Source organism: Mirounga angustirostris, unplaced genomic scaffold (genome assembly GCF_029215605.1).
Source record: "Mirounga angustirostris isolate CCGP_5_RB_7025 unplaced genomic scaffold, mMirAng1.0.hap1 SCAF_14, whole genome shotgun sequence".
NCBI lineage: Eukaryota > Metazoa > Chordata > Mammalia > Carnivora > Phocidae > Mirounga > Mirounga angustirostris.
Window position 1 is genome coordinate 39,172,705 of NW_026991722.1, and position 121,896 is coordinate 39,294,600.

A 121,896-nucleotide genomic window follows, 5' to 3' on the forward strand; every position below is an offset into this window, starting at 1 on the left:
TTTTCTCTATACTAATCTTCCTTTCCAAAGCTTCTCATTTTGAACAGTAAATTCTATCTATCAAATTAGTTTTTATCACTTAAAAACGAGGTGGCCTGGGAAGCAGCTAATAGAGCAACTTTGTCCACTTTACAGATCCACTTTTCTTTTTAAAAGAAAAAAATGCTATAAAGTGTTTTTCATGTTTATCACCCCAACGAAAAGTAAGCACACATACACACACAAAACTGTAATTGGGCTTGAATTTTTACTAAAATTTATAACAGAATTAAATGCTTCTCTCTAGAAATGAATATGAAAATAAAGGGAGAAAACTGACAAATAGACAACGAAAAAAAAAAAAAGATGTTTCTGAGTACTCTCTGGAAAGTGCAAATCAGCTACTTGGTGTCTGTGTGTTAAATCTTTCTTTGAAACTATTTCAGGAGCTAACCTGGGTGGCATTTAGAAAATCACAGCATGATTAAAGATTGCTGGCATGCTTTACAAAAAGAAAAAAAGAAAAAGAGGAAGGTCGGGCCTCACTAACTTCTTGGAATTTCTGGAAGACACACTGACTATGGAGACTGAGAGAATAGAATGAACACCCTATTCTTTGCATTTTTTTGAAGAAAGCTTTTGATACTGGTCTGTGTGAGATACTATGGAAAGTTTCAAAACAGGTGAACTCATTAGGACATGGGGAAGAAGTGAAAATACGTATAGTTGTTCCCCGAAAAATGGGTCTGTCTGTCCATTCAAAAGGTAACAAATATCAAAATGTGTGTGAAAACTTCTAAAACAGACACAGAAAATAGACATTTACTGGACACCTACTGTGTCCGAAGCACGTCACACACTTGCTCTCAGTGAATCTTTGCTCAGCCCTACAAGGTAGATACGGCTGTCCTCATTTACCACATGAGGAGGCTGATGCTCCATGAGATTAAATAGATAGTCTCAAGTCACCTGGCTGGTCACTGAGTTGGGGGAACAGGGATTCAAACTCAGGTCTAGCTGGCACCAACCCTCATGGTCTTGTCACTACACTACATGGCCTCCTGGGGAAACTGATGTTGGTGTCTCTGGCGCCCACACGCTTCAGCCTTCCTTTCCCACAGGAGGGCTCTCCGCTAGCCTCTTCTTCCAGATCCCCACGGAACAGATTCTAGATTTCTCCATTCACAGTAAGGTACAGCAATGGAGGTAATTGGATTTCCCCCCATGTCTTCAGCCTCAAACTAAAGGGGTTTTGTTCTAAGAGGAAATTCTGGCATGGAGGGAATGGCAGGAGGTGAGGCTTCCCATCTCCCCGTGACCTGCTCCTGGCTCTGCAGAATGCCTCCCCTGCTCACGTATACCTTTAAATATGAGTGTGTGCAGTGCACCGTGCAGAGTTCAGCAACATCTTTTGGCTAACTAGCTGACATTTTGGTGCTTAATAAAAATGGACAGAGCCTGGGGGAGTCAATTACAATGAGGGTACTGAGCTAGAACCTCGCTGGAAAGAAGAAGAAAAACAAAAGAATAAAGTGGCTAGAGTTGAAGGAAAAGTTTAACAGGTGAACTTCAGTAATGGTTATATTAGTTCATATCACAAACATTGTCCCCATAGCCATAGGATGCCTTTTAATGTTTTAGTGTCCATATCCCTCAGCTAGTAAATATTAGACACCATGTATAGTACATATACACACTACACACATACATATATACACATACATATACTCACACAGACACATATATATACACATGCATACACATATCTTGACAAAGCAATCCTAAGTTCAATATTTATAAGGCTTTTGAAAATTAAAGCAAATTATAATTATTGGACACAGTTGGTTTTTTTTTTTTTTATAATCATCCCTTGAGATTATTTTTTACATCCTGGGGTATCACAAAATCAAAGTACCTTATGCTCCAGTGCTAGAAGTATTTTGGCCTTCAGAGAATAAATGCCCCGAGGAGCTTACCAGAGGGACTTGCTTGAAAGGGAGAGTCACTTCCTGTGGTTCTTCTGGAAGTCCATTAATGACCCCCACCCCCCACAGGAATCCCCCCATGACATGCAACACAGCAATATTAACTTAGTCCTTTCATGCTCACATGTGGCATTTGGCCAAGATTGTTGAGATCCTCCAAAGAGAGTATGATTAAGAAATCAAAACCTTACCGATAGTTTTTTTTGTTTTGTTTTTGTTTTTTTAATAATCCACACTACTGATCTCACACCCTTTGTTTCAGGAATCCTTTACACTCTTAAAAAAAATTTAGTACTCAAAGGAGATTTTAATTACATGGATCATACCTATTGATATTTACCTTCCTGGAAATGAAAAAGCAGACATTTCAAATATATATTTATTAATTCATTTGAAAATGACAAACCTGTTACACGTTACTATAAATCACAATTTTATGAACAGTAACTATATTGTCCAAAACAACCAAAAATTAGGGAGCCGTCTGGCATTTTAAAAATATATTTACAAATCATTTCGATGTCTGGCTTAATAGATGACAATTGGATTCCTATGTCTGCTTCTGCATTTAATTTGTTACAACATGTTGCTCTGGGAGAAGCATATGAAGAAAATCCAGACTCACACAGACCTATAGTTAGAAAAGGGAGGGCATTTGGTGATATGGGTAAATGGTGATATGAAAATTATCTAAGAATGAAAGGCAGGATCCTTTTTGGATACTGTCACTCACTTTGTCAGGTAATTTTGGATATTCTTTTTTGATATTACATCAGTACTTGACAGGTGATAGTTTCCTTTGGATCAGTGGCAATGTGGAATAGGAGATTATAATAATTAACTTTTTGTACTCTCTTCATTGAATCCATTGGTTTATCTTGTATTTTTTCTTTTTTTTTTTAAGATTTATTTATTTATTTGACAGAGAGAGACACAGTGAAAGAAGGAACACAAGCAGGGGAAGTGGGAGAGGGAGAAGCAGGCTTCCCACTGAGCAGGGAGCCCGATCTGGGGCTCCATCCCAGGACCCTGGGATCATGACCTGAGCCAAAGGCAGACGCTTAATGACTGAGCCACCCAGGCACCCCTATCCTGTATTTTTTCATTAATCCTTTACCCATGTATGATTTTGTATATCAAGCATCAATATTTGGAAAATATATTTCCATCAAATTATGCAAAGCTTCTAAGTGTTGACACATTGCACAATATTTCAAAAAATCATCTGTTAATTGTAATACCACCAGTTTCATAAGATAAATATCTATATCAAGTTCATGGTGGTGATATAGTTTTCCAAAATTGTATTTTTCACTAGAAAGCTCAAATTTTATCCTTGGCGATAAGTATTATCAATTGTTTTTCTTGAAATAACAGGTTCACTTTGTTCATTGTCAAGAGAATTTCAGCCATATATCCATGTCTGAAAATATTTCCCAGTCATTCTTTCAAGTCATGTTACATGAAAAAAAAAAAATTGGTTAGTTTAGCTTGCAACTCAAACAGTTGCACAAGAAGTTTTCCTTAAGACAACCATTACACTTTGGTATGCAGGAGAACTTCCCATTTTGTCACACAGAACATTAAAAAATATATATTCAAAACTAAGACATAATAAAGTTAATATTTTATTTCTTTATCAAAGACATTCTTAAGTGAAATTGACAATTTTTTAAAACCAAAAGTGCATAGCATTTAAGAATACAATGATGCTTGTTTTGTTTGGTGCTGCTGCCTTGATTCTTCCTAAGACACCAGCAGTTTTACCCCCATTGTTTTTCCACTCTCAGTAAAATGTCAACATGGTAAAAAGTTCAGATAATGTCTTTATTTATTATTAAGATAGTTTTAGCTTCCTTCACCCTCTGAAAGGATTTCAGGCACCACCAGAAATCTATGGACCACATTTTAAGAACTATTGCTCTATATAAATAATCTCTTGTGCTTATAACTACAAAAACCTGAGCATCCTAGAGCTATTAGAAGCTCTACATCCTTGCCTTTAGGCTTTTTCTGAATGGTTTATCTGGGTATTGTGTATAAGGTGTGCGTAACTGTGTATGTGTTATCATGAAAGTTCCTTAAGGTGAGTGTGTTTTAGTTAGTGCTTTGTCTGCTGGCTATTTTCACTTGCCTGATTTTAGCCCCCTATTCAACAATTACTCAGGTTCTTTTAGATATCTGTTCTTTCTTTCATGTTCTGCAGAGCTGAATGGCTAAACTCTTCCAGAGCAGATATTGTATCTCTTTCATTTTTGAATTTGTACCACATGACACTTCGTAAGTGCTCCAGAAAGGTTGGAGTTCAGTGAATTAGAAGATGACAGGGTAGCTATCTTCCTGGGGGATGCTGTTCATCCTTATTTTATTACTGTTCATTTAGGGTAAGTGGTAAATGGTGATATGAAAATTATCTAAGAATGTAAGGCAGGATCCTTTTCAGATACTGTCACTCACTTTGTCATCTTTATTTTTGTCTTTAAAAATTCAGTGCCACATTCACATTACTAAAAAAGTTTGCAGACTATCTGAATATGCCTATCTAGTTCCTTGTCTTTCAACATACCAGAATTCCAGAGCAGCTTGCTTTTGAATTACTAGGGAATTGTGCATGATTTTTCCTCATACAAATTGATAGAAGACTTTGCTACGTCCTCAGATTTTGTGTGTCTTTGGTGCACTAACTGAAGAAAGTCATGAAATCAAACAGGCTTGAATTTTCCAAGTGTGGGCTTAGAAACAGTGATTCCCCAACTCTGTTTCACTTTGTTTCTGCAAAAACTAATATATCAAACCAACATGTATGCATCCTTTGACATTTTACGAATTATTTCATGTACATTCACATTGTTTTTTCACATAACAAGAGCTATTGTACATTGAGGACTTTCTATTTGTCAATCTCTGGCTGGAAAATCAACACACACAGTTCTGGTTGATATTCACAAAAATTCTATGAGGCAGGTATTATTATCAGTCCCAATTTATAGATGAGGAAACTGAGGCTCAGTGGGATAACTAACTTGGACTTAGATCTAGTAAGTTACAGAGGTGGAAATCGAGCCCAGTTCTCTAACTCCAAAGCTTGAATCTTTTCCACTAAAGCACACTCCTGGAAATTTAATTTTGTTATTCTTATTGAAAATACTCCAAATTCTTTATCAGAAGTTTGCTTCAAAACACTGTGGCTTGGGATTTGCTGTTTTTGGAAAGCACATGAAAAGATTAAGAGTCTTAGGATTGATATTGTTTTTAAGAATCTCAGAGCTAAGAAAGAATATTATCAAACCCTGAAATATTTTGTTGGGATGACAATCTGGACTATTAGTAAAAGTACTTCGTTAATGCCTTTAATAAACTTAGCACTTAGCTAGATGCTGGGCTTTTTTTTTTTTAAGAAGTTCTTTGCTTTATTTTACCCCATTTTCAAAGACAATTCTTAATTTTTATCTTTTTTTTTTAAAGATTTTATTTATTTATTTGACAGAGAGATAGCGAGAGCAGGAACACAAGCAGGGGGAGTGGGAGAGGGAGAAGCGGGCTTCCTGCCGAGCAGGGAGCCCGATGTGGGACTCGATCCCAGGACCCTGGGATCATGACCTGAGCCGAAGGCAGACGCTTAACGACTGAGCCACCCAGGCACCCTTAATTTTTATCTTTAATGTAATTTTTAAAAATACTATTTAAACATATTTAGTAAACTAATGGAGCACAATAGTCCAATTTAGATTACAGGTATAATAAAAAATGGATTTAAGAACCATTTTAATCGTTTCCTAAATATTATATTTATGTTCTTAAAAAATTATATTCTCCCATCTAAAAGTATTTAACAATAACACAGAAAGAATATTGGCTTCATGAGTGCGACCCAAAAGCTACCTTGAGCTTATGTTTTCCACTGAAATGGAGACAATAAGTTAATCTCTACAGTGTATTTATAAGTCAACGAGTATTAACCTTTGTCAAATGTCTTAGTGTCAAATATAGGGTTACAAAATTGAAATGCTTTTCATAAAGTTCTCTCTCTTTCCAAATGGACTTGACCTAAAACTCCATAGATTTTCCCCCTAATCCATTAGCAAATATTATTCAAATGGTACTATTAAACACTATTCATTTAGGTGATCATTCATTTAATAATATTTATTTTACCAAGGACAGTTTCTAATGCCAGAAAACCAGTAATACAGGGACAAAGAAAAGAATAAAACATGACCCTGCAATGGTTTGTTTTTATTATTTTTTCCTACAATTAAATTGCATTGCATTATTTGAATCCATTGCATAATCAAATGAAATTTTAAATGTGTCAGCACCTTGAAGATTGAAAAAATACTATACATTGTTTAACTGCTTTATTATTTGTGCTATTTTAGCACAAATTGAATCATCTCATGTCCTGGTCTGGTTATCTGTAGACTGAAGATAGATGAGATAAAAAGTTACATAATTAAATGTTTGATACCAACTTAGAGGAGTCTAAGATTTCACTTGTGTAGAAACATTAAAGAATAGACCTTTAAGCATTCTTGGTGGGTTGGTTTGAAGACATGACTGGGCTCACTCAGGAACACTGGTTCTCAAACTTAAACAGGCATCAGAATCCTCTAGAAGGCTTGTAAAAACACAAATTGCTGGGCCCTACCTCCAGGGTTTCTGATTCAGTGGATCTAAGGCGGGGTTCAAGTATTTGCATTTCTAACAACTTCTCGGGTAAGGCTGTTGTGGCTGGTCCAGGGATTACACTTTGTTCCAACATAACCAGAGTCATACTCATACTAGATGTCCGAAAGTGATATTTAATAACGAATTATTTGTGTGAGTGAATCTGTAGTCATTCCAGTAATCAATGTATCAATAAAGGTAATCATGTTAAAGGTTGTAACTGCATTTGTGGCAAAATGAGAGAGAAAAAAAAGGGAAAAAGCCTCTAATAAATGACTTCAGTAACTGAGCCAACATCAGTGAAGGAAATAGAGAATCTTAACTTGCTTGCTGTATTTGCAACATTATCTTAAAAGTCATGACAGTAAGGGTTGGAAGTGCTATCCCTACACAAAGATAATGACTTGATAGCATCAGATTTGGGAACAGAAGAAATAAAAATATTAATGGGAGAAAAGAAATACAATCTTTTCTTCCTCAAGGTAAAAGGAACACTTTAAGTAAGCTTCGAATGTCTTTAAGACACTGCATTTCATCCATATGTAACAGGCCTAGCCTTAAGTCTGATAAAGGTTAACTTCATGGAGCATGGAGGGCACCACTAAGTGATCAATTGCTTTAACAGGCAATCTAGATTCCTGCCTGCACATCTGTCCTTGGGGCTGCCGCCCTCCCTAGAACCCCCATGGCCAACTAGCCACTGCAAACCTATCACCTTTCTGTGGACAACAGCCAGAAGCACACACCTTTCTGAAATTCTAAGCAAGACCAGGAGTATCTCCCTGACTCCTGAGCCCACAGAAACATAACAAAGTGACTATTAATATTCAGATACACTCTCACTGTCACAGGCAATAATAATGCTTGGGAAACGTTGGGGTCATCCCAAGTGGGAGGATTTTGCCTGAAGTGAACCCACAATCCTGAAGGGATCTGTACCAATAACTCATCTCATTCAGCTCTGAACTATAGTGAATTCCTCCCCCCAGGAAAGGATTAAACACACAGGTTTTTTTGTGTCATGGGAAAGCGATCTAGTGATAGGTAGTCCAGGACCAGTGGGGTGGTTTCATGAAATCATCAGGGACCCAAGCCCCTTCAAGTTCTCCCAGGTGTCAGCCGTGTCCTCGTGGTCCAGGATAAGCTGCTGAGGTTCCAGTTAATATAAGCCAAGCATACTAAAGAAAAGGAAGAAAAGGGCATGCCCCAACCTTTTAAGGGAGACATTTTATAAATCCCACACAAAAGCCCCTCTCATATCTGTCAGGAAGGTTGGAAAATAATAACTGGACAACAAGGAGTTCAGGTGAATATTAAGATTGCATTATTAAAAAGAAAGAAAAATATGGATACTGAATAACCAAATAGTAATTTCTGCCACCAGGTCCAAGAAAATCAAAATTCTTACTTTCCACCATAGAAAGTGGTAAAGGGGGAAACACACTATCATTATGACTGTGTGTCCCACACTCTGGGCGACATAAGAGCTCCTTGGAGTGCTTGCTGAAGTTCAGAATGCTGGTGCCCAGGAGATACTAAGTTGACGTTCTCATTCAGTGATTGTGATCCAGGAGGTACCCAGGGCCACGCTTTGAGAAACACTGCTTTGCAGCTTCATTACCATTTTTCAGCCTTTCACCTGGCTGTGTGGAAAGTTCTTGGTCATCCCTTGATAACAAACTCTGTTTTGTTCCTTTTTAACTCTTTTATTCTCTATAATTAGATCATATAAATGGGTTGGACATACTCCCCAGAATATTAGTTCCATCAACACAGCAAAGTTTGAAGGGTAATGACAGATGGGTTCGGGCATTGCAAGAAGCCCCTCCTTACAGGCAGGCAGTAAAAGTCTTCCCAGGAGGAGTTAACCCTGGTCCCAGATTGGAGAGGCAGGGCCAGGCCTTTCGGTGACTCTGATGGCCGGAAGCAGCCAGATCAAACACGGCAGTCAATCTAACCATGAGTGATTAATAGCCAAGCAGAATCTCTGGAGCTTTATTCCCCAGTCCCTGCTCTGCTTCCTCTTTGACACTCAGGTAAATGTCAAAAGTGGACCTAGGGATTATAGCTGACAAGGGGTAAATGCCTTCATGTTGTCCTCCAAAGGTTAAGGTTTCCCAGACTCAGTTGGAAGCCCCAAACTCCAATAACCATTAATCCACTCTACACTGGTAGGAGTGAGCATATTTATGACTGCAGTCACTAAAGGGTGAAATAAAGATTAGTTTTTAGTTAGGAACGCAAAGCTTTTGAGATCAATACAAACTCACTGCTGAAATCAATCTAAAGTTTGGAATTTTTAAGTAAAGATTTACTGGGCTTCCTTGTACAGTTAATTTTCCAAAGGGAAAATAAGCTCAGAAATGTAACATAGTAATCAAATTGAGTGAACACTAGTCAGTTTGTAAACTGACCTTGGTTATGTGCATATCAAATAAGTGTGTAAAGCAATAAAAATGCCCATAATGTGGACTGTAAATTTGCCAATAAACAGGTAAAGCCAAAATACACATATAGATTTACACGATAAAAATACTAGCAGCACATTTGCCTATTTGAAAACATAAATAATCAATAGACATTAATAATGAAGTTATTCATGCATTTCCCCTTTACTGTGCATGTTAAGTGTCTCAATTATTTATACTTAGTTTGATAGATAAATGTATAGCCATATTTTGTAAAAAGCCTTCAGAAAGGATATAGAATTGTTCTTGAAAACAAAAGCTACTGTTTGGATGCGAGAACAAGCGGACTGGAAATACATAGCTTGTTATTCTCCTCTGCTGTTCATGTTTGATGCATGTATACAATTTATTATGCAATTTCTTGAGATTTGACAAAGTAATGTCTGGCAAACTATAGGTTTAATGATTTTTTTTCGGTTTCATATGAGAAGACTGTAGATATTTTAGGAAAATGGTTTAATAGATCAGTGTCTATAAGCACTCCTTTGCTTGTTATATATCTGTAGGTTGTGAAGACCCAGAGGTATTTTAAGAGAAGTGTGATTCCATGTAGTAAATTCATTTTCTTCAGCAGAGTAAGTGCATGAAAGCTTACAGAAGCTATAACTTCAGAAATTATTTAAGCTACCCCTGGGCCCTCATAGTGGAACTGCATATCTTCTCCATTGGTATGGAGGGGAGCAAACAGGAGAGTGTCTCCCATGCGAAGGGGGTCCTGGAAGACAGGCACAGCCTCCAGTTAATTTCTGACAAGGATATTATGATAACAGGTTGGTGTTTCCTGTGGATGGTTGAGGGTAAAATGACCAACTACACTCTAAATGATCTATAGCTCAGACTCATTTGCCACCATTTGCTGCCTGGATGCCAGAAATGGACTCAGAGAGCCCTTCACCTAAAGCATATTCCTTCCATTCACTCCATGCTGCGGGGCAGAGCTGTAGAAAAATTTAGATTCCGGGTACTGATGTTATACTCCTTGAAATATTTAGAGGGTAGAGTGAAATTTTTTTAGTTGCCTAATGTTGGCATCTGCCACCTGGTGCCCCACTCTTGGGAAATATACAAAGCCACTGAGCAAACGTGATTTTGTGGGTCATAGGAGACAGGTAATATTTTTTACTACACTAAAGCTATTACATTGGTCCTAAAACAGTATCTTAATAGATCATACCCTGTAAGGATGGGTAAAGCAATTCTTCAGCTTTACAAAGTGCACATATACAGTAATTATATACACTATGTATATCTATGTCTGTGTGTGTAGATGTGTATGTATGCAAAAATATAATTCATGTGTGCACATACATACATGTATGTGTGCATACGTGTATATATACATGAATGCATTTAAACACACATGCAAAATCATCATATCTACCCTGGGAGAGAGAACTTGACTACTTAAATTGTTATTCAGATGTTTTGATCAACAATACATTATTTTCCCAAATGATTTGGTTGTTTTTAAATCACTTTAATCAATTATATTTTTATAAAGAAATTTATTTAGCACAAACATGCCCTCAGATTCTGACACATGGCCATTAGAATAATGCAATTTGGGGTAAAGTTTGCTGAACTGCCGTCATGTTATTTGTATGAGTTCAAGAAAAGCCAGATTAGGAGTTATGATACCAGAACAGTTTTTAGGTTTCTACAGATTTCAGAACCATATTGATAAGTGACAGGGTGCTTACATGATCTTACAGCACCAATTCTTCTGTTGCACAAACCTTAAGACATTTGTTCTAAGAAACAACATGTGAGGACAAAAGTCATCTCACACATAGCATTAAATATTTTGTTGAATGAATGAATCCATGCATACATACATACATAGTGAGACCCATCTGCATACCAGCACAAGTGAAACAAACAAGTCCAACTCTTCTATCCCCAGTGGTGACCAGTTAACTGCCTAAGTGGCTCCAGGTAGCAAGTTGGGCCCTTGGGAGCCACAGGATTCTTCCAAGCCAGCAGGGAAGGAGACCATATAAACAGAAGGAAGCTCTAAGAGCCTCAGCTCTTCATTTCACAGGAATTCCTGAAATACAAAGGATCTAAAAGGAAATCTATATTCAGCCCTGTATCTTTGTGCATCACAGAAATCCATCTACCTTCATATCTACTTGTTACAGACTTAGCAGAATCCTTAAAGAAACAAACATGGGGTAGATACACATTCTCTGGTGTCTAAAATTACAAATTTTTAAAAGCTAGCAATATCACAAACTTTGCAAAGTCCACAAAATAACATAATTTTAACTAATTAACTGTCTAACATATACCTCTATAATGCTCTTTTCCATGAAATTTTGATTTTGTAGTCTTCAGCTGCACGATGGCAAAAAAAAAATTGTAATACAATTTTCTAGAGGACAAAAGATCAGTATTTCTAGTCTTTCTTCTACCATGATTGATCAAAATTTGTTTTTTAATTATTGATAGCTTAGAAAATTTCTTTCAGCTTCCCAACATGTATGATAAGTCTCTTTCATACACTAACTATATGATTTCAATTTTCTTGTGCAGGGAATCATCTTAAATACCCCATATTTTTCAAGGACTCTTTCAAGAGTACATATTCATATCACAATAGAACTTCCAATCCTACACTTTTTTTTTTTTTCTTGTTGGTGTGTGAGTCAGCACAGTGGAAAGCCAGAATATTCCTACTAGTCATTCTTTCACTGGGGCAGCTAATAATAACCTAACTCTATGTGAAAGTAATTGTGAACACATAAATTACATCCTAATACATCCTACCCCATTCACACTACATTCTCTGTTCAACTTCCCTTTCACCAATGTCTCAAAAATGTTTGTGTCTCCTTCTCCAACACCATCTAACATGAGGAAAAGTCCAAGTGGAAATAGAAATTTTAGTTGGTTGCAATTAAAATGTCTTATTTCTGAAATTTTTACACAATGCTAGAGCCCCTCCCAGAGCCTTGGAAGGGGCCCTTGCAAGTGAAGGAGCTTCCCAGAGTACAGCCTCCTCTGATCACTGAATTCAGGCATAATTTATGTGAGACCCCCTCATAGCTTGCTTGGGAGGCCCAATCCTCCTGCTTCCCAAATCCAAGAGAATTTACCCAGGCTCTGCATTATGAGCTGGGAGCCCACATCCAATGCCTCAGTCAACATTTCAAGGAAATAGAGATTCAGACCTTGAGATTTAGAACTAAAAAGAATATTAGCAACCACACAATGCTTCTCTCTACTCCATAGATGATTAAACTGAAATCCAAATGAATCCCATTCTACCTGTAAAAAAACAGATTCTTTGAGAAATTAGGTTTCTTGCCTAATTCTACACAATTGGTAAATTGTGTAGTTGAGATTTTAACCCAAACAATCTCTTTTTTCCAAAGTCAACATTCTTGATCACCATGCATATCACTTTCAACTACCTACATGGATGTGATCTCCTCCCATAATATTTTTTGCATTGCTTTTATCAGTTCAAAAACTATTTTCACATTTGTTTGCTTTCTTGACTGTTGTATTGCCCTTAAAAATAAATGTTATAACAAATTATTATTATCCCCTTTTACAAATGAGAAAATTGAAGGTTGGAGGCATTAAGATATTATGTTACCAATAAATGATAGAGGTGATCTTCAAATCCATTTCTTCCAATCCTAATTTCTGTGTTCTTTTCTCCTATTCCCCCTGGGCTTTTGAACTATTAGATCAACTGTAGCTACAACCATCCTATTATGAATTTCCAGTGATCATCAGGATCAATAGAAGCACGATCAGGCTAGGTCTGAGATGCTTTTTCTTATAGCCTTTTCTCAATAGGCCTGTGTTTGAGTTCTTCCTCTGCAGTTGTAGAATTCTGACATCTACTGAAAAGATTGAAAAAATATTGGACTTTTAAAAGTTCAATTAAAAATTTTTTGGACTTCAGTTGCAAAGTATTCATTTTCTGCATGTTACACATTTGAAGTATAACCCTATTAAATAATAAATCTGAAGACTATTACTCAATGGTTTATTCCTCCATAAGAGCACTTGTTTACATCCTGTGAGAGCTCAGTATACTCTGTGGTCTCATCAACCCCAAAGTAGGGACACTGTTTTGCCTGTTCTTCCTTCTTTCGTGTTTTTCCCACGTAAACCATTTAAGTTAAAATCAAGTTGGTCGGTAATGGATTAAAGTTGGAGACATCAATATGAACTCATGGTTAGCTTAATATAGATACAGATTGTTCTGTATAGAAACATGTATAGATATGCTTACATACAGGATTACTATACATACATATTTCTCCTCGTCCTGTCCACTGTCAGGTCTAAAGGAAGTATCCCAAGAGCAGCTAGCACACTTAATGCTCACATCTTCATTTCTAATAGCATCTCCCATAAAAGGAAGCAAGATTCCTTGGAGAAATGATTGATCTTAGGACTAAGGCATGAAATATACAAGGTAAGCATGCTATATCTTGCCATGCCAGGAAGGAAGGAGAGAAGGAAGGAAGGAAGGAAAGGAGAGAGGGAGGGAGGAAGGGAGGGAGGAGAAGAGGGGAGGGGGGTAAGAGGGGAGGAAGGAAGGAATAAAGGACTGTAATGATAGGAGTATATCAAGGGATGCAGGAGCCAACTGAAAGACCTCCCAATGGCTGAAGCTGAAACAGTTCAAGCAACAGAATAAAGTAGTACTGGATTATAACCTGAAGAACAAAAATAAATATCCATGGGTCCATACTGATAATAAAAAATGATTAAATAAATAAATAAATGAAGAAGAATAGATCAAATCTCCTTTGCAGACAAGTTCCAAATACTTACGTACATACTTCAGCCTCAAGGAGTTGGAGCATAACTCTTCCACTCCTTAAGTGTGAGCTGTGAATAATAACTTCTTTCCAAGGAGTACAATTTAAGGGGAAAAGTGTGGGGAGGGCTACCCTCAATATGCAGAAAACTGGTAAATATTACTTCAGCCAGGTGATCAATTTTAACATCAACAATGTTAAGTCATGTTGATCACATGCACCCTTTGATATTATGACATTAAAATGGCACTCTGTCTACCTTTGTGGTCTTCCTCCTAAAAATCCATAAACCCAGTCTCATCATGAGAAAAACATCAGACAACTCCCAACTGGGAGACATTTTACAAATTATCAAATCAGTATCCCTAAAAACTCAAGGTCGTCAAAAACAAGGGAAGTGTGAGAAAGTGGACAGCCAAAAGGAGCCTAAGGAAATACGACAACCAAATGTAATGTGAAATCCTGGATGAGATCCTGGAAAAAGAAATTAGGTAAAAATCAAGAAATTTTAATAAACTATGGACGTTAGTTAATAATAGTAATGCATAATATTGTTTATTCGTTGTAACAAATGCACCATACTAACATAAGATGTTAATAATAGGGGACACTGGGTGCTAAGTAAATGGGAACTCTACTATCTTTTCAATTTTTCTGTAAATCTAAATCTGTTCTAAAATAAAAAAATTATTTTAAAAGTACATCTGCAGCTTAGGAAAAAATCTAAATAAAATATTATATTAATAATAGTTTCAAAAGAAAATACATTTGGCAAGTACTGACAGCTACCCATGCTGCAGAATACTAACTTTGGAGAACAATAGGAAATATACACACACATTTAAAATTTTACCTTCAATATTAAATACTGTACATATTACCTAAAATCATTATACTTGAGTTTTTCCCAAGCACATATTCATTAAATGGGCAAATAAGCATTTACATATGAGATTCAACTGACAACTTTTACCCCTTCAGAGATGCTATAGAATTTTGTGTCAAGAGTATATACATTTTAGAGTTATGAAAGCAGTTACAATTGAAAGCCTTTCTTGAAGATGAGAACTGCAAAGAGCTCCATCTTATACTCACAAAGGAGTGTTCTTGACATTTTCTTTTGAAGCATTTGGTTTCTTTTGACTATTGTTAGAAAGCCAAGGAAATTAATATACATAAAACAACATAAAACTGGACAAAATGTTCTTGCAGACGAGATTCAAGTCCCCACAGGGAACTTAAATCAATCCTTATCTTGACCCGTGTTACTTTAATGTTGAGCTCAATAATATGTAAAGACAAAATGAAAAGTTTCCAATCCAGATTTATCAAGTTGTCTTAGCAGTGGCTGTATGTTCCCACCAGATTTTGAGAAAATATATCCTTTAGTTAGTTGGCTGTCTTTTAAAAAATAAAATAAAATGAAATACCCAACAGAATTCTTTAATTGTATGTCACCTCAGCCAACCAACTCCCAAAATGTATCCAAACTGTCAAACAAAACTTCATAACGATATAACGTTCATAAACAATATAAACAATATAACGATATCAAGTCATAGAATTTGAGCAATTTAAACTTTTCTGAAACACTGTGAAATATTATATTTTAAACAAACATAATAGAAGTAGAAATAGGATTGGGTGTACTGGGGTGGGATGGAGGAGTGGGAAGGGTATGGTGAAAAAGATAAGAGCAACAAAGAAAGATTATTCTGAAAATGGACAACTGGACAAATTTGCACTAATATCAAAGAAGCTGAGAGCAGAAATAAATAGATATTTAAAGGTATAAACAGCTCATCTGTGAAGGAAACTGGACCTTACTCAAGATGGTATGTCCTTGTAATGATACAATAATATTTATTGATTAAGCATATAGGTATTTGACTAAATAACTTACATCATTCTCTCTTGATTATGAAAAATTTCAGTGGGCTGGTGAATATTCCAACACAGCAATACATATTTTCATTTTTAAGAATTAGTAAGAGAAAGAAAAAAAATTGCCACAAACAAAAGGAAAACTTGAGGGGCGCCTGGGTGGCTTAGTCTGATAAGGATCCAACTCTTGATTTCCATTCAGGTCATGATCTCAGGGCCTGGGATCCATCCCTGTGGACTCCGCACTCAGCAGGGAGTCTGCTTTAGGTTCTCTCTCTCCTTCTCCCTCTGCTTCTCCCCCAATCTTTCTCTCTCTCTAAAAAATAAATTGTTTAAAAAAAAAAGGAAAGGAAAAAAAATTTGAGGTTGGGGAAGGTGACTAGGATAATTTGCAAATTCTTTGTGATAAAGATGCATTGATTTGCTCATAGGGAAATATTTCCATGCCTTCCTTTACTCAACATTCAGAATATGGCATTTCTACAGTAAAACAAATACTTTCCCATAACCCCAACTCTTCAAAAACTTTGATGCATATAAAATAATTTATTTGTGAGTGCACGTAATTTCTGTTAATACGCTCAAAATACTTCCAATTGTTTATTTGTTTGTATCTGACTATTTGCACAAAGAGGGCTCAGTAAATACTCTGGCCTCAAGCCTCTGGGCAGTTTTCAGGGGGAGGATTGTTTTCTTCTTATGGTATTGCTTAAACCTTCATCTTATTCCACAAGTCATGAGGAAAGTTCCCAACTGTTCTTTGGGGAGCATTCACTTTAGTTTTATCTCAATGCAACCCCATACTAGTTAAATGAAGAAAATGTTCTCTCCAAATATGGGAAAACTGAGACCTGGAGAATAAAAGTGATTTGTCCAGGGTCACAGGTAATGTCAAAGACAGAAGTTGAAACCCAACAACCTCCTCTCTCATCTCAGTCATTGACATGAAGGCCTATTGCCAAAAAGCCACTTTTCAGAGTCAGGCATATATTCAACCACCTATCATTAAACTATTATTAATAATAAATGTCCCTATATTTTTAGAATCTCAATTACCCAAGACATGTACATAAAACACCAGATGTTCCCAAAGATAAAAGAATGGTGGTTTTTAAAACTATAGGAAAACAAACTGAAACATAAAACCTCTAAAGAACAAAGTCAAAAGTAGTGGTTCTTTTGTTAAAGTAACCGGTTGATTTTTGAATAGTTTTATAAATTATTACAAACCTGAGAAAAGCGGATGTCTTTATTCCTTCTATCCCATATTTGTTGAGTTCTGGGCATAATGTGCAGAAAAGAAAGAATAAAAGGAAAACTAAAAAGTCTTTAGCTACATATGTGTATTTTTTATTTAACAAACATTCACATGGTACTCACTATGTGTCTGGAACTGTTCTAAGCACTTTTACAAATACTTACAAAATTTAAGCATTATAAAACCCTAGGAGGCAGGTACTATAATTATCCCCATCCTTGGATGCGGAACTGGACAGAGAAATGTTATTTACCCAAAGTTGCAAAGATGGAAAGTGGCAAAGCTAAGATTCAAATGTAAGTGGTCTGCTTCCAGAATGCAGGCTTAGCTACCTTGGTTTCGTAGTTTAATCAATATTTCCATAAAAGTACCTACTCCCTTCAAATTTTTAGAGCACTTTGCTGAGTGATGGCTGCCATAGGTGAAGGATTTGAGGGAAACACTCACAAGGTCCTATCAGACTCTTATCAATGTGGTATGAACAATAAATGTTTATTTCACCATGTTAAAAAGATTTTTTTTTAATTTTTAGCCAGTAGATCAGTAAAATCAAGAGACTGAGTAACGCCACATTGGTTAAATGCCCAACACAGTCCCTGATTATGAAATACCCCGTTCATTCTGATGTTACCCTGAAAAGTTTGAAAATTCATCTTTCGTCGTCCATCAATATATTTATTGAATAACTATTATGGGCAAGGTACAGAGCTGTGGACCATGGGAGATTTTATCAGATACAAGGCCTTTTCTCCTCTCAAAGCTGATAATCTAGCTGAGATCACAAAATATATTTACCTAAATAAGCAACTAACAATACAAAGCGGTAAATAATAAATGTCAAAAGAGTATTACAGGTAATAAGTACTATAAGGAAGTTAAGAGACTGTTCTTTCTGCTCCAGTAGTTCATTACACATACCCTTATTAGAGCAATTATCACATTGTAATTATTCGCATGCTGTGTCTAATTTACCTGCCTGTCTCCTCCATTAGAATGTTAGCCCCTTGAGGGCAAGGTTGCAGTTTTATTCATCATCATATCTTCCATGTTTAGCCTGTTGTCTGGGATATGATAAATACTTACCATATGCTTGATGAATAAATGAATGAAGTTCACAGAAAGCAGGCACTTCTTTTGTGGCTAGTGTAGCAGAATGGTTAATTTCTGGAGTCAGGTTGTATTGATTTGGATCTTAGCTCTACCTTTGAAAAGCTGTGTGGCCCTGAAAATTTTACCTGATTTCTCTGCACTTCATTTTGCACATTGGTAAGATTAGAATAATGGTACCTTTCTTTATTGGCTAATTTTACTAAGGAACAAGTCACCCCAAAAATTAATGGCTCAAAACAGCAACCATTTATTTTGCTCAGAATTCTGTGCGTTAGTAAATCTGAGCTACGTTGGTTCTTCGGTTGCAGCCGGGCTCATTCATACATCCCAGGTCAGCTGGGACCATGTGGTATCTCCTCTGCCACCAGGCTAACCTGGACTTTTTCACATGGCCACTGGCAGGATTCAAAGAGGGGAAGGTGAAGCATACAAGGCCTTTAGAGGCTCAGACCTGGGATTGGCACAAAGTCACTTCTGCTACATTCTATCGATCAAACAAGCGACAAAGCCAGCTCACTTTCAAGGGGTGGGGAAGTAGACTCCACTCTTATAAGAAGAGCAGCAAAGCCACTTCATAATGGGGTATTTATACCAGGAAGGATAGAGAGTTGGCGCCATTTTTACAACCTACCATACTCTCTCACAGGATTAATGAAAGGATTAAGCAAACAAAACATCTAAAGGATTTAGACTAGTGTCCACCTAACAAGTAATGAATTCAATAAGAATGAGCTATGATTATTCTGTTCGAAGTTGTCAGGAAGAGTTTCAAAATGGAAAGAAATCTGAGTTTAATCTGAGAAATAAGTGGGATTTCTCTATGTGGAGAACCAAGGCCTCTCATAAGGATACAACCTAAAGATGTGCTGTGAAAGTGGGATGTGTTTCAGAAAGCAGCCAACAACAGACTCCCCAGAAGAACTACAACAAGAGCCTAGGAACCTGGAGGCTTAGCTACCTTGCCAAAAAGCCACTTCCAATTGTTTATTTGTTTGTATCTGACTATTTGCACAAAGAGGGCTCAGTAAATACTCTGGCCTCAAGCCTCTGGGCAGTTTTCAGGGGGAGGATTGTTTTCTTCTTATGGTATTGCTTAAACCTTCATCTTATTCCACAAGTCATGAGGAAAGTTCCCAACTGTTCTTTGGGGAGCATTCACTTTAGTTTTATCTCAATGCAACCCCATACTAGTTAAATGAAGAAAATGTTCTCTCCAAATATGGGAAAACTGACCAAGGCCAAGGACTTCTGATTGAAGTCCTTAAGAAGATAATCTTAAGTTCATCAGAAGCTTCCTGATGCTGCTGGTTTTATGATATTTCTGGCCATGTCTACCCAAGATTTCAAAAAGAAACCTACCGTTTTTCTCTGGGTTTTGCCACTCCGTGGCTTTGGGGATCTAGAAGGTCCTTCTTTGTTCAATTTTATTGTAAAATGGAATAATTCCTCCTTTCATCCATTTTACAATTGGTGGCCATCATGAAGGTCAGGCCACAGGAAGTAGTATTTACTAATCAAAAGCAGCACAGGAGAAACCAGACTTTGGTGTTTATACAATTTGGTGATCACTCATAAATCTTAAGCAGAAAAGTCAAGAAAATAAAGTTTCAATGTGGCTGCCCCTTCATGTGAAGCAGCAAAAACCCTTCTGGAACTGTTCTGAAGATAATCTTAAGTTCATCCAGTCCAGTGAGATGGTCCTGAGAAACCAGAGCCACTGATCTGCCTGGGTCCCTGCCACCCGGAAGGCTGACCAGACAGCTTAGAGCTAGAGCTCTAGTAGATTGCTCAGTGGAAGCAGTTCCAGAATCTCTCCACTGTACATAGTTTAAATGCAGATTCACTGATGAATAATTCTGATAATTCTGTCGAAGTATGAAGACTGCTTGAATTAGATGAACTACATGATCATATTTAGTTTTTTTATAAGACAATTCTGGCTTCTCTTATGCCATGTGAAATCCATCCTGCTGAGTGCTCTTCACTAGTCACGTCCTTCCTGCCATTTTAAAAACAATAGTGGCAGAGATGCAAGCTGCTGATAGTGCTCAGCAGGACAGATCAAACACACAGATGCAATTTCTGTACGTTGAACAGTGAAGTAGGATAAAATTCAAATACTTACAATCGCTTAGTAGCTAGCATCTGATTGCTGCAAATTGAATCTTTCATAACGGGATTTATTGTAAATAGTGTCATATCATTTGTGAGTTCTGCAATAATTTCAGTCAAAGCCAGTGCAAGATATTGGAGGTGTGAGACTTGCATGATATATATGCCAGTTTACACCTAGATTATGAAGGGATTTTTAATTATCAATATTATTTTTAATTGCTTACAAAACAGCCGCAATTGTAATTTTTTCTCTGGAATCTTAAACATTCTCAAATAGTGTAACTTTAAAACCCAGAAGAAAATGCCTAGCCACTTCCTTTCAACAGCCGTTTTAGAATTGCAAGACCCCAACCCTTCTCTTGCCCTTCCACTCTCGTTGTTAAAAAAGCATCAAAACTATAGATAGTTAAAATTTTTGAAATGTGCCTTTCATATTGTTTGGAGCAACAGAGATCCTTGTAATCATAATTAGTGATCAATATATCCTATTACTAAAAAAAAAACAGAAATTCAAAATCAAGATATTTTGAGATCTCAAAACACATCTTACTTCCTTTATGAGAACATGGAGAGATGACAATAGTTTAAGTGATTAATACTCTTATTCCGCTTTGGATTTAGTTCAAAATGCTTCATTGGAAGCTCAAAAGAGGTAAGCATCAAAAGCATACTATACAAATTATACTTTCAATGTATGAGAATTTGGTGATACTGTACCTACTTGATAGATTTAATTGCTATGCACAGAATCCCCCAAAAGACACTATATCACAATTACACAATCTTCTTGTTCAAGACCTAAATAAGGGAAATTCAAAAAAGGAAAAATTCAAAACAAATAGTAGAGCCAGAAGATTTGGATAATCTGTTCCCTTTCTTTTCCCTGCTCCAAACAAACAAAAAAATCTTTTTCTATTATTTTACCGTGTATTTGAGCTTTTTATTATAAATATGAAATATGAAATACAGTATTTCAACAAGATCTGAATAAAGTATCTTACTCTCAGATAACCTAGGACCTTGATAGAGAAGGGCCTTTGTGAGGAGTAAATGCTTCAGTTCAATCCTTCTTCATTTATTTAAGAGCAAATATCCCACATGCATGTTAATGTTTATTATTCTAAATGGGGAATTCCCTCTTTCTAAACCAAAGAATTTTCAGTTTTCTCTCCCTCTCTTAAGCAGGTGTCTTTCCATATCTCACAAATCAAAAGGGAAGGTGGGAAGACAGGCTTTCAGTGGTGCCCTGATGTGTATTTTAATAACTTTACTAATCAGAGCACATATAAATTAGAATGAATCATATTCGTATCTTTAATAGCAAGGAAAACTCAATTTAACTCATGTCCAGCTTTCTTTCATGTTCATTTTATTCAAGGGCATGCCTTCTTTTTTTTTTTTTTTTTTTGCTTTTTTTTTTTGCTTTCTTTCTTGGACACCTCCAACCCCCACTGACAACCGAAATGCAGGGCTATAAATGTAAGGGTGCAATACATCATGAGATAAGTCTAGAGAACATGTCCTCTACCAAAATGCACATGAATCTCTGGTACGGTGAAAATTCCGGAATCATTTGGGGGTTCATTTTGCATGCTAAGCAGGGTCAAAAATGTGAGCTGTAGGTGGTCATCCTTATATATCAGATAAGGTCCAAAGTTTAAAGGTTACATTTGTGAAACTGCAGCTGGGTTTCCTAGCACTTGATTCTAGCTCCTGCAAATCAAAGACTCTTAATTGAAAGACAAATCTGACAATATGATAATCTTTCAATTAAAAAAAATCTTACTTCTGAACCCTTATCTGTTGAAGAGCTGACACAGAAGTTCAGAGATGTTTGTTTAACCAGACAAAATGATAGAGAAAAATATGTTTTCCAACAAGATCATAAAGCTTGAATAGTGCAGGGAAACAAATGTAAAGCGAAGAGCTGTCCTCTATTCCGTCTACCAGCTCTAATTCCCCCACCCCCAGTTTGTACACTCTAGCCACTCACCTTTTAGGCAAGGGCTAGTGTCTTCCAAATTAGACTCAACCCCCAAATACCAAGACACTAGAAAGTGGCATCTTAGCATACTTTGAGATCAGACGTTTTCTGAATTTCATGGGGGCGGGGGGCTGGAGAACAGCATACCAATGTAGTGAAATCTGGAAACAACAGCATATATACAGACACAAAAAAAAGTTTGCATATTGCACAGAGCGCTTGAAGATCATAAATCTATGCATGAGAAAGATGTAGTGGAAATTTTGGGGGGGATTAGAGTTTATTTTTGTCATCTCTGTGAGACAGCTACTCATTCATCCAGATCACAGCTAAGAAAAAAGCTGGTCACAGAAATTAGCAGTTTCAGCTCAGCAGCGAAGTCGCCAGCCTGTGAAGGCAGAGAGAAATTGACTAATTAGCAATGCGCACTAAAACTTGACGGTTCTTTATAGAGAGAGAGAAGAGAGAGGGAGAGAGAGGGAGAGGGAGGGAGGGGGGGGCTCGCTTTTTCCCCTTCTTTCTTCCAAAGATGTTTGAAATCGCAGTCATTTACGCTCGACAATTTTTACAATAGCCTTGAGCCATAATTTTGCGAGTCTCTCCAGCATCCATCCCCCTGTATGGTCTCTCTCTACTGGCCAAGCACGACCGTTTCTCTCCCCAACCGTGGATTTCCTATTACTCTCGTTACGACTCACTGAGCCCCAGGCCCAAGGATAATGATGTGTTGTTTCTTGGTAGCATAATTTGTCACACGTACATTTTTTCTTCTTCTTCTCTTGCAGAAAGCTCTGCTCCCTCTCTCTCTCTCCCTCTCTCTCCCTCTCTCTCCCTCTCTCTTTCTCTCTTTTCTCCCTCTCCTACATTTTCTTGCTGTTGCTAATTCATGGTGATCAAATGATGTACGACAAAATAAATTGTAAAGAGTGACTGCCTGGAGTTGGGAACCAGAAGGTGTTTTCCCCCTCCCAAGGAGAGAGCAAACCTTTAAAAAGGAAGGACAATTGATTTTTGGGGGGGAGCTTAAGTGAGCCTTGACTTTGCAGCTGGTTGAAAGCAGGTAAGTTTCTGGCCTTGTGTCTGCCTTGTGTGTATTTTGTTCTGTCTTTTGGGTTCTTGGCGGGGGAGGGGACAGGGAGGGAGTCTTTCGGGGTGGGGGGGTTAGTTGTGTGGCAAACGCTCTTAAAGAATAAAACTCCTATTGCAAGAAATAAGCAGATGGGGGGGAAGGCAAAGGAGGAGATCAAGAAGGAAGGGGAACAGGAAAAGATGGGGTGGGGGGGGCTAGACAACGAAGCAGGGAGAGCGAGAGAGAGGTATGACCGGGTCCACTTAAAGGGAGAGACTCTGGGAGATGTTTCAGGAAAGCCAGAGCTTTGGGGGCCGGTGGGGGAGGGGGTCCTGCCCGGGGAGGGAGCTCGAGGGAGGTTAGAGTCCACCTGGAACGGGATGGTAAAGTGAGTCGAGAGGAGCCCAGTGTGGTATAAATAGGAAGCCGGCGATCCAGGACTGGCGCCAGGCAGGGCAGAGTGAGCCGCAGTGGAAGGGGCAGGTCCGGCGGGATCCCTCGGAGCCGGGCGGCGGCGGCGGCGGCGGCGGCGGCTCTCCCGGGCGGGCGGGCGCGCGGGCGGGATGTGGGCAGAGGGTCCCTTTCTGCTCGGCCCTGGAAGGTGTAATTACAGGTTAAGGACCTGGCGTATCGATTTCGCCTCGCCTCCCCCTTCCTGCCGTCCTCCGCCTAGATGCGGGCGGTTCAGACTTTTTTTTTACAGAAGTAGTTCCAGGGCCAGGAGAGTGGGGGTGCCCGAGTGGGGGGCCGCTGGGGGTTGTATCGAGGGGCTCGTAGGGAAGCTGAGGCTTCGCGCCGAGATGCTGCGTGGGATGCAGAGACCCCCCCACGAAACCTACCCCCCCTCATTGGACAGGCCCCACCCCCTCCCCCAACACCTGCCAGTTAACTTGAACTTCTCACAGTTACTGGAGTTAAAGCCACTGTTCCCGGTGCCTTGGAGACAGAACCTTTCACGTGAATCCCTCCGGGCCTCCCGGCTCCTGCTCTAAATCCACCCCAGTGGCCCCACTTCCTCCCTCCCCGTCTTCCCCGGTGCCGCCCCGCGAGAGAAGGGGAGATACACGTCTGAACTTCCGCGCTTTGAAATGCGGGGGGCGGGAGAGAGGGGGCCGGGGGTGGGGGGGCTGAAAGGATTCTCCTGCCAGGTTTAAAGGCGTCTCTGGAAAATTAGCAAAACTGAGTGGTGACGGGGAAGCCAACAGTTTGCGAGGCAGGCAAGCAGGCAGAGCCCGGGTGAGGGAAATGAGCTAGAATTGATAAGGACAGCTCCCGCCTCTGCCGAGTCCACTGAGCTGGTCCTCACCGCGCTCCACTGCACTTTCCCGGGAGAAGAAAGGGCTTTATCTGCTACCTCAGACTATTAGCCTAGGAGTTTCTCGGGGCAGCACGGATAATCGAAGGGGTTCCCAGCTTTTGGAGGGCTAAGAATCGCCCACCCGCACGCTTGTCGGGTCTCCTTTCCTACCCCCCAAACTGGACCAACTACGAAAAGCAAAGCTGCAGGCACAAGTTGACCTGGAACCTCCGCCGACGGTCGCCTCTGCGCTCTCCGGGAACCCCCGGCTCCCCACTCCCCGGCCTTTCCCTTCCTCAGGCCCGGCATGGACACGAGCCCACGAGGTGTCTCGGCCTCCGCCGCCACTTTGCCGTCGCTGCTGCCACCTCTGTCGCTGCCAAGAGCCGAGCCAGGGTGGTTTTAGGAAAGTGAGGGACGAAGTGTGTGGGCGGTGGCGAGAGGAGTAGCAGGGAGCTGAACCGGCGCCCCGACCCCAGACAGGGCTCTTTTGGTGGCGCTCACGGATTCAGTGCCTTCAGACCTTACTCCTAGGGTCGGGGTCCTGGGGCGCGCCGGGCAGGAGCCAAGCTGAGCACTGATTGTTGTTCTTCGCCCTCCCCTCCCCTCCACACCCTTCCCTACCCGACCACACCCCACCCCCTCCGCTACCCTCTCCCCTCCCTCCCATCCCCCACCCCTGTGTGCCAGGTTGGAGGAGGGTTTAAAGCCAGGTGCGCCGAGTCAGCTCGCCATGTCCAGATCCGGGGACAGGACCTCCACCTTCGACCCCAGCCACAGCGACAACCTGCTGCACGGCCTCAACCTGCTGTGGAGGAAGCAGCTGTTTTGCGACGTGACCCTGTCAGCCCAGGGCCAGCAGTTCCACTGCCACAAGGCCGTGCTGGCCTCCTGCTCGCAGTACTTCCGATCGCTCTTCTCCAGCCACCCCCCTCTCGGGGGAGGGGTCGGCGGCCAGGACGGCCTGGGGGCCCCCAAGGACCAGCAGCAGCAGCCGCCGCAGCAGCAGCCGCCGCCGCCGCAGGAGGAGCCCGGGACTCCTTCCTCCTCCCCCGACGACAAGCTGCTGACCAGTCCCCGGGCCATCAACAACCTGGTGCTGCAGGGCTGCTCGTCCATCGGGCTGCGCCTGGTGCTCGAGTACCTCTACACGGCCAACGTGACCCTCTCCCTGGACACGGTGGAGGAGGTGCTGTCGGTCAGCAAGATCTTGCACATCCCCCAGGTCACCAAGCTCTGCGTGCAGTTCCTCAACGACCAGATCTCGGTACAGAACTACAAGCAGGTGTGCAAGATCGCCGCGCTGCACGGCCTGGAGGAGACCAAGAAGCTGGCCAACAAGTACCTGGTGGAGGACGTGCTGCTGCTCAACTTCGAGGAGATGCGCGCCCTGCTGGACTCGCTGCCGCCCCCCGTGGAGTCGGAGCTGGCGCTCTTCCAGATGTCCGTGCTGTGGCTGGAGCACGACCGCGAGACCCGCATGCGGTACGCGCCCGACCTCATGAAGCGCCTCCGCTTCGCGCTCATCCCGGCCCCGGAGCTGGTGGAGCGGGTCCAGTCAGTGGATTTCATGCGCACCGACCCGGTCTGCCAGAAGCTGCTGCTGGACGCCATGAACTACCACCTGATGCCCTTCAGGCAGCACTGCAGGCAGAGCCTGGCCAGCAGGTAGGAGACAACAAAGAGGAGGGCGGGGGGCTGGGGGTGTTGGAAGCAGGAAAGGCCGGAGGGAGAGGAGGGGGGAGAGGGGTGGGCTGCGCGGGAGGCTCTGGCAAGCTTAAAACAAACGCAAACAGACAATTCAGACTGTGTGGGGAAACTTGATTTCGGAGTCCCCGAAAGGTCAACGGGGAAGTGGCCTAACAGCATCCCGGAGCTCTAGAAAGCCCACGTTCTCAACATCCCCAGAGCAAGGAATGTGGGACTTGTGGGCTGAAATTGACAGGCAGGTGGGGCCAAAGGCCGGGGCAGTTACAAGGGCCGCTCTGGAACCCTCTCTAACCAGTCCTCCCTCCAAATCTCAAAATGAGCTGGCTTAAGGAAAAGGATTCTGCAATGACAAGTCCCACCCCACTCCACCTCTTTCCTGCCTTGGGTGAGCGGGAGCGCCCTGGCGTTCTCCTCCTCAGGGAGGAGAGCTTTCATTCTTTCTGTCAGACGCTCAAGGTTTGTTGTTGTTGTTGTTGTTGTTGTTGTTGTTGACTGAGGTCTGCTCCCTTTGGAAGTTAGAGCTCCCAAACGTTTGGTCTATTCGGGTCACTATTGGAAATTCTGGCATCACAGACCCAGGCAAACTTTTCTGTCTTGTGGAAAGCCTTTCTTTTTCACTTTTAAAGGAGAGCAGAGCAAGAGGTTTCAGGATGTCAGAGTGAATCATGCCTAGCAGCGCCCATCTCTAAGGGGAGCACAGCTGAAAACTGGGAGGAGGCGAGTCATCTGGCGCCAGTTAGGTCCTTGTGCTTGTTCTGAAGTCACAAAGAAGTTGGGGACTTGTTGTTGCTCTTTGGAATATGTCTGTGTGCGCTGCAAATAGGTTTTAACGTCAAAAGGGAGAGAGAAATGATGCCTTTTTAAAATGTTGCTGAGTTTTAACTGTAGGAATTGACAGTCATATTTTATTGGCTCCAATCTTAAAACCCCTTTTAATGAGCCCTAGCAGAGCATTTCTTTCTCTTTTTAAAAAAAGAGAAACAGTATCTTCTCAGTTTCTCATGATAAAACATCATGATTTCAGGTGCCAGGCTATCCCAGCCTAATCCACCAGAGTGTTAACATGGTTTAAAAATCCATCATGCCATTTTCCCATTCAGAAGGATGTCTAACGTGGGGGGAGGGGGGTCCACTTTGTGCAGCTTTCTGGAATTAAACATTTATTTTTTAGTCGTGATGCTTCTACTAGACGCAGGTAGAAATGTTTTAAGAGGGCGCCTGGGTGGCTCAGTCGTTGAGCGTCTGCCTTCGGCTCAGGTCATGATCCCAGGATCCTGGGATCGAGTCCCGCATCGGGCTCCCTGCTCCGCGGGAAGCCTGCTCCTCCCTCTCCCACTCCCCCTGCTTGTGTTCCTGCTCTCGCTGTGTCTCTCTCTGTCAAAAAAATAAATAAAATCTTAAAAAAATAAATAAATAAATAAATAAATAAATAAATAAATAAATAAATAAAAGAAATGTTTTAAGAAAAGGAAGATATTCTCTACAGCACTGGTGTTCAGGTGAGGCCCACAGGGGTATGGGAAATCTTGGACTTAGAAACCTTCTAAGTTGATTTTCTACTATTTGTGAGGGATGAGTTAATGAATCGTGTCAATAAATGACAGTAAGACAATAGCACAAGCAAGAATTCAAACCCTTGTGTGCTTGAATAGTGAGCACAGGAGTCCAAGTGTGAATAAGAACATGGAATGTACTTTTATTTTTGTAAGAGTTTTTCATTTGTCTAAAGATCAAAACTTAGTGCGATGGGCACATGTCACCACACCACACCACACCGTTATCTTAACTTTTATCACTTTTAAATGACCTACAGGTATACTTAATTTAGCATATATTATACATATTCAGGAATTCAGACAGCACAGTCATAGTCCTGAACATAGATTTATTCGTATTTTTAAAAACATGTAAAATCTAGTAGAAACTCAGAAATCCAGAGGGATAATAAGATTAAGGCTTAACTTGTTTTAAGAGTGACTTTGGGATATGAGCATTACAAATTTGATCTTTCAAAGAATTTCCGAAGCCCTCCATGCACTTTTACCTGATAAGTATGTTCTAGGGCTCAGTGTTAGAACAGTTGACTTTCAAAATGCAAAATGCATTTTCTACCCTCGTCTGGATTCAGCATACCAGCTGGGGCCTGCTGGTTCTGTCCTGGTGGATGGCTGAGATACCAGGCTGCCCGGCTCCGTGACGACACTGTCCAGCTTCACTGGGCCATATCATCTGAAGGACGTGTAGTGGTGTCTGACCACTAAGTGCTTACAAGTGTCATGGATGCTGCAAGAATCTGATACTTCTGCGGTAGGAAGAAAACTGTGTTTTTCTTTAAAAGCGAAAGATACAGAGAAGAAAACAGTTCATATGAACCTGCTGTTGATCTCAAAAGAATATAATTTAGATTTTGTTCCATTATGGATAACTGTAGCATTTTAGTTTGGGGGGACTAATTACATTATTCCAATTTTAATTTGCAGAAAGAATGAACGACTAACCATCAAGATCTTAACTTTAATGTAGACAAAAATGCTGTAAGTTGTAACCAATAGTACTATATTGGCCCATTTATTAGAGCATCAGCAGAATATAAAAATGTTCTCTCAGACTTACATGGAGTTTAACAGAAGGATAAATGTGCTAAACAATTGCTTCTGCAAATACATCACTTTTATTGAAGACAATTGAATGGAAGTGCATTGTATATATTACTTTTTATCCACCTATAGTTTTTAAAGTCTAAACATGAAAGAATTCCTCAAATTTAGGCAAGGAGTTGAAAAATTAAAATTGACTAATCTGTTGGAAAAAGTACAAAATATAAGGAAATAGAATCACTTCAAAAAGAATTTATTTTTTTAAGAATACATGTTATCATCTATTGAAAGTAGGGCTATTAATGTAATAACAGTATTTTAAATATTTTTAAAGATTATTAAGTAATTTTGTATTTTTATTACATCTAGAAAAATAAAGCAACCCAAGCCTGAAGACTTTATAAATACCCAAATTAATATTTAATTTTTGCTCTAGTTGCTTTAGTCTTTCTGAGTATGCCATTATGCTCAGATTCATGTTTTATTTTATCAAATTAAGCATAAGAATAATAAATTAAAAATAAAAGACATTATCTTATATTCAAACATATGCATAACTAATTTAAGAGGAAAGGACTTCAGGAGACAAAAATTAAGACATTTGAAATCTTACTTCTTGTTTTCTTTTGGTTTTATTGCAAGAAATATAAAACTTAAGAAATAAGTTCTTGAAAAAGTTTCTGGAGATGTCATTTTTAAAGACTTCTAAAGCATGAAAATTTAATTTAATTTGTGACATAACATGCAGTGTTTAGTACATTAATAAGTAAATATCAGAAGACATACAGTCCAAGTGTAGCTTAAGCAATCCCAAAAGTTTCTTTTTTATTTGTATTTTTAAAATTTTAGTGCATAATTTAGTAGTTATTCAAATAAGTCAATTTGGACTGGATTCATTAACTTCTTTTTTACATTTTCATTGCATCTCACACAATGTAGCAGTTAAATAAATGCTTACTGAAAGTTGAAAGAATTAAGATTATAAAATAAGAAAGCTCAGTGTTGACTTCACCAATATGTTCCTCAATCTACATTACTATTACACATAACAAAAGGCCATTGAACCTTCTACAGGAAAACACCTGTAATAGAAAAGCATTGTTGAAAATAATCATATTTTTTAAAACATTTAACCACCAGCTATTACAGTCCCATTTACAGCCCTATACTGAAGTGTAGTTTTCCAGAGATTATATTTTATAGAAGACAGAAGGCTACCTTATAAAGATTTCACTCTGTAAAAAAGTTTATTTAAAGATTTCATATAAATTAATTTAAAAATCTACTTAAATATCAGGAGCACAATTATCTATTGGCTAAAATGATTTGTAATGATTAAAAAGCCATTAGATTTCCTAATACGCAGCTTTGATTCCTGCCTTTGTTGCTTAGAAAGTGTTTCTTTAAATGTAGGACTATATTTTCTATTGGTTCTCTTCCTAAGGCCTGAGTAACAACCTTAGCAAAGCAAACTAATCTTGTATCCATGTATTCTCTAAGTTGTTACTTCCCTTTATATCAATTTGATAGCCTCAGATTAGAAGTTGTTAGGTAGTTAGATTTTTGTATCAGAAGTTACCCAACCATTCAGAATACAATTTGTTTATTATGTGAAACAGGACCATTGATTACAAAATTATATCACAGGTATGGGAGCCAAATAGTTATATCCTACAATCAAAAGGCAATTAGAGTAGATATTAATGTGTTGTATTGGCTTAGAGGATTTACTGACAAAAGTGGACATGTTCAAATTTTAATTCATATCTTGTATTTTTTCCATATTTATGAACATGTTGGGTTCACTCATTACCTTAGCCAATTTCCAAGTATCTCTATTTTCTTAACTTAAAAACGCAGTAAAAAATATATCACTTTATTTACAACAGCTACTTTTTTTTTTTTTTAAGATTTTATTTATTTACCTGACAGAGACAGAGATAGCGAGAGCAGGAACACAAGCAGCGGGAGCGGGAGAGGGAGAGCAGGCCTCCCGCCGAGGAGGGAACCCGATGTGGGACTCGATCCCAGGACCCTGGGATCATGACCTGAGCCGAAGGCAGACGCTTAACGACTGAGCCACCCAGGCGCCCTACGACAGCTACTTTATACCAGAGGATCTTCTAAGCATTTTACAAACATTAACTTATTTAATGCTCAAAACAGCCCTAAGGGATGAGTACCAGCATTAGCCTCATTCAATAGATGGAAAAACTGGTACACAGAGAAGTTAAGCATGTTGTCCATGGTTGCACAGCTGCTAAGTGGTAGAACCAAAGTCTAAGCTGGGGGAAGTGTGGCTCTGGAGTCTGTGTTCTCACCCACAGTGTTCCGCTTCTTGCTATGAGCCTCTCCATGCTAGGATATGATCTAGTGGTCGTCCTTAGAGTTATATATAGACTTAAGACTTTCCTTTTGGAATGAAACTTGTGAGGGTTAAATATTAATGTGTCTGACTTTAAAAGAAGTTAAGGAAAGGTATTGTTCTAGGCCTGGGGTCAGAATTTTTTTCTCCTGTAAAATACCAAATAGTAATTATTTTTGGCTTTGGGAGTCACACAATCCTTGTTAAAACTACTCCAGTCTTCCCTTGTGGCGTGAAAACAGGACAATACGTAAATAAATGGGCATGGCTGTGTTATAATAGAACATCACTGTGGGCACTGAAATTCTGTCTAATTTTCACATGTTATGAAATATTCTTCTTCTTTTGATTTTTTTTTCCTCCACCATTTAAAAATGTAAAAACCATTCAGGAAGAAGGGCGTATATAAAAACAGGAGGCAGGCCAGATTTGTTCTGAGTCACAGTTTGCCAACCCCTATCCTAGGCACTTGGGATATATCAACGAACAAAATGGACACAAAATTTTGTCCTTATTCTAGTGTCATTATTCTAGACCGGCCAGATCTCAGGGGGTTTGTCCCTATTGTAGTGGAAAGAATCCCATTGATCTTTCTCCCTCTGCCTGGAAAGAATGCAAGCCTCAATAATCCTACCAATGCCAAATTAGAATTTCAAGTTTCCATAATAAAGCTTAAGAATTTAAGTGGCAATCTGAGGAAAGTAAAGAGTAATTAATTTAAAAAGTGAACGAGCTGCTCATTTTTTTCAAGCTTACTATATAGAGAACCAACTAACATAGGTTGGTCATTATTCGGAAGAGGTTTAAATATCATTTGTATGAAATTTTAATGATTTCCAATAGGAAAGTAGTCAGGCACATTTAGCACATTGCTAAGATTGACGTGCACATGTCCAGCAGACTAATCAAAGCACATAAATGAACACATGAACAATTATTTTTCTAAATGCCATCCTATATCTCCAGCTGCTTTGATCTAAGGGTATGTGTTGCCAGGACTCCGACTTCCAAGTGAGTTAGCTGGATTGGGTACATCTATAGTACCTCCCTGCCTTCTCCAAAATGAGTAACCTCTGGAGGAGCCCTCCTGCTGTTGTAGGTTTGGTTTATGTGTCTATCTCCCTCAGTAGATCAAGTGCCTGACCTTGATCTAGAAATGTGAGTTCAATTTGAATTGATACTGGTCTTAAGTATAATTGAGGTGGACACTTAGGATTTGGTCAATTAAGTGTGAATTGAAAAAGCCAATGTTGAAATAAAAATGGAGGTTATTTTAAAGATGATTGACACACACACAATGTTGTTTACCAACCACAATAGTAACTGTCACTGTTGAGTACCTACCATGAGCTTGACATATTACTTACTTACATATTCTAGTCCTTGTAACATTCTTCTCATCTTTTTAAATATTAGAAAATTGAGGCTCAGAGAAGATAAATAATTTGTCTAATTATCTGCATAGGATTGAGTTGGGAGTCAGTCGTCGTCATCTGAAGAATACTCCCTTGTTGTGAGTATATTTTATAGATATGGCTTATACAGAAAGCGAACTCTAATCTACAACTTCCGTATCTTTGTTTTACCACATCACAGAAGAGATTAAAAGTTACAACTTTCTAGTGCTTCTTCAAACCCACCCAAACAAAAGGAGTGAGAGGAATATTTTGGAAAGCCAAAATTCTTTCCCATTGGTCTAACATACTTAATTATTAGTTCTGAGATTAAGGAGCTAGGTAATGGGGTTGCTGAGATTTTTCACTACGAAATTAACTTACTAAAAATACAATGAGCCAATATATTTTAAATAAATCAATAAAAATAAGAACTTTCAATTTAACTATGAAAAATAATTGTGAAAATAAAAAACAAAACAAAGCCTAAGAGCTTGAATTTAAACCAAGAGGGTTTTTTTTTCCCCTAGATTTCTGTGCACTGGTGGAATAGTAAAATAGTATCAGCTTTGTTTCTGTGAGGACAATAGAAAAGCTATTCGTGTTGGTGATACTTACAGGTGATAAATACAACAACAGGTAGAAGCCAGAATTATAAAAATGCCTGTATACTCTAATAACATAAAATAAGATTCCTGTAACTGGAAAGTTATTTTGTTTCAAGAAAATCATTTTAACAATTGTTATGCCATAAATGTTTATACCTTCTGTCATTCACTTAGAATTTCAGAAAATATATTCATTGTTATGTCCTTTCCATTAACTTCCAAGATAATTCATGATGCATGAATTACTAATGATGATTTCTTTAAAACACACACACACACAACACTATTATGATATGGGCAGGAGAATGAGTTAACCAGAGGAAGGACTCTCAGTTGTAACATAGATGAAACAGTGAATATATCTATTTCCTTGTGAATATTAAAACGGCCTATTTAGTCACAAATAATATTAATGAAAATAGGGTTAGAACTATTTGCAACATTAGAATTAAAGCAGAAAGATACTAGAGAAAGCCTACAATCGTGAGAAAATAAAAATAGTGAATGTTTATGATGCAAAGAGAGAAAATAAATCATAGGGAAATGAAAAAGAAGAAAAAACAACAGTAAGGGAAATACAAGGAAATATGGGAAATCAAAGAAATTAGTAAAAGATAAAACCATCTGAAAAAGAAAGAAAAAGAGGACTAGCAGTGCAGGAAGATGAGCAAGGAAATTCTAGAGCCTGGAGAGTAGGTGTTCAATATTTGTTGGACAAAGAAGTACAAATTCAGAAGCATTTAAGTCTCTACATACCCAACTAATATAGTTTACAAGGTAATTGGTGGTGTTCCATTGAAAAGAGAAAAGTCAGTCCTTAAAAGAAACAAAAAAGACTGTTTCCCCAAGGAAAAGAAAAAGGTCAATCATGGTATCTTCACTCCTATAATTCAATTCAGTTCAGCAATTACATATTTGTAATCTGAGTTAATGAAGATGTTTTATTAAAAGCTCTGTGTCCTTGTGCTAGATAATGCAGTAGTTCCAGAAGTATCAGAGTTCAAAGGGGACAGTCTGCTATTCCAGTAGGAGGAGATGAAAATACAGCTGCATTCCTTGTAAAATCATCTTAATTTTCAGTATAATTGGAACTGGCAGCAGACCTGAGAAGCAAGGGGGCCTTCACAACCTTAGGTGGCTTTTCTAAATCCATGCCTATGACCTCACGACCCCCACAGTGGGAACTTGGGACGATGCGTTGCAATATACCACTAACAGGAAGTTCTGCTGTGAAATATCCCCCACGTTTGTACTGAACATAAATATATCATCCACCAAGCCCTGAGCTAAGTCCTGCGATGCAGAGTTAAACAAGACAGATCCATTGCTGACTTTGTGCAGTTTACAGTGTAAGGAAAAAGAATAAAGAATTACACAAATTAATCAGACTGGTAATACATGCTGCAGGTTAGCAAACTTCCATGGGATAACATGTAACAGAGTCCTATAACCTCACTGGGGAGACCAAAGAAGACTTTCTCTACAAAGTAGTTGAAGATGAGCTATCCAGAGTGACGAGTCTGGAGGAAGGCAGGGCGAGCGCCCAGGGAAAGCACAAGCTGGGAGAAGAGCCATGCGCATGAGCACCAGGCAGAGAAAAGTTTGGTACCTTCCAGGAACTGAAAGAAGGTGTGAGTGGCTAGGGGTTATGCAGATTCGGGAAGGGTTGTCAAAATTAAACAGGAAGTGGTAGGCCCCACTAAGGATTATCCACTACATGGCCAAATTCCATAGTGGAAAAATCAGCTTTTTTTTTTTTTTTAATTTGAACTGAGAAAATAAGCCATAGTATGGTAGAAACACTGTCTCTGCAATCATAAACCTAAATAGGTGTCCTAGGTCCACTTTAGCTGAGCCCCCCCATCAGTAAAATAGGTTAATAATTATAGTTCTACTTGCAAGGATAACCTGGCACTGGCCTGAGACAATGAAGAAACCATATACACAGAAAATGCTATTTAAAATCGACTCATTAATTTTCAAAGATACAATAAGCAAAATTTACTTGAATACATTTTTGCCTAACAAGAAAACTCTCGAATATATCTGTGATCTCACTGGAGCACAGAATTAGTCAGAGACTTTTCAGACCAGATGAATGAAGTTGAAGGAACCCGAAGGTGAACACGAGGACATCAGAAGGAAATGGGAAAATTAGACTTTCTGGTTGCTCTCAGTAATTTATACATAATTCTTCGAAGGGAAAATGATGGCCTTTTTAGATGTAAAAGCCTTCCGTCTCTTCCATTCATAGAGGAGAGTCCCTCTTCTTATTTTAATCTCCTAAATTCAAGCTTAGAGGCTTCGCCCGTTTCCTGCTGTCCCCTGAGTCCCTCACGTACGTATGTCAGGTCCTGGGCTCCCAGGGCGCCTGTGAGCGGGTTGGTAAATTGCACCTGAGCAGGGACTCCGAACTTCCTCAGAGCTCAGCTGGGCCACCGTATGGAGACTGGCTCACTGGAGGCTGCAGAGAAGTGAACTGAAGAATTACAGTCGGTTTCACTTCCCTGCCTTATGTGCCTTCAGGTGCCTCTGAAGACAGGCGAGGCCAGTGAAATGGAGAGGAGGAGGAGGAAGAGAGACAGCACCAATATTAGAGAAGAAAGAGTCCTTGCAAATGTAGGGGCAATGTAGAAGAACGCGGATAGGCGGATGTGTGTACGTGTCTGTGTGTGTATCCACAGGAAAAGTGCATATTGCCGGGTGCTGGCTTTAAGTTTTCTGTGCAATGATTTCTGAGATGTGTTTTTAGCAGCCAAAGGTCTGTTTTGTACATGGCAATGGGAGCGGGACAGTCAACAATTCAGTCTGGCACCGAGTGAGGAATTACTAGGTTGGGAGGGTCAGTTTTTCACCAGAAAGAAAGTAATCACATTTGTAAATCCCGCTTAGAACAAAGCGGCAGACCCCTCTCTGGCCCTGATTTTTAGCCCCCCTCAGAACCAACCACACCAGAACATCCTGGGCAAATGGGAAGGATTAGAAGAGAGAATGTAAAATCTGTAAGTCTGAGACAGAAAGTTTGAAGGAGAAACTTTAATGCTTTAATACGCAGACCAGGACCTCAGCCCTTCCTATGTCATATGCATTAACAGGGGGGTTCACTGATGCTGTGCCGGATCCCCGACAATACTGGTGTATTCTGTAGAGGCAGAAGTGTGTGCCCGTAGCAGAGACCAAGTGGGTGGATTGGTTACCATGACAACTGCACCGTCAGTGGCAATCCCTGTAATCTCCCTGTTTTAGGGTTTTCACAAGTGTTCCCTCCAAAAGGACATTTGTAGATAGGGACTACGGAGTAGAGCTAGGAAATACACATGAGGGGTTATGTTATAATGCAAATATCTTAAACAGTTCTTTAGCATAGTAATTGAGACCCGAACATCACACAGATGTGGGTCAAATCCCACCTTGACCACTTACAAGCTGGCTTTCTTTGGGTGATTTACTTAACTTGTTTTCAGATTGCTTATCTATAAGCTGTACATAATAATACCCACTTCATTTGGGCAGTTCTGAACGTTGGAAGAATGTATGTACAACACTTCACATAGTGCCTGGCTATGAATACTTTTATTTTTATGAGAATAGTTCTATTTATATCTAATTTGCTTTTCTGTTCACTTGTTAGGACTCCTAATTCCATACAATGTGTTCTTTCTAGAGCTGGATTATCCCAAGTACAGCTCTGATAGAGATAATGTTTCTGCTGAAAGTTTCCATTTTATACACCTCTGAATGAACGACAGAGCCTAGGCCAGTCTTGGAGTCTGTTCCATCCTCTTTTTTTTTTTTTTTAAGATTTTATTTATTTATTCATAAGAGACAGAGATGGAGAGAGGCAGAGGGAGAAGCAGGCTCCCAAGGAGCAGGGAGCCCGATGCGGGACTCGATCCCAGGACCCTGGGATCATGACCTGAGCCGAAGGCAGACGCTCAACCATCTGAGCCACCCAGGCGCCCTGTTCCATCCTCTTGATCTATCCATGTCAGCAATTGGAAAAGTTAGAAAGATCATGGTGGATTCACGTTGAATGGCTTTATTAAGCTATAATTTAAGTAATACACAATTCCTTTTAAAGTGTAAAATCCAGTAGTTTTAGTATATTCAGAGTTGTGCAGCCATCAGCACAATTAATTTTAGAACATTTAGCAATCAGACCCCATCTCCTTCCTGCCACAGCACCAACCCCCAACCCAGCCCTAGGCAACCACTAATCTATTTTCTGTCTCTAGAGACCCATAGTATTGCTTGTTCTGGGCACTTCAGATAAGTGGACTCACACAATATGTGGTCTTTTTTCTGGCTTCTTTTAGGTAGCGTAAGGATTTCAAAGTTCATCCATGTTGAAACATGTAATAGTACTTCATTCCTTTTTATAGCTAAACAGTTTTCCATTGTATGGATATGCCACATTTTATTTATCCACCAATTGATGGACATTTGGGTTGTTTCCACTTTTTGCTGTTACAAATAATGCTGCTATGAGCAATTTATGTGCAAGTTTGGGTATGGACTTATGTTTCTAGTTCTTTGGGGGATATACCTGGGAGTGGAATTGCTGGGTCATGCAGTAATCAGTGAACAATGAACAAATGTTTCACCTTTTGAGGAACTGTCAGATTGTTTTCCAAAGCAGCTGCCCCGCTTTGCATTCTCACCAGCAGTGTATAAAGTTTCCACTTTCTCCACATCCCCGCCAACGCTTGTTGTCTGTCTTTTTGACCACATCATGGCTGTAAACTGCCAGCTCACTGTGGTTTGCATTTCCTTAAGAGCTAACAATGTTGAGCATCTTTTCACGTGGTTATTGGCCACTTGTTTCGTTTGTTTGTTTTGTTTGGAAAAATATCTAGTCCAATTCTTTGGCCATTTCTTAGTTGGGTTATTTGTCTTTTTCTTATTGAGTTCTGAGCCTTTTAAGGATTTTTAGTATGGCTCCTAGATCATAGCCAGGACCCATCTTCTGCAGGAATTGGCTGCTGTAACTGACAAAAATGAAAAGAAAATGCATGCAGATTGTACAGTGAAAAACTCTCAAGATACTTTTGTATGATACATATGTCTATTACTAAAACTCTTGGTGTTGGGTACGACAGAGACAGTATCTGTGGTCGATTTTGTTGTTGTTTGTTTTCTTCTCTGTATGATTATTCTGGCCTTATGCTGACTTAGGCATTATATTTCTCAGCTGATAATTTGGACTCGGTTTAGCAAAGCTTTCATTCCAAAAAAAAATCCATGATTAATTTATTTACATTTTCTTAGAGGTACATAAGACATTTCTAATCAAACTGTGTTTATACAATAACTATTTTAGGGAAATGAGGTGAAATTCTTTGGTTGCCAAGACAATGGAATGAGGTAAAATTTTTTGGTTGCCAAGGCAATGATAACTCATAATAGCCACTGCAGAAGAAGAAATATGTAAAAAGAAAACAAAACTGCAAAACAGATGCTCTCAATTGGAAGGGGCTGCAAAAGTGTTCCTTATGGGGATCAGCAGGAAAGAGTACAGCCCAGGATTTTCAGTCATGGCTGGGTTTCAACTAAAGTCTTCACGACACGTATCGCCAAGGCGGTTTCTGCCATGGAAAAGCTAAATTTGACATGAGAATAACTTGCCCACTTTCATCTTCCTTTGCTACAGTCTCCTTGCAGTTTTCCTCAGGGATAAAAAAAATACCTACTACTCTTGACAAGAAACTACACTTACAACTCTTAGTAGATTAGGTATTATTACTTCACTAACTGTTGCTTTGAGTGTATGGATATGGAAGAATGTTCAGCAAATCGCTTCCTAAACTTAATGTTTATGCTTCTGGATGGACAATTTCTATTTTGATTATGAATCTGTTTGAACATCAAGTGTTTGCTTTCTGTTAAGGTTTACAATCTCCATTACATAACAAAGAAGACTCCAGATCTACAGCTCCATCATAGATCTGGGTGCAAAGTGGTAGGAATTTTAATGTGGATTTCTTTATCTAGATACAAAGTGTTATCAAAGGTATATGATAATTTTATAGTTTCTAGTATGCACTGCCAACAGATCCCAAGAAAGCAGGTAACCTCTCTAAATTAGTCATTTGTGTATGTGTTTAAAAGGCAGGCATCTTCTTCCGCCTGTGGAAGTCGTACTCACATAGAGAAGGTACTAATTCTAGCTGTCGCTTCAGTATTTCTGGAAGCTAACAAACTTTCAACTGTCCCTCAGACATTTTTATATTGAAAATTTGGAAAAAGAGAAAGCAGATGAAGCAAAACTGAAATACGTAAACATCACTGTAATGTGCTCAAAGAAATTCAAGGTTTGTGATTTCTCCAGACGCAGAAAGCAGCAAACTAAACTGGCAGCAAGTAGTCTAAGTAAAAAACTCTATTCCAAGGAAGGGGCACTCCCTGTACAGAAAGGAGCCTCTCAAGCCTTCCATCCGCCTAGTCAAACTGAGAGCCCAAGTTCCAGAAAACGATAGTCTTTTTGACCTAGAAAGAATAATTCTCAACTCAGAAAGCTGTGTCTGGAAAATGTTTCACTTTTTTTATGGCAAGGAAACTGTAGAGTCTCAGAGCATAAGAAACACTTAAAATTTGTGAAAGCACAAAGAAATTCATGTCTATGGCTTTATAGACACTAATTAGAGTCTGCCACAAAAGCAGATGTGAATCACTTCTCTCCATTAGCTTGTATCTGTTATTATCCTTCCTAGTTGCCCTTCCTCCACTGGAACATTGTTACCCATTACATTTACTACATATGTACGGGACTTGAGCACCAAACAGAGGAGTACACAAGGAGCCTACCTCCCCACATTCCAAATTCCCCTATAGAGTATAGATGGCAGGCTGCTATAGAGTTATTTTGTGCTAAAATTAGGAAAACCCTTTCTCAAGGTAGTTATGCACGTTTCACCATAGAAGGCTCCTTCTCAAGTGTCCGTTCCCGAAAGTGAGTGTGAGATTCATTGGTCTCTTTCTGCCCTGCATTCCTGTTGACTGGACAGTTCTGAGGAAAGCTGTATTAGTCAGCTTGAGCTGCCATAGTAGAATAACACAGACTGGATGGCTTAAGTAACAGGAATTTGTTTCCTCACAGTTCTGTGAGGCTGGAAGTCCAAGGTCAAGCTGCCAGCAGGGTTGGTTTCTGGTGATGTCTCTCTTCCTGGCTTACAGAGAGCAGCCTTCTCTATGTCCTCACATGGCCCTTCCTTGGTGTGCAGAGGCAGAGATTCCTGAGGACACCAGTCCTATCAGATTAGTACCCCACCCTGATGACCTCATTTCACCTTAATTATCTCCTAAAGACCCTATCTTCAAGTACAGTCACATTGGGGGTTAAGGCTTCAACATATGAATTTGGGGGATATACGATTCAGTTTATAACAAGAGCCAATAATAGGATCCAGGAACTAGAAAACAGGTTAGGGAAGCTAACTGAATTGTTACTTCTCAACTAGGTCTATAGGGCAAAGTTATATAGGCAACTGAGCAATGATCCAAGTCAGCAATACATTAATCGCTATTCCAGTAATACAAAGCTGGAAGAGAAAAATATCCTCTTTCCTTGGCCTCATAAGGTGTTGTCTAAATCAGTAGTTCTCTTAAGAATCAACAATAGAGATTTTTAATAAAATATATCTTCCCTAGCCCTACCTCAGAGATTCTAAATAAATTGATCTGGAATGTGGACCCAAGAACCTGCATATTTTGCTACTGGTGGTTTTGGACCACACTTTGAAAATCATGAGACTAAAACAAAAAATTGCTTCTGCTTTCCAATTTGCAACGTATCTGTTGTAGAAGATGGGAGAACATGCTAACAGTAATTTACTGAAAGATAAGTTTGAAGGAAATATGTTGCAAAATTAAAAGAAACCTGATAAACTGACATGAGAATGGGGGAAATGAGACACAGGGAAAGTTATTGGAATTACCAGACTCTAAGGGATTTATTTCCTGATGATGGAATTGGGGTACCTACCGCACTAGAGAATTTTCAGAATAATGCAAGCCACATAGTTAGAGTGTCCACAATTCAGCCCCAGAGAATGTGGTCAGTTTCCCCAGGATAATTTGTTCCTGCCTGGCAAAGATCTGATGATTGAAACGGACATTGTCATGGACTGGTTGATTGGGAGGGTCGGGGAGGCTTCCATGCAAACAGACACCCTTTCCAGGGGGAACACTGGGGAGCCTCTTAGCCTCGCAAAGCCCCGGAGTTAGGGTTTACTTCAGCATTAGCCCCTCCAGGGTTGGTGAAGCAGCAAAGAACAGAAAGAACTGGCTCCCCACAGGGAAGGAGAAGAAAAGAGGAGGAGGATAAGAGATTCCTATTTCACCCACAGCAGCAGGGTGTCCCTAAGCTGGATCCCACAAGCCACACCTCATTGTCTCCACAGCACACGCACCCCAGGCCTGCCTCAGTCCCTTGCTGCTTATCTACCCAAAAGTAAGGGTAACCTTCTTCATTTATCTTAACCCCAGGATGATTTCATAGGATTATTCTTCCCCTCAAATCAAATTCTGAGCCCATTTAGAAGGTATCAGCTGAAACTCCCTTTGCTTGAATTGAAGATGGACACCTATTAATTGCCATGAATATTCCAAGAGAAGCCTGGAGTAATATATTCGGTTACTAAGTAACTTTTCTCACTGTCTTCCCGCATGGCCACTCCTGCAGCCAGCTTGGCAGGAGGCTGGCTCCAGCTCCTCAGAACGAGCTTCCTAGTTTCCCCATGAGAAATCTCTCCCTGGAGTTAAGAGTAATGGGTAAAATCAGGCTCTAGATCATGAGGTAGGATCTGGCCACGCTCCCCCGCAGCATCATCCAGAATGGCTGGACTTTCTTTGTAATGCTGATTCTGTTAATATATTCATTTTGACTGTTACATCCTAGACCCTCAGAGACAAGTAATCGTAGCCGGGTATGTGATAGACTGAACTTGAATTTTCAACATTATTCTGCGATCTTGTGTCTTTCTGCACTTTTTCTTGTGCAGCAGGTACCCGTTTCCCCAGGTCAGGAAGTCACTCTGTCTCTTCGAAAAGCTGGCCAGATGGGCAGGAGAGAGAAAGGGAGAGAGAGAAAAGTCTCCGAAATGAGATTAGTTCTCAGGGGGCAGCATAGCCTCATAATTGAGCTTTATTAGGAGTTTAAATGCAGGCATTACTTATGAGTCCATCACTAGCATGAGAGTGACGCTTTATCTCCTCCTATCACCAAGCCACCCAGAGCTTGAATGGCTCCTTCGTGACAGGCTGCATTGAACCACTTCTCCCTTGAACAAGGAGAAGAGCTTTTTCCCATCGCACAAACGTTGGTTGTCCCTGCCAGCCCGTTCGGTAGCAAGCATCTGTGCTGGTGAGCAGTGAGATCCTGTGTCCCACTTGCAGGCATGAGGATTAGTCTAGGAGGTAATACTTGCCACTCAACTTCCTCACAGGGATGCGGGGAGGATTAATGAGATGCTATTTCCATTGCAATTTATGCTCTTCAGAAGAAAGGCACTAAGTACTAGGTATTAGAATTAGGGATTATATAGGTAATCAAGCAAAGAAGATATTCAACTGCTTCTAGTTACTAAAGGAAGCTTTAATCTGGGAGGTGTGGAAGGAGGGGGGAAATGCAGTGAGTATAAACTTGGCCGGGAGCCATGGTCCCTCATGAAGCAAAGGACCAAGGATGGAATGTGAAGTGCTATGTACAGTATAAAACATGGACCTGTTCTGGCCCTGAAGGCTTATGATCTAAGGGAAGAGGCCTACATTTCGTGGATTCAGATGAAGGTTTTCTTGTCACATCTACCTCTCCCATCATTAGCCAGTCTACCGGTTTGGTCCCAGAGGAAAGTGGCAAAAGCAGAAGCAAACTACCCCATCCACATACAGGAAGACATGGTCACATTTCCTAATTCACCTGGAATTCGCACGTGCCAGGGAGGAATTGTGGAAGACCCCGGAATGCTTCAGGGGCTCGGGCGAGGAGTGAGGGGGCAGGAAGATGCTTACTTACAGTTGCGATGTGCAAAGCTATGGTCCATAAAGAGGTGGGTCTTCTCACGGCCAAACATAAGCGATGGCAGAGTTGGAATGTCACATGGTTTCCAGAGGTTCAGATCTTAAAGTCGCTGCTTCTTCCACTTATTATAGTGTGTCCTCAAACTATGTTTGCCTTCCTCTGGTAGGATGTGAGACAATTTCAGATGGCACACGAAAAACCATTTTTAAACGTAATAATTAGGTTAGGTATTACTACATTTGAGCCTGTATTAGAAATAAACAATTAACCCGTGAAGTCCATAAGTCATAAATATGATTGCTCAGAGCAATAATTCGCAATATTGCCTGCACATTAGAATCACACGGAAAGCTTACAATGAGAGAAACAAAACAAAAGAGCAAAAAACCAGTGCTGGGTCCCACCCTCAGTCATTAAACCAGAATCTCTGAGAACTTGCCCCCATCCTAGAGATTTCGTAAAAGTTTTCCCAAGTGATTCTACAGAGTGAGCAGCACTAGGAACCACTAAGATAGACTGGGATTAAATATTTTTTTAAGTGAGCAGTTTTAAATAAAATATTAAATAATATCATAGTGTGTGGATATGGCAAATATCACAAAGTTTTTACCTTGTGCTAATAACTGAAATGTGGTAAACTTTCTATCATGGGTAGCTCCCATTCTATGAGACAATAATAATCCTAAAGAACAAAGAGAAAAACAGGGATATCCAATAAAAATCATGAACATAGTAGTATGACAACAGCAAGGCTGATTATTTGGACATGCTTAAGTGGGCAATAAGGACAAAAGGGTTTGGGTCGATGCAGAGGAAAGGTGCAGGTTAGATCTGGGTGTTTGTCAATAAGACTGTTGCCCAAAGTATTACCCTCTGACTCTTCCACCTTATAGTTCAGAAACATGGCTTTTCCTCTTCCCCTTTTGCCTTCTGATGTCCTCACCAACCGTACTCACTGACTGGACCTTAAAACAGATGAGAGAAAAAAAAAGGATGACAACGAATCAGTAGTGATGTGTTTCTTGAAGGTGGGATTACCAGTGACTCTTTTCACCCATTCGTTCTTTTGTTTATCATTTCTTCATTCATACAAGAAGCATTTACTGACCACCTACTATATACTAAGTCCTTTTTGCTTGTAAGTGTAAGTCAGAATTTCAGGAGCATGAGTTGTCTTTATGATATGATCCAACACATCTTAAAGTTACTTCCATCTTGGAAAAACTGAACCCTGTATATGACTGGCCACTCTCCAGTCACCATGCAGCCAGGCTCGTGGTGGTGGGAAGAGGGGCAGCTCCAGTGTCAGAAGCTGGGAAGCTAAGGCATTTCCAATTATTCCTGACCCTGAGAATCACCGAAGGGGGGGAGGGGGGAGGAGGTGTGTGAGAAAACCCTAGAGACATTTCCTCTGTGAGATAGAGGAAATAAAACCCATCCTGAGGCACTAGAAAAGATTCCCAAGCCCTTTATCCTCTATTCTTTCATCTGTTAAATGGGGATAATGATACTTTGTGTTTACCTGCCTCAGAGAGGCATTATCAGGTCTATTTAAAGGCTCTTCCGATGAAAGCTGCTGTGTAATTACCAAGAACAGCTATGATACAGAAACCTAAATACAACAGCAAATCAGCTGGAACAAATTCTCAAGGGAGTTTACTTCTCTGGAAAATTTTAAGAAAAGGGTAGCAGCTCTCCTCTGGGGACTTTTGGGTACCATTCTAGCTGGAAGTTTAGGGAAGGCTAGCTGATTTCAAAGTTTCCTCCTGGCCAATCACTCAGGATCTTCCTCTGCTTACTTTTCCCCATGGTCTAAGCAGTTTCCATCTGAAATTCCTCTTTCAAGTTTTTTCAGACCTTAACTCAGAAACTCTTTTATCCCTGAAAAGAATTGCAAGCAAGGCATTTACCTGTGAGAGAGAAAGAGAGGGGAAAGGGAAGTTATAATGTGGGGAGAATGTGCACCTTATAGATGATAGGTAATAGGGGGATTTCTTTGATAGTTTTTAAAAAGAGAACTGAAGTAGATGATCATTAACGTCAGGCTTTGCTGAAATTCATTTGACAAAGTTATGGAGGGTAGATCCAATGGGAGCAGGAGCACAGAAAACAGGAACACCACTCCTCCATCAGCTCAAGAGAGAGACAACCCAGTTGATTCAGGCCAATAGCAGTTTGACTGGAATATAGAGATAGGTTGAAGAAACATTATGGGTCTAGAATAGGACTTGGCAAAACATCAAAGATAGGAAGAAAAAGGAAGAAGTATCAGGATTATCATAAAACTTGGTGACTTGGGTAAGGTTTAGTGACATCCTTAACAGAGAGAGAGAGAGAGCAGACCAGAGAATGAGCAGGTTGAATTTATTAATGAGATCTGGATCCACACCACTGTAGAAAACCCAATGGTTTTATATTTTTGTGAAACTTACTTGTGCAGTGAAGATTCTGGCTATTTATAAAAGGCACAACCTAGGGCTTCTGAAAGACTTCTAAGCAATATAAGAAAAAGCCACATTGCAATGATTGATTTTCACAAGAGTGATTGATAAGGTTAATAATTATGCAGAATAATAATAGTTATCATTTATCAATTGATAACCATGGGAACTACATAAGTATTTTCCATATGCAACCCAAATGTCAGCTGGTGTCTTCCCGGATCTGATAAAACTGTTCCAAACCCCGCCAATGTCATGGCCTAGGGAAATCCAAAACCCATCCTCAGGTCTGCGAATCCCTGGGGACTTGCATCTTCCTGGCTTTTCCGCCTCCCAGACCAGATGTGAAATTGCCCATTCACTCACTGCTTGTGTAAAATGCCAAGCCATCATAGGCTTAGTGAAGTCCATTGAAATTGGAGAGGAATGGGAATGAGTCATAACTTCTTCCAATCTTCTCCAGCCTCTCTCTACTGGATTATGTCAGAGGTACCAGTTCTCTCCCTTCACTAGGCAGAGACACGCATTTCCAAGGCATCAGCAGCACAAAGTACTCTTCATTTGTTAAAGGGACTGGCTCTGGAAGGTGGTTTCATTCGTAAGTAGCAACCAATTATTTTCCCATTACACTTAACCCTCATGACATTCCCACTTTACAGATGAAGCAACTAAGGCTTAAAGAGCCCAAGGATATAAACCTATGAAGTGGCAGAAAGAGAATTTAAATTCAGGTCTGGTTGACTCTTACATTAAAATTAATGTGGCCTTTAGAGGATGGGAAAATGATTATCTACTCCTGTTTACTTTGCCTCTTCAAAACTGCATAGTTTTTCCGTCAAATCTCTATGTTTCAAAAAAAAAAAAAAAAAAAGGCTATGTACTCCTAAGGACCGTATATGAAGAACTCTAGAGTAAAAACCCCAGTGAGTTAGCATTGTTACAGAGAGAACAAGTTAGGATAATTAAAATATCTAAACAATGGAAATACAGCACTGTTATTTTTAAGTAATAAAACTGGGATGGGACATAGGCCACTAGCTTATCAAACCTGCAAATTACACAAAGATATTTAATTTAATGAAAAAAAACCCTATGCCTTATAAGTCTGTTGTTATCCCTATTTTATAAATAAGGTTAAAAAAGGAAAAGCGGCTGGCCCAAGGTCATTCATCTCAAAACAGCTAAAGCCAGGGGCACCTGAGTGGCTCAGTCCGTTGAGCGTTTAACTTTTGGTTTCAGCCTAGGTCGTGACCTCAGGGTTGTGGGATTGAGCCCTACGTTGGGCTCTGCGCTGAACTGAGAGCCTGCTTGGGGTTTTCTGTCTCTCTCCCTCAGCCCCTCCCCCTGCTCACTCTCGCTCTCTCTCTTAAAAAAAAAAAAATAAGCCTGTGGTCTTGCCCAAGTTGTAGGACTTATACCCTTAACAACTTAACAACCAGGCTCCCTGTTTCGAGAATCATGTTTTCAATAGATGTCCCCTCTAGGATGGAAGTAAGTGCCATGAGGGACAAGGAATTTATACTTCATGTTCCCACCACCAACTCTAGTGTTTAGAACAGTACCTGGAACATAGTAGGAACTCAATTAATAACTGCTAAATAATAAGTGAATTGAAACAAGATATCTAAATCAGTAGAGGATATAAAAACCTTTAAAAATAGTCATGCAAGTAATGAATCATGGAACACTACATCAAAAACTAATGATGTAATGTATGGTGATTAACATAATAAAAAAATTTTTTTTTAAATAGTCACGTTGATGTTTAAAATATTTAATGAGAAGAAATATAAGATAGGAAAAACCTGGCTGAAAACATTTGGTTTAAAAAAAAAATCTGCATTCATAATCTTCTGGAAGCTGAACAGGAACCCAACACTGCACTGTGACCGCTAAAAGACTACTGTAACTTTATAAAGCCTTAAAAGATATATATACTTATATAATATATATCATATCACATATCATATTTGTTATTTTGTGCACAATTCTGATCACATCTTAAAAAGGGGACAGCGATAGTCTAGAAATACTCGAGGTGAGTATGACAGTAGGGAAAATGGAAACTTTCTCAGAAATGAGGATTTTCGACACTCAGAAGAGAAGACATATGGCAACTGTCTTGCAATATTTGAAGCGCTGCCATGACAAAGAGATAGGCACTTGCTCTTTTTTTCCTAGAAAACTCAGGTAGATTTTCAGGTCAGCATAAGGAGAAAAAATATATTTAATACAACTGTCCAACATCTTTTAACAATTAGGTGCATTTGAAAAACCAAGGTCCATTTTGTTATAAATTGTCAAATTGATGAAAATAATTACCTGTGGAAAAAACTATTAAAAAGATTTCTACGTTCTGGAGAGAGGGGGACCAAGTCAGTGACCTCAAGCCTGGCTATATGCTAGCTAGAATCAACTGGAAGACTATGAAACATTATTGATTTTTAAGGCGTCATCCCAACTGAATCATAATCTCTGGGAGTGGGGACCCGAGAATCTATATCAAGGATCTAAATTTTGTGGGGCGCCTGGGTGGCTCAGTCGTTAAGCATCTGCCTTCGGCTCAGGTCATGATCCCAGGGTCCTGGGATTGAGCCCCGCGTCGGGCTCCCTGCTCAGCGGGGAGCCTGCTTCTCCCTCTCTCTCTGCCTGCCACTCTGCCTACTTGTGTTCTCTCTCTCTGTCAAATAAATAAAATAAAATAAAATAAAATAAAATAAAATAAAATAAAATAAAATAAAATAAAATAAAATAAAATAAAAAAGAATCTAAATTTTGTAATCCCCTCAGATGATCCTGGTGGTTCGCCAGGCTTGGGGATCACCGAACTAGGTTACTTCAAAGTTCTCTTCTAACTCTCTGATTTAATGATTCTTAGAAGATCGCAGAATGTTTTAATAAATAAATGAGAAAAGACTTATAATCTGTAAAATGAATTTAGTCTAAGTGTACATAGGTCGCTCTAAAGTACCGCAGACCACCCGATTTCTTCAAAAGGTTAAAACTCTCCTTGCAGGGCGCCTGGGTGGCTCAGTTGGTTAGGCGACTGCCTTCGGCTCAGGTCATGATCCTGGAGTCCCGGGGTCGAGTCCCGCATCGGGCTCCCTGCTCGGCAGGGAGCCTGCTTCTCCCTCTGACCCTCCTCCCTCTCATTCTCTCTGTCTCAAATAAATAAATAAAATTAAAAAAAAAAAAAACAACTCTCCTTGCAATCCAGTTAATGAAAACTTTTTCCATGTATCATGGAAAGGTAAACTTTATCTGGCCTGTTTCCCAATTATTAAAGTTCCAAATCACTGAAATATAAATAAATGAGACTTTACCGTACTTAGAACACCGGTATGATGAAAAATTTGTTTACACCGGGAGGTTTTAGGTCATCCTTCAATCATTCATCCCCGGAACCAAAGTACATATGCGCGTGAGCACACATGCATACACACACACACACACACACAAATGTGACACATGGTAAATGTTGGGCAATTACTGAGATGGAACAAAGGAGACCTTCAAATTCCATCGCCTTTTTAACCTTATATTTTTCTAGGCAAGAATCTGAGAAGCCAAATCAAAGGCATCTAAATACTGTTATTAATCATGACATACTAAGCTCTTTGTCTCTAATTCCTTGTCTTTTAAACACATTACTTTGGTCTAGGCGGTGCTAAGTTGAGGAGTAAAAGGGAGTATTTTGAAAATAGTAAAAATTTGAAGAGATCATATGTAAAGAGCTATACCAAGTAGCCATTTGAAGGAACTCTAATTATTGCAAAAGGGCTACACCTGTAGATTTGTCCTAATCTAAAATTAAACCTGTGAGGCTCTGCTGGAATCCTTTAGAAAAGAATAATTGAAACCCCCTTCAGCAAGTTAATTCAGATTCTCCTAATTTTACTTTTCTGGTTCACAAGGTATCTTTTTTATCATGGTATTTTCAAACTGAAACTCACACACATCAGATAAATAGCATGATAATCAGAGGTTTCAATATCCAATACACACTCATTATCATCTGTCATTATTGTCAGTGTCACTATTATAATTACGCATTGTAAAAAGAATGGAAGCTTTTCCACAGGAATTATTCACATGTATTACTTTCTAGGAGTAATTGAATAGTTGACATTGCATTTATATCAAAGTAAAATATGTGATGGCTTTTCTCATTTGTTTTATTCTTAAGAAACAAGAAATGTAGAGTGATTTCTGTTAGTCCCCTTTATTTGGATCCAGAAAGGTTCAGTTTTATGTAATGTCCAAGTGTATATTTTCTTATAACAAGGCTCAAAAGATCTCCAATATGATTAAAGTGATAATTTTCCAAGAACATATAAGGTAACAACTGGGTAGTGAAGTCCTCTTAATTAGCTTATATTTATATACATGAACTCAACAAGAATCTCAGTAAAAAATACTACTTTTCTTTTTTAACTATTTAATCAGGTTTGGTATGTTGAAATGAAGCCCACATTGTATTGCCAACATCTACAGATTAATAATAATTTACCTTAGAGTTTATGTAGAACTTTCACTTCGTCATTTTATGTAATCCTCATGACAATCCCTTGAAGAAGCAAGTCAGATACTATTAATCTATTTAAAGATGAGAAAACAGAGGCTCCCAAAAGCCAAGTAATTCATACAAAATTACTCTGCTGAGTAGAAAATTAGCCCTAGAGGGGCTCCTGTTTGGCTCAGTCAGCTGAGCGTCTGACTTTGGCTCAGGTCATGATCTTGGGGGTCCTGGGATTGAGCCCCATGTCGGGTTCCGCTCAGTGGGGAGTCTGCTTCTCCCTCTCCCTCTGCCCCTCCTCCTGCTCATTCTCTCTCTCTCTCAAATAAACAAATAAAATCTTAATTAAAAAAAAAAAGGAAGAGAAAATTAGCCCTAGAATCCCGGTCATCTGGGTCTTAATCAGAAGTTATGGTAAAATAAAAATTAAAAAAATAAATTTGAATTTTAGAAAGATCATAGGCCTGGTAGCATTAAGAGGCCTGGGCCTCAACACTCTTTAGGCCATTTTATTTTTCTATGGGAGCCTTCTAACGTCCCTGTAAAATGGAGTTGTTTCTGTGCCTTTAAGGCTGTTTTGACAGTCAATGGAGAAAACAGGGAGAAAAACATTCACATGTGTTCTGTGAGTCTATGCGTTCTTTCTTCTGCCCTCTGCTACTTCTCACAGGCTTTATCCTATTATTGGTTTCTATGTGAATCACCTTCACAAGGTAGAGTTTTAACCTTTATTTAGACTTAAATAATAGCGATACTGAGTTAGAAAACTGAGTGACACAGGCTTTAGAAACAAAATAATCCAAGGGAAATGCCATAGTAAGTTGAATGAATGATAATACGAATTAGTAATGCAAGATTTAAAATGCGTTTTCACTCACTACAAGGCCATACGTGATGACCTTAAAACACGGCTCCTTCACAGAAAACACACAACCAGTGAGGGTAGGTAGAATTTCCTTTCCTTCCATGTGATTCTTCATCACATTCCCTGAGGAGGCTGGATGGTTTAGAGATTTATCTTAGTTTACGTGGAGGCTTTCATGGCTGCTACGCTAGCTGGCCCTTTGAATCACGTCACTGTTGGCAGGGGTGAAGGTTGTTACCATTTGCCAACTGCTCAGTGGCTTAGGTATTGGTCGTCTCCGGCCAGTTCTTGGAGGACAGACGGCAGTGCGTGGCTCTTTGGACAGAGAGAACAAAGACTCTAGATCCTCTTCTCATCTGCAGAGATGGTCCATCTAAACTGCTGGTGAAAATCACCCATGTGGATGTGTCCGGGGAAACTGGCCTTATCAATTAAGGAAACAACCCTACAAACATCGCTAAGTCATTCACTTCTCTCCATTTGTCATTCATGAAACACATTTTAAAAGCAGTACCTTTATTTAAATATGAAAACAGAGATTGAATTAGATTGCTTCGGTCCCACTACAGCTTCCCTGAGTCCTTTCCCCTTCCGCCCGACCATAGCTATCTGGCAGCCGGTAGATGTGTCCTGTCATGACAGCCACAGAATGGCGCCTTCCAGTTGACCAGGAAACGTCGCCACAGGGTACCCAATAGCAGCAACCTAAAAAAGAGTACTTGCTCTCATCTTGACTTGTCTTAGACTCACAGAGTGGTTGATTATTTGGACTAAAATGACAATAATAGAATAGTCTTCTATTAGTTCTGTAACCATGCATTTAGGAGATTGCATAGCACATCAATTACATATGTTCTCATTTCAAAATAACAGAAAGCTACTTACTGCACTGAGGTCCCATCACCCCTCTTAGCAGACCACCCCAATCACTGAATTCCTCAAAGTATGGAACACTTGGCTACTGGATTCTAGTTTTGTTTCACAACTACTGGTCTATAGGGCATATGGGTACAGTTCCAAAGTACTTTAGATTCAAAGAAGCGAGGGGGCTTTTTGTTTGTGACAAAATTAATATTGCAAGCTGATATTACATTAGGCATCCTTCTGGAAGTACAGCTCCCCCTATCCATGATTGCCTGATAGGAGTTTCTCCAGAAGGCATTTTTTGTACTGAAGCATATACAATGCATTCAATGGCACCAGAGTTTCATTAAAGGAATTCTCCCGTTCCCTTCCTTCACATGGAAATGTCATTAACTCTATTAAGTTAACTCTCCGAATGTTAGGTTCTTAACCAACAAACGGTGCTTCTCCACAAGGGCATACTTTGCCAAGCGTCCTTGAATCAGAACGATGGGCCAACTATGTAATAACAGATTGAGAGCCACCACCGCAGTTTGCGATCATATTTAAGAGGAACCCTTTTGTATTTGTTGACTTTTTTCCTTCAGTCATGCTTGTTCCGTTTCTTCCACCACCACCTTCAGCCTTTCAGGTAAATGAAAAGTTCAATTATATGTAAAGCGACCGTTAAATCAGCAGGCCCCTCGTGGGGGTCTGGGCCTCCCCTCCCTGCTCCAATCGCAAGTGCGCTCAATCCATTAGCCTTCCTGAGGATCGCACATCCATCAGGTCGAGTGTGCCGGCCAGGGTGCATCTTACAGCTTTTACTGCATATGAGACGTTGCAGGCCTGTTCTCAGGAACTGCCGGGCAGACTGGGAATCACAGTCACGGTTAATAGCAGCGAATTGCCAGCTCTTGATGGGTGGGTAGTCACTCCTTTCAGTGGTTACCCCCTGGGGGAGAAGGTAGAAAAACAGAGGGAGGGAATTAGAGTGACTTTGCACAGTTGAGCAGGTTCATGCGGCTGGATCAGTGGCAAGCATTGGCAGGGCTCCACTCTGGGGAGGCTCAAAACAGCCTCACAGTCTCATTTTTACCAATCGGTGCTGCTGTGTCACGGGTGGTACCCAGGGATGGGGGGTGGGGGGTGGGGGGCTGGGGCAGGGAAGGGAGGGGGCGCTGCGAAGGGGATGAAGGCGGAAGTCTCAGCTAAATTAAACAAACAGAAAGTCTTCTTGATGCTGGTTAACCTTCCCCAGTTAGCCCTGTGCTACTAATCATACCAAACTGGTATTCAAAGTTCCCTGGGTGATTAAAGAGTTGGCTCACAAACTCTCTGCATAACCTTAATTTTTTCAAGGTTCTTTGAGTGGAGAATGGCTTATAATAATGATTTTGACTAATACGATTTTTGACATGCAACTTTAATGCTTAACCTTAGTACAACTCCAGAGCATTTCATGTGTACTCAGCTGTAAAGAGTGATGATTTAAAGGGATAATATAAGAAAAAGGTCGTTCTAGAATGAACCTCTAACAAATTGCATAAAGGGAGCTTATTATTCCATGAGTATGGGGATATGCTGCTCTTCTGATCATTTTTCTGCTTGGTTCAAAAAAATTGTTGAGACATGAATGGGAGAAGAAACAGGAAAAAATGAAATAGAAATCTGCAAGCAAGGAACATTCTTTTGATGGTTATGATTTCGCGTCGCCACTCAAAAGGCTCTACAATAATGTGGTTATTCATCTCCTCTTTTGTTTTGGGTGAAGAATTCGCTCTAACAAGAAAATGCTGTTATTGGTCGGAGGCTTGCCTCCTGGGCCGGACCGGCTCCCCAGCAACTTGGTTCAGTACTACGATGATGAAAAGAAGACGTGGAAAATACTCACAAGTGAGTGCCCTTCTTTATTTATTTACCCACCTATTTGTTTCAGCTTAGAGCTGTCTCGATGAATTCGAAAACATGGCTAATCAAATTAGACATTTTGCTGATTTGTTACCCTTTGGAGGTCTGTTTATGTATCACCAGGGATTTAGAGTAAAAGACTAAATTAACATTGCAGAGGTGGCCAATTTGGTAGTCGAATAGGCCTAAATTAAAGTGGCCTAAAAGCCCTACGTGAGTTTGTGTCTCTGTGACAGAGAGGGGGTGGTCACAGAGATGTGCCAAAAGAAATGCCTCCGTTCTTTTTTTTTTTTTTTTGCTTATCGGAAAGTGAAAGGTCGGGTAATAGCCCCAGTAAATTTTCTCACATCTTAAGGGGTGTTTCGCTCATTGTCTTTGTAACTAACACTCATTTCACCTTTTAGACATTTTCTGCTCATTCGTCTTTGGTCTGTAAAACTGGGTCTTAGAGAAACACTCCCCTCAATAGACCAATAATAATAGCTCCACAGTCTGGATGGACAGATCCCGTGGCCTATCCCAGCTGCCTTCAATTGTGCTTACAAACTTCCGCCCAAGATTCCCTTCCTCCCCTCCTTAAAGGGTGATTGTGTTTTACAGCAAACCTCTTGCCTTGGGCACTGAGATTTGGAACTTATTGTTACGTCGGTTATGATTCCCAATCTGACTCAGTCATGGAATCAAAAATCATCATTTCTTAAGTGCAGCAGGCTGTGTGCACCAGGCCCCTCGTGGGCACAGTGGCTGCCCTGGTCAATAAAACTAAATTTTAACTGTCAAAATTGCCCAGAGCTGTATAGATAAAATAATAAATGAGTAATTCTGATCCATAAATCAAAGCCATACATTGAAAACCGGCAAAAGAGAAAGTTAGATTTTCTTATAGCATGTGTCTTTTAAGCAGTTATATATTTTATCAGATTTTTAAAAAATCATTTCCTCTCCTCTTACTGAAAGCCCTTTTAAATAATAGAAACAGGACAACAGTTTGCCCATAAGAGCAGAAGAGGCACAAAGACATGTGAGGTGGTGCTTGAAATAATACATTTCGGAGCTGGCTTACCCCGGCGAGACCGCCAGTAGCGTTGTCCAGGATCTGCAACGAGGAAGCTCCCTGGACGCCCATACGCTACGGTTGTAGGAAAGAAGCGGGGGGATAGTAGCAGGAAGCTTAAGGAGAAGGAAGGAAGAAAAATCAGTTAGAGATCCTTAAAATGGTTTTCATTCTCTTTTTTGACAAAAGGACTGTTAATAGTGATTTGAACATCTGAATGAGTGACCAAGCTGTATTTTTAAAGTAAAACCAAAGAATCAATTATCTGACACTGATCAATAGAGAAAGCCTACACAGAATAAGACATGGGTGCTAGGAAGAGGAGAGAAGAAAAAGGAAAGACAAAGATTCTCGAAGAGAGATGACAGAGACATAGAGGCAAAAGAAGTGATACTCATTCACAAATCCATCTGCTTTCCCAAATACACCAGGCAAAGCCCAATTTGCTACTGGTTTGAAGCCCTTCATTAAAGGCAAGAAGATTAATTAAAACATCATGAATAATACCCAAGAAAAGTCTTAGGTTCATTTTAAAGCTTGTTCGGAGACAGAGTGATCATCCAGTTTGGTCTCCAAACGGGGACACTTCAGAGCATGACATGGGGACCTACTGATTATGCTGGGACAATAGGTATAGACTGGAACATAGGGTCACCCTACTCAAATTTTTCACATTGCCTGATTTAACTCTTTACTTAGAAGGATGTGGTAAGAAGACATGAACTTGAATCAGTCAGACCTGGGTTCAAACCCATGTCTGTGACCTTGAGCCAGGCATGTCAATGTCCCAAGTCATGGCTTCTTCTTCTTCTTCTTCTTCTTCATTTTGTCAGCATCATTGGAGTATTTTTTAAATAAAATTGTGTTTATAAGTCATCTAGCACATAGCGTGAGCTCAACCAATTCCGGGTGTTGTGGCCATTATTAGAACAACACCACCAGTCTGAGCACAAGGACTGTGTGGACCTTTATACCCTAGAGGCGTCAGTCAACTCAAGCTCTCTATGCAGAGGTGAGACAAATTACACTACAACAGATACAGCACTTTGACCCACGGTCCCGGAGGCAGGAACCTATTTTCCATAGTTTTCCCATGTTGCGTGTGGTGATCTACAGACTCAGAAGTAGAGATAAATGACTGTCAGTTGACTCCATTCACCAGGTTTGAAATGGAAGGAAATACAGACATGAATGTATACAAAAGTTCTTATAAAGGGAACATACTCAAAGATCTTGAACCTCTTTCCTATAGTCAGGCATGCTTACAGCTTTGAAATAAATGTCTACTCCACTTATACTCTTCATTTCACTGGGACTTGTATTTTCAAAAATAGAGTTTATTACCTGCTGGGCTGTGACTACATGGCCCCAAGTGAAGGCATATTTTTCAGGTTTGTTGGAGAGATATAGACAGTTTATCTGGATGCTTTCTGCTGTTGGTGTGTATTTTTTAATTAAGGCATCTTATTTGACTAATAAATAAGTCAGGTCACTGACAGATTTCCACGCTATTTGGGCCATCTAACAATAAAGGAAGAAATGTTTCTCACTGGAATAGAAAAAAAAAAATCCAAATTCTCCCTAAATCCAGCGAAGCATCTGGGATTGCAGAGCTTCCCACTGCCATTCTTCTGACCCTGAAGGGCAGCTAAACTCATTGGCAGGGAGATGAGGATGACAGTTAAGGCTAGCAGACAGGGCCCGGCTTGGGTCTGCTTATTTATCAAATGGCTGTCTCCATACCAACCAACAAATAAGCTAACTAGCAAAAACCTAAAACCCGAGGTTAGCTAGAGCCTCTGAATCTTAGAATCCTTTGCCCTCGTGGCTTGAGCAGACATTTCTCAGCCTGTCTCATAAACATGCTCCTTCGAGAAAGATGGCATTCCACAGGCAGGAGCACAGATACCCAGTTAGGGGAGCCACACGGCTTATACGAATTTTATAACAAAGAAGAATGCAAAGGATCTCTTTAGATCTTACCCTGTTATGTTTTAGAATCAGAGTTTAAGGGGTACACAAGTAATAATAAATTGAATGGAGGAGGGTGAGTAGAGGGAGAAAGTGGATCTACATCACATAAAGAAAAGAAATCCAGCCGTCAGCCAGTCAGCGGTCTGGTCTACCCAAACAGCAAAGGGAACAATTACTCTCACAGAAAAGACTGCTTTGGTAACATGCTGACACAGATTGCATTTTTATCCGCTTCTTTGGAAAAATCATTTAATATAACATTAAATAATTAATGTTGAGAATAGTGACAGGGCTCCGTGGTTTCTCGTAGAAAAAGTACTGGGAAATAACATGTAAAAATGACTGTAAAGTCCTTTTGTCAGTGTAAAATGTTAAGTAATAACAGTAAAATTGGCATTGTTTTTCTCTCGACTGTTAATAATAGAAGGGAAGTTGAGATGCACTTTCGTTCATTTTTATTTTACAGTACTGCTTCCCCTGCATTTCTCACTCCTGCACGCAGTCTCCCGTTTCATTTTTAACTTATTAGAAAGCAGTACAGGAGACCTGAATACTAAAATGGCCAGCGCAAAAAACATGCCTCTTGCACTTTGCAGGCCCTAAATCCTTGGTGTGAAGATCAAACCAAACAATTCCCATGGCTACTTTAGACTTTTTTACCACACATCAAAGTTCTTGTGAAGTCCACATGTAGAAGGTCCCCCCCGCCCCCGCAAGGGACAGCACTGAGGGGCCATCTACTTTCTTCGTGCTCCCCATTGGCCGAGTCCTTCGCTGGTGGAGAAAGGTGTTTCCTGGGGACTGACTTCCTTCTTCCTGCATTTCAGATGAGACATTCTACTTGTTAGGTGCTTGTTACTGCTTTCTGTGAACAAGGAGGGGGAAGAGGACTTCAAAACAAAGATCTGTCCTTCCACGTGCCCATGACGACTTCCCTTTAATAACGTTAGGATGAAAATTAGAAGAACTAACTTAGAAAGGCATCTTCCTCCTTCTGGCCACCTCAGTTCTCTTTGCCAGAGGTAGGGGGAAATGCCTTTTTTCCCCTCTTCCTTTCAATTGATTTGTGGCTCTATTCTCTACCTGGTAGTGCAGGGGTTGGGGGCCTTGTATTTTTCAGTGGCAGAACATAAAGGAAACCACCGTGTGGAGATTTCCTGGGCCATCTCCTCTGATCCCTGGAGGACATTGAATTTGATCCCATCCACACGGGAGGGGTTCTGAGTCTGGGTGTCAGAGATTTCTTTTAGGAGAGTCACAAATATCAGAAGCTGGTAGACTCTCCATTCTTTTTTTTTTTTTTTTTAAGAGTGGGGAGGGCCTGAGGGCAAGGGAGAGAGAGAATCCCAAGTAGGCTCTATGCCCAGTGCAGAGCCCGACCATGGGGTTCGATCTCCTGTCCCTGAGATCATGACCTAAGCTGAGATTAAGAATCGGCTGCTCAACCCAGGTGCCCCTTCATTCTTTTTTTAAAATATACTGCCCAAGGATGCCTGGGTGGCTCAGTCGGTTTAAACATCTGCTTTTGGCTCAGGTCGTGATCCCAGGGTTCTGGGATCGAGTCCTGCATCGAGCTCCCTGCTGAGTGGGGAGTCTGCTTCTCTCTCTGTCTGCCGCTCCTCCTGCTTGTGCTCTCTCTCTCTCTCTTTCTCTTTGACAAATAAATAAATAAAATCTTTAAAAAAATAAAATAATATATACTTTCCATAAATGTTAAAGGACTAGTACCAAGGAAGCAAATCTTATATAAGACAGTGAACTTCAGTTCCAAAAGATACATACAGGTTTGATCATATCTGATACCTAATAATTGCTGATTATTCAGGAAATAATAAGGCTGCACACTGATACTTTCACCTGGACCTCTTTCCTTGACCCCTCTGTTTCTTGACTTCAGTTTATTTCTTTGAGGATATGTTGGAGGGAACGTCAAGTTAGTCAAAAGCTAATAATCATTTCTTATGATTATTTATTTAGAAAGAAATAAAAAGTAAATTCAATTGAGGGTTTTATACCTGTGGGTTTCCTTTATTTATATTATCTTTAGACCTAAACCCCACAAATTATTGAATTTTAGTTAATATCATTTCATTTCTAGACAGGGATGCAGAATCCATAGACAGTGCATTTCTCATTGCAGGAAAACCTCACAAAACAAGTAGGTGCTTCCAGAATGACTCTGAAACTGCCTGGGAAGAATTTAGACTTATTTATAGACTTCATTCCTTCATATAACAAGCAATTATTGAATACCCACTCTGTGCTGGGTGGGAGGGTAGAATGTGGATAGGACCATCTCTCCTCTCAAGAACCTAAAGAGGCAAAACAGTAGGGAGTGTTAAGGAATAGAAAGGGGAGGCTCAGGGTGCTATGGGGGGAGCAGAGAAAAAAGGCCCCTAATCTAAATATGAAAGGTTAGGAAAGCTTTCCTCAAAGTGACCTTCTGTAAAGTTGACAAGATGAGTAGGAATTATCAAGGCAAAGAAGCAGATGAGACAGTATTCTAGTAAGAGGCTCTAGTACTGGGAATGCCAAAAGGCAAGACAGAGTTGGTGCCTTCTAAAAACTGAAATGAATTTGTGCATCTATAGGAGAGAGTGAGGCTGGGAAAGTAGGTGGTGGGGCTGGAGGATTAAGCAAGAACCGTATTATATTGGACTACTTCATGGAATTGTTAAGATAGGTTTAAGAAGTAAGAACTGAGTGGGGCGCCTGGGTGGTTCAGTCGGTTAAGTGTCCGACTCTTGATTTTGGATCAGGTCATGATCTCAGGATCATGATCTCAGAATTGTGAGATCAAGCCCCACATCAAGCCCCACATTGGGCTCTGCTGGGTGTGGAGCCTGCTTAAGGTTTTCTTTCTCCCTCTCCCTCTGCCCCTCCCCCCTCCAAAAAAAAAAAAGTAAGAACTGAGTGGTGTTAGTGAAAACATAATGATCTAAAGACTTTATAAAGTAACATGACAGTTGTCCTTTATTAGCTTGGAACTTTTTATTTCAGTTCATGGAGTGATTGTTTCCATGACTTTGGACAAAGAGGAAGGAGAGAGAATTGTGTTTGGACTTTTTAAATATGTTAGCATCTAATTTTACCTTCAATGAGCTCAATTCTAATTTGAGATACATGGCTGCACATTGCTATATATCTTGAATTATTTGCTACTGTGTATTCATGCACCAGTGCATTAGTGGATTTTTCATAGATTTAAAAAAAAAAAAATGTGTGGTGGTCACTTACAAAATACTGTATTTCGAGGAAGTTGGGTGCCTGGAAAAACTAGTTGACTTTATTTCTGGTTTATACCTCCCTTGAATATAGCAATTGCTTTTTCTCCAGAGAACAGCATGTATACAAATAATTCTGATGTTTTCTTTACATACAAGCTGTGGTACTTGCTACTGAGTCTAGTATAAAGGGGGTATGAGTCATATTTGCTGCTTAAATGTGCTCTGTGTCATTCCTAGGCAAATTGCAGACTAAGTCTGGCAAGCCAATGAATGTGAATACTAAGAGATTAGATGATCTCCTTTCCCAGCCCTCTCATTTTCCACATTAATTTCATTCATTCAATAAATGTAATTGATATCTTCTATGTAGCAGCCATTGTTCTCAATACAGAGAAAACAAGGCTGAGTCAAAGCAAATATTATCATGCCCTCACCAATCTTAGAGCTGGGGGGGTACCATCATTAATAAATAATCTCAGATAGTGATGTATAATAACAAAATGTGATAGTCATCTGAAGGAAGAGCATAAAGGTGTAAAAGGTATGTAAGATCTCGAACTGGAGAGACCTGATCTAGTTTAGACTTCCTGGAGAGTTGTCACCAAAGAAGAGGCATTTGAGCTGAGAACTGAAGGATGAGACAGAGTTAGCCAAGTAAAGATGTGAAAAGAAGATTGCTCCAGGTTAGTTAATAATCAGTACGAAGACCCTGTGGAAAGAAGATGCATGGCTGAAGTCAAAGAGTTGGGGGAAGAAAGATAGGACACGTGGCTAAAGACATTCGCAGAAACCGGACCATTGTAGGCTCTTCTATGGCAGGTTCACAAATTTGGCTTTTACTTTAAGTGACTGAAAGAGAGAAGGTATCATACCCAGAGTCACCCGATGATTTAGTGGCAGGATGAGGAATAGAACACTGGTCTCTGTATTTCCATCAAGCGGTGCTGCCTCATGTACCACACCAATCTGTCTCACCAACAAGTGCCATTAGTCAAGAATCCAAGCAGTTGAATGGGATTGAATCTGTGCTGACCCATTTCACTCATGAAAATCTAAATGGATCCAATGTACTTGTCACAGTACCACATTTAGAGAATAAAACTAGTATAGGTTGAATTGAATGAATATGCTACTCCTAGAGATTAAGAATATTATCTTGGTTTATGGACTAAACTACAAGTTATGATATGTAAGTGATAAAATTTGCATTTAATATTATTGACAAGTCATAATTCAATTTCTTGACATTTTTAACTCTTTGAAGCAGTGTCAAAAATGAAACAACAAAACACCCCCCCCACACACACACACACACATACACACACACACAGTGCCACATCTTTCGGGACAGTTAGATCTAAATTAAAATACACCCCCAGGCACTTGCTGACTGAGCCCTTAGTATGCTGCTTTCACTCTGATCCTTCTCATCTGCAAAGTGAATATAATTCTACCCGCCTCTTAAGAGTTATTGAGAGAATTAAATCAAATAATACAAATAAGGCTGTAGGCTCAGTACTGGGAAGATAGTTGTTCCTCAAAAAATTTTTATTCTCTTTTAGTCTATTTTGCATATAGCCAAACAGAGGAAAGCAAAAGATTAAATCTTGCCTTCTGCTCTTATCTTCAGGAGTTTGAGAAAGAAGACACACCTTTGATTCAGAATGAAATTTCTATCTATTTCTAGCATGAAGCCATGTGTATCAGTCAGGATGGGCTAGATTATGCTGTGGGAAGAAACAATTCCAAAATCTCAGGGGCTTAAGCCAAAAAAAAATGTATTTCTCACTCTTGCTACATGTCCAACACAGGTTGGCAGAGAGTACCTGTTCATCAGAGTCATTTAGGGATCCAGATATATGGGGCTGCATCTTACCATGGATCTCTATCATCAACACAATGGGGGAAGAATGTGCGGCAGTGTCTTACACTGGCAATTAAAAGTGACATTGAGCATTTATGCTCAATCACAAGACCACACCCCATTTTAAGGGGACAGGGAAGTGTAATCTTCCCCGGGTTCAGGAAGAAGAGGATCGAAGTATCTGGTGAACAGAGCAATGTGCCTACTATAATCTGTCCTCCAGGACATTAAATATTCCATGTACCCTCCTTGCCATGCTCAAAGTATACTTGCTCCTCCACACAAAGGAGATCACCACAAATCATCAAGCTCAGCATTGATCTCTGAGTGATGGACAATCATCCCAGTATCAGGCTCATTTGTTCTTGATCTTGATCTGGAAACAAACTAAACAATCAAATTACCTAGTTTCCTCCCGCATCATGCACAGTGATGGATTAGGAACCGCATCAGCACAATAAACATTTTCATTTGGAAAGAACATAGCAATTTAGGAATCCCACCAAACAGACATTTTGAAGGGGGCCTGTCCAACGTTGTGTTCCTTGATTAGGGCCCTCCCTAGTTCTGCTCATTGTCCTTTGTTCTCCGTGGCCCCTGGCTCCACCTTTTGGGAGATTTTTCTTTTTCTATTACCTTCTTTGGACATATCTGAAGTAAACCTGAGGCTATGCTCTTTCTGGGGGTAGAAGAGTTTTTAAGTAACTTTCATGTCTGTAGATATTTAAGTCTCTAATTTTCACAGCCTCTTTTAATCCAGGCTGGTGGGTCTTTTGGCAATTAAGTCCCTAGAAAGAATAGCTATCTTCTTATGTTTATATCCACTCTATGGCCACTGACCACATCCACAGTTCTTTTCCAATATACTTCTTAGATTGCTTTTTCCGTCTTCTTTTTTTTTTTTATTTACCCTTTTCTCTCTTTTTCTCACACACACACACACACACACAAGCACATACACACACTCTAATACTCTATATATTTATCAGTCTTTAATGAAAAAGCTCCCTTTTTACTCTTTTCCCTGAGTTAGAAGAATTTACTGGTATCTCTCCTTTTATTGAAACTTTCTTCTAGGATACTCTAATGTGGTCAAATTACTGTGAAAGCCATATCTTTAATTTTGTCTTTGTCAGCTGAGTTGTAATTTACCTATTTTGCTCAAAATGTGCCTCATTTTGTGTATGATGCACAAAGTCAAAATCTTTTACCAGATGAGATTGAAAAAAATTACTTATTCCAATGCTGCACACTCCTAGGTTTCTGGACTCTATTTCCTTTCACTCCTGCTTATAAATGGGCCAACTTTGTTTGTGAGATTATCTCTTTTCTGTAGATCTTGCTAAGTGCTACCATCAGCAACCAATGCACATTGTCAACATTCTGTCTTCCAACCTTAGAGTGGAAGTTTATTAAATAAGCAATCCACTAAGTAAGAGCAAATCGCATTTTTGCCAAGTGATGTTCCATGCCATAGCATGCATTTCCATCTTTCCACCCTCCAATCTCAGCTTCCTTGCCATCAGCCACTGTGGGCCTTTGTGATACCAAAGCCTGTGTCAGTCAGATTAGGGGAGGCTAGGCTAAGGGTCATTTAACAACAATCCCCAAATCTTTTTTTTTTTAAGATTTTATATATTTGTCAGAGAGATTGAAAGAGAGAGAGAGAGAGGACAAGCAAAGGGGAGCGGCAGGCAGAGGGAGAAGCAGACTCCCCACAGAGCAGGGAGCCTGATGTGGGACTCAATCCCAGAACCCTGGGATCATGACCTGAGCTGAAGGCAGATGCTTAACCGACTGAGCCACCCAGGCATCCCAAAAATCCCAAATCTTACTGGCTTATTTCTTTTCATGTCACCGGTCTATGGTAGGTTTGCTGGAATCTCTGTTCTACTTCTTCTTATACCAGTCCTCAGGTTCATGACAAATCCACGATTTGACTTGTCACTCTTGCCGTGGCAAGGGAGAGGACAATTTCACTCTGACTCTTTAAGCTTCTGCTCTGAATTTAGCACATTTTATTGGCAAAATAAATCACCTAGTCACATCTAACTTCAAAGTGGGTGGAAAAGTGCAATCCTCCCAAACTCTCGGAAGGATTACCAAAATATTTCTTTAATAGCCGTAATGATTACAAACCATGCACCCTTAGGTTCAACGAATACTTTGATGCGCTGTTCTTATCACATGCAAAATATCCTCACTCCTCCTATGAACAGTTATGAGTTAGAAGAGATAGCTCGCTGCTCCATGCATCTCTCTATCTGTTCCTGTCTCGGTATGACTTCATCTTCAGGACCGATATTTATTCACAGAAGATTGGATGCCTCTATATTAAAGGAAATATTTAAAAACACATTCCAAATATTATAATGCATTGGGGGTGGAATTTTTAAAATTTTGCCTCCCCTCAAATAGTTTAATTATCTCTGACTTTCTGTGATTTTTACTATTTCTACGGCTTATTATATATACGTAAACTACTACACATCTATAATATAGATATGCAAACATGTATATAGATAAAAATTGCATAGACACACATAATTCCCATAGAACAAAAGGGTTTTTATCATTTAAAGAGAACTCATTAAAAAAAGAATTGAAATGACTTTCAAAATTACAACAAAAAAATGGAAAGATAATTGGGGGTGAGTGATTATTGTATGCAAATATCTCCATCAAAATAAAGGAGTAATTAAGGCAAAGTGCAAATAAGCAAACTGCTCCTTTTCAGATCCCTGAGATCACTTTGCACTGGAGTTCAGAAGTAAATCTATATTTCATGACTATCTGGTCAGTTAGAAATTGGTTTTATGTATCATACACAAGATGACCTCCCGATTGGGGAACGATCACTCTGATCACACCTTTGTATTTATTAATTATCCTGTTTTTGATGGAGCAAACAGTTGTATTTCATGGAAGTTACCCTAAAAGCCTGGCCACATTCATCTGCTTAACAATGGTTTTGTTGAAAGGGGAGTGCTGAGCAGACACTTCCTTACCTCTGTGTCTGGATGCCAAGGCGAACTCCTGCTCCTTGCAGTGTGTGCTAATTATTAATCCTACCAGCATCCTTGTTTGGTCATTAAGTCTTAATTTCTTTTAAAAAAAATTAAGATTGAACTCCAGTTATTTAGCTAGAACAATAATCATTGTGAATTTCAAAGACCAAAATCTTCCCACATTTTTATGTCGAGAACCGCAAAGTGCTTTCAGAAAACCCTACTGCTAAGGCAATGATGTATCGCTTTTGCTTTCATTATATGTTTTTAATCAGAGCATGACTTCACACTAGACAAAGCGATGCTTTATGCATGGTCTCACTTGTTTTTGCTAAAATCTTTTGACATGATTAATTTTACTTTAATGCTTTTGTCTTGTTGTAATGGTAAGGATGATGGGTATAAACCAAGCAAAAATACATGCTTTTCTATTATAATGCCTCTGAGCATTAAAAATATCTTAGATGAAAGGGAAAAAAAAAATCACAGGAGACTGGTCCGACTGGAATTAAATTTCTTGCTACCTGAACACAGAGTACATGAGATTAAAAAAAATGATTCAGTCATTGTTTTTAGTTTTATTTTTGGTATTTTTTATAGCAATTTATTCATCTGTATGATTGGATCTGAAGAGGAGGAAAGAGATTGTGGCTCACAGATTTTTTTATCTCATTTGTCGCCTTGTAGCATTTACTTCCCTCTCAATATTAAGGGTCCAAAATATTAACCAATTTTATATGAGGTGTACCTCAGCCAGATGAAGGTAAGGCAGACCATACTTCTCCATGGTGATGCCTGGCATTGGATAGAGGCGAGTTTTCAGCTATGCTAATTTTCGGTCTAAAAGAATTAATACAGCATCCTTTGTCCAAATTACAGAAAAGCAGTGATGTAAATGATTTTATGAAGAAAACAGTAGGCCATTCAGCAAGTGAGATTTGCCTTATGAGCAGCTGTCCCAGTATAAATTCCACCATAGTCACTTTTCCTTTTTCTTTAATAAATGATGGAGTTGTTTGCCCATATTACAAGAATATGGAACTTTCCTTTTTTCTACACAACCTGTCCGCTCACTTTACTTGCCTCCCAAACAAATCTTATTAGCAATAATAATATCATCCAGCGTGGCCCAATAGAATTTTTTGCGATGGTGGAAATGTTCTTTCAAACTTCAAAGTCCAATACAGTAGCCACTCACCACATGTCACTACTGAGCACCTTAAATGTGGCTACGACAGAGAAACTGAGTTTTGGATTTCATTTAATTTTCATATATTCCCACTTACAATCACGTCCTGCGGCAAGTGGCTTCTGTGTCAACAGCACAGCTCCAGATGACAGAAAGGTTTGTGATGCTCGCATTTACTCTGGAGAGCTGTCTGCCACCCAGCCTTGCCGGCCCAAACTTGTTCCCCTCTGTGTCAGGAAGAAAACAGGTGACCCTATGAAATAACTGAACTCAAAGAACACCCAAGGAACCACAGGCGAGCCCTCTTCTAGGTACTGAGTTTCACCTTTTAATGTCTCATTCTCTTCTTCCACAAGTCCCCACTTTCTCAGCTAGATTACTGGGGTATTCATTTCCTGGAGCTGCCATAACAATACCAAAAACTAGGTGACCTAAAACAACAAAATGTATCGTCTTTCGGTGCTGGAGGCTAGAAGTCTAAAGTCAAAGTGTCAGCAAAGCTACGGGCCCTTCCAAAGACAGGAGGGGAGAATGCTTCCTCTCTTCTTCCTGGCTTCTGACGGCTCCTGGCAATGCTCAGGATTCCTTGGTTTGTAGCTTCATTCCTCTCTGCCTCGTCTTCACAGACTCCTGCCCTGTGACCCTCTCCTGTTTCCAAATCTTTTCTCCTTTCTTTCGTAAAAACATCTGTCATTGGCTAATCCAGTCTGACCTCCTCTTAATTTGATTACATTTGCAAAGACCCTACTTCCAAAGAACTTTATGTTCACAGATCCTGGGGGTTAGGACTTCAACCTATGTTTTTGGATCACACAGTTGACCTCACTACCCCTAGCAAATGACACAGATAAGGAAAAACACAACAAAACAGACACTTACTATGTGGAAGGCACACAGTCTAGTCACTTCACTAGCGTTTACTCATTTAATTCTTACACCACCACTAGGGTATTAGGCACTATGATTATTTCTGCTTAAGATGAAGAAATGGAAGCACAGAGATATCAAGTCATTTGCTTAAGGTCACACGGATGGTAAATGGCAGAGCCAAAATGTGTACCCAAATAAAGCTCCAGAGTCTGCACCCTTGTATTTCTCATTACTGGAGTAATGACAGAGTGTGGATTGTAAAAAGAGTTAAAGGTGAAGCAAGACTGGACAGGCCACTTCAGCACTTTATGCAGAATAAAATGGAATATTCTCTGCATAAATTGAATATATTAATATCATAAATATGCATATTTGTTTAACTTTCCACTATCCCCTTTGTTATTAATTAAAGATTAAAGGAAAAACATCATATTGAGTTATTCCTGGGGAAAATCATTCTAGAATGAGGTGACCTTCCCTTCCAGGGGACTCGCAACTCCTGCCACTGCTCTCTGTGTGTACCTCTCCACTGGCAGAAATCATAGTTGTAGGATCTGTGTTTGCTAAAGAGGGAAAAGCTGTGCATGTCCGCTTTCTTGCTTGTCTGTTTCATCTTGTACTAATGACGCAGACGGCCTCCTTTGTCTGAAGCATGTTGGTAAATCTCAGATCTTCGTTTCCTGTCCGGTCATAAATTTATTTGGAGTGTTTCATTACTGTAATCACTAAGCTTACCAAATACCAGTAGCTGCTCTTGTGTGTGCGTAAACATTTCCTAGGATTAAATTATTTCTTCCACTTTAAAGCTTTCATTTTTGAAAAAAAAAAAAAAAAGATAGAGCTTGCTTTTTCGTCTTTATTCTTGTCAAAAACCCAAGTCCTTTTTTCCCACCTGAGTGATAATCAAAAGATCTATGTGCAGATGAATTAAGGAGAATTGTAATGGTTTTGTGCTTTCAATCTTATTATTAAATTTGCAAGGTCTGATATCTTACATTGTGTTTGTCACAAATACATGTAAATGGGTTTCTAGATCTAGTTCAGAAAATAACCCAGGATGGTTCTATTTCGTGTGCGTGTATCTCTATTGTCCAGTTCGTTTGCTAATCTCTGCATAGGGGTTTCATCGCCATCTGGTCTCCGCCTTGAACTGAAAAGCTTAGTACATGTGAGTCCAGGATGAAGCCAGAAGGGGGCACTACCAAGCACTCTCCCTAGACAGAACAACCTTTCCTGACCTATATGCCTGTGCCCTACAGCTTCATATAGGCATCTGTGACTCTTGGTAAGGCAAGCCCACTGAAAGAGAGGATAGAATGGTGCGAATCCATTAACACTGCTGAAAAATAACAGGACATTGATTCTGCTGGAAGTAGGTTAGTAGCATCATCCTCGTGCATGTTGCTTCCTTAAGCAGAACTGATGGGGGCTTGGAGGACACAAAGCAGTACCTTCTGAGGTCTTCTGAGTTTCACTTGTTTACGGTGTATAATATGTCACTTGACAGAATGCAAACACATGAATATAAACACATGTCCCAGAATAAATAATTTCTACCACAACTTTTCCCTTTGAGAAAAAAAATATGTTAGTAGTAGTTATCTATCCAGGGGTCAATGAACTTTTTCTGTGTAGGGCCAGATAGGCTTGGGCATGCTTTCCAAATGTGAGGACTGGATAGGGATATTACCCAGGGTTGTTAGGATAAAATGTATCCAGTAAATACACTTGTAAAGTTCCATCATCCTGGGGGTGCCTGGGTGGCTCAGTCGTTAAGCGTCTGCCTTCGGCTCAGGTCATGATCCCATGGTCCTGGGATCGAGTCCCACATCGGGCTCCCAGCTCAGCGGGAAGCCTGCTTCTCCCTCTCCCACTCCCTCTGCTTGTGTTCCCTCTCTCGCTGTCTCTCTCTGTGTCAAAAAATAAATAAAATCTTTAAAAAAAAAAAAGTTCCATCATCCTGGAGAGCCCTCAGTACATGCCTACTCTGATCCTTAAGGTCACACGGACAAGATAAAAGCAGTACAAGGTTGAGTTGAAGAGGTAGAAGACAACTGGGGTTTTGCAGCCCTAAGGCCTCTGTCACCACTACTCGTCTCTGCCATTGTAGCATCAAAGCAGCCGTAGACGGACACAGAAATGAACAGGCGGGGCTCCGTTCCAGGAAAGCTTTATTTATAAAAATAGGTGGAGCGCTGCATTTGACCTGCAACCTGTAATTTGCCAACCTTTGCACTCTAATCTAAGGACATAACTATTTTATTCATAAATCATGGTAAAACAATACTTAGAGTCTCATAACTCACATTTTTTAGACTGACTAAGCCCTTTGCCTGCATTAGCTCATTCAATCCTCACAACAATCCCACGACGCAAGATCCACTATTACTCCCATTTTATAGAGGAGGAACCAAGGCATTAAGAGGTAAAATAGGGGCGCCTGGGTGGCTCAGTCAGTTGGGCATCTGCCTTCGGCTCAGGTCATGATCTCGGAGTCCTGGGATCAAGCCCCAAGTCTGGGACCCTGCTCAGCGGGGAGCCTGCTTCTCCCTCTCCCTCTGCCTGCCATTCCCCCTACTTGTGTGCTCACATTCTCTGTCAAATAAATAAATACAATCTTAAAAAAAAAAAAAAAAAGAGGTAAAGTAATTGTCCAATGCCCTGGGTAAGGAGCAAAGCCAAGGGGCCCCCGGGTGGTGCAGTCGGCAAAGTATCTGACTCTGGTTTCAGCTCAGGTCATGATCTCAGGATCTTGAGATCGAGCCCCAAGTTGGGCTCCACGCTTAGGGCGGAGTCTGCTAAAGTTTCTCCCTCTCCTTCTGCCCCTCCCCTTGCTTGCTTGCTTGCTCTCTCTCTCTAAAATAAATAAATCAATCTAAAAAAGAAGAAGAAGAAGAACCAAAGCCAAGATTCAGACTTAGGTAGTCTCGCTCCAGAGATCTTAAATCACAAACCATACTGACTCCCAGGGAATATTTTGTGACCTTCACCTTTAACTTTGGGGATGGACTCTGCTCTGAACATAAATGAAACACTTCCCCTGCCAGCACCAGGAGAGCAGACACTCTATCTACCTTGTTGACTCACTCCATTCCCCTGCCTGGCTCACAGGACACAGCCCACAGACAGTGGGCAAAGGCTGAATTGGGGGATTACCTCTCACTCTTGCCAGCGCCACAAGCCAATCTCTGCAGTGGCTGAACATTGGCTCAACAGCCATGGGGTCCTCCAGGGGGTCATCTACTGCTTGTGCTGAGACAATGTCAGCCTTTCAAAGCTATGTCCAGCCCTTAAATGTATGCAGTGACATTTTTCTGCTTGTCTGAATTCTATCTTTGAACTTGCAAGTGTCTGCTATGTAAACCAGCCTCATTGCAGACTATATATGCAAAAGCAGTAAAGGATAAAAAGATAAGGAAGGGAGTTTTAATTTTAGCAACACCAAAATGATCATGAACATTTTAACTAAGCATTTATTACGTGGCCAGCATTGTGTTGAACAGATTGCATACATCTTATTTAGATCCCATTTTAAGGCAGATGTAACTACCCTGATAAGGATGTAAAAACTAAATAACTTGTCCAAAAATTACAGTTAATATTCCAAAGCATGAATTTTTTTACTCCCAAACCCAGGTGCCTAGCCACTGTATATGACACTGTCTTCACTGAGATGCTCGCTCTCAACCTTTATGGCTTGAGGCTACATAGATGGAGAACTTCTTCGTGGAAGACATTGTGCTGGGAGCCTTACATGGGATACTCAGAGTGACAATGTGAGGTTGAGATCATTATTTTCTCCATTTATTAATGAGGAAACCAAGGTCAAGGAGTGTTTCCAAGATAGTTTGGTGGAGCCAGAATATGAAACTAACCAGTTGTCTTCTACCTCTTCAACTCAACCTTGTACTGCTTTTATCTTGTCCGTGTGACTTTAAGGATCAGAGTAGGCATGTACTGAGGGCTCTCCAGGATGATGGAACTTTACAAGTGTATTTACTGGATACATTTTATCCTCATAACAACCCTGGGTAATATCCCTATCCAGTCCTCACATTTGGAAAGCATACCCAAGCCTATCATTCATTGAGTCGCCCAGAATAACCCAGTGAGATAAACAGGTCAGGCAATATTATCACTGTCTGATATATGAGGAAACTGAAGTTCAGAGTGGTTAAGTGACTTGTCAAGGTCATGCAATAATTGATGAATTTGTGACTCAAACCTGTGGCTTCTGACCTAATTTAGTTCAGTGTTCTTTCTGTTAGGCCATGTTCTATGAAACCTTATTAGGAGTTCTTTGACCTGTAACTGACATTATTTGATATCTTTCTAACACGATATTTTTTTTCCAGCTGAATTCTTTAGAAAAGTATATATCAGAAGCTTTTAATTCACTGGAGCCATTTTGAATGGAAAATAGTTAACTCCTTATTGCAAATTATGCAGACATGAGAACTCACAAGATGCCATATTAAAGCTGATGCATACGTGATGAATAACACAGGATTCCAGCAGGAAGCAGACATAAGAGCTGCTCACCTTATGGAGTGTTACACTCCCCTTTCCTATGCCCCAGTGCCAATACAGTGGGGCACTGTTCCCACCCAGGTCTGAAAGGCAAAGAGGGGGGGAATTAGCAAAACCAGGGACAGAGGGGCTGTGTGGAGGAGATTATCTAACAGGACCTTCATTCAAACTAAAGACGCAGCTCACACTGACCCAGAAGAAGGAAGCCAGGAGAGGATATACCCTGACACTCCTCGCCTCCTCCCCCCAGTCTTCTGAAACCAAATCCAGCCAGAAGCCAGAGGAAAGGGAACCCCTAGATGTGGTTAGTACCATTGGTACCTGGAAGAACCAAGCAGGGTCACTGGGGGTGGTGAGGGGATCTGCAGGGGTGATCAGAGGAGGCCCACCATTCACTATTCTTAAGCTGCCTTTTATTATAGACCAAATGGTGATTGAAAATGTCAAAATGCAGATACATTTTCAGTTCTTTGGAACTGTAATATCTACTTTAGCTTCCCCCAGCTCCTTAACACTTGAGCTGTTTTGTATTTTCTACTGGGTCTAACTGGCTCAAATTGGGAGTGGAGGCAGGTAACAAAGGGACAGTGACATGATACCACCAAGCCTGTCCACCAGTAACAGTTTGAGCCTGTAGCCAGTATTATCCCAGGCCCATCCCTCACAGTAAGAATAACCAGGAATGTTTGTTAGACTTTTAAAAGATGAATTACTTTTCTTCTTCCCTATGATTCTTTTTATGAATGGAAGACATTCTCCACGGTACAGCATTGTGCTCTGCATACCTTAATGGAACAAAGTAAAAATTAGGGAGCGCCTGGGTAGCTCAGTCAGTTAAGCCTTTGGCTCAGGTCATGATCTCAGGATCCTGGGATCGAGCCCCAAGTCGGGCTCCCTGTTCGTACTTCTCCCTCTCCCTCTGCATCTCCATACCTCATGCTCTCTCTCTCTCTCAAATAAATTAATAAAATCTTTAACAGAAAATGAAGTAAAAATTAGTGGTCTGATTCACCTTTACTGGAAAACACTATTGGTATTTGTAGCAAGAACTGAGACCACTGTCTTCAGTAGCATGGCTCCCTGTTGGGCTCTGAGTTCCTTATTCACAGAGCACAGCTCTGCTCCTGGATTTGCTCCTCTCCATTTTCCCACGTTCCTCTTGGTTACATTTCCTCTCGCATTTTTTTTTTTTAGATTTATTTATTTATTCTTTGACAGAGAGAGAGACAGCTAGAGAGGGAACACAAGCAGGGGGAGTGGGAGAGGGAGAAGCAGGCTTCCTGCTGAGCAGGGAGCCAGGTGCGGGGCTCGATCCCAGGACCCTGGGATCACGACCTGAGCGGAAGGCAGATGCTTAACGACTGAGCCACCCAGGTGCCCCATCCTCTTGCATTTTTGTCATTGTCGTTCCTATCATGTTAGACTTAAGGCTCTGTTTCTGATAAAGCAAAGGCACTATGTATCCAAGGGATGTCATAGGTTTGAGCTGGAGCCTCCTGATTGTCACTTAATGTAGAAGGAAAAGCCATACCAGGAGGGTCCTATGGGAGAGTCATCCTGTCTCTTTTTCAAGGTCAGATGGGTAACTGCAGATCGAAATGGGTGAATCGGGCAAGTGAGTTCACTGTGCTTGCGCTCTGAGACAGAGACTATTAGAGAAGGCTTCCCCAAACTTGTGTGAGAATTAAGTGTTCTAATATTCTTCACCACATAAAGATTTTTAGATTGGTAACTGAGGAAGGCCAGCCATGTGAAAAAGAAGAGCTTGATTAATTAGCCATTTAAAACAAATGTGTCAAGGTTGGGGGAGAGGAGGCCTTCCCTCGAGTGAACAAAAAACAGGTAAAAATGTAAATTTTATGGGAATCAAGCCTGAACAAATGCTCAGTGAATGTAGATGTCAATAACGAATCATTCTTAATGAGTATTATTAACTTCAATAAAAATCTAGTTTGAAAGTCATTCTTTTCCTTTCTTTTATCCCTTAAATAGATGGTTCCCATTAGGAGGAGCTTACCTCTTACCTTTTACCTCTGCCCGTTCTTTACCTCTGCTGGCAGATGCCTGCCGCACCCCCAAGTCTCTCCAAGACCACCCAGAGGTGTGAGCCCCTCTGCAGGCTCCCAAGAAATGCCCAGGTTTTCTGTTGGCAGGATTTTAAATACAGACTTTGCCACTTTTGTTGTCCCTGTCTACTAATGTCACCTAAGTGTCCAGAGGCATGGAATTGAGGGTATAAGTGTTAGAGTGGCTTAAAATTCGCCAGCCTCAGAGCGCTAGCACTCTGCTGGCCAGTGTGGGGAAGAGAGCCTTCTCTTTAGAGAACGCACTTTGTTCTCTGCAACTCTACTTTTCATCACCATTCTCCCACATTTCCGTTTAATAAAACCCATGTGAAGATCATCTTAAAATACACGTGTTTCCAAAGGAGAAGAAGAATAACTTGAGGAAGAGGAGAGGAATGACAATTTTTTAATTGTTAATATGTGAGGAAGCCTGGTGGGCCTGGTATTGAAATCATGGAGAATAAGGAGGGTTTCGTTGGGCGATGAGTTCGGTCCAGGGAGCGTCCATTCTGCACTCCTAGCACTTCTAATATATCCTTCATCTCAGTGAATGTCATATCTATCTAGTGAAGTCATCTTCTTACTCTGAAAATGGAGCTTTGGGAAGAATATACTTTATCAGGTACCTTCCTGGATGCTCCTTTTCGAGTTACTCTTCAGGTACTAGTGTTTGGCAAACATCATGCCAGCCCTCTTCTCATCCTGAACACCCTTCCTGCATTGTGGCATCCATGATAGCTGGTGATGGACCACTAATCTACGTTTCCTTCCCAGGCCTCTCTCTTGATACCGACTACTGTATTTCCAACTGCCTCCTGAACATCTCCACTTGGCCTCAGAATTGTTATCTTGCCTTCAAACGCATTGTCTTTGTTCTGTATTGCAGTCAATGACATCTTCATCTCCCCAACCTGAAAACTTAAGTTTCATCCCTGACTTGTCCCTCTCCTCTAACCCTTCTTCATTCTGCCAATAAGTGCTGTCATTATTATCTTCAGTTTTAATCCATTTCTTCAACTCCACTCCCACTGTCAGTCCCTTAAGTATAAAATCTTCGATGAATCCCCATAACACGCAGGATGAAATCCACCTCCTCAGCATGGCTTGTAAAGCCTGCCTCCCCAGATTCACTTAGGTTATTTCTCCCATCCCACACTTTTTCCTCCAGCTTTTCCAGACCACATGCAGATCCCTGAAAGGTAGTCCTTCTAACACCTAGGCCATTGCTCAATGCCCTTTCTTCTGTGTGGGATGCTCTTCAGTTCTAATTCCACACGTAATTGTGCAACACTTGTTCTATTTCAAGCTTTGTGCTAGGAATTTGGGATACAAATAAGACATGGCCAATATTACTAAGGTCTCCACAATTTTCACAAGTGAATCGGTTCTAAAATAAATAACTAAATAAATAAAATACAACTGCATCCGTTCGATATAATATGATAGGCCAGGATAAAGGTAGGTATGGGGTGTTAAGGGAGCACAGAGAGTTGCAACTACTCAGCCGTGCACCTCCTTCTGACTGGCCGCCAGGGTCACCCCTGCCCCACCTCTAACAAATAGTTGCTGCTTCCTCGGCAATGTCACAGAGCCCTGCCCACACTTACCTTAGAAAGCTTATTGTTTTGTGTGGTAGTTGTTTAAATGTCTGCCTTCCTAGACTGCCAGCAAGGATCTTGTGTCTTATTTATCTTATAGCCACTGTGTCAAGCACATGCAGTAATTATTGAAGAAATGGGTGAGTAGTGTCTGAACCACAGCAGTAGCTTAAGCAACCCTGGCAATCAATAAACTCACAGGCACCAAAGCCACTTTACTTTCACTTCTTATTGATATACTGATCAATGTGGATGAGTGTTACATCAAATTGTTTGAGGTATACATACACGTACATATATATACACACTCATACATGCATACATAGGTACATAATGTTATATACATATATATAATGTCATATAGTGAGGCCCAGAGTGCTTATAGTTGTTAATGATGAGAGAAATATCTAATTTGTCCAGATCTTTGAATAGTGGACTTAAGGGATATTGACATATTTAGAGTTCAAGTTCAAAAATTGTGGGCAAGCTTTGAAAATGTATTCTTTCCTATGTACCATGTACTAACTGCCTACCATAGTTGCACAAAACAGGTACTAGCTAAATATTTGTTGAAATAGTGTGTTTCCATCAAATTGTAGAACAATGTATTATACATTTTGATGAAACTAGCAGGTGCTGTTTTTAACAAAGTGTTCATGAAAGCTAAAATGTAGCAGTATTGTTGAGTATATCTGTATCACTGTAAAAATACACAAAGATTAAAAATAGAGTGGAGCAGAGGGTGCCTAGGTGGCTCAGTCAGTTAAGCCTCCAACTCATGATTTCAGCTCAGGTCATGATCTCAGGGTTGTGAGATCGAGCCCTGCATTGGGCTCTGTGCTGGGTGTGGAGCGTGCTTAAAATGATCTCTCTCCCTTTCCCTCTGCCCACCCCCCATGTCTCTAAAAAAAAAAAAAAAAAAAAAAAAGAGTGGAGCTTATTACAGTGACTATAAAATACTGATTTTTTTAAAACTCTGATTAGTGCAATAAACCCAATTTAAGAATTGGGTTTCTGTGTAAAGGAGCTCTTGCATAAAATATATGACACAAATACTGATGGGAACCTATATTCCAAGTTCATTTTATTTGGTGAAAATGCTACACCTCAATCTAATCTGTTTTTTGGTGCCAGTGCCTGTTGACATTTAGTATCTGGTCTCTCTTGCTAATCATAAGACCCTTGGTAAACCATTTACTTGTTCCTAGCCTTGGTTCTTTCTGTTTTAAACTCTAGAAAATAATCCCTGCCTACCTCACAGAAAATGCATGGGAAAGTCCCTTGTAAACGGGCAAGTGACATACAAACGTGATGAGTTCTTATTCCGGCCAGAGAGAGAACAACATGAACAAAAGCTGAATGTGACGTTGCATTTTAAATTGAGGAAATCGCAAAGGGTGGGGAACTGCTGAGAGGTGGGTTGAGAATAGGTGTAAAGGGTCAAGTGAAAACCATTTAGATCTTATTCTACAGTCAGTGGGGAGTCACCAAAAAATCTTTGAGCAGGGAAATAACATAATTAAACCTGTATTTTAAAAGCTAATTTGGGGTGAATTGGTAAAGGAGAGATTGGAGACAAGCTAACCTTTTATTGCATAACCCAGGCAGGAGATAATAAGGGCCTGATTTACAGCAATGGCTATGAAAACAATGAAAGAATGGCAAAATTAGAATTCATTTTATAAATAGAGTTAAACATCATGTGGTAATGCTGGGCAGTAGGAGATAAGAGACAGTCTGGCTTGGCCAAATTGAGCTGATGCCTTTCCTCAGAAGAGGAAACCAAGAAGAAGATGCAAGTTTAGAGGAGAATAGATTTAGTCTTAAACATCTGTGTCACAGTGTCTCTATTCATCACATCCAGACTTGTGTCTGGTACATTGCAGGTGAGCATATGAATGAAGAAAGGAAGAATTAAAGACTGGGAGATATTTAAGGGATGATATCAGAGAGGACTGGAATTGGTCTGTATGACAGAGGAGAAAATGCTAGAAATACAAATTGTGAAGTCAGCATTAAACAAATAGTATCACTGACATCTGAAAGGGCAAAGAGATGGAGTCAAAAGAGAATTAATGGCTCAACTCTAAGAAAATAGGATTATGTCATATAGACTTTCTCACTTCCACATGTTTTCTTTCCAGTTACTTAAATCTATCATCAAACTGCAGTTATAACAGATTGTTCTTTCCATTATACAACAATTATACAACAGCAACAGGAACTTTTTGTAACACTTTTTCATGCAAAGTGGGCCAAATAGAATCAAAATACTCAGTCCACTCACTTCACTTACTGTGACCCTTTTATGCAACACGATGCAGAAGAGGTTTTACAGTTATTGGTCCAATACCTTGACCACCACTGGGAAGGCCAATTGGAAAAAGAAGACATTTCAATCTCAACCTGAGTTGATTCAGCTCTTATGAGCTCAGCCTAGACAGGCAGATGAGGACAGCAGGACAAATAATATGTAAAAACCAAAGTAAACCTAAAGCCTTCAGGAGTTATAATGTAAAGGGCTCATATCTATGAAAGTAATATTTGAAAAAAATTAAAATCCAAACTAGATCTAAAATGATGTAAAAAACAATTTCTAAATATTAATTATACGAAGTGAAAGACTAAAATTGATTGTTAAAAGTCAAGCAAACTAAAAACTTGACCATTTATAGAATTTAAATAATCTTATCATCCCATTCTTTCACCACACACCCCTGCCCAAAAAGCAAAGTTTTTTCATGGCTGATACATGATCAATTTATTCACATTTACCACTGCCCTTTGGCTTTACCCACTCTCTGAAGGATTAACTAACCAAAGGACAGGCTGAAAGGAGGTAACAGAAAAAATAATAATACTGGAATAATATATGAACCAGACCACTGGTCATTGAATAATCATGAGTTGACTATATTCCTAAAATATAGTCATCATTTATCATTACAGTCCAAGAAATCTCATCTCTCGGCTAATAAAAAAATTTTCCTTAAAATTACTTCTAAATGTCAGATGAATGTAATTCAAAAAATGAGAACATTAAATTAGTGTCTGTTTTCAGAAGCACCATTAAGGCCTTTTAGTAATTTCACTGACTTTTTAGATTTTCCGACTGAAGATCCACTTAGAGGTGTTTTTTTCATCTCATTATTGTGTAGAGGAAATGAACTTTGAACAGTCCTTGTCAGCTCTGAGGCCCTGTTGGTTTGAAGACTATTTTCCCCACAGAGGATGATCCTGTCGATTTGCTAGAGTCATCTTTGAATATTAGAGATTCAGAAAGTTAACTGCTACTTGAGATGAGGAGTTAAATTCATATAGGACCTAGGTTAATATGACAAGAAAGAGTAGAAGGTATGTTGAAACTACTTAATCAGAAAAGGATCACCCATGGTTTAAATGCATGTATTATTTGCAAAAGTTGGAGAAAGTACTTTAAGGTAAGGGGGAAGACTATTTTTTATTCTTTTTTTTTTTAATGTTTCAAGTTTTTATTTAAACTCCAGTTAGTTAACATATAGTGTAATAGTAGTTTCAGGAGTAGAATTTAGTGATTTGTCCCTTACACACAATACCCAGTGCTCATCACAACAAGTGCCCTCCTTAATGCCCATCCCCCATCTTGCAAATCCCCCCCACCTCCCTTTCAGTACCCCTCAGTTTGTTTTCTTCACTAAAATGTTTGCTTCTTAACTGAAAGCAGGTTACTATTTTTTAAAAAAATTAATTCAATGAAGAGTAAAAGATATGTTGAGGCTACTTAAAAAAAAAAAAAGTCATCCGCAGCTCAATGCCTTTGCATTTGTAAAACCCCAAGAGAGAATTTTAAGGAAAAGATCTTTATTCTTTCAACTTCTCTAAAACGTTTGCTTCTTAAAGCAATTTATTTACCATTTAAAAATGTTGTGTGAGTTATTCCCTAAAAAGCGAAGGAAATCAAATAATTTTCCCAACCATATATATTCTAGGTAGAGAAATACAATTTTATATTGATACATGGGTCAAAGTGGCTTGTAGACAGAAGGGCAGCACTGGGTTCTAATTCATTACACCTGTGCCATGTAAACACCACAGGACTTACCTGCAGATCTTTCAATTACTGAAAAATCTGGCCTACTTTAAATACCTGTCTTTAATACTATTCGCGTAGGATAGCACTGCTAAGTATTTGTCCATATGAGTCTCTAAAAGAGAAAATAAACGATATTGCCTTCAGCACTGAGGTGTGAAGTTTAAAGATAGGTTACTCTGAACAGCTAGAGAATCAAAGCAAGATTTTGGTCCATCTCAAATATTTGGGATTACTTGAGAAAAATGAAGTGAAGAGAATAATATCGATCTTATTCTCCAGCTCGGAGTGATCTGCATGAAAAAAAAAAATGAACACTAGAGTTTTTTAAAGATCCTCTTAATTTTCGTCTTACTGTTGTACTTTTCCTCTTTGTTTTTGCTGGCTTTCTTAGAGCCCCATCTCTGAGCATAGTTCTTGAGGCTTTTTCTGGGGGAACAAGCAAAGAACAGTGTACGCCATCTAGTGGCTCAGTTTAAAATTGCAGCAGTGCAGGGAAGGCGATTTTGAGCAGGAGGCCATAATGGGTGTCTGCAGCCAGGGCAATTAACAGGCACTTCTTCCTTCAGCCTTTCTCTGACTGCCTGAAGAACACTGAAGTGGTTGCCATGAATTCCAGAGGGAAGCCCTCACTGCACATAAAAAGATTCAATCTAGGAACTTAATTTAAATAGCCCACAGTTAAAATCCTACTTTATTCCGATATGTATCTATAATTACTCTGCTTTAATGAGAACTTTTTAGTTGCCTGCTTAGTACCGAATTAGTATTACTACTGTAATACTTTGTTATATCATGAAGTGAGCAACTGGGATGAAAGAGGAAATAGGTTCCATTTGTGATCATATGCTAAGTGCACTGTGTGTCTAAATCATCATCAACCAAAGCTGTGGTTGGCACTGTGTGAACTCCTGGAGAACCACGGAGTCATTGAACAGGGTCCTTGAATCCACCCTCGCAAGGCTCGTTCTCTGTAAACGGAATCTGTGATGTCTTCTGCATACATTGGATTCAAAACTGCCATTCAAATGTAATTAGTAAAAGAGCATTCCTAAATTGTCAATAGTTTGTTATGTCATTTTCATCAATAAATATTAGTATATCACTCTCACCTAGGAATCTTGAAAAAATATTTATTTATGTAATATATTACATAAAAAGATTTTCAAGAAATATAATGGTCCTGGGACACCTGGGTGGTTCAGTCCATTAAACCTGTGACTTTTGATTTTGGCTCAGGTCATGATCTCAGGGTCCTGGAATTGAGCCCCTCATTGGGCTCCATGCTCAGTGCAAAGTCTGCTTGTCCCTCTCCTTCCCCCTCTGCTCCTCCCCACCCCCCACTCATGCTCTCTCTCTCTCTCCCTCTCTCAAATAAATCTTTTTTTTTAAGATTTTATTTATTTATTTGCCAGAGAGAGAGAGAGCACAAGCAGGGAGAGCTGTAGGCAGAGCAGGCAGAGGGAGAAGCAGGCTCCCCACTGAGCAAGGAGCCCGATACGGGACTTGATACCAGGACATTGGGATCATGACCTGAGCCGAAGACAGACGCTTAACCGACTGAGTCATCCAGGCGTTCCCAGTAAAATCTTCTTTTAAAAAAAGATTCTCTCTCTCTCCCTCTCCCTCTGCCCCTCCCCCCTCTAAAAAAAAAGAAATATAATGGTCCTGATTGCAGCAGCCCTACTTCTAGAAATTTGTTCTAAAGAGATAATCCTATGTTCAAAGACATTCACTTCAGTGTTGTTTATCACAGCAATTAATTGGACTCAAACTTGTGTTTGATAGTTAGGGATTGTTGAATAAATTTTAGTTTATCCATACAAAGAAAATAGCTTATCACTATTAAAAACTATTAATGAAGATCTATAGTCATTGAAATGAAAATATTTTACCATATATTCACAGTGGAAAAGAGCAGATTAGAAAAGCATATATATCATAATCCATTTTTATCTATTTATGAGTAGGCAAAGAAAAAGTCTAAAAGGATATCCTTAATCCCAAGAGGAATAAATACTGTATTTTATCAAACATAATATGGAGAAAGAAGTCAAAGATGCCCCCTCAATTTTTGGTCCTAAACAAGTGGAAGGACAGGGTTGACATTGACTTGGTTGGAAAGGGGAGTGTTTGAAGGGGAAATCCAAGGGTTGATTTGGAGCATGTTACGTTGGAGAACCCATCTCATACCCAAATGTAGCTGTGAAGTCATGTGGCTGGAAGATTACCAAGGTAATCTTGGTAAGTGAGTATGGATAGAGGTGAAAAGAGATTTAAAGGGCATGCTCTTGGGGCATGCCAACATTTGCAGACGAGATGAGAAGGAAGCAGTAAGGAGTGGGACCAAGGAACAGCCCATCAGGTAGAAGGAGGATCCAGAGAGAATGGTCACCCAGAAGGACACAGGTAGAGGAGAGAGTGATCTACTAGGTCAGATGCTACAGATCCTGTGAGATGAACACTGAGAAGTGACATCAGATTCAGCAACGTGGATGTAATGGAACAACAGCTGTTTCAGTGGAATGATGAAGCTAAAAGCCTAACTGGAAAGGGTTTAAGTGGAATTGAAAGGGAAAAAACTGGAAACTTTGAGTAAAGACAACTCTTTCAAGGATTGTTTATGTAAAGAGAAACAGAGAATTGAGATAGGAAATGGAGGATATTGATCCAAGGAAAAGTTTTTAAAGATTTATTTATTTATTTGAGAAAGAGAGAGAGAGAGAGAGGGAGAGAGTTGGGGGAGGGGCAGAGGGAGAGAGAGAATCTCAAGCAGACTCCCTACTAAGTGCGGAGCTTGTAGGTTGGGGCTTGATCTCAGGACCTTGAGATCATGACCTGAGCCAAAATCAAGAGTCAGGCACTTAACTGACTGAGCCACTTAGGCACCCTGATGCAAGGAACTTTTTTAAGGTAGCAATGTAACAGCATTTTTCTCTGCGGATAGGAGAGATCTGATAAAGAGGGAAAAAACTGATGATGAGACATGATAAAATTGCTGGGAAAATATCCTTGAGTAGTTGAGAGAGAATGGGACCTAGTTTACAAATGGAGGGCTTGACTTTAGAAAGGAGCAGGGACGGCCCATCCATCCTTAATAAGAAAAGGAAGTAAAAACAAAGGCAGAGTATAGGTATACTGTGCAGGTAATTTTGTAGGTATGATGCTGGGAGCCTGTGGGAGTTTTTTTCCAAGTGTTTCTATTTTCTTAGTGAAACAGAAAACAAGGTTATCAGCTAAAAGTAAGCAGATGTTAAAGAGTTGGAGAGAGAAGATGTGAAATTATCATTTAGAACAGAGGTCAGAAAACTTTCTCCATAAAGGGCAAGATAGTAAATACTTTATCATTTGCAGGCCATTAGGGATCTGTCACAACTATTCAACTCTGCCATTGTCACATGAAAGCAGCCATAGACAATATATAAACTGATGGGTGTGGCCGTGTTTCAATAAAACTTTATTTACAATAACAGGTGGTTGGCCAGATTTGGCCCGTGGGCCACAGTTTGTTAACCCTTGATCTAAAAGAATGGAATAAGGAGTGGTCTAGGGAAACATGGTAGGAATTTCAGGCAACAATATTATGCATTTAAAATGAGGCCTGTTCTAAACCAGGAGCAAAACCAGCCACTTCCCTGTCACACATGGCGCCATCGACCTGTCTGTCCCAAATCTACAGTCCGGCCGCCCTTCTGCCCCAGTAGGTATGCACTGCCTGCCACCTGCTCAACACCAAGTCCACACACCTTCACCCCAGATCAACAGGGACTCAAGCTGAGACTCTCCCCCTCAAATTCCAGCCCCTGTACTCAAATTTGTGCACAGAAGTGGACATAATTATAACGGCAGAATGAAACAATCCAAATTGTGTGGAATTTGTAATGGATAAAAGGAGTGTGCTGGGTTGGGAACATCTTCAACAAGCATATCAAAGAACAATACATATTGCATGATTCTGGTTACTAAAAGAAACAAACCCAAACCTGGCCTTTTACATATAAGTTTGAAACTGGATGGTAGGAGGGGCTGGTCAGGACACCCGCCTCTAGGGAGGGTTGGGGGGGGAAGGGTGAGGGAGGCTTTTCCTTGTACACACCCTCCCTGTATATCTTTTTAAGTTTGTAAGACAAAAGGTAAATTATGCAAACAAGCAAAAATTAATTAAAAAATAAAATAAGACGAGGCCTGGTCATACACTGGTATGAATGTCGCCAGCCACATTCAGTTGTATGGGTCCTGACATAGGGTTGGATATAACCACGATTTGGTTTTGCACTGCAAGTATGAAAAACAGAGAAAGGAACAAGAGAGTTTGAGTATGTATGCCAGAAAAATTATTATGAAATGAGCAATGAAAGCTAAGTTGAGTCGGGGGGGGAAATGAAGACACGAGGGGTAGGGCTCTGAAGGACAGTGAGGAGGAGGCAGGCTTTTAATGGTTGAGGACTTTCTATTAGCCTTTGATGCTCAGATTCTCTTCCTGAGCAAAGAGGACAATTCATTAGCTATGTCATTGAGCTCAATGATGATTCAAACTTTGTTGGCTCACAGTGCATACAGTAGTCATCATTCTGTGGGGTAGATGTAATAGTATTCCCCATTTTATTACTATGAGGGGAAAGAGAATCCAAATCCAATTTGGAAGTCGTGTTTAAATGACAGTTTTGCTTACAATTATATTTAGTTTCTTAGTTATTAGGACAACCTGCTCTTTATTATAAAAAAATTTTCTTGCCTATTCTCTCTCCACAAATAATGCTTATACCTATTGATATAATTTCATTAATGGTCTTCCTTTTTTTCTTTTGATGTCTCACCCTCCCATTTTCTTTGCCTCTTAGCCTTTACATGTGGTTATGTTTTACTTTTTCTGGATGGTCACTTGAAAGTGTCCATACTCTTCATGTTTTTCCCTATAGAACTTTCTCTCTTTTGTTGGATTTACAAGCTTTAAGATGACGGCTCTCTTTATTTTAGCAGAAACGTACCCAGGTGAGGAAAGAATGTCAGCAAGATCTAAGGACAGGATCTATTCCCTGTTCACACACTTTGTGCTTTACTCCCCTCCCTAAACCTTCCATGCCTCTCTACTAAGAGTTGTAGACTCTTTGGTATTCAGGGACCTCCGTGACCTTGTCTCTCGCTACTTTTCCAACTGTACATCCCACTGCTCCTCAAACTTTACACTTCAACCCCACAAAAATACCTAACAGTTCCCCAGCCACCATGCATTTGTGCACACAGATGGCATTGACTTATTGACTTAATTCAATAAGCTGAAGTCTCGTGCTTATTGAATTACTATTTCACCTGAACCAAATTGCTTTACTTTCTCCATCCAAAATGTAGAAGTATTGGTTATGAGTTATAGAAATCCAATTCAGTATAACTTAAACTTTTGGGTTATTAACAAATATTTATTAGGTGCCTACTCTGTGCAAGACATTGTTCTAGGCACTAAAGATTTGGTGATGAGCATGAAAGTCATGCACTATGCAGCTAGTATATTAGTATATTGCCTACTTGTTAGTATAGAAATCGTTTATAAACAAACAAAAACCCTATATAATGATAGGCATTATCGAGTGCTGTCAGGAACATTAAAGCAGGGTAAACAAGGGGTGAATGACAGGGGAGGCCTTTTGTAATGGGATTGTCAGAGAAGGTCTCTCTAGCAGACACCTGAATGAAGTGATGGAGTGAGCCATGAGAATACACAAAGGAAGAACACATGAGGCAGAGAGAACAGAAAGTGCAAATCTCTCAAACAGGAATATGTTTGTGGTGTTGGGGAGATCGCAGGGAAGCCACTGGTGAGGGGAAAGTGGTAGAAAAGAAGGTTGGGAAGGTGGCCAGCAGCCAGACCATATGGTCCTTGTAGGCCATTCTGAAAACTTGAACGTTTATTCTAAGGGTGATAAGAAGTAAGGAAAAGACTGAGCAGAAGGATCATTGTGAGTGTTCTGTGAAGACTAAGCCAAAAAGGAACAATAGTGAAAGCAGGAAGGCAGGGAGTTATTGGGAAGGTCCAGGGGAGAAAGAGAACTTATGGGACCACGTCAGCAGGAGGGCAGGGCTGCACTGCCCTCACACGTGACTCGAAACAAAATTTTGAAATCCTATCAGGATTCTTTCTCTGTAAGTCTCTTTTCTCCTCATTACACAAGCTCCTTTGTTCAGACCTTCTTCTCCACTGCCATAAGCAGCTCCAGGATCTGTAGGCAGAAAGAAAAGATTTCTTCTTGTCAGCTCCAGTACGAAAACCCCTCTGAAGGGACTGGCTGGGTCATGGGACCGTCTCTAGAGCAACCATTCACTGTGTCCAGTGCTGTGGTTGTGAGCCCAGCTTGGTGGCCCAGGGAGTGGGGTCCTCTAAGGATAGCTGGAAGGGCCAGCAAGATGAAAGAAGTTTGCATTTTCTAGTTTGTTTTAAAGACAAGGCAGGGCACCCTGTGAGGATGCAGAAGGATGTGATGGCTGGCGAGAGACGGAAGGTAGCACACGGCTACCTAAGCCAAGGCCCGGAGACTCCTTCCTTCTTTAGATTTCCTTGGCACAATGCTCCTACACCACTGCATTATCCCTTCCAAGTGGTCTCAAATATGTCTATTTAGTGTTTCAACTAGACTGTAAATTTTCTGAGGAAATTAAAAAGAGGGGCGCCTGGGTGGCTCAGTTGGTTAAGCGGCTGCCTTCGGCTCAGGTCATGATCCTGGAGTCCCGGGATCGAGTCCCACATCGGGCTCCCTGCTCGGCAGGGAGTCTGCTTCTCCCTCTGACCCTCTTCCCTCTCATGCTCTCTGTCTCTCATTCTCTCTCTCGCAAATAAATACAATCTTAAAAAAAAAAAAAAAAGAGCCACAGTGTTCATTTCTTTGACAAATCCTCTGGCACCTCTGACAGGACGGAGTTGGCCACTAGTGGATTCTCAGGAGAGATTTACACATTGATTCCAACCGGAGGAAATCTGGAACCCATGCCTCTCCAGCTAAAAGGGTTCTTCAGGAGTCCAGAGGCAATCTTGTCATAAGCACATACATCCATAATCAGTTTCTTGAAAGAGCTTCCCATATATCGGGCCAACTAAAAACACCTTGATTTTTTCCAACCACTGGTTTTTCAAAACCTCTCTGTTGGATGTTGCATCTCTCTGTGGGGCTATACCTCAGGACATTCTTAAAGCAGCCTCAGTTACACTGGGATGTTAAATCAAAACCTCATTCTCTCAATACACTAGCAGATTCTCTGTCTCCTATTGTATCAGAGATTTCCAAGACCACCCTTAGGTTCAGTGATTCACTAGAAGAACTAACAGGATCAACATATAGTTGTACTCACAGCTGATTTATTACAGTGAAAACATATAAAGCAAAATCAGCAAAGGGAAAAGGTGCATGAGGCAAAGTCTGGAGGAAACCAGGTGCAAGCTTCCAAGAGTCCTCTCCAGTGGAGTCCCACAGGACACAATTATTTCCTCCAGCCTCGAATTACACCAACACCTGTGAAATGTTGTCGACCAGTGAAGCTCATTAGGGACTCAGTGCCCAAAGGTTTTATTCAAGGCTGGTCAGGCAGACATCCAAAATTCCATATTCCCAGAAAATAGGTGTTCAGCATACCACATTGTTTTTCAATTTGGGCACAACTAGCCACTCTTAGTTAAGGTAGTGGGAACAATCCTGAAATCAAAATTCCCAGGCCTTTCTATGAATAACAGTCTCAGGCCTGCTGTGAGCCCTTTCCTGCACTGATGTTTCTGTGAGCGTGAGAAAGGCTGACCCGCCCTGGAGGAAAAGTCAGCCATCCTGGGTCATCTGGCTCCACCAAGGATAGATCTGGAGGGGAAGGCACAGAGAGAAAAGCTCTTATTTACCTAGTGTTTTTAGAACTTGGCTTTCAAGAGACAAATGCTATAAATCTGACTTTGTTTTTGATGAGCTGTCTTTACAGGTTCTATTCTAAACCTCTTTTTAAAGACTTTGCATCATACCATGGGCTATCCACCACATAGCTTCTATTAGGGTCACCTTGACCTGGCAATTCATATTCTTGGGTGGAGGATCCTCTTGTGGCTGTTATAGCCAAGCAAGCTTCCTAAGCATCAGCTCAGCATGAAGGAAGGTACCAGGTACCGTTGCCCCACCAAACCCAGAAATGTGGGCCACTTCTGCCCCAGCTCTCTCCTTCCACATTCCTATCACAGCCGGTTCCAACCAGCTTCTTGCCTTCACACTTCCCCTTGTGCGTGCCAAGCCCCAAGAGACAGAAACATCTGGCCCGAGAATCCTCCACCAGTTTTTGTCTTTGGGGTGTAGGTGGGAGGAGTGTTCTGTTCTCCCACAGATGGAAAATGCCCAAGGCTCCAACTAATTCCCACAACACTCTCTTGAGGAAAAGTCCCCACTCACTAATAGTCTTCCACGTCATTGTATATACAGGCTAAATAGGGGTGTGCATGTGTGTGTGCATACACATACTACCAGACAGAACAAGTTTAGGGGCCACTTTTAGCTAGTCCTGCACAGATGGCCTGGCATATATCTTTAGATTAGCTTCAGCTTTAGGGTCTCAGCCTAAATTCTAAGACAGGAAAAGTGCCAAATATTCATGCACATTCATAAATATATTTACAAGTAAATATCACTTAGCATTCAATGGCTGTCTAGTTTTGGCAGTAAAAAAAAAATGGTGCCAAAAAACAAGAAAAGGCAACTTCAGTATTCATCATATTTCCCTACATGTTTCTCTCTTTAGATCTACACAGCTACAATTCACTTTTTCCCAGCAACACGGATTTCAAAACTTTCTCAAGACGGCTCTAGGTGCCTTTCCATGGCAAATACCACCCAACATGGGCTCATCTCCAAAGATAGTGGGCTGCACTTTAATTTCTTTTGTGTGTTGTAAGATATTGACTTAGGGTAATCGTCACTGCTAGGCTCAACTGCCCTGGTATTTCCCAGATTTGACACACATGAGTTTGTGTGAGTGGGCCCAGGCACACACCATGAAATGGTCATGGGAGGAATGTACAGCAAATCCTTCTGAATCTTTGCAGTAAAATATCCTTTGAAGTCAAATAAGTACAATAGCCTAATAACACACGGAAGCAACAAGAGCAAATGCGGGGAGGGGTGGCCTGAAAGGAACAGAAGTATTGCTCACAGTTCTGATAATCCTACCAACTGCTTCTAGAAATATCAGGTGACTCCACATGTTGGGAGAGATTTAATTAGAGCAGAGGCCATTACTGCTGGATTGTCTAAGGAGAGAGTGCTTCAGAGGGAGCCTGAGTTGGGCAATAGGACAGCTGCCTAAAAAGACGGTATAGATAATGGTCCATCCCTTTTATTCATTCCCACATTCCCCAAACACATTTCCTCTGGCCCCTCAACAACACAATTAATATTGTAGTGTTATGATCATAATATTAAGAACATTTTGGAGATTAATTTTAACAATCAATTTTTATAAAGCAATCTAACAAAAATAATATCACTAGTGCTTAGTCCAAGTTCTGGCACATAGTAGAAGCTCAATAAATATTTGTAGAATCCATGTTCCTTTTGCTGCTGTGACAACCTGGAAAATGCTTTTTAGCCTTATGATTTAGCTTAAGCTTCTCTTTCTCCCTGAAGTTTTAGTCCTTTCCTCCCTGGTGCTTCCATTGCTCTTCTCCTCGAGCACTATGTATCCTATTTCATTGTTTATATGTTCTCTTTCACTGTGAGATCTGGAATACAGAAATAGTGTTCCAGAGGGGTGCCTGGGTGGCTCAGTCAGTTAAGCGTCTGCCTTCGGCTCAGGTCATGATCCCAGGGTCCTGGGATCGAGCCCCACATCGGGCTCCCTGCTCAGTGGGAAGCCTGCTTCTCCCTCTCCCACTCCCCCTGCTTGTGTTCCCTCTCTCGCTGTCTCTCTCTCTGTCAAATGAATAAATAAAATCTTAAAAAAAAAATGGCATCCCAGAGTTTAGCACAATAACTACTAGTTCCTCAACACATGTTTTGGAATGAAATGAACAAATGAGTTAATAGACAAGTAATCCTTAAATGTACCTTTTGATATCTCGTGGGTTTTAATGTGAACCACTAGTGTTCATTGTCCAATATTGAGTTTATGGGACCTCTATAAAAAAACTCTGTGTAAATCCTCATTATATAGACCACACCCATTTCCTTCTTCCTGCTCTCAATAATTTGGGACAACTAGGGGGCCATCATCTAAGAGACTTTAAACTATTTAACGAACATATATGTTCCCTTGTTGCTGGACCATCCACAGTATAAATAGCCCTGGCTCCCTTGACCTTTATCAAGGGTCTTATTTTCACAGCTTTAAATAATATGTGCTGCTCTACTACTTTAATTCATTTAAAGAGTTTACTATTTTTTTTTTTAGTGAGGCTTTTTAGGTGTAGAATGAAAGGTGCAATTTCTCACTGCCCCAGAAAGATAAGGAAGCTAACAAGGAAAGAAGGGGCTTGTAGGAAAGGGCAAACATCAAAGCACCAGCACGTTTCATCAACCTGTCCCTGAAAACACAATACTTTATAAAACAGAAAAAAACAAACAACAAAAAATAGAACTAATCATTGCAAGAGACTGTAGTTTTTATTCTCAAAGATGTTTTACTTTCCAAAAGTGAAAATGAAACTATATTTACCTTCAAACTAACATGCCAGGAAGTATCCAAAATTAAGTAGTTAATATTACAATAACATAGTCATAATTTAGGAACATATTAGTAAAAATATTCTAATTAAAATAAAAATAAGACTTTGAAAGTCAGTTTTGTTTAAATAGATAACAGAAGTCCTATTTGAAGTCCCCTTGGCTTTGCTCATTGTTAGTGCTTCCCCAAGTAAAGTGCTCAGAGCTAAAACTGTAAATCAACAAGGATTTATTGAAAGCCTTTGACCTTGGCACATTGAGGTCCATAATAGTTCCTGAAGAAATATGTCACAGTTTCTAAGGAACTTTCAAACCTCCTTCATTTAAAACATATGTATCGCTTACAGGGTGATATCTCTCCTAGATGTCATAGAATCTGAACTTCTTCCCTTTCTTCCTTCAATCTCTCCCTCCTTCACATCTAATGGGACCCATTCTATTTTGCACACCTTCCAAAGAAGTAAATTCCACAGTCTCTCTTAGCTATCATCCACTCATTCATGCTACTGATGTTTATTGATTCACTAATATTTCTTTTTTTTTTTTGGATTTTATTTATTTATTTGAGAGAGAGTGTGTGTGAGCAGGGGGAGGGGCAGAGAGAGAGGGAGAAGCAGACTCTCCGCTGAGCAGAGAGCCCAACATGGGGCTCGATCCCAGGACCTAGAGATCATGACCTGAACCGAAGGCAGATGCCTAACCAACTGAGCCACCCAGGTGCCCCAATTCACTAATATTTCTAAATAACGTATTAGGAATAAAAGCTCAAGCTAATGCCAGAGTCTGTCCCAGCGTTATGTATTGGGCACCGTGCTAGGCATAAAGCTATAAAGATGACACAGTCCAGCCTAAAGGAGCTCACAGATCCTTCAGTGGTAACAAACATAAGACAAGCAATTTTAATAAACTGTCATGATTTGGCAAGTGTACAATAAAGCATGAATTTAGTACCATAGTTGCACAAAAGACGAAGTATCAAAGCAATACTCATTGTCAGGAAAACTCTCCCTTAGATACAATTTTGAACCATAAGAGAGAAACAAGCTCTCTCGGTTCATGCACAGTGTCCAAAACCTAATACACATGCACTTTTTTCAGATTTATGTATCATGAATTCACTTCAATAATTTTGTCTTCAGTGGGACTATGGGAACCTGGCTTAATGTACGCAGGACAAGTTGGGGATGAGGGAGAAAGTGTTGGTAACCTTTGGGTTAATTCAGAACTTCAGCCAACTCATCACTGGATTCAGACCATGTAAATTTCTCACAGGGCTTAATTTTCCAGACTAATTGTCCTTAGTGATCAAGTCATCCCCAAATATACAAACTACTATTGGTAGTTTGCAGAGATAGTACCATCCAAATATGACAGGAAAAAAAGGTAATAGAGCCTTTTCTGTGGATTATTTATTCAACAGTATCTATCAAGCCCCTGCTTCATGTAAAATGTTTTATTAATACATCTGTTTCTACCTCCAGGGAATCATTGGCCAAGTTGCTAAGTCTTTGAAGAAAGACTAGAGGGTAGTATTAAACCACATAGTAAATTTTTAATTATTTATGTTTCTCAATTACACTTACTATAAAGTTGAAGAAATTGTTTTTAAAAATTCCTCTATGGGGGCGCCTGGGTGGCTCAGTTGGTTGAGCGACTGCCTTCGGCTCGGGTCATGATCCTGGAGTCCTGGATCGAGTCCCGCATCGGGCTCCCTGCTCGGCAGGGAGTCTGCTTCTCCCTCTCCCACTCCCCGTTTGTGTTCCCTCTCTCGCTGTGTCTTTCTCTGTCAAATAAATAAATAAAATCTTTAAAAAATAAAAAAAAAATTCCTCTATGATCCTATGGCAAAGAATACTCACCAATATTATTAAAGTGGAGCATCTTTCTTTCAGGTTATGTTTGTTTTCAACAACATGTAAATGCTATTTGAATTTGCTTCAATGAGTAAATATTTCACAAATATACATTCTAGCAACATCATGCTTCCAAAATATCATTTTTATTTTGCCAGTCTAGATAACTCCATAGAAAAGAACACTTCAAAAACAGAAATCACATAATTATAGGAAACATAAATTCTGATATCATGAAACTGAAAACCCAATAGAAAAAATATATGAAAGATTTTGGGGCACCTGGCTGGCTCAGTCACTAGAGCATGAGACCCTTGATCTCGGGGTTGTAAGTTCAAGCCCCACCTTGGATGTAGAGATTACTTAAAAATAAAATCTTTAAAAAAAAAAAAGATAGATAGACTTGAAATTCATGAAAAGACGTTCAACCTCTAGCATAATTCAATATATGCCCATTTACATTTTAACTTGCTCCCAATTGTTCACCTACCATATTGGCAAAGACAGAAATGTAAAAAGGGGTGCAGTGTAACAATATCCAACAAAATCTAAAATGCAGCCATCCTTTGGCCCAGAAATTTCCCTTGGAGGAATCAGTCCTACAGATGAACCCCCATGTGTGCACATTGGGTGCCTCCAAGGACACAACAGAGCACCGTTGGTAGCAACAGCCTTCCACAGATGTCCCTTCTGTCCATCCCTAGCTTTGCTTCCTGATCAGACATCCATCATCTCCCTCCAGACCATAAGAGGGGTGCTCTATCTAGTATCCCTCTTTCTCCTCCCTCTCTCCCCCCATCTACAGGAGCCAGAGTATTTTTTTTTTAAGATTTTTTATTTATTTATTTGAGAGAGAGCACATAAGAGGGGGGACGGTCAGAGGGAGAAGCAGACTCCCTGCCGAGCAGGGAGCCCGATGTGGGACTCGATCCAGGGACTCCAGGATCATGACCTGAGCCGAAGGCAGTCGCCCAACCAACTGAGCCACCCAGGCACCCCCAGAGTAATGTTTTTAAAACAGAGATCAGATTACATCATTCAGCAGCTTAAAACCCCTCCAGTGCCTTCCCATCATGCCAAGCATGAAATCCACTCCACTCACCTTGGCCTGTGAAGACCCATCTGCCCAGCCTCAGCCTGCCTCCTGGCTTCATCCCACGACTCTTTGGCCTTACTTACCTTCAGAGTTCCAGACACAGAGACCTCTCTGGGCTTCTCAGGCACACCCGGTTCATTTGTGCTTCAGGGTCTCTTTGCGTGGACTCCTTGCCCTCGTTTTATAACAGTGCCCCCCTCTAGCCCTTCAAGCTCTCTCTTAAATGCCATTCCCTGGCCACCCCAGCTACAGCAATAACCAGGCACTCACTCTGTAACACATCATCCCATTTTCTTTCTCCTTACATCATCTATTTTCATTTGGCTGTGTTCCTGTTCATTACGTATTTGTTTACATACTTCTCTCCCCTGTAATGTAAGCTCTGTGAGAGCTTAGTTCCCTGCCGCATTGTCAGCAACCAGAAAAGTGTCTGCACGTAATGGGTGTTGAATAAATGCTTGTTGAATGAATTAAGAATGGAATACATGATAGGATCCCCATCAAAGAGAACGCCGTGCAGCCGTTTAAAAAAAAAAAAAAATGCAGTGGTGGACAATCCAAGTGTTGTCTTCTGACCAAGCCTGCACCCTCACACCTGACCTGCCCGTGGTCGGACCACCTAGACCTCATCTCAGCTCTTCTCTGTTCTGGTCTTCTTGCCATTCTCGATTCATTCCACGCCTGTGCCTCAAGGCCTTTGTGCTTGTCATTCCCGCACCTTTTCCCCTGCATGGTTCCCTGGCTCACCTCGGTCAGCCTGAGAGGACTCAAAAGTCTGCTCACAAATGCCTTCCCTAACCACTAGCGACATTCCCCCCACCCCCGTCACTCTCTCTCTTCTGACCCTCCTGTACTTTTCTTCATTGCACCTATCATTTGAAACAAAAGTGCCTACTTACTTGTGCACCCGTGTACTATGGGCTTCCCCTGACTGGAACGTTCCTTGATGCTCTTTTCCGCCATGACCTCCCCAGCAGGTAGAACACTGCCTGGCATAGAGTAGCAGCTGAACAAATATTTGACTGGCGGAGAAAGAGTAAATGAATGCATGCTTGAGCGCAAAAAAAACAACAAGGTACTAAACAGTATGCCCATAGTTATGTTTAGCCATTTGTATTAAAGGAAATGACTCCTATATATAAACTCTCTGAAAGGGAAATCCAAGAACATACTAACAGTGACAGCCTCTACGATAGGAACTAAAAAGCTGAGGCGCAGGGATAGAAGGAAAACTTACTGGTCCTGCATATCCTTACTTTTAATACGATTTCATTTTTACCATGGGCATTAATTTTTTAAAAAAAATTAAGAATTATCTCATATTTGACAGTTTTGCAAGCTTATGTGTTTGAAGCCAATAGAAAATCAAGGCCCTCATAAGCATTACGGCAAAATGGTAACATTCAACAACCATTTATTTAGCAATCCTATAAACTTACCATAGCCCTATTCAATCTCTTCTTTGGATGTTCATGAAAATGTGTGGTTAGGAAAGATACCTATACTTTCTGCTGGAAGAGATATATATTCCTTAGGCATATATGGGAGGAAACAGGGTAATGTGGATCTCTAACAGGATAAGACCTTACATAAATACAACAAGCCCCCTGCACGTTTCATATATCAGGAAAGGCGCCTCCACACCCAAGATGCTTTGAATCTGCTTACAAGGTCGAAATATGACCTCAGTGGTTTTTTAAAAAAATAAAAACTCTCCACCAATAGACTCTACCCATCCTTAACTGGCTGATTATTCAGTGCTTTTCTGAACACTGGCTTCGTCAAACAACCATAGCTTACTTTAAGAAAACTAACTATTTGAATACCTGGAGTTATTAAAAAAAAAAAATAGAGGAGTGTCCACTTGCTCTAATTAAAGATTCCTTTCAATATGAAAATAATACACTTTTAAAATATGATTCAATACAAAAAATTACACAGAAATTTCAGGAGCACCATCATTGAACACACAGGTACTCAGTAATTACTTGCTGGTTGGATGAGCATACCTATTGAAAATCAGTAGAGTGAAATGGACAAGACTGTGGGATGGGATCCAGTTTTCCCTGTGTTCGGGTTCTTTCTCGGCCGTTCATTAGCTGAGTATGACCTTCAACAAGTGACTTAACCTCTCAAGGCCTCAGTGTGCCTTATCGAGATAAAACAAATGAGTAATGCTTCCCTTGAAGTTCGTTGTATTAAATGAAAGATATAGGTAAATAAAACATTGGTACATTTTATCACGTATTGCATTTTATCATGTATTATAATATCAGATATGATTTCATTTACTAATTTCTGCTTGCCTGAATGGAAGCAAATGAATGGCAAGAATAAAACACAAGTGTTGTTATATTTTCGGAGATACAATATAGAAAACTATACACGGATATAATTACGTATTTACTTTCTCTATCTATAGCACCCGAACAGTGGTAAATGTTTGGTAATGGTGGTTAGTAGTATGAAAAGGAACATGAGACACTCTGAAGGTTTGACTCTCCTTTGTCATATCCACGAAGTCCAATTTTGTATGTAACACTTTAGGACACTTTACTGTGCTGGTACAGGGAGGGGGTAAAAGACTTTGTGTAACTGAGATTTTTTTGTGTGGCCTTAAACTTAGGAGAAAACAATTAACAGGTATATAAGTAAATTGGGCCGCTTATAACAATTGCTAACATCTCTTGAGTGTGTGATGATGAGTCATTCTGCAGAGTAAATACTGTGACTTAATATCATGTCCAAGTTTATTTTATAGTGTTACTTGCTTCCCACTTTCTTAATTAAAAATACTAAATGTAAATGTCTTATTTAACGTCCTAGACTAGAATAGAATATCAGGTGTTTGGGGCGGGAAAGGGAAACATGGTACAAATTGCTTCTGATTCAGAGACTAAGTGAATGTGTTCCCTTAGGTGACCAAAGGTTTCTTCTTTTTCAGTTTTCTGGCTTCCCTGCCCCCCACCCCAGCCTTTCCTTCTGGCACTTCTAGTTTGTTTAGTAAAGTTTAGAATTCTTACAAAGGGCCTTATAAACACGTGTTATGAGATTTTAAATCTGATTTGAAAGTGCCTCTTTCCTACTCCCTCTGAGTAAAGTGACCTTTTTAAATGGAGGGAAGTGGGTTTAGATGACAGTCATGATAAATGCGGTCATGTTCACTCAATAAAATAAGGCCCAGTGCATTTGAGGATAAATCAGTGAAATGTACAGCCCCACCTGTCTGTCTCCATCATTCATTTCCACTGTCACTTTCACAGTGGCTGATGGATCACAGTTGCTGTAAAATTAGACAGCCTTTAATCTCATTTCATCCTGATTAGCTTCTCTTTACCCTTTCCCTCTAACTCACTGACTGACACGCTTAAAACTCGCACTGGGCTATATATGAACACGAGTACAAACTTCTCCTCCAATACCTGCCTGTGAGGGCAAGGCTGGCGTCCACCTCTCAAGAATGCTGGAAAGGGTCAGGCATGTATCCCTTGTTATTTAAAAGGTAATCGATACGTGCAGTACCCAGTGCCAATTTAGACAGATGTGAGCTCTCGCTCACTGCCCTATTTATTTTGCTTTGCTTCAGGTTTAATCAGAAGTCAAATTAGGTCTTTTGCAAAACTCGAACATTGATTTAATATAGATTTTTTCTAATAAATTTGGAACGTTTCACATTCAGAATAATTTCAAAGAGTTATTTGTGTGTATTTATAGCCTCTCGATTCATGGTAATAATTTAGAAAAGACAGTAATTCAGGAATGAGAATACTAGAATACTCAGCCAAGAAATATAGCACAGAAGGTTTAAAAACAAGAGTAAAAAATAGGAATGCCTTCAAGTAGCCTTTATATTAGGACTTCAAAGAGCTTCTCTCTTATTTTGAAGGTTTGGATAGTTTAGGGCAATAGTTTCATTTGTTTGCATAAAGCATAACAATAGGGGTAATCAAATGAAAAAGAGGCTTAAGAATAAATCATGTATTATTTCCTTCACTTAATTTCTGCTTGCCTGAATGGGAGCAAATAAATGGCAAGAACAAAACGCAAGTGTTGTTGTATTTTCAGAGACTGCGCTTTATGATCAAACTGGACCCCTAGTTAAAAAGATGCTAATACAGGTTTTCATTACCTATAACGTTTGGGCACTGAGCTGACAAAAAATTTAAATATCCGAAGAGTGGAAGTCATAACGTAAGTTGGTTACAGCCTCTATTCCTGTGCCCACATCCCATGTGAATAGATGCATGCAGATGATAATCAACACTGTGAGCTTACACTGCCCAGATGACATGATGATGAACTGGGGTAGCACCAGACTGCTCACAATATACACAATATACATCACGTATGAGTAGCATAGTTTTCCGTTTGCTATTTTGGAACTAGCATCATAATCTAAACAATGATATATTTTTTTTAATGTTCAAAACCTATTCCATCTTAGTTGGTCGGCGAACTCAACATATATTCTGCCCCACTGGATTCTGAGAAGCTATATGGTATCTCTGCAGAGCCGTATGGTTAAAAGCATTTTCCAAAGAGATAACTGAGGGTTAAGGGGCAAAAGGACATCCCCAGGATGATTCCCTAAGTCAGTGACCTAATTAACGGACCACACACAAATCCACGGACCGCACAAATCCACATCCAATTTCCACATTATCACAGAAATCAGGGATTTCTGTACCAAGGCCTTCTGACATTATAGATATAAGTTCAAAAACAATGAATATTCATAGTAAAAAATAAATAACTAATAAAATAACCCAAACTCCTAAAATCCTTTAGTAAGAAGCTTAAATGATCTGATTTGCTCTTTCAGAAGCTATGTTAGAGACTTCAAAGCTATTCATTGTATTTACATATCTTAGCCAGCATAAGTGCATTCTGAGAAAAATAAAAGATAGGAAAAACAAAATGAAATGAGAGATATATATCATCCAAAATGAGTTGGCCATAAGATAGGCTCTCTCTCTTCCGGCATTGGCAAAAGAGCACAAAGAGCTGGCCCTGACTCATATTGATTTCCCACTGCACTGGTTTCTTAAGTGCTCTGTTGATCCGTGTCAAGCAATAAGTTCCCTGCCTGAACATGCACATCACCTCCCCATTTGTCCTCACCTAGATTTAAGGTGCCCATATGATGAGCTGAACAAGGACATCATTTTTCCTACTGGTGTCACTGGGTCCAAACCACCGCATGTGATACGATAACTAATTCTGTGTGAGTTTACATTTGCCATATGATATGATAATAGCAGAGACCAGCACTGCACGGCACATGGGGTGACGGGGCTGTCCTAGTCTCACACTGTGCGTGTCCCCGAAAGAAAATGTAACTGAGAACAGACAAACACAGAGAAACCTGGCTTTGGGGGGTTTCTAAAGAACACGCCCTCCTCGCAGCCACCACACTGGGGCCGGGAGGGGGCGGGGTGGGAAGGGCGAGACCGAGGGAATGGATGTTTGTGATGTTCCTGACGGTTTTTATCTTTGTTCCAGAAGAGCTCCTAAGCAGGTAGGTAGGAAACGTGTGAGTGTGCTTCTATTGACATTGTGCAGGAGATTAAGCGTAGACATTTGGAGAAGGCATTAAATCAGCAGGACCTTAATTTAAAAACTTAAAACTGTATGGAAATTCAGCTTGCTCATTGCCGTGGAATAGAAAGCTCCCAAGCACCCCGAGTCTGTTTATGGAAAGATTGCCAGCAAACCAGGTTTGGGCAGAGCATCTTCATGGCTCCAAGTGCCTGCAGGGTTATTTCTTCCAGGCAGTAACCCCCAGCCCTGACCATTTGGGAGGATCCATCATTGCTTTAGAATGCGATCCCCACCATCAGGCCGGTGAGGAGAACTTAAGAATCGAAAGCAGCGTGACAGGTTGTCCTTGACTAGTTTGCGGAATAATATTATGTAAAATTAGTCAAAAGGGGTTGGGTTTGAGATTGCTGGGAACACACGGCTGAGCCACTGTGGATGGGTGGGTGCCCCGCTCTGCTGCTTATGCTCTCTTCTTCCTTCCGACTTACTCTCACATGTTATGCCCTTTGGTGGAAGCAAACAACCAGGGAGCCAAGGTATCAAGTCCTAAGATGAAGAATTTCACGCATCTTTTTCTTCCCCCCTCGATTCCAGTTATGCCGTACAACAGTGCCCACCACTGCGTTGTGGAGGTAGAAAACTTCTTGTTTGTGCTGGGTGGAGAGGACCAGTGGAACCCCAATGGTAACTATTGAACTCAACAAGTATGTGTGTTGTGGAAGGCGCCGCCAGTAGCAGCCCGTTTCGTAATCACTGTGGAAAATGTATGTCTGTGCACAGGGACAAATGAAACAGTCGGTAAATTGGGCTGACAATTGGAGGGAGGGTCAACCATTGAGCCGGCAGAGGACGCACGCAGCAGAGCATTCGCTCATTGACTGTCTGGGGATTTGGCTTCGCAGTGATGCCCCAGCCCCTCTCCTTATCCATCCCCTGAGGAATGCCACGAGCATAAGCACAGACTCCCTAGAGGCAGGTAGCAAGCTGCAGCTATTAAGAATCCTCACCACCTTCCCCACCACTTCTCTCCCATTTTATCAGTACAATAAGGCAGTTTCCATAAATAAGCTTCATCTGCCATCACAACTCATATCCCCAGTTGAAGTTCCTTTGCAGCTTTTGTTGAGACCCACTCGGGTGGCTGCACCTTTTGCAAGGGCTCCTTTCGAAGACTATCCACCACCTTCCCTGTTGATGTGATCACTTCAGAAATTTACCGCAAAGGGAAATTGAACATTTTAACGCACTTCCCAAGCCAACACGGGGAGAACACTGTGCCTTGCAGAATACGCAAAACTATCAAGATATTTTTGGAGTGCTTGCACATGAAGGAGGAGTTGCGGTTGTAGCCTTCTGGGTAACAGAGATCATTACGACCAAGAAACCATAAAACAGCTTGCAGGTACACATTTTTACTCTAAAACCCCAGAACATCCAAGCAAAATTACATATACTGCATATATTTTATTGTGAATGCTCTCTTTCAGCATCTGCACCAAGGCAAATTATAGAAAATTGTTACATCTGTTCACTCTAGAAAAATCTTCCAGGAAAACAACCCAGGCCAACCTCCAAGAACACTTCTTTGAGGAGAGCAGGACGTTCTTTCTCAAAACCTGCAGCTTTGTTGGTTCCAATCCTTGAGCGTTCCAGAGCGGACAGTTCCTGAGCTTTGTGAGAAACAGGTTTAGAACAGGAACAAAAGGGATAGTTAATATGTCTCCTCTAACTTACCTTTGCAGTGACAGACTTGATGTGTCCCCAAAAAATGCTGGCAGATGTACAATCCACTGTAAGCTCCCCATTTACTGCTTAACCTGTTCTCCCTCCAAAGTGATCTGAACTGAATAGAGCCTTTGTAAGTGAACAGGGCACAGCCATCAGGTTTATCTAAGCAAAAATTCTGCCGAGCAGTCTTTTCGAAGGCCAGATTAGAACTCACACGTGACAAGAGAAGGCTGCAAAGTCCTGTTTCTGGGGACCATACTCTTAGCCCGCCTCCCGTCCCAGGTGGAGCAGGCCTCTGTTAAAATGCCAGTCTTGGGGCGACACCACTTGGTGTTCACAAAACACCATGAACTTCCCATGCCTCTGAGACAGACCTTTTCAGCGACACAGAAAACCTGCTCCCAGGGTTATGCCCCCTCAAAATAACCTACATCTGCTTACTGTTCCCCGTCGTCTTATCAAGCACAGCTGAGAGATTGGGTGGGGGAGGGTGGCTAGGGAAGAGCATAATGGGCGTATTCCTTTGTCTGGTCTAGAGAGTCAAGGTTTTATCTCCGAACTAATTCAGACTCCCAAAAAACTGTGCCATTGGACCGCACCGATTTGCCTTCCCCCACCCCTCACAGGAACAGGAATTCAGTTGAAAGCCCTCAATGAATATGCCGCAACAAAAGACTATAGAAAACAGTGTTGCATTTACTGCAGAGACACCTGTCGCTGTCACTACTCAGCATGCCCCATGTGAAGAGCTATGTGACAAATTCTTGCCAGACCGTAGCACTGAGGCATTGTGTGCTTTGGACAACTGCCACTGATACATTTGTGTGATTTAACGTGTCTCTCTTCTTTTGCTTGAGCCACCAGGAGGCTCAGAATTGAATTGTAGTAAAACTTTAATTTTACGTTTACTCTCAATTTGGCCCTGGCAGCTAACTCTTTTTCTGTTGGATCCCCTTTTAGAGCTGTGGGATTCCTACCCGCAAAGCTGAGTCATTCTGTCCCTGACGTGTTTGGCACGTGAAACCATTTGAATAGATGTGGGCAAATGCTGATAAGCCACTGATTCGGTTCTCCTAAGCAGAGGAGAATTGGTCCCATCAGGAGGCAGGCCGGCCAGTCTTCTGTACGCCTGGGTCAATCACTCAGTCATTGGCTGAGGCCTTCCCCCAGGTCAGGGGGAGGGTGGGCAGGGATATGACCTGTACAGCTGAGAGCAGTTCCCCAGAGAGGGAGCGGCTATGACAGTGAGCAACCTGGGGAGCACAGCACCAGTCTGGTAAAGGTATCTGGGCTAGGTACCAAACACACCTCTACCACAATCCTTTAGACATTTTCCATGTAGCTTCATATTCCAACCATCTGGTCAACCATACCTCACACACACACACACACACACACACACACACACACACACACCTTTTTTTTAACCATGAACAGTAGTATTTATTGAGTACTAATTATTTCCCAGGAATTCGCTAAGCACTCACCTGCATAATTTTACTTAATCCTCACAACCATCCTGGGAGGCCTGTTGCATGATTGTTCTAGTTTTACTATGAGGAGTCCAAGCCCGAAGAGGTGAAAGAACTTGCCAGGACACGCAGCTTGCACAAAGATGGGCTGATTCCAACCTAGGTCTGTCTGCCTTGGTGTTGAACCATTGTATAACGTTTCCCCCTCACACAGACATATGTATTTTGTTAGATACTAAATAACAATCATGTTTTTGCCTTTGATCTTGTGAAATTAAGTCAGTATTGTATCACAGTGGAAAGTGGCTCTTATTCCCAAGGAACTCTTCATCACTTCTCATTTAGAAAACCATGCAGGGACTCACTCAATCATCTCAAAAATATGGGATTTTCATATTATAATACAATTATGCAATTAAAAAGTAAGCAGTTAATACCAAAACTTATAAAGAATAGCAATCCTATCATAATGTATAACTTTAATTTCATTGCTACCAGGGAGGAAAAATTAAAAATCCATGAATTCAAATGCTTTGGATATGTCAGTTCCAAAGACGAAATCTTAAGTTAAACTTCAGTTCTTCTGAAAATGATGCCTGAGATGCATGTCTTTGAATGAAATACAAAATTGTAAATTTTAATACATGCTCATAAAACATGTATGTACTCATAAAATACAAATATAATTTCATTTATCTATTATCTTGATTACAAGACCAAAATTTGAAATCATAAAACATATTACTTACTGGAAATTTAAACAGGACACATACATTGCTTTTCTTGTCAGCTATAGATATTAAATCCTATTAACTCCCTTCATGTCATTAGTGATTGGAATGCATTATAATATTCTAATACATATGCATATATTCTATCAGTGCCCCAGCTTACAGAAAACCGATTTACATTTGTCCTTCCTGATGATTGACTCCCAAAAACACTGCCTGGAGGAGACTTCCTTCCCTTCCCCATTCTTCCCTTTCACCACTGGCTGAAAACTGCCACCCCATGCTCCATTTACCTATCACTTAAGGGATAGTCAACAATGGTGTCAGGTGATAGGACATCGTCACACAAAGAGAAGAAATTGGGGAAGAGTTAGGAAAAAATGGAAAAGATGAGAAGAAACTAAAGGAGTGGGGTAATCCAAAATCCCATTGCATATGGCCACCACTCTCAAGCTGCTGGTAAAGTCCCAAAAGAAGCCACAAGGAAGGAACAAATAACTCCTTTTTAGCTCATCTTCCTCTTGCCACCACACTCATTTCTTCTGAGGTTCATTATCCCCTCCACACATCCTTTGCTAACTCCAGAATGCCCTCCTTCTTTTTCTCTCCCCAGTCCTCGGTCCTCACCGCTCTTTCACACCATTGACCCTGCCCCTGGAAAGTCTTTCTTCATCTTCTGTCAGTATCACACCGGTCCCTGCTTAGCCTTTTCTATGAGTGAAGGCCGCTACCAATACAACCAAAGCAAACATAGCTCATTTCTACCAGGAGGCACTCTGCCCCATTCCTGAAAGGAGGCAGATGTCTTCCTCCAAATGAAAATTCTAAACCAAACTTCATAGAGAAACATTCTTATATATGGCAAGTATGCTCTACATTCCTATTAACAACATTCATCTTCAGGTGCTTTGGGGAATTAACCTTGGAACCCATCAAGAATATTTTTTTTTCTAGAGTGAAATGATTGCAAATTCTACAAAACCTCCCTTATAAACCAACTCTAGATGTAATCCTTCCTTGAGTTGGAGCCTCCCTTTGTGGAATCCAAGTCTTTTGAGTCATTCTCACTCTTGGAACTCTTAACTCTTACTGTATACCCCCAAATAAAATTTAACTTACCACCCAATCACACCATCCAGACCCTTCCACAAGGTCCTTGGAACTCAATGATATCACATCCACAAAACCCCCAGAATCCTTAAACTCTCTTCTGAATGGTCACCTCCATTCTCTTCTAGTCAAAACTTGGCAATCTTATGAGAGTACTGTTTTCCCAGCCAGCCTCTCTAATGGGCACTGGGTTCTGCTCCCCAACCTGACCCAGAACTTCACATTATTGGAGGCAGGTAGATTCCTATTACCTCTTTGTTGTCCCTCCCACAACCTTAAAACCCACCACTTTAAAGGATGTCGTCAGGTTTTACCACCTGTTGCCCCTTTATGTGGCAGCTCTCTACTCATCCCGGACATGCCACCTTCTTCACTCTCCCCTAATACTTTTTCACTGATATCCTTACTGCCCTCCTCACTGGCCTTATGTTGCCCATCCCTGTAATCACATTAGTGCATTTACCTGCAGCCCTTGCGTCCATCTTTCCTTCCATTGTGCCTGCCTGGTAAAGCTCTGGCCCTGGTTAAGCCCAACACTCTTCCTCCTCCTCCCTGTACCTGAGTGACTAAATGTGGATGGAGAATACTGGCTACTAGCCAACCCCACTAAATTTCCCTGGGCAGTGTACTCTCCCACCCTCCAAGTTAGCTATCTCATGCTTTCTCTCTCTTCAAATGCCTCTTTCTCCAAAACCTCCCTCCTCGCTCTCAGCTGATGGCCTTGCTTCGTAGTTTGTTGAGAATAGAAGCAATCAGAAGATAAAATCTTCATCTTGCCACAACCGAGTCTAGTGCCACTTATCTCCATTGCTACCCATGTATTTTCTCTTCCCTCCTATTATTTTCTCTTCCTTCCTATTTCTGCTCCAATCTAAGGCCTATTTCTCATTCTCACTTGCCTGTGCAAGGACTTTCCGGTACTTCTGGACTTAAAAACACAACCAAACTACCAAGCAAAACCTTCTCTTAATGCTGCATCCTCCAGCTATCATCTTTTCCTTTTTGTGACAAAAGTCCTAAGAAGCATTGCCTTCCTCTTGCATCTGTTCTCTTAGATCTTAGTCTGTCTTGAGGAGTCCCTATGTGTCTACTGAATCAACACTTATCAAGGCCACCACCAGCCTCCATGTTGCCAAATCCTACAGTCAGTTTTCAGTTGTTCACTTGTCTTTTTGAAGAACTCTTTGACATGGTTTCCAAAATATCGTACTTTTCCTCCTCTCTCTGACAATTCCTTTCCTTTGCTGGTTTTTCTTTTTGTATTCTAGGGCTCAATCCCAGCACCCATTATCTTTCATGTCCATACCTTCTGCCTAAAGGGTTTCATTTTGTTCTATGATTTTAAATAATATCTCTAGACCAATGACTCTAAAGTTTGCTTCTGCAGCCTCAGTTAGCCAGTGGCCTACCACATACTTCCACTTTGAGATCCTGTAGTCCTCTCAAGGTTAAGTCCAAAACAGAACTAGTGGTTTCTCTTACCAATCCCCACACTGCTCTTGCCTGGTCTTCCCTACTTCAGCAAATTTCATGACCTTCCATCTAGTTACTCAGGCTAAAAATCTGGCAGCCATCCTTAATTACTTACTTTTTCTCATACCAACATTGAATCTATCTGAAAATGTTATCGGCTATGCCCGGACAATAGATCCCAAACTTGGCCGTATCTGAATGTCTCCACCTTCATTCAAACCACCATCAGCTCTTGCCTTGACTGTTACAATGGCTTCCTGACAGCTCCCCTGCTCCCAGAGTGGCCCCTCTATAGTCTGTTCTTCACACAACAGCCAGAGTGACCTCTGTAAGAGAGAAATTAGGCCATGTTCCTCATTTGCTCAAAACCTTCCAGTGGCCTCCTACTGTTCTTGTAACAGAAGGCACCATCGTATACCAGTACACAAGGCTCACCGGATTTGGACCTCGTTATGCCTCTGACTTCTGTTCAAGTCACCCCAGCATTTTGCTGGTTTTAAACTCATGGCCAACCCCAGGGACTTTCTACTCACCTGGCCCACTATGTGAGAGGTTCATTCGGCAGATATTTGCATGGCTGGCAGAGGACACATCTGTAGGCAGGGAACAATTCTATTTAAACTAGCCTCCCCGCTCTCAGTCCCTGCTTTATTTTTCTTTATAGCATTCCTCTCTACTTGAAAATATGTATTTCTTTATTCATTCACAAGAACAGGGACTTTTCCTTTCTTGCTTACCAATATGTTCTCAGAACCTAGAACACGTAAGACATATAATAAATACTCGATATATTTATGCAATTAATAATTGTGTTGGATATACATGCCTGTGTGAGCATGTACATACACACACACACACACATACACACACACACACCCTTATCTATCTATTCCTGTGGCAGAGTTTGGTACCTGTATTTCAATGTTTAGTTACACATATATGAACAAAAACAGACTTTCAGAGTTAAAACTTCAAGTGCTTTTAGATGACTGTCATCTCAGGCACTACACAGAAAATGAAGGCACTCTTTTGTTTCCATTTCTTGCTTTGGTGTCAGTCGGTATGAAAAATAAAATTCATTTTTTTAAAAAAAATTTTTATTATTTATTTGACAGAGAGACAGCGAGAGAGGGAACACAAGCAGGGGGAGCGGCAGGCAAAGGGAGAGGCAGGCTTCCCGCTGAGCAGAGAGCCCGATACGGGGCTTGATCCCAGGACCCCGGGACCATGACCTGAGCCGAAGGCAGACGCTTAACGACTGAGCCACTCAGGCGCCCCAAATAAAATTCATTTTAATGCCTCGGAGGCACCGCTGTGCTTCCGAGGCTCAACAGAGGGGATAAGGGCTCACCAGCTCTGAGGACTCCTGTTTCCCATTTGAGCACATGTGCCTTTAACTGTGCTTCCCCCGAATCCACACACAGAACTCACGGGACATGCACAGGCTAAACCTGATTTCCTAAGGCAAACTCTTACTCTAGTGATTGCTGTGATTTCCATGGGGAGAGAGCTGACTCAACCACGGCTAGGTTTTTGGATCATTAAAAAAAGGGCTCTCACCAGAGATATCACGCAAGGTGGTCTCTGGAACTGATTATTTACAGACAATAACTTCATGTTTTTAAAACACAAAAATTACCAAAACCCAGAAATTTGTCCCCTAACTTTGTGGTAAAACTGGTTTGATAAACCATACTTGCTTTTCTTCTCGTGGTTGATTTGTTTTATTCTGACTCCTTCCAAAAAAAAAAAGGAAAGAGAGAGAGAGAGAGAGAAAGAAAGAAAAGAAAGAAGAAAGAAAGGAAGGAAGGAAGAAAGAAAGAAAGAAGAAAGAAAAGAAAGAAAGAAAAGGAAAATGGAGGATAAGAGAAGGAAAAAGGAAAAATAGTTGAGGCGGCACATTTATTTTTCCACGGACTTCCTGCTTCTCAGACTGTGTTAGATAGTCCCTCCAACTTAATTCATCTCTGTGTTACACCTGAGAACAGAGACATCTTATAAACACTATTAAATGTTCAAAACAACAAAGGAATCTAAGTTTTAAATGTCTCAAATATATTTTTACAGGAAAACACAGTACAAATTTTGTCAGCCGATATGATCCTCGATTTAATAGCTGGATACAACTTCCACCCATGCAAGAAAGGTAAGTGTTTATTTCGTACGTCTGAAACATTCGTGGCTGCTTTGCAGGAAGCGTGGATGCTGAATGGTTTTCTGTGATAAATTATGCTAAACGGAGCCAATGAAAGAATGCAAAATTTGGCCTGACTAATTTAGAATAACTACTTTGTTAACTCAATGGAGAAAAATAATCAAAAAGTCAATTATTGGTTCTAACAGAGGAAGAAAAAAATTGTATGATTTGTCTTCCATTACTACATTGCTTTGGCTTTTTGGCAAGTGGAGCTAAAATCTCACCGCCCCTCCCACTTTTCTCAGTGGTGATGTACTTAAATCCTATATATAAATATAAAACACCATTCTTACAGTGGTATCCATTTTGATGCAGAAATTGCAAGTATTAAATTTTCCAGTCTCACTAACTCAAATCCTTGACACTTGCCCTCTCAACTATCCTCCCATCATACATTCAAGAAGAGGTCCTTTGTTAGCTTTAAAAAAAAAAGTCTTGCAAGCTGTCATCTCGGTTTTTTATGTACTTGGTGTTTATCTCTCCCCTGTCTCCCAGCTGCCAAGGGGTAGGTGGTTACTACATTCATACAGATTTTGCCTCTCCTGCTGTTACCTACAGGAGGCCACATCTTAACATGCACATGCAAATTCCCATGCTAAATTTTGAGCACTCAGGGCGCCTGGGTGGCTCAGTCATGCCACCTGCCTTTGGCTCAGGTCATGATCCCAGGGTCCTGGGATCGAGCCCCGCATTGGGCTCCCTAAGCAGGGCGCCTGCTTCTCCCTCTCCCTCTGCCATTCCCCTCTGCTTGTGCTCTCTGGCTCTGTCTGTCAAATAAATAAATAAAATCTTTTAAAAAAATAAATTTTGAGCCCTCGATTCTTTTCAAATAATACTTCAGCATCCTCTCAAGCGAAGTATCCAATATAATAACAATAAGCTGCAACTTATTTCTTCTTCTCAACTGAATTATTGAAGAAATAATTTTCTTTCCTGTTTCCCTCATGACTCTTCACCTTAACATCTCTTTTATAAACATTCAGTTAGATCACACTAAGATCAACTTAGATCCTTATCATAAATTCCAAGTGAACAGGAAGTTCTCAGGTAATATCATTGATTCAAAAATGTGCATTACTGTAGCAATGCTAGGAGAAAACTCTGTATCTAACGCTCTGTGCCCTATAAATATATTAAAACCGCCTTTCGGGAGACTAAAAACTATACATTGGAAATGATGGGGCACAATATAAGGACCACAGACACTTTTAGGAATGTGTAGTTCAAAGGTACCTCGAGGAATAATTCTAAGTCAGCTAATATCCTGACACACTTCTCCGCCCCCCGTCTTGCACATACCTGTATGCACGGTAGCCTCCTGATGTCTTTCTCCATTGAGCCTTGTTTCTCTCCCTTTGGGGTTACTTCTTGGTTGCTCTTATAGTGGCTGCATCACTTTACCCTTTAATCAAAACCATTCCAAGAAGTTTTACTTTAAAAAAAATATTTTTTTTAAACAAATATCAGCAATATGTTTGAAATGGCAGCATCTCATCACCACGGTCCCCTTTGCTGGGGGCTGCACACCATGATAATTAACCTTCACGCCTTCAGTTTGGGAGGCATAACTCACGTCGCGGTCAATTATCTCACTGTAGAGCCCCTAAGGATGAGAAGTATTGCTGCAAAACCTAATTAGTAATTTTTCTAAATGTGTATTGTTTACTTGATATTCTATAATGACTTCCTCTGAGGCACTATGGCCTATCATGGCGGGGTCCTACTTAGACAATTTTTAGCAGCTCATTGACCTGATAAAAAGACCTGCCATGGTCTGCCGGCGCCCGGCAGCCACCGTTGACAGGATGGACTGTTTAACGTTTCTTTCTAAGTCATTATGGTATATCATGTCAGGTCCCTAGTAAGAGAAGTTTTTTTTTAGATTTAGAACAATCAACTCGGTAGACCAAATAAAGAGCTCCTTACAGAGCTGAGCGGGAAAAGGCAGATCTCACAAATGCCCAGTCAATCTTCTAGCTCCAGATCTCCTATGCGCTGGTTGATCCAGGCAGCAATCCATAACTTAAAATGAAATTTTTCTGTCATTGCCAAGCCTCCATTCTAAGTAGCAAGTGTGATCATTGACCGGCGTGGCTTAATTGGTGATTAAACGAAGAAGAAAAAAAGAAGAAGAAAATATATGAGACACCCTTCAGATCCAAAAAGAAGTCTCTTGAAACATTTCAATGAGTTAATTCTGCATTGTATAGATCATGAATCAGGCTCACCAGAACTTGCCCCACCTCCCTCCTTCCATTAGTTGCTAACAAACCAAGGAGAAATGGTTATGCTGAGAAATTACCAAACTGAGAATAATAGAAACATGTTGAAAACCACCTCTGGGGTAACCCACTCTTAGAGCTGGCTGGACAGACTCCTAGGATATCTTACCTAATCAGAGCTTCCTAAGGCGTGCTATAATAAAAGTGCAGAATATGCCCCTCCCACCCAGTCCAACAGGGCAATGGGCACACTGCCTCTAGGTTTACTCAAAACTAACTCGCGAATTGTATCCCTGCTACCTGTGAAATAATTGCAGGAAAATATACATTTAAATGTAATGCTACTGAGTTATTTTGGTCTCATGTAGGATTTGATTCTTCAGTGAAAAGAGGTTAAAAGTTGAAACTAGGATCAATAGAAACGCTTTGATGACTTTACATTATTTTCCAGTAAAAATAAACATTTTGGGTATTATTTATATGGAGATCTTACCTCCTAGCTAGTGTAGGAAAAAAAAAAAAGATGAAAAAGAAAAAGCAGTTTGGAGAGCACTAACAACAAAGTTTATATTTCACAGAGTAAGAGAAAAGCTAGAAGGAAATACATAAAAAATTGTTTCCAAATTTAAATATTTTGTTTCTAGAAACTTTACAAGAAACAACGTGAAATTCTATTTGAAAAATCTGTTGCCATTTGAATCTGATGGTGAAAGTCAAGAATTGAGCTAAGGTTCTAGTAATTCAGTCTCATGCTTTAGTATATAAACTGACCACCCTAAGGGTCAGAACTAGTAAAGACTTGTACAATATGCAGGGTTCAAAGTATGTTTGTAGAAGTTGCTGGTAGTCTCCTTTTAACTTACCACAATGCGTTGAATATTGCCTCTGGCGTTGGGGGAGGAGGGGCTTGAGGAGAGAGATGAATAATTGGAAATACAAATAGTGTAATCCCATGTAAAAATCTTCAGTAATCTGGAATTTACTTTTCCAAAAAAAGCCCCAGAGAGCCTAATCCTGTGTGGTTCTTCATGAGGTGGGGGGTGGGCAGGGAGCACTCCCAAGAGAGACCTGGTATGGTAAAATTTTAGCCTGGAGCAAAGGTTCACATTGCTGACAGACCATTAACTATCCAGTGCTTCTATAATGCATTTCATGAATTCTCACTTTGGGCATGCAAGGGGATAAGTCCTAGGCTCAGAGTCTTCACTATTGGAATTTCTACATAAAAATGCCCTTTTAGTCAGGAAGTGAAACCTACTGATTTTTTTTTCCATTTAGATCCTAACAGTGACACTGTGTGGATAAAGCTAGGAGTACACATGTAGCATCCAAATTAAGAAAATCTTGGCTAAAAAGAGAGCAAGTTCTGACAGGCTCACTCAGTGTCACTGAGGAAGGAAGGAACCAGGACAGACAAAGTGAGAAAACTGAAATTTAGACTAGGATGAAAGGAGTTCACACTACCATGAAGAGATCTTGCTCTTATTCTCCATTATCTAAACTTATTTAATGGAGGGTTTTCATACTTGTCATGAGTAACAAGCATTTTCTCTTCTAGACCAGTATATAGCGCATGCAAGAATGCAACACCTTACAGCCCACATAATCCAAATTATTTAAAGATGGCCCATTAGTAAAATTATTTCAGAAGCTCTAAGACTTGTTATAGAATGCTCATATGGAAGAGGGATACTGACTTACTCTTGTGTCCACATTGCAAAGAAATATCTGTGTTCCTTTGGTCTATTCTTGTAGACATGTCTCTTTCCAATGAAACATTTTAACTGAGAAGATAAAAGCACTTGTAAGACAACCGTGACCCTATCATATTCAATAAGAGAACAACTGAAATCTGGTTAGAGAAATAGAAGGAAGCAATGGACATCTGTGGGCACTTAATTTTGCAACTGTTTTTAACCTAATATTTATAACCTAATATTATATTTAACCTATATTATAAGTAGTATTATATTTAAATGGGTTTTTACTTCTCTGTAACAGGAAATCTCAAAATTTTTAAATTAATGATTGCTCTGATAATCCAACTAAAAGCTTCTTCCAAATACCTTTCTCCAAACTTATATGTGGAATCTAAAAAAAAAAAAAGTCAAAATTACAGAAGCAGAATGAATGGTGGTTGCTAGGGGCTAGGGGATGAGGGAAATGAGAGCTTGGTCAAAAGGTACATACTTTCAGTTATAAGATGAAAAAGTCCCAAGTATCTAATGTATAACATGATGATTATAGTTAATATTGTAGTGTATACTTAAAATTTGCTAAGAGAGTAGATCTTAAGTGTTCTCACCAAAAAAAAAAAAAAAGGTAGCTATGTGAGGTGATGGATGTGTTAATTCACTTGATTGTGGGACTCCTTCCACAATGTATGCATATATCAAATCACTGCAGTGTAACTTTAAATATATTACAATTTTATTTGTCAATTATCCCTCAATAAAGCTGGAAAAAATTAAAACAAACCGAATACATCACCATCTATACCATTACCGATATAGTAATAAATTACCTAAACAAACAAAGAATTTAACTGTCTTTTACAATATTACTAGGAAAAGTTTCCTTGCAAACATCTTGATGGCTGATTTTTAAAAACTTTTTTATCTGGGTAATGGCTGATTTTTAAAAAACTTTTTTTTTAAAGATTTTATTTATTTATTTGACAGAGAGAGACACAGCAAGAGAGGGAACACAAGCAGAGGGAGAGGGAGAAGCAGGCTTCCTGCTGAACAGGGAGCCCGATGCGGGGCTTGATCCCAGGACCCTGGGATCATGACCTGAGCCGAAGGCAGACGCTTAATGACTGAGCCACCCAGACGCCCCTAAAAACTTTTTTATCTGGGTAATGATGGTTCCAAAGCATGAACAAAATGCTAGACACTATGATAGCACTTTACATATGTATTTGCAAATAACCCTGTAAGGAAGGTACCATTAACATCCCCCTGTTACAGATGAGCAATCCAAGGCCGAGAGGGGTTGAGGCACATGTCAAAGGTCACACATCCAATAAATCATGTAGCCAGCAATCTCTTCCAGAGACTAAACTGTTAATCAAGATGCTGTATACTGCTTCCCAGAGGTTTTGGCACTTTGTAAACACAACTTGGAAAATCTCCTGATAAAAACCTCTAGGGACTCTTGATCTTGCTACTCACATTGCCCAAGAGTCTTGGCACTAATTTTTATGAAGACCATTCAGTCATCAAACAAATTATATTCTCTGAGGGGCTTGGCACTTAAACACTGTACTTACTCAGTATTGGACCGTGTGTTATCCCCATAAAGTATATTATTCCAGTAGCAGCAACGAGATAAAAGAAGCGAAGGGTCAAGGACTTTCTCAACATATCAACCTAGTCATCCTCCAAATTTTTGAGTCCCCTTTGAACATGTGTTCTCCCTCAGCTCTCATGTCTTACTAGTTCCCAAGTCTTATATCTTCCTTTAAAATATCTTTGGCATCAGCCCTTGTAAGTCTTCCATAAAACTCTAATTCAGGTCCTCAATATCTCACTCCTATCTTATGGTTTACCTCAGAATTGGTCCTTTCAGTACAGCTGGTGTCTTTGGCCCTTGAAGGCATAATGGGAAAATTTAATAAATTGCCTCTCTGGAAAAGAGACTAAAAAATAGCCCGTAGCTTTGTAAAAAGCAACAACCAAAACCAAAAACCATATCACTAAAATTCCTACAATAGGTTATGTAAGAGCAAAATTTCAACACTAAATTCAGTTCACAAAAGTTACTCTATTTGCAGTAGTACTGAGAAGGGAAAAAAAATGATAATTGAAGAAAAATTTTGATGATGTAGTTCTCTTATAAATTGGGAACAATGACCCTTGAAGGACCATGAAAAAAGTGAATGTCAAGATAATTTATTATTGTTACATTATCTACCTCATTTTTCACTTTGTCTTACTGAGCTGTGATACCCTTACAAGGTACCAAATATCCCAAACATTAGTGAACAACTTTAATGGTGTATCAAAAAGCAAGATAAAAGGAGCTGAAATGCATATGATTACTGTAAAGGTCTCAGATTTAGAAGGGAGCTGTATGTGTGATTTCCAAGTTCCTGCAACCCTTTCTAAAGCAGGATGTACCTCCTTGGCCTGAGCTCCTTTTGCAATTTACAGCGGGTTGTTGTTTTCATTGTAGAAGAGCCAGTTTCTATGCATGTCGGTTGGACAAGCATTTATACGTTATTGGTGGAAGGAACGAAACCGGCTATTTGTCCAGCGTGGAGTGCTATAACCTAGAAACAAACGAATGGCGTTATGTGTCCTCTTTGCCTCAGCCTCTGGCGGCTCACGCAGGAGCAGTGCACAATGGGAAAATATACATTTCAGGCAAGTCATTCCTCTACTTTCTGTTACAAAGTTCAGTGCCAATGCCCTTTCATGACTGGTATGTATATGTTTCATTCACAGGGGGTGTACACAATGGAGAATATATCCCCTGGCTATATTGCTATGACCCTGTGATGGATGTCTGGGCTCGAAAACAAGATATGAACACAAAACGCGCCATCCACACTTTGGCTGTCATGAATGATCGCTTGTATGCAATTGGAGGAAATCATTTGAAAGGTCTTTTTTTTTTTTCTTTCTTAAATCACAATATCATTTGCATCTCATGTTTCTTGCTAAGGGGTTTTCTCGTTAGATAATCATAGTTAACCAAGTAAAAAACATGTTGACCAAATAAAATCGACTCTGTGTAAATTAGCTGGACCCTTGGGCAGGCATTTATTTTAGCTCTTCCGCAGATAGGATTATTTTGAAGTTACCACACACATTAAAGAAATGAATAATGATGTTAACAGAAAGTAAAAAAACGAGAGCATTAAAGCACGAACAATTTGTTGTAACAATGAGTTCAGTAAAATAAATTATTCCTTATCCCCAAAATTATAGTAATACATTTTTTCCAGAAAATTGTTTTTTGTAGTAATCATGAAGAACTTCAGTCACAGAGGCACAAAGAAGCTAATACATGATTTTTCTTAACGAGAACATGTCATAGAATTTCATGTCTAAATTTAGAATTATTTCTTTGAAGAGTTGAATACCAGACCTTCTATGACTCTCAAATTCTTTGTTTGCTTTATAATAAAAATATTTAAAACAGAGTATTTTTAGAGTTTTGTTTGGCTCCTTTCCTTCTCCATATATGTCTATGACCACAACTTCCTGTAGTTTGTGTGCGCGTGTGATTTCATGCTCATGCGCAGCACACGGGTGCGACAGGGAAACAGAGAGAACTCTGGTGTTGAGAAGAGTCCCGAACTGCCTCGGGCCACAGTCTCTCGTCACCTGAAAATGAAGAAACTGGTCTAGTTGATCTCCAAAATCTCCTCCAGCTCTGGCCAGCCATGATCCTTGAAATTGAACCAAACGAGCAACAGGCCATCCAAGTGTGGTAGCTGAGGCCCATCTGTGCATTTATTTTTCCGTAGTACACCCATCTAAAAACTGGGTTCAAAGTGGACATTCCTGTCCGGATTTCCTAATACATATGTACCCCTCTCGTAATAAAGACCACACAGGCTTAATGTTTATGTAAATATTTCCAAGTTCATATTCAGTCCTAAACGTCAATATCCTGGTCCATGCTGTTCATCTTTGTGCTCTCCTCAGTGGGAGATTATCTTTGCGGCTGTAATTCTTCCTTTTATATTCTTTTTCTCTCTCACTGGTGCTCCTTCATTTCAATCCATACACCATTCCTTTACATCAAAATATTTGTATGCAGTATTAACTTTGTAGCTTTCTACATTAAAATGTGATTTCTGCTAATTTCTTTTGCATAATAATGACTAAACATTCTAGGAACTCTTAATGCTTGAGGTTATACCAGAACAGAAAGATTTGGGGAATGACAACCTAAATAACACACACACACACACACACACACATCAAACTAGGTTGGCTCACGGAGGCATTATGGCTTAGAGGGAAAGGTATGGATCTGGGTCCCAGTTATGCATTTGGAGTTGTGTGATCTTACTCAAGACACTCAACCTCATGTCTATAAAAGTGGGATAATTGTCCTTTCCTTGGTAGTTTTTGTGAGGCTTACAGTCAACATATATATGTACTGGGTGCAGAGAAGGCATACATACCCTCCTGTGATGCCATTAGAATTTCAGAACTGGGAATTTGCCCCAATCCTCATTCACATATATTATCATCAATAATCTTAATGGTAAAGGAAAGGAATATGCCACAGAATTCCAGTAAGCCCTTCGTTCTCCTGTTCCCAAAGCTGTGATTTATTTTACGTATGAAGTTAGTGGCCTGAAAGAATTTGTCCACCTCTTCCAGAATGAAAATTATTCTACTTTTTGGTCAATCTCTCTATTACTTTGGAGAGCCCAGTAGGTTGATTAATTTAGTGTATGCATTGTAACTGTCAGCTAGCAAATAGCCATTGCATGCATTTAGATAGAAGAAAAATATTAGTAAGGATTTGGTCTGCTCGGTGACCATGAAGCTCTTCCCAAGGATTTTTTGACTTCCTAAATTAAAAGCAGGGTCCCAGTGGAGTCCAAGAACTTAAGTTGTTCTCTGCCACCTGCTTATTGCCCCAGCCACTGAGAAACTTCATCAGAGGTGAGAGGAGAAGCCCTCAGCAGAAGTTAGCCCCCTACTCTACCTTGATCCTTAGTAGATATTGGAAACCACTCACGTCATCATAGTTGTTTATAAACATAAATAGTTAAAAAGGTAAAAGATGCTGAACACCATGTTTTTAGTTAATTAAAACATTTTGAGAGAGTTAAATATTCATTTAGGAAAAATGATCCCGTTTAGTCTGTAAGAATATGAGCTCCGAAGCCTGTTTGCCTGAGTTTAAACTTCAACCTGTCTACTTGCTGGCTGCATGCCTTATTCAAGTCATTGCCTCTCTCTGTCCCTCAGTTTTCTCATCTGTAAAATGAACATAATGGCATAACTATCCCTGTAACATGTTTCCCAATTTCACCAGTAAATTTATACTTTTGTCCCTTTAGAGACAAAATTATCTATTTCTTGGATCTAGAGCTTTTTAAAAAAGAAGGCCTAGCCTTGAATCAGGACACTGAGAGTTTATTCTTACGTGGTTCCATTTTGCTATGTCACTTAGGTTTCTCCCACCTTGACGTAATGCTCGTGGAATGCTATGACCCAAAAGGTGACCAATGGAATATTCTCCAAACTCCCATTTTGGAGGGTCGAAGTGGTCCTGGCTGTGCAGTGCTCGATGATAGCATTTACCTTGTGGGAGGCTACAGCTGGAGTATGGTATGTGTCCACATTTACCTCACCCTCCTCCTTTCTGTTTTGTTCTTACTTTATGTTTCCCTCCATGTGTGTTACCATCCACACAAAAACCTTTTTAGAGTATCATGTTTGGGGGCGCCTGGGTGGCTCAGTCGGTTAAGCACCTGCCTTTAGCTTGGGTCGTGATCTCGGGGTCCTGGGATCGAGCCCCACGTCGGGGTCCCTGCTCGGCGGGGAGCCTGCTTCTCCCTCTCCCTCCGCTGCTCCCCGCTGTGCTTGTGCTCTCTCACTCGCTCTCTCAAATAAATAAATTAATTTAATTAAATCTAAAAAAAAAAGTTTAAGAGTATCATGCTTGTATGCAAACAGTAAGTTACTTTAAGTAATAAAAAAGAATCAGCATGTTTGCTGTCGAGCTGGCTTGCTCTCTGATCAACTGTATCCCCAAATGTGGCTGGTCTCCGCTTCTCTCCTATCCCCATGCCTTTGTGATTCTGGCTTTCCAACTAAAAATGAGACTGAGTGGTTTCTAAAATGTACTTTTGAAATTGTTTACATAGTTTGTTGAATTGTTTGAATTGTCCGAAAAGTTTCTGACCAGGAAGGCATGAAAACTAGAAATTGTTAAATATCTACAAATTCTCTTTAGGATAATTTGCCATTGCTTTTCACTTTGCCCCATCTTTATCACAAAAATTTCCAAGCTCACACAAAAAGCTAGAGTACAGTGGACTCTCGTTAACCCAGCATCCAGCTTTAACATCCATCAAGATTTTGTGATACTTTATCTGTCCTTCCTTTTAAAAATTTTGGCTGAAGAAATCTGAAGCAAATTCTAGACATCATATTATTTCACCCTAAATGCTTCAGTATTTATCTTTAAAAAAATTAAAAAAATTATTTGCTTATGTAAACATACCATCATCACACCCAACAAAATTAACAATAATTCCTTAATATCTAATCTATATTCAAATGTTTCCTATTGAAATGTATATTTCAAGTTGATATGTTCAAGTCAGGATCCAACAGTCTCACTTGTATTGGGTTATTGTATCTCATCCATCTCTTGCAATCCGGAAAATTACCCCACTCCACTTCTTCCATACCATTAACTTGTAGAAAAAAAACAAGAAACAAACAAACAAACAAACAAAAAAAAACAGGGTCAGTTATCGTAGAGAATAGCTGGCATTTTGGAATGGGCAAATGATGACCTTGCGATGTCATTTAAAACAGTCTCTGTCTCTGTATTTCCTATAAGACGGAAAGTTAGGCATAAGGACTTAATAATTAAGCTCAGCTTTTTTCTCTTTAAAATTTCTTTTGTGGGGCACCTGGGTGGCTCAGTCGTTAAGCGTCTGCCTTCGGCTCAGGTCATGATCCCGGGGTCCTGGGATCGAGCCCCGCATCGGGCTCCCTGCTCGGCGGGAAGCCTGCTTCTCCCTCTCCCACTCCCCCTTCTTGTATTCCCTCTTTCGCTGTCTCTCTCTCTGTCAAATAAATAAATAAAATCTTAAAAAAAAAAAAAAATTAAAAAAAATAAAATTTCTTTTGTTTCCTTTTCTTTTCTCTTTTGTCAGGAACACCTGAGGAGGTGGCCATATAGTTGGAATTATATCACATTAGGAGCCACACACGCTGTGTGGTCAACATATTCATTTTTTAAATGATGACTGTCTTTATATTTTCTTAGTTATGGGTTGGTTTTCTAAGACTAACTGGAGGTTGGGTGCCTGGGTGGCTCATTCATTGAGTTTCTGCCTTCGGCTCAGGTCATGGTCTCAGGGTCCTGGGATCGAGCCCCGCATTGCACTGGGCTCCCTGCTCTGCGGGAAGCCTGCTTCTCCCTCTCCCACTCCCCCTGCTCGTGTTCCCTCTCTCGCTGTCTCTCTCTCTCTCTGTCAAATAAATAAAATCTTTAAAAAAAAAAAAAGACTAATTGGGGGTTTATTTGTTTTGCATCAGACAAGGTTGTTACATAGTTTGGGGGGAGTTTTCAATGGATCTTAGTTGTATGGAGGCAAATATAGATCGATATATACGTAACTAGATACTCAGATCTGTGCTTGTTCGCTGGTGCACATGACGAGCTGCAAAAGCATACGCATTTGGAACCAGACACCAGCAGCACACATTCAAAAACTGATGACTAGGTTGGTTGGAATTTGGGGGTTTTGCCTATGATATAAAAACCAAACAGCTCTGGTTTTAGAAGGGAAATTTACACAAGCACTACCGCTAGATGTTAACAAAGGAAACAAGATTAAAGACATTTTTTATTTCTCATGTGGCCACTTGAAAATCAATCGATCGATCAATCAATCAATCAATGTACAAAGAAGTTGGCAAGCCCACTTTTCCAGTTTACTTCAAGCTAGTTTTGGATGCCAGCTCTGATTCTCTAGGGTAGTAAAATAAGAATGGAAAAGTGAGGCAACAATCTCAAATCCAATTTACTGAAATTATTTGAAAATTGAAGGTGAGTTTTTTAACTTAAACCAGCTGGACAAATTCCAATTTTTGGTCAATTATTTTGAAGGATTTGTTGATCATCTAGGTGTTGCAGGCACTTGACTTTTATTATTAATTACACACACATAGATTTTGAAATCTTGTGACTCTCAAATTTTCCTTTCGAATAAAACAGTTTAAAATCCACTGCTTTCATTTGGAACTTTTTAGCAAGAGCAGAGAATTGATGTTTTCTTTCCAATGTAAATGTGACCGATAAGATGGTCGTTGCACTTCTCTGAGCATTCTTCCCTAAATGCCCCCTGCTCTGCCATTACAGGGGGCCTACAAGTCATCTACAATATGCTACTGTCCGGAAAAAGGCACCTGGACAGAATTGGAAGGAGATGTAGCGGAACCTCTGGCAGGCCCAGCCTGTGCAACGGTTATCCTGCCCGCCTGCGTACCTTACAACAAATAACACCAGCAAGCCCTGGAATGAACAGTATCACATTCTTGGAGACAGTGACAGGTGACATCTCTATTATGCTAGGAACAGTGCATTCTAATGGTACAACTGCCGAAACCCACCCTTGGTTTCTAACGATATTTCCAAGTAACTACAAAAGAAAAAGACCTGTTCTTGAACAGATACCATGTCTGTAACTCGGATCACAGCAAACACGCGGTGGTGACAGACTCTTCCATTTCAGACTGGTTTTAACTTGCCCCAGCTTTACGAAAAGCCCTCACGTGGATTTTAACTTTCAAAAGGAGAAAGATAAAATATAGAAGAGTGCCCCCAGAGAGACCTAAGATCAGTATTGTGCATTGTAGTCTACCTGCATGTGATCTATGTTGAAGTTTTGGGGATATTGTGTTCATGAATGATTCAGAATTTGACCCACTAAAATACTTACTGCATCACAGAAATTGCCACTTGACTCTATATTCCTAACCTGTGGCTACTTCACAGACTCCATAGGCAACACAGTTGTAGAAAATCATATAAGATTAAAGAGGAACATGTTTGTTTTTATAGATCTGCATTTCATTTACATTCTGACCCTTACAGCACCTCATGGGATCAGAGAAAGATGTTGGTTCTTGTAGCAATTGCTTTCTGCCCTGTAGGTTCTAGGCCAGCCAGTCATAATCTGTGTCCTCAATTTTATATGAAAGATTAAAACAAAATGTATTATGTAACTCTTCATTCCACAGAGGCTCATGTTTTCTCATTTTCTACAGTATATAAAAAAGTAGTGAACACACCTGTCATTTCCTTCAAAAGGTAGGACTGACAAAGTCACTCGTACAATATTGAAGAGATTCTATTGAATAACACATCTGACCCAAACTTAACCCATAATGAAACTGGGAGATTGCTTTTAGGAATTCAGGGATGAAAAGAAAGAATAATTTCTTTTAAGTACAATCCCAGTTGTCTCTCTGTCCCTAAGACACACAACTTGAAAGAGCCACAGGAGTGAATCATAGCTCTTAACAAATATTTCTCCCTCTTCCTCACCTCTGGCTCTAGAAATGGCTCCAGATTTGGCTCTAGAAAAGCACATCACTCACCCTGATTATTCTCCAACTCATCATATTTGTTTGTTATCACCAAAGATGCCTGAACTCAGTTAGGTGAGCAATTGCTAGTTGTCTTTAGGAGCATGAGGAATTTAGGAGCAGAAGGTCAGGAGAGCATGAGATAGTTTTCGGTGCGGCCAGTCAACAAAGCAAAACGGGAAGGAACATGAATTTGATGTTCAAGCCCTTCAGAGCTGGAACAACAACAGTTAGGAGTAAATACTAGCCTAAAATATTTTTCAATCACCCAGAGGTGTATTGAATCCCTCAACAAAGGTGTCATTCAAAACAACGACGTGGGGAAGCCACAGATTAAAAATGCCTTGGTGATCGCTTCTCGGCCTTTTGGCTAAGATCAAGTGTAAAAATGCCTTGGTGATAAGCTTTCACCGTGGAGCATGTCAAGATAGATGAGTGTACTGGAATCTAATGCTGTTTCTACAGTAAAGTGCAATCTTTGTTGTTTTTGTATTTATTTGTATGTTCAGATCCAAAGGATCCGTTGTAAAAATATATATATAAGTATATATATATATATATATCTCCAGTGCAATCAACTTTCATTTCTTTTTCCTTGAAAACATACGATATAGAGAAGGAAAGAAAAGTTACAGTACTTTGCGGGGAAGAGCCTAGCTGGCGTCCTGAAGAGAACAAGGTCGGCTTCAGAAACTTTGATCGTCAACTGCTACCATTTCTTCTGAAAGTCACAGTTTATACTAGGATATTCACTTTCCTTAGACTTGTTCTTCATTTATTTTTTATTTCTAGGCAAAATAAATAAGAGCATTTATGAGAACTATAAATAAAGCTTTCTGTATTTCAGAAAGGCATAAACTATTAGAAGTGAAAAGTGAGTACATAAGTCACAGAGATTGTAAATTTTGTACAGTATTAGAATGTGTAAATGAAGCTTGCTTGGAAGGGGAAAACTTTAAATAAAAACTTTATGTACTAACTCAACTGTCTCATATTCCTACCTATAAGGCATACATATAAATCTCTATGGTGAATTGTTTAAAGGTTTACAATATGTAAGTGCCTAAATATTGTTATTCTGTTGATACGCTTTGCAAGTTTATTTAGCTTCCTGGCAATATATAAATGTATATGGTATAGATGATGCAAAAAATTATGGAATGCTTCTGAAAG

The 121,896-nt window shown here is 40.2% G+C and overlaps 1 protein-coding gene across 1 annotated transcript; it reads left to right on the forward strand.

Moving 5' to 3' along the window:
• Positions 1-25,337: 25,337 nt before the first annotated feature.
• KLHL14 (kelch like family member 14) lies at positions 25,338-119,635 on the forward strand. Its single transcript, XM_045886390.1, has 8 exons — positions 25,338-26,272; positions 53,736-53,857; positions 99,079-99,168; positions 107,066-107,144; positions 113,594-113,784; positions 113,866-114,024; positions 116,564-116,721; positions 119,495-119,635. Exons 1-8 carry the CDS (start codon positions 25,338-25,340, stop codon positions 119,633-119,635), a joined length of 1,875 nt encoding a protein of 624 aa, XP_045742346.1.
• The last annotated feature ends 2,261 nt before the right edge of the window (positions 119,636-121,896 follow it).

Excerpts from the sequence above, each read along its gene's own strand:
- KLHL14 (XM_045886390.1), top strand. The coding sequence starts at position 25,338 with ATGTCCAGATCCGGGGACAGGACCTCCACCTTCGACCCCAGCCACAGC. Across the intron at positions 53,858-99,078 it reads GACGTGGAAAATACTCACAA|TTATGCCGTACAACAGTGCC; the intron begins GTGAGTGCCCTT and ends CCTCGATTCCAG. Across the intron at positions 113,785-113,865 it reads TGGGAAAATATACATTTCAG|GGGGTGTACACAATGGAGAA; the intron begins GCAAGTCATTCC and ends TTTCATTCACAG.